At 53.6% G+C, this 139,687-nt stretch overlaps 5 protein-coding genes across 19 annotated transcripts; 2 read left to right on the top strand and 3 right to left on the bottom strand.

Annotated features, from left to right (window-relative positions):
* Positions 1-3,877: 3,877 nt before the first annotated feature.
* LOC307066989 (galectin-7-like) lies at positions 3,878-6,197 on the bottom strand. The gene is made up of 4 exons (XM_079724210.1): positions 6,130-6,197; positions 5,634-5,722; positions 4,690-4,891; positions 3,878-4,063 (listed from the first exon to the last, which is right to left on the bottom strand). The coding sequence occupies exons 1-4, from the start codon at positions 6,142-6,144 to the stop codon at positions 3,950-3,952; spliced, it is 420 nt and encodes a 139-aa protein (XP_079580336.1). The 5' UTR covers positions 6,145-6,197; the 3' UTR covers positions 3,878-3,949.
* A 17,186-nt stretch (positions 6,198-23,383) lies between these two features.
* On the top strand, positions 23,384-25,690 carry LGALS7 (galectin 7). The gene is made up of 4 exons (XM_079724211.1): positions 23,384-23,438; positions 23,846-23,934; positions 24,677-24,878; positions 25,505-25,690. Exons 1-4 carry the CDS (start codon positions 23,424-23,426, stop codon positions 25,616-25,618), a joined length of 420 nt encoding a protein of 139 aa, XP_079580337.1. The 5' UTR covers positions 23,384-23,423; the 3' UTR covers positions 25,619-25,690.
* Positions 25,691-37,490: 11,800 nt separating this feature from the next.
* Positions 37,491-48,475, top strand: CAPN12 (calpain 12; the record flags this gene model as incomplete). Its single annotated transcript, XM_079724078.1, is given in 22 exon segments — positions 37,491-37,727; positions 38,026-38,095; positions 38,266-38,384; positions 38,569-38,702; positions 39,578-39,746; positions 40,856-40,930; positions 41,003-41,088; positions 41,159-41,225; positions 41,229-41,233; positions 41,857-42,020; positions 42,102-42,384; positions 42,978-43,059; positions 43,061-43,155; positions 43,332-43,374; positions 43,468-43,527; positions 44,051-44,108; positions 44,485-44,555; positions 44,645-44,707; positions 45,383-45,457; positions 48,082-48,220; positions 48,313-48,371; positions 48,452-48,475. Coding segments are annotated over 22 exon segments (2,178 nt in total).
* Positions 48,476-48,903: 428 nt separating this feature from the next.
* On the bottom strand, positions 48,904-122,201 carry ACTN4 (actinin alpha 4; the record flags this gene model as incomplete). 15 transcript variants are annotated; one of them, XM_079724460.1, is made up of 22 exons in its annotated part: positions 48,904-50,272; positions 50,405-50,563; positions 51,153-51,218; positions 51,529-51,609; positions 52,454-52,600; positions 53,460-53,639; positions 54,680-54,814; positions 54,910-55,092; positions 55,179-55,319; positions 55,484-55,592; positions 58,131-58,281; positions 62,081-62,228; positions 62,825-63,055; positions 64,753-64,845; positions 69,099-69,184; positions 69,944-70,025; positions 71,227-71,305; positions 73,214-73,301; positions 74,291-74,377; positions 77,512-77,631; positions 77,811-77,925; positions 122,040-122,201. In XM_079724460.1, the coding sequence occupies 22 exons, from the start codon at positions 122,199-122,201 to the stop codon at positions 50,114-50,116; spliced, it is 2,802 nt and encodes a 933-aa protein (XP_079580586.1). In that variant the 3' UTR covers positions 48,904-50,113. The 15 variants fall into 15 exon arrangements, with proteins under 15 accessions (XP_079580586.1, XP_079580598.1, XP_079580593.1 ...); XM_079724472.1 differs by lacking the exon at positions 69,099-69,184 and adding an exon at positions 68,028-68,113 and having other exon boundaries at positions 122,040-122,192; XM_079724467.1 differs by lacking the exon at positions 51,153-51,218.
* A 5,182-nt stretch (positions 122,202-127,383) lies between these two features.
* EIF3K (eukaryotic translation initiation factor 3 subunit K) lies at positions 127,384-138,851 on the bottom strand. The gene is made up of 8 exons (XM_079724209.1): positions 138,735-138,851; positions 137,730-137,828; positions 135,254-135,374; positions 133,878-133,952; positions 130,971-131,037; positions 130,793-130,870; positions 128,934-129,059; positions 127,384-127,452 (listed from the first exon to the last, which is right to left on the bottom strand). The coding sequence occupies exons 1-8, from the start codon at positions 138,791-138,793 to the stop codon at positions 127,421-127,423; spliced, it is 657 nt and encodes a 218-aa protein (XP_079580335.1). The 5' UTR covers positions 138,794-138,851; the 3' UTR covers positions 127,384-127,420.
* Positions 138,852-139,687: the final 836 nt, after the last annotated feature.

Genomic DNA, 139,687 nt, shown 5'->3' with positions numbered 1-139,687 from the left:
TGAGCTGTGGCTGCTGAGCCTGCGTGTCCGGAGCCTGTGCTCCGCAACGGGAAAGGCCACAACAGTGAGAGGCCCGCGTACCGCAAAAAAAAAAAAAGGTGGGAAATGGAGATATATTGGAGCAATGCTGCTATATTTTACTGGAATTAAATCTGTATTAACATAAAGTTGACTGTGATCATTTACAATGTATACTGTCATCCCTAGAGTGACAATTTAAAAACCAGCTTTCAAAATATACAGTTAAAAAAAAAAACAGAGGAATTTAAATGGTATACTAAAAATTGTTCAACACAAAGCCAGGTAGTGAAGGACTAACAGAGTAAAAACAAATAGCAAAATGGCAGCCATGAAGCCAACTGTATCAATCACGACATCAAGTGTGAATGAAATAAACATTCCAACCAAATGTCAGAGATCGGGGCTTCCCTGGTGGCGAAGTAGTTAAGAATCCGCCTGCCAATGCAGGGGACACGGGTTCGAGCCCTGGTCCGGGAAGATCCCATGTGCCACGGAGCAACTAAGCCTGTGTGCCACAACTACTGAGCCTGTGCTCTAGAGCCCGCGAGCCACAACTACTGAAGCCCACACACCTAGAGGCTGTGCCCCACAACAAGAGAAGCCACTGCAGTGAGAAGCCGGAGCACCGCAACTAAAGAAAGCCCATGCACAGCAACAAAGACCCAACGCAGCCAAAAAAAAAAAAAAAAAAAAAAGAAAAGAACTTAAAAAAAATAAAGTCAGAGATCGTCCGTGGTGGTCAGCTTCCAAACTGGCCTCCAATGATATTCAAACCCTTGTGTGAACCCCTCCCAAATGGTACCAGGGGTGACTACATTTCATCAAGAGAATATGGCAGAACTGAGAGTATGTCACTTCTCAAACGGGGATATAAGAGACACTACAGCTTCTGTCTTGGCTTGCTCTCCTGCTCTCTCATTTCTCAATGACTCCCCCAGGAGGAGTCAGTAACTTCTTGAACAGTCCTATGTAAGTGTTCATGTGACAAGAAACTGAAAACTCCTGCCAACATCCATGTGTGTGAGCCCTCTTAGAAGAAGCTCCTCCAATCCCAGTCAAGCCTTTAGAGCAGAGGTTGCAAACGTTTTCTATAATGGTCACATAGTAAATATGTTAGGCATTGTGGGTGACCCAGTCTCTGTTGCAGCTCCCGAACTCCATGGGTGAGGCACAAAAGCGGCCAGTAGGCTATACATAAATGACAGAGCATGGCTGTGTCCCAATAAAACTTTATTTATGGACACTGAAATTTGAATTTCGCATCATTTGGAGTGTTAAGAAATGTTCTTCTTTTTTTCATTTTTTTCCAGCTATTTTAAAATGTGAAAACCATTCTTAGATTGTGAGCCTTACTAAAACAGGTAGTGGGTGGGTTTAACCAACAGACATAGTTTGCCAAAACTTCTTTTGGGTGCTAGCAACTTCACTTATAGTTTGACTGTAACTGCAGGAAAACTCAGCACCACAACCTAGTTAAGCCACTTCTAGGTTCCTAACTTCAGCAACTGTAAGACAGTAAGTATGTGTTATGTTATGATGTTACTGGGATAATTTGTTATGAAGCTACAGAGAATAATACATTTTCAGCCTGGATAAGAAAACAAGATCCAAGTATATGCTATCTACAAAAGACACACTTTAGATCTAAGACATAAATAAGTTGAAGCTAAAAGGATGAGAAAAGAAGTACCATGCAATCAGTAACCATAAGAGACTAGAAGGACAAAATTAGTATCAGACACAATAGATGTTAAAAGAAATTTTACTAGAGACAAAGGACGTTTCATCATGATAAAAGGGTCAATACATCAAATACACACATCAAACTATGCCCATATTTTGCTAAGTGACAAAAAAGAGGTGAGTAGGTGAAAGATGCTCAATTTTATGCAAGGAGGGGAAAAAATTGCATATACATGTGTTTAGAAGTGCAGAGAGTTTTGGAAAGATACACAAGAGTTAAAGACATGGGTAACAGAAGTTTGCTCTTACAAAGGAGGACTTTCATATACATATTTTATATATTGATAGTTTTTTTTATTTTGAAATGACTAACAGAAAGTTGTAAGTACAGTACAAAAATTTTTTCCCTACACTCATTTGAGACTAAGTTGCCAACATGCTTCCTGATCACCTTCAATTACTTTATTGTGTATTTCCACAAACAAGAACATTCTCTTGCATGTCCACTGTAAGGCAACAGTGAAAATCAGGAAATTAACAGATGGATAACAGATTAACAGATGGATAACTACCATAATTAACAGATTAATAGATGGATAACTACCATCTATTCCGAGACCCCAACCACCTTTACCAGTTGTGCCAACAACTGTATTTTCCACTGCATACTTTGAAATTTGTACCGTAGGTATATCTTTAAATTAATATATATATATTAAATTATATATATTAAAAATTATATATATATATTAAAAGTGATATTATATATATAAATTCCTTTAACAGGCAAATAAAAATAAAAATAAACATAATGAGCCCTGGGACCAGGGGAATTCAGACTTTCCCGGGTCCTCCAGTGGGAGAGGGTGTCCTGCATTCCACGACCCAACCAGAGATACACTCTCAAGGGCCGGGCATGGGGGTGAAGTGGCTTCAGCCGAAGGGTCTCAAGGGGCAGAAAAACGGGTCCAGAAAAAGCTCAAGTCCCGCGGCAGGGTTTGGTCTTCCCACCACCCTAGCTGTTTCAGGTTCAGTCGGCAAGCAGCCCCACCTTGCCGAGCCTCCGTTTTTAAACCGCAACTTCTGCAGCGGCCCAAGGGAAGGAGGGAGATCTGTCTGTCACACTTTGGCCGGAGTCCGGGCCGGAAGCCTGTGGTACATCCGCCAGGGGTGCGAATCCGGACTTTCCGAGACCCGGGCCCGAACCCACTGTGAGCTGCTGGCACGCTGCCGCCACCGCCCGCCACCGCCCCCCACCTCCCCACCTCCCCACCCCCCACCCCACCCCCGCCTCCATCCGCAGCTGCGAACCACGGCCGCTGCGAGCGCCTCGCTGAGGGTGCGAAGTTGGGGGCGCTCGCTTGGTCCCGGCTCCCCCGCCAACCACAGCTATTCAAGGGCGACCCAGAGACTCGCAGAAACCAGAAAATCCCCACCTGGCGGACGGGGGTGACTGGGCGTCTGTATATACCCAACTCCCCATACCCCCTAGAATCTCGGGGAGGGCCGGCGTCTCGGGGCCGTCGGGCGAGCCCAGATGGACGAAGTGTGTGAACAAGCTCGACGGCAGCCGGGACACAGGAGCCCGGCCGTTCGCGTTCCCCGTCTTCTCGGCGGGGAGGCTGCAGCTTCAGTGCGCCTCTGCCCCGGGGCGCGACCATCGGAGGCCTGTCCTGACTCCCGAACAGATGGGAGGCAGGCGAGGCCCGGATCCGCCTCCAAGCCCCTCCCCGCGCCACCTGTCTGCAGGCGCCAGTAGGTAGGCGAAACCGGCGAGAGGCAAGAAGAGGGACATCTGCGCAGGGAGCCTGAGATTCACGCACCCGGGTCTCCAAGGGACCTGTTTACACACGTACCGATTGAGGGGTCCGTTACACCCACGGAGCGGGCGCCAAGGGATGGCTTGGGTCCCTGCAAATTCCCTAAAGTCGCCCCCCACCGCATTACCACCTGGCTGCTTTGCAAAGTGCTGCAGGGGGGCAAGCCAAAGCCCCACCTCCGCCAGATCGTGACCCTCCTCAGGCCTCCAGGGACACAAAGTGCCCTCGGAGATCCAGGCCCGGACCCGCCGCGGCCACGCAATCGCTGTGTGACCCTTAGTCAGTGTCTTCACCTCCCTGAGCCTGCTATCCTCGTCTATATGAAGGAGACACAGACACACAGGAGGCGCACAGACGAGAGGCTAAGACTTTATTTGTCACCCAAGACCCCTGTGCCCCGTCCCCACCGGCCCTCCAGGGAAGGCTCAGAAGATCTTCGCGAACTCCAGCTGCACGTCCCCGCCCACTTCTACCAAGAGCGCATATGCTGGTGGGAGCCGGTAGCTGAACTCGTGGTATTCCTTGTCCCCGAGCACAACCTGCAGGGGCGAGGAGACAGGGTTTATGGTTCCCGAGGCGACTGCGGGGTCATTGCCGACTCATACCCACGCTGCGTGACCTCGTCACCCCCGCAACCCCGCATTGAGGAAAAGGGCTACTCTTGATCCTAAGCCCTTGCCGTGAGGATTCAATGAGTTCATTGTTGGCACGGGGGTGCTTTTTAAGCTTTGGCGGTGGATGTAGTCTCCACGGTGCCCGCGTCCACCGCCTCACTGTGACGCACAGCTTGAAAGTGGAGAACGGCCTGGGTGGTGGAGGGTCTACAGCGACCACTCCCTGCTGGGACTTATTTTGGGTCCTGTCTCCCAACCCATCCATTCCCCTGCCCCAGAGCCGCTACGTCAGATGCCAGTGGACAGGGAATAGGGTCCGGGATGTCCACGCCTCCCCACTGGACACCCACCCTTTGGGCTCGTGCTCTCGCGTCCGTGTCACCGCCATACGCCTGCCCTCTAGTGCGCTTGCGCCAGGGGAGGTGAGGGACTGGGGACGCCCTGTCCAGCCTTGGCCGCGCCTTTGCTCCCCACCTCCGCCAAGGGCCTTCCTGGCCTTGCCAAGGGAAGAGACCTGGGTGTTGGCGGCCACCCCTGGGGCAGAGACGCACCTTGAAGGCTTTTTCCTGGGCGATCAGGAGCAGTTCGAAGTTCTCGCCACGCAGGAAGGCAGGGTCACTGCCGCGCTCCTCTGGGCCCCAGGTGCTGCACTCCATGGTGTTGAAGACCACCGTGGACTTACCCGGCCGGGGGTTGAAATGCAGGACGATGTCACTGTCCGGCTCCTTAGTGCACATCAGGTTTATGTAGAAGCTGTTAGGTGGCAGATGGGAGGGGGCGTCAGAGAGAGGACTTACCGATTGCCAGAGCACATCCAAGTTTACAGGGACCTGAGAGCCACACGCCAGTGAAGGAGGGGTGGTGGACTGGAGGCCAAGGAGCCCAGATTCCAGGACATCCAGAAACCAACCGGGGACCTGGACACACATCCACCTAGGCGAGGGTCACTGTACTATGGCCTGGGTCCCCCTCATTTCCAGAGTCTGGGAGTTGCCAAGGAGTCATGGTCCTGAAGACCAGGGTGCTCCTGGTTCTCAACCAGAGTGCTCCTGATCCCCCAATTCCCAGAGGGCTGGGAACAGTACCAGGGACCCCAGTATTCCCAGGCATCGTAGATTCCCAGAAATCCTGAAGCTCCCGACCCAGGAAGTCATAGGTTTGATTGCTGAGGCCTCCCAGGTGCCCAGGGCACCTCTGACTCACAGGCTGTGTTTCCACAGTTGCTTCAGACTCAGACTGGAAGTCTTACTATAAGTAAGAGCCTTGGATTGCCCTGGAACTCCCAGATTCTTAGAAGGTTGTAGGGACCCCAGGTACACTGTCCTGGGACAAATGAGTAAAGACATCAGATTCCAGAAGGTGGGAAATAGCTTGCGGATTCCAAGATCCCGGTGGGCAAAGTTGGCCTGGGGCTGCGTTCTCTGGGCTGTAAGAAGTGGGGTCAGCTGAGCTTGGAGACCTCCCACCCCTTACCGCTGAGGCTTGGAGGTCTCACCTTTCAGCATCCTTGGGGACAACACCACGAAGTTTCATCACGGTGCCGACTTCGAAGCCCTTCGCCAGCGAGACGCTGTAGGGCAACTTCTGCAGCAGCAGGGGTGCGGGGGCCAAAGTGGATCAGGGAGGCAGAGGAGAGAGACACATGGGTCAGCACCGGGGAGAACATGACCAGGACCCAGGCCAGCAGAATCAGAGAGCAGAAAGGGCACAGAGGCGAAGGAAAGAGAGCCAGGCGTAGGGAAAGGGTTGGAGAGAGGAACACAAAGAATCAACAGGAAGATACTCAGAGAGGTAGAAAGTAAGGGGGAAACACCAAGGGGGAGATGGGAACATGGGATGGATTGGGTCAACCCAGAAACAACAACCCAGAACATCATAGCACGCCCGAACACCCACTTTCAGGAGACCTCAGCCAAGCACCAGCCCCTACCCCATTCCAGTGCAGGCTTGGGTCCAAAGCCTCGCCACCCCCACACCCCCGAAGCACTCACAATTATCCCGGCCATGGCTGGAACAGCAGACAGGCAGTGGTGGTGGTGGGTATGGCTGCTGGGACCTTAAGTAGAAGCAGGGCGTGGCTGGCCCTGGTGACTCACCGTCACCCCTTTCCACACCCACCACCCACACCTGGCACAGACCCTGGCCCTGGGGCCATGCGGGCCAGCACCCTCCCTTCTAGGGCCTCTGACACCCCTGCAATCCCTGAGTATTCCCAGGTGTACGGTCCCTCTCCTGTGAGCTGATGATGATAGGAACAGTTAACAATAATGATAATAATAATAACATTATAGGGACCTCCCTGGAGGTGCAGTGGTTAAGAATCCACCTGCCAGGGGAGAGGACACAGGTTCGATCCCTGGTCCAGGAAGATCCCACATGCCTCAGAGCAACTAAGCTCGTGCACCACAACTACTGAGCCTGCGCTCTACAGCCTGTGAGCCACAACTACTGAGCTTGCGTCCCACAGCTACTGAGCCCATGTGCCACAACTATTGAAGCCCGCGGGCCTAGAGCCCGTGCTCTGCAACAAGAGAAGCCACCTCAATGAGAAACCCGTGCATGGCAGTGAAGAGTAGCCCCCGCTCGCCACAGCTAGAGAAAGCCTGTGTGCAGCAACGAAGACCCAACGCAGCCAAAAATAAATAAATAAGTTTATGTATTTAAAAAAACCCAAAACATCAGAGAAGGCCCATTGAGCCACCATCCCTCCAGCCCTACCTTCCTGGTGCCTGGCGGAGAGAAAACACTCTCGTGCCCATTTCATCATGGAAAACTCGAGTCCTGAGAGGCTAAGCTGTGGGTTGCAACTCTGGACCCTCTCTCCCAGGTTAGGACCTGCTGACTAGGGCTAAGGATGTGTCTGCACTGAAATTCCAGTTTATGCTTCTGTAATATAATAATAACCATGGCAACAACAATAATAATAGGAAAGGGAGCTCAGAGGGGCGGGATATTTTGCCTGATGGTCAAGGCTGTCTCCTTGGTCCCTAGTGCAGTGCCTGGCACACATAAGTGCTCCGTAAATATGGGTGAAAGAAGGAATAAAAGATACCACAGCTGCCATTAATGGAGCCTCCGGCCTTTCTAGCATGTGCCACAGACCACTGATCTCAGACAGGCCACTGACGGAGGGCCATTGATCCCCCTTATCTGACAGATAAGGAAACTGAGGCTCAGAAATGAGAAGCAGTTTGCCCAAAAACCACGGCTGTGCAGTACCACGGGGACTGTGTCTCTGGCTTTGTCGATCTCTGGAAGTTTCCCTCTGGTTTATTCTGTCTCCAGGATGCCCTAGTCTCTCTGACTCTCTGTCTCTCTGGCTGTCCTGTGTCTCTGTCCCCCCCGCCCCCCGACGTGTTCCTGTTTCTCTCCTTCGAGTCTCTCTCCCTCCTCCTCCCAGAACCCTTCCTCTCTCCCATCCGATGTTCAGGACAAGGGGCGGGGAAGGAGGGGTCTCCTACGACCTGCCCCCCAGCCAGACCAAGGAAGAGAAAAAAGTGGGACCCTCCACCCAGGCCCATTTCCACTCCCCACAGCCCAAAACTCCAGAAGAAGAATCCAGGTATGAAGGGTGGTGTCAGAGGGAGAATGCTGAAAGAGGGTTCTGGAAGACAGGGAACGGGGAGGTGGGGAGCTGGGCAGAAGCCCCTCCTAGCAGCCCCCTCTCCGTTTCCACCGCCCTACTGCCCGCACCCCACCCCTATTGGCGCCCCACCCGGCAGAGGGAGAAGAAGCCTGGGGCAGAGCCAGGAATGGAAATTTTGGGTGGAGACAAGCAGACTCAGAACCTGATCCACAGGCTCGCGGGCGTCCCAGCCTCCCTCCGGGCCCCTGACCACCAGCTAGGGCAGTTGGAGGAGCCAGGGCCTCGGACAGGGAGGCTGGGCAGCTGCATTTAGACCTTTCGTTGGGGGCTGCAGGCACCCCCATTTGGCAGAGGAGAAAGCAAGCTTAGAGAGGGCCAGCCTCTCACCAAGGCCTCACAGCAAGGACGGGCCAGGGCCTGGGCTGGAGCCTCTCTGTGTGCCAAGGGCACCTCATCGGGACTTTCAATAGACAGGACAGTGGGGTCTGAGGTGGTAACACCAACCACTACTCGGGTGGAGAGTTTCCCAGGATGATGGACTCCGTTACTCTGACACTCAGGGTGTCCCTTTTCTATACCTCATGCTGTATATTGCTGTGTATCCCACTAGCTCATCTTTTCCCTGATTTCTTCATTGTGGTTGGATATTTCCCCACATGCTGCCGACCTGAAAGTCCTGACTTGAACTTGATGTTTGGCCAGATGTTTGCATTGAGTCTGTTACCAGTTTGACTGCTCGTTCATTTCCAGCAGTCACCTATGGGCATCCTGGATGGATTCTTGCTCACTTGTGTTGGTTATCTTCAATCAGTTCTGGAATAATATGCTAAGGAGCATTTTTGTTTCACCTCTAAATAAGTGGCGGATGTCCTCACTTCCCGATGCTCTTTTTGTTTTCTCAAGCTGTAGGTCACGCTCGTAAATCATCCAGGTTTTACCGGAACATTTCCATGAGCCTTGACAATACACAGACCTGGGCAACCACCACCCCAATCAAGTTTTAGCCCCTGAAACAGCCAGACCTCCTCCACCTGCCCTAGGAAACACTGTCACTCCTCAGCATTTAAGAGCCACCAAGCTCATTTGCCATGAAAACAAAGAGAGGGATGCCCAGCGGGCTGAGTTTGCTGGCTTTCCCCTCCTTCAGAAATAACTGGGGCGAAAAGCACTAAGTGTACCACGGTGTTTGTAGGAATTGAAAATCCCAGGCTGTGTCCATGTCAGCTTCTTGGAGACTTTGGGTTGGTTTTCAAATACAGTGAAGATAATTCAGGGGCTGGATTGGTTTTGTAAATTAGTTTACCAATGAGGAAAATGACATGTTTTAAAAATCTGACCATTTATTTTTTTGGCCCTGCTGTGCTTGACTTGTGGGATCTTTTTCCCCTGATGAGGAATTGAACCCGGGCCCTCGGCAATGAAAGCACCGAGTCCTAACCACTGGACCACCAGGGAATTCCCCAAAATGTGACTTTTTCTTAAGCTAGGAAGTCCACTGGAAACCTTACAGTTTTATTTATAAATATAGTAAATTGTATCAATGCAATCACTTGCAAAGGAGAAGCAGTTGCTGTCATATTTGGTTCCATTGATAAACTGAGTTCATTAAACCCCTTTAAACATTTTAATCAGAATGTGGGATTTTGACATGTTGAGTTTCAAGTATTTCCACTGTCTCTCCAAAGCCAAAGTAATCTTGTACATTTCCATCTTGCGCTGTGAAAACACTAATTTGCTGTTTCTCCTCTTCTGCCTTCCTTTCCTTCTTCTGCTGAGCAGTTGGGTGCTCCAGCTGTTAGGCGGGTGAGTAAGTGCTGCCTCTGGGGTGTGGGGTCCCACAGGGCGGGGTGAGGGGGCTGAGGGGGCACCCCTCCCCCAGGGCTGGGTCAGCTGGGGTGTCAGAGGGCGCCGGTGAGGAGGGTGCTCAGCAGAGTCTGGCCCTCAGGAGGGGGGTAAGGAGGGCGGCGGAACAGCGGGGAACACAGCCCCGACGTGGAAGGAGGTGTCTGTGCAGAGGTGAGGATCACTGAGAGGTGCTGGAGCCCAGCGGGGGAAGGCGGCTTCCCCAGGGGGAGGAAATGCCATGTGGGTGTCAGCGATGGAAGCAAGTCCAGAGCTGCTCTCTCCCTGTCAGAGGAGGGGCGTATAGATGTGGACCAAAGAAATGGGCCGTGAACCCTGTGACATCGGGCTGGAAATGGAGGTGTCCGTGTGAGCTAATAGTTACATGACTAAATTTATGTTAACATTTTTGGGTGTGATTTGTACTGTGGTTATATAGGAGAATTATGCTTCAAAGATGCACACGGAAGGGACTTCCCTGGTGGTCCAGTTTAAGACCCCGCGCTCCCAGTGCAGGGGGCCCGGGTTTGATACCTGGTCAGGGAACTAGATTCCCCCCTGCTGCAATGAAGACCTGGTGCAGCCAAATAAATTTTTTTTTAAATGCACATTGAAGTATTTAGGGGTGAAGTGTCATGATGCCTGCAACTTGCCTTCCAATGGTTCACAGAGAGAAATGGCAGATGTGGAAAATATTAACACACCTGGGAGCCTAGATGACACCTCTGCAGGTGTTCATTGTCCTCTTCTTTTAACTTTTCTGTAAGTGTGAAAATTTTCAAAATGGTGGGGGGATAAATCAAACTTGGGGTTCTGATTGTACAGAATCCGGACTAACGTGGTTCCCAAAAAGAGCATCCTCTCCAACATCCCTACCCCCCAGATGAGGCCTTGGAAAGCAGTGGAGACAAGAAGAAGCTCCCTGGAGGCAGAACCAGAGCCAGTCTTTGATCTTCATGTCCAGTGGGCTTGATCTTTGCTATGGACCAGTGTCTGCTGCACGTTTCCCTGTTTCCCGTTTCCTGAATAAGAAAGCCTTCACCTTAGTTTATTGGGTGTCTAGGGCCAGCCTTGGCTGGGCGTGACAAAGAGGACTGTGTGTGTCTTCCACCAAAATCCTGGCCTCTGGGCTGGGCACAGTAACCAGATGGGAGCTTAAGGTTGTCTCCACCGGAAGAGGAGGTGAGTGGTCTGGGTAGGGGAAGAAGAGTACAGGTGAACATTATTGTAGACAAAGGGGTGGACTGTAACAGGGAGCACCAGTTGACCATCCAATATCCATTATCACTTTCTTTCTTAATCAGACTCCTGACTCAGTCCAGGATGGCCATGTGGCTGTTGCATTTCCCCGGGTCCCAGTTACTTTTGTTGTGAAGCCAATTACCCCAACGCTTTGTGGCTTCAAACAGCCATTGTGTGTGTGTGGGCTCGTGGCTTCTGTAGGTCAAGGGTTTGGACAGGGCACAGAGGGAATGGCTTGTCTATTAAGGTTCCATGATATCTGGGCAACCTCTGTTACTGTGGGGCTGGGATCATCTGGGTGACCTGCACACAGCCTTCCTAGGAAGTCTGTGCATCTTCAGAGTAGCCGGACTTCCTTCATGGCAGCTCAGGGCTCCAAAAGCCAGTGCCCTTTCAGCTCACCAGATGAAAGCTGCCTCCTCTTTTCTAACCTGGTCTGGGAAGTCATGCCAAATCTCTTCATGCTACACTCTATTTGTTGTGAGTGAACAACTGAGGTTGGCCTGCATTTAAGCCTCCACCTCATGGTAGCAGAAGTGCCAAAGAATTGGTGGAGGTATTTTTGGTGATAATTTCATACTTTTGTCACTTTTTTTAAAGATTTAATTTAATTTTTATTGTTTTGGCTGTGTTGGGTCTTCATTGCCGTGCGCGGGCTTCTCATTGCACTGCGGTGGCTTCTCTTGTTGCGGAACACGGGCTGTAGGTGTGCGGTCTTCAGTAGTTGCAGCACGCGGGCTCAGTAGTTGTAGCTCGCGGGTTTAGCTGCCCCACGGCGCGTGGGGTCTTCCCGGACGAGGGATCGAACCTGTGTCTCCTGCACTGGCAGGTGGATTCTTAACCATTGCGCCACCAGGGAAGCCCAGGTTCTTTTTTATCAGAGGACATTCCCAAGGCCGTGACTTCCCCCGGCTCCCCACTGCCCTTGCCAGCAGACTGGAGGGGCATGGCCGTGGTGCTGAGTGGGCACACACCCCTGGCTCCACTCCGGCGCACTCTCCTGGAGGACTGAGGGCGGTGCCCTGGGCTCATCAGCAGGATCTGTCCCGAAGCCAGACCGAGAGAGACAAGAGCCACACCTGCAGGTCTATTCCACTGACCAGCCGCACAGGACCGAGCTGGGCCCACGGACCTTGGTCTGGATTGTGTTGGCTGGTCGTTCTTGCCTAGGTTCACAGGCCAACAGCCAGTGTCCTTCCTTCCCTGCTCATGACCACACCAGCGGCTCACTCCTACCTGCTGCCGTCACACGCCTGGCAACCTTGTGTTCCGGGGCCAGCCAAGAACTGAGACCCCAGCAGGCCCCTAGTTCCCAGTAGGCAAACTCCGCTTTAAACTACTGCTGCCTAGCCGTGTTCTGGAGGCTTCTATGCCAGGAAAGTGCAGAGAGCATAGCAAGCCATGGAGTCCCCAGTCCCGAACCCGCAATGCTCCGCGGAGGCTCCGGAACCTCTCTGCATGCCACCCCCCAAAACAAGCGACCTCTGCGCCCACCTGTCTCGCGGACCTGTGCACACCTCCGGCCACCGCAGCCCAGGACGGAGGCGCGGGGCTCAGCCGGCCGGCGGTGGACGCTGGGGCGGGTGGGGACCCGGGCTCCAGCCCCGAGGCAGTGTGGACCCGCCAGGCCCACCTCCGTTCCCGCTGCCCGGAAAGCCTGCCTCCCATTTTTTGTTCCACCTCCAGAAGCACCTGGTGCCATGGATTCCCGAGCTGTTTGGTGGCTCTGAATTCAATGAGTTTCTTCTATAGTTTTCCAACTCCAGCCTAGGATTCAATTTCTGGGGTTTCCTAAGAGGTCACCACATATCCAGTACCTAAATTTGTCTTCTCTCTCCTTTTCTTTGGCCCTGAGGGTTTACAACTTTTAAAAATCCTTTAAAACATACTGGTAAAGGGCCAGACGCCTGGGATCATTTTTTTGGCCCTGCATTCCCTGACTGCGTGATCTGATGTCAGTTGCTTTTCTCGTTATGTCAGTAAAACAGGGATGACAGCAGTCCCTACCTCATAAATTTGATTAGATGACAGTGAGAAACTAAAGGGTGAATGTTGATCAAGTGCCTAGAGCTGTGTGACACATACCAGGATATGCCATTTGCATGGGAGTAACTGCCGCTAGTGGGTTTTAGGAAGGGAGCCACATTCAAGTGACACCTTCTCTAAGTTTGATGTGTCAGCCACATACATTCAGATGACATTTTTGCCTGACCAAACTTGATCTAGTATTTTGTCTAGCTGAGTTCCTTTCCTATTTTTCTTGCCTGGCAGGGCCACAATGTTTGTAGATATTCAAATGACACAAAGGGTCCACACATCTTTTGTCTTGCCTGACTTTGTTTTTTAATTAATTTATTTATTTATTTATTTATTTTTGGCTGTGTTGGGTCTTTATTGCTGTGTGCGGGCTTTCTCTAGTAGCGGTGAGCGGGGGCTACTCTTCGTTGCAGTGCGCGGGCTTCTCATTGCAGTGGCTTCTCTTGCTGTGGAGCACGGACTGTAGGCACGTGGGCTTCAGTGGTTGTGGCTCGGGGGCTCTAGAGCACAGGCTCAGTAGTTGTGGCGCACGGGCTTAGTTGCTCTGCGGCATGTGGGATCTTCCCGGACCAGGGCTCGAAGCCGTGTCCCCTGCATTGGTAGGGAGATTCTCAACCACTGCACCGCCAGGGACGTCCCTGTATACACATTTAAATGTCTTACATGATCCTGGAGCCCTCATAAGGAAATAAACGCAAAGAAACAGCTAAGCCTTCAAGCTAAGAATTAGCTAAGAGCTAATAAAAGCAGTTGTGGAAAAGTAACTAATATGTGGGGAGGCTAAAGGAAGGTAAGAATTATTTTAACAAGGCCTGTTTTTATTGAACCCTCTAGGTCTCAGCTTGCTGATAAAAATGTTACTTTCCTTGGGTATAAGTAGGGTGTCTTTCACGTAGTAGTTTTTATCTCCTGTTTTCAGGAGAAAAGGGGAGATTAGAATGCCCTTCCTGTATTTGCTGCTTTTCAAGTGCTTTTAGCTCAAAATAATCCTCATGCCAAAGGGGCATATTTTGTTATCGTTGTTGGTGTTTAATACTTATTTACTTAGGCTGTGCCAGGTCTTCATTGTGGCATGCAGGATCTTTAATTGCAGCATGCAAACTCTTAGTTGTGGCATGCGGGATGTAGTTCCCTGACCAGGGATCGATCCCAGACCCCCTGCATTGGGAGAGTGGGGTCTTACCCACTGGACCGCCAAGGAAGTCCCAAAGGGTAATATTTTGGGTGGCATATTTGTCACCCTTCAACACACACATATTTACATCCATCTTTCTTTCTCTTTTATGTGTATATAATACTCATCAGTCACACAGGGCAAGTATGGCTCCACTTATACAAGGTACCCAGAACAGTCAAATTCAGAGAGAGGGCTTCCCTGGTGGCGCAGTGGTTGGGAGTCCGCCTGCCGATGCAGGGGACGCGGGTTCGTGCCCCGGTCCGGGAGGATCCCACATGCCGCAGAGTGGCCGAGCCCGTGAGCCATGGCCGCTGAGCCTGTGCGTCCGGAGCCTGTGCTCCGCAAGGGGAGAGGCCACAGCAGTGAGAGGCCCGCGTAACAAAAAAAAAAAGAAATTCACAGAGAGAGGAAGTAGTAGGGTGGTGGCCAGGGGGTGCAGATAGGGGAACAGGGAGCCAGTGTTTAGTGGGTACAGGTTTCAGTTGGGGAAGGTGAAAATGTTCTGGGGATGGATGGTGGTGAGGGTTGCACAACAATGTGAATGTACTTGAGGCCACTGAACTGTACATTTAAAACAGGGTTATAATGGTAAATTCCATGGTTTTCTATTTTAACACAATTTTTAAAAATGTTTTAAAATAATCCTCTCCAAAAAAACCCCAACTCATGCAATCATTACTTCAAACGGATACTTCCATTTCCAGTCCTCCTCTTCTGCCTTCCTTTCCTTCTTCTGCTGAGCAGTTGGGTGCTCCAGCTGTTAGGCGGGTGAGTAAGTGCTGCCTCTGGGGGGTGGGGTCTCACAGGGTATGGTGAAGGGGCTGAGGGGGCACCCCTCCCCCAGCGCTGGGTCAGCTGGGGTATCAGAGGGCGCCGGTGAGGAGGGTGCTCAGCAGAGGCTGGCCCTCAGGAGGGGGCTAAGGAGGGCGGCGGGACAGTGGGGAGCGCAGCGCCGACGTGGGAGGAGGTGTCTGTGAAGGGGTGAGGGTCACTGAGAGGTGCTGGAGCCCAGCGGGGGAGGGCGGCTTCCCCAGGGGGAGGAAATGCCATGTGGGTGTCAGCGATGGAAGCAAGTCCAGAGCTGCTCTCTCCCTGTCAGAGGAGGGGCGTATAGGTGTGGACCAAAGAAATGGGCCGTGAACCCTGTGACATCGGGCTGGAAATGGAGGTGTCCGTGTGAGCTAATAATTACATGATTAAATTTGTTGTGCAACCCTCACCACCATCCATCCCCAGAACTTTTTCACCTTCCCCAACTGAAACCTGTACCCACTAAACACTGGCTCCCTGTTCCCCTGTCCGCACCCCCTGGCCACCACCCTGCTACTTCCTGTCTCTGTGAATTTCACTGTTCCAGGTACCTTGTATGAGTGGAGTCATACCTGCCCTCTGTGACTGATGAGTATTATATACACATAAAAGAGAAAGAAAGATGGATGTAAATATGTGTGTGTTGAAGGGTGACAAATATGCCACCCAAAATATTACCCTTTGGGACTTCCTTGGCGGTCCAGTGGGTAAGACCCCACTCTCCCAATGCAGGGGGTCTGGGATCGATCCCTGGTCAGGGAACTACATCCCGCATGCCACAACTAAGAGTTTGCATGCTGCAATTAAAGATCCTGCATGCCACAATGAAGACCTGGCACAGCCTAAGTAAATAAGTATTAAACACCAACAACGATAACAAAATATGCCCCTTTGGCATGAGGATTATTTTGAGCTAAAAGCACTTGAAAAGCAGCAAATACAGGAAGGGCATTCTAATCTCCCCTTTTCTCCTGAAAACAGGAGATAAAAACTACTACGTGAAAGACACCCTACTTATACCCAAGGAAAGTAACATTTTTATCAGCAAGCTGAGACCTAGAGGGTTCAATAAAAACAGGCCTTGTTAAAATAATTCTTACCTTCCTTTAGCCTCCCCACATATTAGTTACTTTTCCACAACTGCTTTTATTAGCTCTTAGCTAATTCTTAGCTTGAAGGCTTAGCTGTTTCTTTGCGTTTATTTCCTTATGAGGGCTCCAGGATCATGTAAGACATTTAAATGTGTATACAGGGACGTCCCTGGCGGTGCAGTGGTTGAGAATCTCCCTACCAATGCAGGGGACACGGCTTCGAGCCCTGGTCCGGGAAGATCCCACATGCCGCAGAGCAACTAAGCCCGTGCGCCACAACTACTGAGCCTGTGCTCTAGAGCCCCCGAGCCACAACCACTGAAGCCCACGTGCCTACAGTCCGTGCTCCACAGCAAGAGAAGCCACTGCAATGAGAAGCCCGCGCACTGCAACGAAGAGTAGCCCCCGCTCACCGCTACTAGAGAAAGCCCGCACACAGCAATAAAGACCCAACACAGCCAAAAATAAATAAATAAATAAATTAATTAATTAAAAAACAAAGTCAGGCAAGACAAAAGATGTGTGGACCCTTTGTGTCATTTGAATATCTACAAACATTGTGGCCCTGCCAGGCAAGAAAAATAGGAAAGGAACTCAGCTAGACAAAATACTAGATCAAGTTTGGTCAGGCAAAAATGTCATCTGAATGTATGTGGCTGACACATCAAACTTAGAGAAGGTGTCACTTGAATGTGGCTCCCTTCCTAAAACCCACTAGCGGCAGTTACTCCCATGCAAATGGCATATCCTGGTATGTGTCACACAGCTCTAGGCACTTGATCAACATTCACCCTTTAGTTTCTCACTGTCATCTAATCAAATTTATGAGGTAGGGACTGCTGTCATCCCTGTTTTACTGACATAACGAGAAAAGCAACTGACATCAGATCACGCAGTCAGGGAATGCAGGGCCAAAAAAATGATCCCAGGCGTCTGGCCCTTTACCAGTATGTTTTAAAGGATTTTTAAAAGTTGTAAACCCTCAGGGCCAAAGAAAAGGAGAGAGAAGACAAATTTAGGTACTGGATATGTGGTGACCTCTTAGGAAACCCCAGAAATTGAATCCTAGGCTGGAGTTGGAAAACTATAGAAGAAACTCATTGAATTCAGAGCCACCAAACAGCTCGGGAATCCATGGCACCAGGTGCTTCTGGAGGTGGAACAAAAAATGGGAGGCAGGCTTTCCGGGCAGCGGGAACGGAGGTGGGCCTGGCGGGTCCACACTGCCTCGGGGCTGGAGCCCGGGTCCCCACCCGCCCCAGCGTCCACCGCCGGCCGGCTGAGCCCCGCGCCTCCGTCCTGGGCTGCGGTGGCCGGAGGTGTGCACAGGTCCGCGAGACAGGTGGGCGCAGAGGTCGCTTGTTTTGGGGGGTGGCATGCAGAGAGGTTCCGGAGCCTCCGCGGAGCATTGCGGGTTCGGGACTGGGGACTCCATGGCTTGCTATGCTCTCTGCACTTTCCTGGCATAGAAGCCTCCAGAACACGGCTAGGCAGCAGTAGTTTAAAGCGGAGTTTGCCTACTGGGAACTAGGGGCCTGCTGGGGTCTCAGTTCTTGGCTGGCCCCGGAACACAAGGTTGCCAGGCGTGTGACGGCAGCAGGTAGGAGTGAGCCGCTGGTGTGGTCATGAGCAGGGAAGGAAGGACACTGGCTGTTGGCCTGTGAACCTAGGCAAGAACGACCAGCCAACACAATCCAGACCAAGGTCCGTGGGCCCAGCTCGGTCCTGTGCGGCTGGTCAGTGGAATAGACCTGCAGGTGTGGCTCTTGTCTCTCTCGGTCTGGCTTCGGGACAGATCCTGCTGATGAGCCCAGGGCACCGCCCTCAGTCCTCCAGGAGAGTGCGCCGGAGTGGAGCCAGGGGTGTGTGCCCACTCAGCACCACGGCCATGCCCCTCCAGTCTGCTGGCAAGGGCAGTGGGGAGCCGGGGGAAGTCACGGCCTTGGGAATGTCCTCTGATAAAAAAGAACCTGGGCTTCCCTGGTGGCGCAATGGTTAAGAATCCACCTGCCAGTGCAGGAGACACAGGTTCGATCCCTCGTCCGGGAAGACCCCACGCGCCGTGGGGCAGCTAAACCCGCGAGCTACAACTACTGAGCCCGCGTGCTGCAACTACTGAAAACCGCACACCTACAGCCCGTGTTCCGCAACAAGAGAAGCCACCGCAGTGCAATGAGAAGCCCGCGCACGGCAATGAAGACCCAACACAGCCAAAACAATAAAAATTAAATTAAATCTTTAAAAAAAGTGACAAAAGTATGAAATTATCACCAAAAATACCTCCACCAATTCTTTGGCACTTCTGCTACCATGAGGTGGAGGCTTAAATGCAGGCCAACCTCAGTTGTTCACTCACAACAAATAGAGTGTAGCATGAAGAGATTTGGCATGACTTCCCAGACCAGGTTAGAAAAGAGGAGGCAGCTTTCATCTGGTGAGCTGAAAGGGCACTGGCTTTTGGAGCCCTGAGCTGTCATGAAGGAAGTCCGGCTACTCTGAAGATGCACAGACTTCCTAGGAAGGCTGTGTGCAGGTCACCCAGATGATCCCAGCCCCACAGTAACAGAGGTTGCCCAGATATCATGGAACCTTAATAGACAAGCCATTCCCTCTGTGCCCTGTCCAAACCCTTGACCTACAGAAGCCACGAGCCCACACACACACAATGGCTGTTTGAAGCCACAAAGCGTTGGGGTAATTGGCTTCACAACAAAAGTAACTGGGACCCGGGGAAATGCAACAGCCACATGGCCATCCTGGACTGAGTCAGGAGTCTGATTAAGAAAGAAAGTGATAATGGATATTGGATGGTCAACTGGTGCTCCCTGTTACAGTCCACCCCTTTGTCTACAATAATGTTCACCTGTACTCTTCTTCCCCTACCCAGACCACTCACCTCCTCTTCCGGTGGAGACAACCTTAAGCTCCCATCTGGTTACTGTGCCCAGCCCAGAGGCCAGGATTTTGGTGGAAGACACACACAGTCCTCTTTGTCACGCCCAGCCAAGGCTGGCCCTAGACACCCAATAAACTAAGGTGAAGGCTTTCTTATTCAGGAAACGGGAAACAGGGAAACGTGCAGCAGACACTGGTCCATAGCAAAGATCAAGCCCACTGGACATGAAGATCAAAGACTGGCTCTGGTTCTGCCTCCAGGGAGCTTCTTCTTGTCTCCACTGCTTTCCAAGGCCTCATCTGGGGGGTAGGGATGTTGGAGAGGATGCTCTTTTTGGGAACCACGTTAGTCCGGATTCTGTACAATCAGAACCCCAAGTTTGATTTATCCCCCCACCATTTTGAAAATTTTCACACTTACAGAAAAGTTAAAAGAAGAGGACAATGAACACCTGCAGAGGTGTCATCTAGGCTCCCAGGTGTGTTAATATTTTCCACATCTGCCATTTCTCTCTGTGAACCATTGGAAGGCAAGTTGCAGGCATCATGACACTTCACCCCTAAATACTTCAATGTGCATTTAAAAAAAAATTTATTTGGCTGCACCAGGTCTTCATTGCAGCAGGGGGGAATCTAGTTCCCTGACCAGGTATCAAACCCGGGCCCCCTGCACTGGGAGCGCGGGGTCTTAAACTGGACCACCAGGGAAGTCCCTTCCGTGTGCATCTTTGAAGCATAATTCTCCTATATAACCACAGTACAAATCACACCCAAAAATGTTAACATAAATTTAGTCATGTAACTATTAGCTCACACGGACACCTCCATTTCCAGCCCGATGTCACAGGGTTCACGGCCCATTTCTTTGGTCCACATCTATACGCCCCTCCTCTGACAGGGAGAGAGCAGCTCTGGACTTGCTTCCATCGCTGACACCCACACGGCATTTCCTCCCCCTGGGGAAGCCGCCTTCCCCCGCTGGGCTCCAGCACCTCTCAGTGATCCTCACCTCTGCACAGACACCTCCTTCCACGTCGGGGCTGTGTTCCCCGCTGTTCCGCCGCCCTCCTTACCCCCCTCCTGAGGGCCAGACTCTGCTGAGCACCCTCCTCACCGGCGCCCTCTGACACCCCAGCTGACCCAGCCCTGGGGGAGGGGTGCCCCCTCAGCCCCCTCACCCCGCCCTGTGGGACCCCACACCCCAGAGGCAGCACTTACTCACCCGCCTAACAGCTGGAGCACCCAACTGCTCAGCAGAAGAAGGAAAGGAAGGCAGAAGAGGAGAAACAGCAAATTAGTGTTTTCACAGCGCAAGATGGAAATGTACAAGATTACTTTGGCTTTGGAGAGACAGTGGAAATACTTGAAACTCAACATGTCAAAATCCCACATTCTGATTAAAATGTTTAAAGGGGTTTAATGAACTCAGTTTATCAATGGAACCAAATATGACAGCAACTGCTTCTCCTTTGCAAGTGATTGCATTGATACAATTTACTATATTTATAAATAAAACTGTAAGGTTTCCAGTGGACTTCCTAGCTTAAGAAAAAGTCACATTTTGGGGAATTCCCTGGTGGTCCAGTGGTTAGGACTCGGTGCTTTCATTGCCGAGGGCCCGGGTTCAATTCCTCATCAGGGGAAAAAGATCCCACAAGTCAAGCACAGCAGGGCCAAAAAAATAAATGGTCAGATTTTTAAAACATGTCATTTTCCTCATTGGTAAACTAATTTACAAAACCAATCCAGCCCCTGAATTATCTTCACTGTATTTGAAAACCAACCCAAAGTCTCCAAGAAGCTGACATGGACACAGCCTGGGATTTTCAATTCCTACAAACACCGTGGTACACTTAGTGCTTTTCGCCCCAGTTATTTCTGAAGGAGGGGAAAGCCAGCAAACTCAGCCCGCTGGGCATCCCTCTCTTTGTTTTCATGGCAAATGAGCTTGGTGGCTCTTAAATGCTGAGGAGTGACAGTGTTTCCTAGGGCAGGTGGAGGAGGTCTGGCTGTTTCAGGGGCTAAAACTTGATTGGGGTGGTGGTTGCCCAGGTCTGTGTATTGTCAAGGCTCATGGAAATGTTCCGGTAAAACCTGGATGATTTACGAGCGTGACCTACAGCTTGAGAAAACAAAAAGAGCATCGGGAAGTGAGGACATCCGCCACTTATTTAGAGGTGAAACAAAAATGCTCCTTAGCATATTATTCCAGAACTGATTGAAGATAACCAACACAAGTGAGCAAGAATCCATCCAGGATGCCCATAGGTGACTGCTGGAAATGAACGAGCAGTCAAACTGGTAACAGACTCAATGCAAACATCTGGCCAAACATCAAGTTCAAGTCAGGACTTTCAGGTCGGCAGCATGTGGGGAAATATCCAACCACAATGAAGAAATCAGGGAAAAGATGAGCTAGTGGGATACACAGCAATATACAGCATGAGGTATAGAAAAGGGACACCCTGAGTGTCAGAGTAACGGAGTCCATCATCCTGGGAAACTCTCCACCCGAGTAGAGGTTGGTGTTACCACCTCAGACCCCACTGTCCTGTCTATTGAAAGTCCCGATGAGGTGCCCTTGGCACACAGAGAGGCTCCAGCCCAGGCCCTGGCCCGTCCTTGCTGTGAGGCCTTGGTGAGAGGCTGGCCCTCTCTAAGCTTGCTTTCTCCTCTGCCAAATGGGGGTGCCTGCAGCCCCCAACGAAAGGTCTAAATGCAGCTGCCCAGCCTCCCTGTCCGAGGCCCTGGCTCCTCCAACTGCCCTAGCTGGTGGTCAGGGGCCCGGAGGGAGGCTGGGACACCCGCGAGCCTGTGGATCAGGTTCTGAGTCTGCTTGTCTCCACCCAAAATTTCCATTCCTGGCTCTGCCCCAGGCTTCTTCTCCCTCTGCCGGGTGGGGCGCCAATAGGGGTGGGGTGCGGGCAGTAGGGCGGTGGAAACGGAGAGGGGGCTGCTAGGAGGGGCTTCTGCCCAGCTCCCCACCTCCCCGTTCCCTGTCTTCCAGAACCCTCTTTCAGCATTCTCCCTCTGACACCACCCTTCATACCTGGATTCTTCTTCTGGAGTTTTGGGCTGTGGGGAGTGGAAATGGGCCTGGGTGGAGGGTCCCACTTTTTTCTCTTCCTTGGTCTGGCTGGGGGGCAGGTCGTAGGAGACCCCTCCTTCCCCGCCCCTTGTCCTGAACATCGGATGGGAGAGAGGAAGGGTTCTGGGAGGAGGAGGGAGAGAGACTCGAAGGAGAGAAACAGGAACACGTCGGGGGGCGGGGGGGACAGAGACACAGGACAGCCAGAGAGACAGAGAGTCAGAGAGACTAGGGCATCCTGGAGACAGAATAAACCAGAGGGAAACTTCCAGAGATCAACAAAGCCAGAGACACAGTCCCCGTGGTACTGCACAGCCGTGGTTTTTGGGCAAACTGCTTCTCATTTCTGAGCCTCAGTTTCCTTATCTGTCAGATAAGGGGGATCAATGGCCCTCCGTCAGTGGCCTGTCTGAGATCAGTGGTCTGTGGCACATGCTAGAAAGGCCGGAGGCTCCATTAATGGCAGCTGTGGTATCTTTTATTCCTTCTTTCACCCATATTTACGGAGCACTTATGTGTGCCAGGCACTGCACTAGGGACCAAGGAGACAGCCTTGACCATCAGGCAAAATATCCCGCCCCTCTGAGCTCCCTTTCCTATTATTATTGTTGTTGCCATGGTTATTATTATATTACAGAAGCGTAAACTGGAATTTCAGTGCAGACACATCCTTAGCCCTAGTCAGCAGGTCCTAACCTGGGAGAGAGGGTCCAGAGTTGCAACCCACAGCTTAGCCTCTCAGGACTCGAGTTTTCCATGATGAAATGGGCACGAGAGTGTTTTCTCTCCGCCAGGCACCAGGAAGGTAGGGCTGGAGGGATGGTGGCTCAATGGGCCTTCTCTGATGTTTTGGGTTTTTTTAAATACATAAACTTATTTATTTATTTTTGGCTGCGTTGGGTCTTCGTTGCTGCACACAGGCTTTCTCTAGCTGTGGCGAGCGGGGGCTACTCTTCACTGCCATGCACGGGTTTCTCATTGAGGTGGCTTCTCTTGTTGCAGAGCACGGGCTCTAGGCCCGCGGGCTTCAATAGTTGTGGCACATGGGCTCAGTAGCTGTGGGACGCAAGCTCAGTAGTTGTGGCTCACAGGCTGTAGAGCGCAGGCTCAGTAGTTGTGGTGCACGAGCTTAGTTGCTCTGAGGCATGTGGGATCTTCCTGGACCAGGGATCGAACCTGTGTCCTCTCCCCTGGCAGGTGGATTCTTAACCACTGCACCTCCAGGGAGGTCCCTATAATGTTATTATTATTATCATTATTGTTAACTGTTCCTATCATCATCAGCTCACAGGAGAGGGACCGTACACCTGGGAATACTCAGGGATTGCAGGGGTGTCAGAGGCCCTAGAAGGGAGGGTGCTGGCCCGCATGGCCCCAGGGCCAGGGTCTGTGCCAGGTGTGGGTGGTGGGTGTGGAAAGGGGTGACGGTGAGTCACCAGGGCCAGCCACGCCCTGCTTCTACTTAAGGTCCCAGCAGCCATACCCACCACCACCACTGCCTGTCTGCTGTTCCAGCCATGGCCGGGATAATTGTGAGTGCTTCGGGGGTGTGGGGGTGGCGAGGCTTTGGACCCAAGCCTGCACTGGAATGGGGTAGGGGCTGGTGCTTGGCTGAGGTCTCCTGAAAGTGGGTGTTCGGGCGTGCTATGATGTTCTGGGTTGTTGTTTCTGGGTTGACCCAATCCATCCCATGTTCCCATCTCCCCCTTGGTGTTTCCCCCTTACTTTCTACCTCTCTGAGTATCTTCCTGTTGATTCTTTGTGTTCCTCTCTCCAACCCTTTCCCTACGCCTGGCTCTCTTTCCTTCGCCTCTGTGCCCTTTCTGCTCTCTGATTCTGCTGGCCTGGGTCCTGGTCATGTTCTCCCCGGTGCTGACCCATGTGTCTCTCTCCTCTGCCTCCCTGATCCACTTTGGCCCCCGCACCCCTGCTGCTGCAGAAGTTGCCCTACAGCGTCTCGCTGCCTGATGGCTTCAAAGTCGGCACCGTGATGAAACTTCGTGGTGTTGTCCCCAAGGATGCTGAAAGGTGAGACCTCCAAGCCTCAGCGGTAAGGGGTGGGAGGTCTCCAAGCTCAGCTGACCCCACTTCTTACAGCCCAGAGAACGCAGCCCCAGGCCAACTTTGCCCACCACGATCTTGGAATCCCCAAGCTATTTCCCACCTTCTGGAATCTGATGTCTTTACTCATTTGTCCCAGGACAGTGTACCTGGGGTCCCTACAACCTTCTAAGAATCTGGGAGTTCCAGGGCAATCCAAGGCTCTTACTTATAGTAAGACTTCCAGTCTGAGTCTGAAGCAACTGTGGAAACACAGCCTGTGAGTCAGAGGTGCACTGGGCACCTGGGAGGCCTCAGCAATCAAACCTATGACTTCCTGGGTCGGGAGCTTCAGGATTTCTGGGAATCTACGATGCCTGGGAATACTGGGGTCCCTGGTACTGTTCCCAGCCCTCTGGGAATTGGGGGATCAGGAGCACTCTGGTTGAGAACCAGGAGCACCCTGGTCTTCAGGACCATGACTCCTTGGCAACTCCCAGACTCTGGAAATGAGGGGGACCCAGGCCATAGTACAGTGACCCTCGCCTAGGTGGATGTGTGTCCAGGTCCCCGGTTGGTTTCTGGATGTCCTGGAATCTGGGCTCCTTGGCCTCCAGTCCACCACCCCTCCTTCACTGGCGTGTGGCTCTCAGGTCCCTGTAAACTTGGATGTGCTCTGGCAATCGGTAAGTCCTCTCTCTGACGCCCCCTCCCATCTGCCACCTAACAGCTTCTACATAAACCTGATGTGCACTAAGGAGCCGGACAGTGACATCGTCCTGCATTTCAACCCCCGGCCGGGTAAGTCCACGGTGGTCATCAACACCCTGAAGTGCGGCGACTGGGGCCCAGAGGAGCGCGGCAGTGACCCTGCCTTCCTGCGTGGTGAGACCTTCGACCTGCTCCTGATCGCCAACAGAGAAGGCTTCAAGGTGCGTCTCTGTCCCAGGGGTGGCCGCCAACACCCAGGTCTCTTCTCTTGGCAAGGCCAGGAAGGCCCTTGGCGGATGTGGGGAGCAAAGGCGCGGCCAAGGCTGGGCAGGGCGTCCCCAGTCCCTCACCTCCCCTGGCGCAAGCGCACTAGAGGGCAGGCGTATGGCGGTGACAAGGATGCGAGAGCACGAGCCCAAAGGGTGGGTGTCCAGCGGGGAGGCGTGGACATCCCGGACCCTATTCCCTGTCCACCGGCATCTGACGTAGCGGCTCTGGGGCAGGGGAATGGATGGGTTGGGAGACAGGACCCAAAATAAGTCCCAGCGGGGAGTGGTCGCTGTAGACCCTCCACCACCCAGGCCGTTCTCCACTTTCAAGCTGTGCGTCACAGTGAGGCGGTGGACGCGGGCACCGTGGAGACCACATCCACCGCCAAAGCTTAAAAAGCACCCCCGTGCCAACAATGAACTCACTGAATCCTCACGGCAAGGGCTTAGGATCAAGAGTAGCCCTTTTCCTCAATGCGGGGTTGCGGGGGTGACGAGGTCACGCAGCGTGGGTATGAGTCGGCAATGACCCCGCAGTCGCCTCGGGAACCATAAACCCTGTCTCCTCGCCCCTGCAGTTTGTGCTCGGGGACAAGGAATACCACGAGTTCAGCTACCGGCTCCCATCAGAGCGCGCGCTCTTGGTGGAAGTGGACGGGGACGTGCAGCTGGAGTTCGCGAAGATCTTCTGAGCCTTCCCTGGAGGGCCGGTGGGGACGGGGCACAGGGGTCTTGGGTGACAAATAAAGTCTTAGCCTCTCGTCTGTGCGCCTCCTGTGTGTCTGTGTCTCCTTCATATAGACGAGGATAGCAGGCTCAGGGAGGCGAAGACACTGACTAAGGGTCACACAGCGATTGCGTGGCCGCGGCGGGTCCGGGCCTGGATCTCCGAGGGCACTTTGTGTCCCTGGAGGCCTGAGGAGGGTCACGATCTGGCGGAGGTGGGACTTTGGCTTGCCCCCCTGCAGCACTTTGCAAAGCAGCCAGGTGGTAATGCGGTGGGGGGCGACTTTAGGGAATTTGCAGGGGCCCAAGCCATCCCTTGGCGCCCGCTCCGTGGGTGTAACGGACCCCCCAATCGGTACGTCTGCAAACAGGTCTCTTGGAGACCCCAGCCTCGCGGAGAAGATGCGTGAATCTCCGGCTCCCCGCGCCGATGCCCGAGGCTTTATGCCTCTCCGTCGCTTCCCCGGCCTCTCGGCGCCTGCAGACAGGTGGCGCACGAAGGGGCTTGGAAGCCAATCAGGGCGTGGCCGGCCTCTCATCTGTCCCCGAGTTGGGACAGGGCCCGCCAGTTCGCGCCCCGAGGCAGACGCATACTGCAGCGACACGGGACGCGTGGGGCCGTGCTCCTGTGACCCCGCTGCTGTCGAAAGCGCCGTTCTCACACTTCTTCCTCCTCGGCTCACTCAACGGCCCTGCGACACCGGCCCTACCCGAGGGATTCTGGAGGGGGAACGGGGAGCGGGGTACATGCAGAAGCCCAGTCAGCCCTGAGTGCCAGGTGGGGATTTTCTGGTTTCAGGGGGGTGGTTTTGTTGCCCCTAAAAGGCCACTCGTGGGAGAGGAGCCCAGACCACGGGAGCGCCCCCGAATCCCGCAACCACAAGGCACTCGCATGGGCTGTGGTTCTAAGCAGCGGACGGAGAGGGGATTGGAAGCTGCGTGCCAGCAGCGCACCACGTGTTGGAAAGTCCGGAGCCGCGCCCCTGCCGGATGTTTCTCGGCCTGGAACCTTGCGAAACCAGTGACATGTTGCCCCCTCCTGGCCGCTGCCAACATTGCAATCTTGGCAATCGGTGCAGGAGCAGGGGCCTGTTTTCCTTGGTTTCACCTTAAAGAGAGGTGGAAAATCCTGTGGGACCACCAAGCCTGGGCGCCAGTTCGAGCCCTTTCAGGACCTGAGCTTTTTCTGTACTTTGCAAACCGCCTATAGCTACCTTTCCCCATGCCGGCCCTCCTGAATATGTTTCTGGGGGGCAGTGGAATGAGGGGTCCCCTGCGGAGACCTGAGAAAATCTGGCATCCCTTGGGACTCCAGGGCTCATTGTTAAATGAATTAATTTTTATTTTATGTGTGTTTTCATGTAGTTACTGAACATTAAAAAATGTTTGTAAAGATAACATACTATACAGTTCGAATTTCAAAAATTACAGTGCAAAGTAAGGCACTATTGGCACAATCACAAAGGGGGTTGGATTCTGCCCTTTAGATGGTAATGATTCATCAGTGTTAATTTCCTGGCTTTCACCTCTGTCTTACCGTGTATATAGTGGAGAATGTTCTTATTTATACAAAATACAAACTATTTGGAGATAAAGAGGCAGCATGTTGGCAACTTATTCATAAATCGTTCAAGAAAAAAGTGAAGTTTATATTGTACTTAAAACTTTTTGTCATTTCAAGAAATATATATATATATATACATTATATCATATATGTATGATATGATCTTATATGTAGAATTCCCTAAAGATTCTCCCCCCCTTGCTAAAACTTGAATGAATGAATTCAGGAAAGTAGCAGGATACATAGTCAACACACAAAAATCAGCTGCACTTTCCTACACTGAGACTTTGTTTTTGTAACAGAGAGATATATATACTGCTTCATTCATTTTGCTGGCTTCCTAGGGCTCCACTGCAAGGAGAAACACAACTAAAGTCACTTGAACCCGCTGGATGTCTACTGGTGTCATATCATCTCCTACATACAAACTACATTTCAGTGAGTTTCCTTGGACCTACCTACAACAGCCCAAAGCTTTTACCTTTTTTATAATCTCCACTGTGATTAGAAAATATATGCATAAAAAAAGAAGGAAAATATATGCACACTTATTGTACAGTTTTGAATAAGAATTTTTAAATCACCCACAATTTTACCACGCTGAAATAATCACTCAATATATTAGTGTGTTTCTTTCTAGTCATTTTTATATAATAATTTATCTACATTGTACACTTTGTGGAAAATTGGAATATATATATTTATATACCTATTTAGCTAACATTTCCGGAGTCCCTACTATGTGTTAGTCACTGTGCTAACCATTTGTTCAATCCTTAAAATGACTCTCTGAGATACTTTTTTTTCATTTATAGAAAGACAATATTTTTTATTTTAAAAAAATTTTTAACTTTTTTATTGAAGTATAGTTGATTTACAGTATTGTGTTAATCACTGCTGTACAGCAAAGTGATTCAGTTATATATATATACACACACACACATATTCCCTATTTATTTATTTATTTATTTATTTATTTATTTATTTATTTATTTAGGGCTGCACTGGGTCTTCGTTGCTGAACCCGGGCTTTCTTTAGTTGTGGCGAGTAGGGGCTACTCTTTGTTGTGGTGCGCGGGCTTCTCATTGCGGTGGCTTCTCTTGTTGTGAAGCATGGGCTCTAGGTGTGTGGGCTTCAGTAATTGTGGCATGAGGGCTCAGTAGTTGTGGCACACGGGCTTAGTTGCTCCGCGGCATGTGGGATCTTCCTGGACCAGGGATCGAACCCATGTCCCCTGAATTGGCAGGCGGATTCTTAACGACTGCGTCACCCGGGAAGCCCCCTGTTTTAATTAGATTGTTTGTTTTCTTATTATTGGGTTATGAGTTCTTTATATTTTCTGGATATAGTCCTTTGCCAAATACATGTATTGTGAATTTGTAATATGTATTTTCCTCTATGTAAACACAGACTAAAAACAAAAGAGTAATTTTTTTTCATTTTTTAAACTGTGCCTTTCTCAGAGCAGAAGTGTTTAATTGATGAATTCCACCATATCAGGTTTTTTTTTTTTTTTTTTTTTTTTTTTCTGTTATGGTGTGTGCCTTTGTGTCCTATTTAAGAAACCTTTGGAAATTCCCTAGCGGTCCAGTCGTTAGGACTCGGCACTTTCACTGCCAAGGTCCAGGTCCAATCCCTGGTGCGGGAACTAAGATGCTGCAAGCCTCTCGGCATGGGCAAAAAGAAAAAGAAAAAAGAAAAAAAAGAAATTTTTGTCTACCTAGGGTCACAATTTTTTAAATGTTTCCTTCTAGCTGTTTTATAGTTTTAGCACATATGCTTGGGTCTATGATCTATTTTTAGTTAATTTTTTGTATGGTGTGATGTAAGGGTTGCGGTTCACGTGGGCTTCAGTAGTTGTGGCATACGGGCTCAGTAGTTGTGCCTTGTGGGCTCTACAGTGCAGGCTCAGTAGTTGTGGTGCACGGGCTTAGTTGCCCTGCAGCATGTGCGATCATAGCTCCCTGACCAGGGATTGAACCTGTGTCCCCCACATTGGAAGGCAGATTCTTTACCACCAGACCACCAGGGAAGTCCCTTGGAGTCTGTTTTTAAGGAACTCACTCTAAGACACAGGGTGATTTAAATATATGTGTCATTTAAGTTAAACTCCAGGGGCCATCAGTTGGCCTAAGCTGGAATACACACTTCCAGAAGAGTCAGCCAGCATCTGATCAAAAGCCAAATAGGCAGTTACCTCAAGGGCTTCAACTATCTTTGAGAAACACCAGAGACTTCACTAATTAGCATGATGAATGTTAGAAATGGCTTTTCATTTGCGTATTGAGTGGCTTATTAATAGTTAACATAGTGGGTGTTAAAAATGGCCTGTTATTGATGAAATTGGTAGCTTGCAGTGTTGACTAAAGTATTTAGACACTTTCCACCCTTGTTTGAATAGTGTATAAGAATCTAGTAAACTTTCATCATTTTCCGTAAGGTGAAAAAAGAAACCTACAGATTAAAAGCGATTTAAGAGGCATGTCAATCAACTTCAGTGAATCTACCTTATTTGGGTCCTGATCCAAATAAACTACTAATAATTTTATTACATTTATGTGACAATTGGAAAAGTGGATATTTGATGATATTAAGGAATTATTGTTAATTTTCTTGGTGTGACAATGGTATTCAGGTTATGGTTTTCTTTAAGAGTTTTTATCTTAGAAGAATACATTGAAATATTTACTAAGGAAATGAAATGATGTCTGGGATTTGCTTCAAAATTATACAAGAGGAGTGGGGTAGAAGTGAAGCTGGATTTGAGTTAAAAATTGTTGAGTCTGGCTGATCAAGATACGAGGGTTCATTATATCCTTCAGTCTGCTTTTGTTTGTGTTTAAAATTTTCTGTAACAAAAAGTACTTTTTAGAGAACAGTATCATACTGTGGGTATTCTTCTGAGGCTTGCTTTTTCACTGAACATTATGTTTCTGAGAATCACCCATGCTGTATCTGCAGTTCATGCAATTTTCACTTCTGTGTAGTCTTCCCTTGTATGAACATGGCGCAATTTTCTCATTTTGCTGACAAAAGATATTTGAGATGTTTTCAGGTTTTTGCTATTACAAACCATGCTGCTATGAACGTTTTTGAACAGGTCTCCTGGGATACATGTCACACGCGTTTCTTTAGGATACGTATACCTGGGAGTGGAATTGCTGGGTTATAGCATAGGCATTTGCTGAGTGATGCCAAATTGTCTTCTAAAGTGTTTGTACCAAGTTACACCTCTCCATCAGCACTTCTGTTGCTCCACATCCTTGTCAACACTTGATATTTTCAGACTTCTTAACTTTCTTCCTCATCTAGCAGGATAATTGTATTTCATATGGTTCTAATTAGCATTTCTTAGCATATGCATATTAGCATATGCTTATTGGCCATGCTGCTTATTTGGCAACTGCTTATTCATGTTTTTGCCCATTTTCTATTGAGTCAACTTGTTTATTTACAGGGGCTTTTTGTATGTTCTGAATACTGACCTTTTGAGAAGCAGTATAGTATAATCAGTAAGCCAGACCACCAGATTCAAATCCTGAGTGTGCAACTGTGAGAGCATGGGCACAACACCACACTTCCCTGTATCTCAGTTACCTCATCTGTAAAATGGAGTCACTATAAACCTTACCTTTTGCTATGGGCTGAATGTTTGTACCCCTCCCCACCAATTCATATGTTGAAGCCCTAACCCCCAATGTGGTGGTAGTTAGAGGTGGGGCCTTTGGGAGGTAATTAGGTTTAGATGAAATCGTAAGGGTGGGGGTCCCCATGATGGAATTAGTGCCCTGATAAGAAGAGGAAGAGAGGGAATTCTCTGGTGGACCAGTGGTTAGGACTCAGCACTTTCACTGCCGGGGTCTGGGTTCAATCCCTGGTCGGGGAATTAAGATCCCACAAAAAAGAAAAAAAACAGATGGGACATAGAATTAAATATAGTGAAAAACTATAGATCTTCCAAATGAAAAATAAATAAATAAAAAAGAAGAGGAAGAGACACCAGAGCTCTCTCTCTGCCACGGAAAGATACACCAAGAAGATGGCCATTTGCAAGCCTGGAAGAGAGCTCTCAGCAGAACCTGACCATGCTGACACCCTGATCTGGGACTTCAAGGCTCCAGAACTGAGAAATAATCATCTGTTGTTTGAGCCCCCAGTCTGTGGTCTTTGCTATAGCTGCCAGAGCTGCCAGATCATATTTATGATCTCTTGTGCACAGTCACAGCAAGTGCTCGGTAAATAGTAAGCATTTGTTATTATATGTGTAACAAATATCTGCTCTCTCTGGTGGGTCTTTTCATTTTCATGATAGCATTTCAGGCAAAAAAAAATATTTTTTTAAAAATTTGACTCAAGTGCAGCCTTAACTTGGTGAAACAGGAACACTCTATTTTGCTGGTTAGGTAAGGAAGCAGGAGTAGAAGCCGAGTAACTGGCACCAGACCCCTTACTCCATGACAGTGAAGGATTCCTTACTCCACAGGGAATTGATGTCCTCCACATTCCGGCTAGCGCACCGCTGCAGAGATCATGCCAACTGAATTAGGAAGGTTTCTTTTGGCTGCTGGTGACATAAATAAATAAATAAATAAATAAATAACTTTTTTAAAAATGGGAAAAAGAGAGGAGAATTATTGACTCCATTAATGTAAAAGTCTGGTTTTGAGCACACCCCATTGAGGAGTTGTCTGCTCGCGGGAATCTTGTCTCTGGCTCTGCTTCCCTCAGCGTTGTCCTCACTCTCAGGCAGGGTCTCCGGACTACACGGCCAAGGTAGAGCTGAGCCACTCGGGGCTTACATCCCGTCCGCTTAGTGGCCTCAGGGAACTAGAAGCCCTGTCCTGACACCCAGGTACTGAACAAGGGGTGTGACCGAGGGGCGTGACCAGGGGCTGAGGTGCTCTGATTGGCTGTTCTGAGTCACATGCACTTCCCTGGAGCTGGAGGGAGGGGCCAGCCCTACCAGAGCCACAGGGCTTGAGAATGAGGGATTCCTGGGTCCCCAAAACATAATGGGGGTGCTGGGCTCACAAAGCATCGACTACAGTAACATCAATGCGTTCTTCTTACCTTGGCTGGGGAAAGCGTATTTGGGACTCCGGATTCAAGGAGCGATGTGGGGAGTGATAATCAAGAGAACACTTGCTTGTGGGATGTGAGCAGAGCCCTGAAGCATGGCAGCCGGCAGGCAGCTAGGAAGAGCAGCAGCCTGGAGGGGCCTTGCAGGAGAGGCCGGGGAAGGGGCAGGAAGGAGGCAAGGGCATCTGACAAGATTTTTACATCATTGCAAGATGTCAGTCAGGTTTTACTAAAAGCCTCCTCGTACTGTTAGTGGTACTTTGTGGCAAATAAAGGGGAGAGGGCTCTGACCTCGCGGGGTGAGAACGTGGAGAACAGATAATGGGATGGTGGAAGTGACTATAGAAATGGCAGAGACAGCAGCCAGAGCCGGTGGTGATAGGTGACCATAGATGGGATCACAGGACGTAGTCATGACATAGAACGTTCATTGAGCAACTACTGTGTGTCGGGCACTGTTCTGAACATGTCCCACATATCAACTCATATGTTTCTCACAACACCACCCAGAGGTAGGTCTTATTATTGCCCCCATTGTAAAGATGAGGAAACTGAGGCACAGAGAGGATAAGTGACTTGCCCACGACACACAGTTCTAAGTGGCAGATCTGACATTTGAACCCAGGCCCTCTGACTCCTAACCCTGTCACCTGCCTCACATGGAGGGTTGGTGTTTGCAATTCTGTAAGAAGAAAACCTGTTTATAACCTCCTTTTTGTGGCCACACAGCCGGGAGGCACAGACAATATCTGTTGGTCCATCTGGAGGGAAAGACCCCAGAGGGCTGAGGGACATCTAGTATCACAGAGGAGACAAGGCTCTGCTGGGGCAGGAGACCCCCCTGCTGAGTGTGGAAGGGCTGTGGGGATGAAAACTGGTGAGTTTTGGCCACTTGAAACTTCTTTCTCCCATTTCTTCCAATGGCTCTGAGGTAAGAGATAGATAGGCCCCAGACTCAGCAGCTGCAGCTGGTCTCCTGCTGATGCTTTGAGATGGGATACCAGCGGGAGCATTGGGCCCTGATTGGGTGCATTCTTGTGGATTTCCCAGCCCAACACATGTGCAGAGAAAGCCCTCAGTCTAGGGAAAGGACAAAAGGAGGGAGAAGATGCCAGCTGGAATCCATCTTGGCTGAGAGATGGGCGCCCACTACAGGACAAAGTATGGAGATGATTGGCCAGAAAAACAACCCAGAAAACTGCCCCTATATGAGCGACCTAAGCCACCCCTATTGCTTGCAACTCACTCTGAGTTTGCCTGTGTGCTCTGCCACACGTACTTTGTTTCTTCAGTGTGTACTTTCCTCCATTTTAGACAATCCTCTTTTAAACACCCACCCCCCACTCTCAGGGAGGAAACTGAGCCTCTCCTACCCTGTATCCCCCTGACCAATCCCAAATCCTACCTCCCTATGCTCTTTTATCCGCACCGGTACCCCAGGATGAAAAGGCTAGTCCTGCTGAGGTAACCCATAGTGGGACTCCTATCACCCAGGATCAGGGAGAATATGCCCTCTTAGAGAAGTGGCAAATGGCGAAGGCACAATCAGAGTACCTGTGCCCTTCTGCTGACTTAGGCCAATGCGAACAAAGGCTGGGATGATTTTCTGAAGACCCTAGTAGATTTACTGAAGGATTTCAACCCCTAACCCTGGACTTTGATTTAACTTGGAAGGATGTCCAAATAGTGCTATCTACCAGCTGTATCCATGAGAAGAAACACAGGATTTAGACAGCAGTCCAGGGGCACACTGATCAGCTCACCAGGGACCAACCTCACGTTTATGATGTGGGTGAGGACGCAGTCCCAAATCAGGAGCCCACCTGGGATTATAATTCCCTGCGGGGGAATGAAGGCCAGGAACCACATGGTCCAATGCCTATTAGAAGGAATGAGGGAGACTTCCCTGGTGGTCCAGTGGTTAAGACTCCGTGCTCCCAATGCAGGGGGCGCGGGTTCAATCCCTGGTCAGGGAACTAGATCCCGCATGCAGCAACTAAGACCCAGCGCAGACAAATAAATAAATAAATATTTAAAAAAAAAAAAAAAGAAGAAGAAGAAGAAGGAATGAGAAGGTGCATCAGAAAGCCAGTTAACTATGAAAAGGTCAGGGAAGTGACCCAAGAGAAAGAAGAAAAGCCAACTCTCTTTCAGGGACGGCTTGTGGAGGCTCAGGGTTTTAGTAAATTTTAGAAAATTTACTAACATGGACCCCCCCCTCCACTCCCGGGGGTCAAGCTCTGCTGGGACAACATTTTGTCAGTCTGCCCCAGATATTAGGTGACAACTCCAAAAGTGACAGTTAGGCCCACAAATCCCTATGCACCAACTCTTAGAGGTGACCTTTGGGGTATTTAATAATCGAGATCAAATTCAGGAGGAGCTCAGTGTGAGAAAAGGCAGGCCAAGGCTCAAGCTAAACAGGTAACAGTTGCTATCAGCCATTCCTGGCAACCTCAGGGCAACCCAAAGGGGACAAGGAGTTTCAACCATCAGTCTCGAGGTAAAACCAACAAGAGGGAATGCTTCAAATGTAAGTCAACTGGCCACTGGGCCTGTAAATGCCAGGAGCGCCCCCAGGCCATGCCCAGTCTGCAAAGAGACCGGTCTCTGGAGATGGCGTGCCCTCAGTTCTGAAGGGGAAAAGGGGCTCCTGCTCCGGATGGCCATGCTGGACAACTGAGGCGGTCCCGGGGATTCTGGCGGCTCCCCCATGCCCCCTCACGAGCTGTCTATCTCTGTCAAGGAGCCCCAGGTGGTCCTTGATGTGGCAGGTAAGAAGATCGATTTTTAAAATTGATACGGGAGCCACTTATTCTGTCTTGATTTCTCATGCTGGGCCTCTTTGCTCTAAAAGTTGCACAGTTAACTGGTGTTGACAGAAAGCTTGAGCGCATTACTTCCCTGGGCCTCTCGCTTAGCCAGTTTGAACAGTGTTTGATCTCACAGGCCTTTCTAGTTGTTCCTGAGTGTCCTACCCTACTACTGGTGAGACACCTTCTGGGCTCCCTTGGGGCTATATTAGGGTTAAGGGTGGGCCTAGGGTGGGCCTAGGGCAGCCCTTTATCTTGACCCTGGCTAAGGCAGATCAATGGGAAAAGCAAGGGCCTACTCGAAGGCTGATCTTCAGCTCTTGCCTTTTTAATCTGCTTGTTAACTTTGCTTTTTCCAGGTTACAGCAATTCAAGATGATGGTGATGCAGGGATTCCATCCACTGCCTGAAACCAGTCCTGCCGGAATAACAGCAGAAGTTGCCCTGGGGCCCCTAACAAGGCAAGGTAAGAGTTCCGTGGCCCCGATTAGGTAGGGTCTATGAACCCAATGTCAGCCTGAAGAAGCTACAGAAGATGAACCATTGCCCTTCATCCTTCCAATAAGATTTTTTGGGGTCCACATCTCTCAGGAGGGATTTGAGGTAGGAGATAGGCCCCTGGATGAGCAGTTGCAGCTGGTCTCCTGCTGCTTCGAGATGGGATACCAGCGGAGGTATTGGGCCCTGATTGGGCGCATTCTTGTGGATTTTCCAGCCCAAAACACGCACAGAAAAGGCCCTCAGTCTAGGGGAAGGGCAAAAGGAGGGAGAAGATGCCAGCTGGAATCCATCTTGGCTGAGAGATTGGTGCCCGCACCAGGACCAAATATGGAGATGATTGGTCAGAAAAAAAACCCGGAAAAGTGCCCCTATAAAAGCAACCTAAGCTGCCCCTATTGTGTGCAGCTTCTGTTGCTCTGCCGTGTGTACTTTGCTGCTAATAAACACTTTTATCTTTTTCATAATCTTTGTCTCTTTGCTGAATTCTTTCTTCAAAGAAGACAAGAACCAAGGTCCTTCTTCCAGCTGCTCCACCACCAGAATCAGCTCCAGCATCCTTTTGGGGAAATACTATTCTACCGAACCCTGAGCCACAGGTGGGCAGGATGGGGTGTCATAGTCACCAGTGGGCCTTGCCCCAGCCCAGGACAGGTAGGTGTAGAGAAGCCACTCCATGGTCAGCTCTGCCTGGGGCGGCTGAGGTCTGCCTTGTCAGGGAGGGGAGAGATGGGGGTCCCACTTTGGGTGACTGAGGAGTTACAGGGACAGGGAGAAAAATGGAGAGGGACAGACAGTGAGGCATCCACAAGACAGATACAGAGAGAAAAAGAGACACAGGAAGAGATATGAAGAGAGAGATGGGGCTTCCCTGGTGGCGCAGTGGTTGAGAGTCCGCCTGCCAATGCAGGGGACACGGGTTCGTGCCCCGGTCTGGGAGGATCCCACATGCCGCGGAGCGGCTGGGCCCGTGAGCCGTGGCCACTGAGCCTGTGCGTCTGGAGCCTGTACTCCGCAACGGGAGAGGCCGCAGCAGTGAGAGGTCCGCGTACCGCAAAAAAAAAAAAAAAAAAAAAAAGAGAGAGAGAGATGGAGGGACTTCCCAGGCGGTCCAGTGGTTAAGACTCCACGCTTCCAATGCAGGGGGCGTGGGTTCAATCCCTGGTTGGGAACTAAGATCCCACATGCAGTGCAGCCCGGCCAAAAAAAAAAAAAAGAAAGAGAGAGATGAAGACAGCGGGAGATACAGAAAGAGACACAGATTCAGATAAACAAAAAATGGAGAAAGACAAAAGGAGACGAGAGAGATTGACAGAGACAGTGAGGTCAAGATAGAGAAGAGAGATAACAATGGCAGGCAGAGAGAGAAACTGTCAGATGGAGAGACAGAGAGAGAGAGATACAGCAGTAAAGATGACTCCCTCCAGGATAAAGCAGGCTATAAAAAAGGCAGATCAAAGGCACTTAAAAAAAACAAAACAAAAAAAAGATGCCTCTCTCCCCATCCCTGCCCTCCTCAACCCCACAGAGGGAGGCCTGCAGGGACAAGCTGGCAGAGATGCACCACCCACACTGACCTCCTTCTAGGCACTCCCACAGCAGCAGCCAGTCCTCCGTCAGCTCTGCCCACCTTCCCTCCTGCTGCTGGCCAAGCCCATTAAGCTGCTACCCTGGCCACAACTGAAGGCCCCACGCCCTGAGGAGGAAAACACTGAAGAGGCATCCTTGCTCCCCGGCACCCCAAACCATCAATTAGTATTAACGAGGGAAGGTTCCTCACTGCCTAAAGACCCCCATCTGGGCTCAGATGGAGGGAAGGCCCCACCCCCATGACTCAGGAGATTAAAGGGCCTGGAGCCGGCCTGTGAGCCCACAGTGTCTGGATGGCGTATGGCAGCAAGAGAGTCACCATCCAGCTGGTGAACGAGGAGGCAGGGCCTGGAACCAAGGGCCCAAAGCCCTTTCGGGGCCAGAACTACAAAGCAATCCAAGCAGCCTGCCTGGATGAGGGGATCCTGTTCCGAGATCCCTACTTCCCTGCTGGCCCTGATGCCCTTGGCTATGACCAGCTGGGGCCCGACTTGGAGAAGGCCAAAGGGGTGGAACGGAAGAGGCCCCATGTAATGTGTGGATGGGGGTTGGGCTCCCGGGTCTGAGGAAGGAGGCTGGGGGCTGGGCTCCTGGTCTGAGGGAGGAGGTGTCACTGTGGGACCAGCTCAGAGCAGGTTCAGCAATCCTGGGTCAGGGGAGGCCCAGGGAAGCCAAACGGCTGCCCACAGGTTTTACAAGCCTCTCATGGGGTTGGAGGCGCTCATTACTCCAGAGCCGCGAGGGCAGGAGGGGGCCCAGGCACCTGACCCCCAGCTGCTCCCTCCCTCCCCTTCCTGGCTGAGATCTGGACTCCCCCATCTCCCCCAGGAGATTTGCGCTGAGCCCCAGTTCATCTGTGAGGACATGAGCCGAACAGACATGTGTCAGGGGAGTCTGGGTGAGACCACTGAACCCATGCTGAGCCCCCAGATCTGGCAGGTTGCAGTGGGGACCCCGACAGCTCCGCCCTCAGCCCCCCCGCCCCTCCCTCTCCCTCTCAGGCTCTCCTCTCCTGGTGCCTCGGTCTCCCTCTTTCCACCCTCCCCCAATCCCAGCCTTTCCTGCCAGGTAACTGCTGGTTTCTTGCAGCTGCTGCCTCCATCACTCCGTACCCACGACTCCTGTCCCAGGTGGTCCTCCCGGGACAGGGCTTCCAAGATGGCTACGCAGGCGTCTTCCACTTCCAGGTAAAGCTCGGTTCCTCTGTTCATGCCTCAGTTTCCCCCAGGGTGACATGGATTTCATAGTTGACACTGTCCCCTTGGGGCTGTAATTCCCGGACTGGTACAGCAGGGTCAGGTGTCAGAGGTTGGGCCCCAGCAGGGTTGGAGGTGGGAAGCCGAGCCCAGGCCCCTCCCCTTCTCCCACCAGCTCTGGCAGTTTGGCTGCTGGGTGGACGTCGTGGTGGACGACAGGCTGCCTGTGCATGAAGGGAAGCTGATGTTCGTGTGCCCGGGTCAGTGGAACGAGTTCTGGGACCCACTCCTGGAAAAGGCCTACGCCAAGTAAGGACCCCGACGCCACCAGTGGCAGCCCCAAGTCCCAGCCAGCAAGCCCCAAGCCACAGGGGACACTGGAAACCCCCGACTTCTGGGATCCTCTAGACACCCTGCCAAAGATCTCAAACCAAGGTACAGCCCACAGGACCCTCATGTCACACCATGGCCTGAGGACCTCCAAATCATAAACGCCTCCCTGATTTTTTTTTGGGGGGGTGCGTGCCTTGTGGCATGCTGGATCTTAGTTCCCTGACCAGGGATTGAACCCACGCCCCCTGCATTGGGAGCACAGAGGCTTAACCACTGGACCACCAGGGAAGTCCCCCTCCATTGATATTTCACACAAAATATCCCTAGATACCCACTGAACACTCTTAATTCTGAAGGAGACTGAAATCTCGTATCAGGCCCCGGAGTCACCAAATCTAAGCAGTCCCCTTGGGGGACCTGTAATCTCAGACAATCTCTCCTGATCCCTTGAGAAACCCAAGACACCTCCAAAATATTGGGTGTAATCCCTGGGACCCTTAAATCTTCACTTTTCCCCATTCTGCAGCTCTGAAATCCCTGACAAACCCCACAGGGATCACCCCCCAAAGCAGACATCTCCCACAGACTCAAAGTGTCAGACACAGCCCCCAGGATGCCCAGAATTCTGACAGAGCTCTTCTGTGACCCCCAAATCACGCAGTCCTGGTGGCCCCAGGAGGCACCAGCCAAATTTCCCAGGGCTTCCCAAGTGCACCCTCCTTAAGAGTCTGCAAATTTGGGGGATAGCCCTTGGGACCTCACAGCCTGAGACAGAGGCCCCCAACATTCCCATGGTTGCCCAAGATACTCGCCCATGCCTCAGACACCCCACCCGAGACCTGCTCCCACAGGCTCCATGGCTCCTATGAGGTGGTGCGAGGCGGCCACATGAATGAGGCTTTCGTGGACTTCACACGCAGTGTGGGCGATGTGCTCTACCTGAGGCAGGACACTCCAGGCCTCTTCTCTACCCTGCGCCATGCCCTGGCCAAGGAGTCCCTCGTGGGAGCCACTGCCCTGGCGAGAGAGTCAGACTCCAATGAAGACCCCCGCCAGGACCAGAGTGCAGTCACAGCTAGAGAGGGGTGGCGTCCTGTGTCTTTCTCCCCTCTGCTTTCACTGTTGGCTTATTGTCTCTCACAAATCTAATGCCTGCAAGTCAAAAGGACATTTATTTGCTCTCATGACTAATTAAGCTTCAGGTACAGCTGGATCCAGGTGCTTAGTGGATGTTGTGAATGTGTTTTTCTATTCTTGCTTCTGGGTTAGATTCACTCACAGGCAGGCTTTCCTCTCATGGGCACAAAAGTGGGCCCCACAGCTGCAGGTTCCTCCTACTGCCCCCGGGGGATGTGTGTGTGTGAAAAAAAAAAGTGCCTCTTTCTGAGAATTTCAACAAAAGTCTCAGGACTGATTTTTCACGGGCTCAGTTTGGGTCGTATGTCCATCTGTGACCCAATCACATATTCATTCATGAGTCAGTCTAACTCATTCATTCATTCATTTATTTAATCCTCTACTCAGTTACTGTCTCTTGCATTTCCCCACATCTTTTCCTCTCTGTTCTGTATCTTTCTTTGTCCCCGTGTCTCTATGTCTCTCCTCTTTATTTATTTATATTTTTAGTAAATTTTTGGCTGTGTTGGGTCTTCGTTGCTGCACACGGGCTTTCTCTAGTTGCGGTGAGCAGACGCTGCTCTTTATTGTGGTGCACGGGCTTCTCATTGCGGTGGTTTCTTGTTGAGGAGCACGGGCTTCAGTAGTTGTGGCTCGTGGGGTCTAGAGCGCAGGCTCAGTAGTTGTGACACACGGGCTTAGTTGCTCTGTCGCATGTGGGATCTTCCCAGACCAGGGCTCGAGCCCGTGTCCCCTGCGTTGGCAGGTGGATTCTTAACCACTGCGCCACCAGGGAAGTCCTATGTCTCTTCTCTTTAAATCTGTTTTGGTCTCTTGTCTCCCTCTGCCTCTCTCTCCTTCTCTTGCCTTCACTCGCCACCTCCCAGCCCCTCTCAGAGCCTGGTGCCATTCAGTTAGGTGCTCTGGGTGACTCCTGCTTTGGTGAAAGGAGGTGGGGATGCAGAGGGGAGCCCTGTCCCCCGCTATGGCTCACTGTCCTGTCCTCTTCCCAGAGTGATCAGGGCGAATACCATACAGAAGATGGGCTGGTGAAGGGACACGCGTGTTCAGTCACAGGCACACACAAGGTGAGGAACCCCCAGGGTGGGCTGGCAGGGGGTGCCCCAGCACCAAACCTCCACTGACCACGTCTCCCTTAGGTGTCACTGGGCTTCACCAACGTGCGTCTGCTGCGGCTGCGGAGCCCACGGGGCCGAGTGGAGTGGCCTGGGGCCTGGAGTGACAGGTGGGATGGATCTGGGGTGGGTGGGTGGCTCGGTCCCACCTGCCCACCCCTTACACCTCGGTCTCCCCAGCTGCCCACGCTGGGACGCGCTCCCCGCTGAGTGGCGAGATGTTTTGCTGGTGAAAAAGGAGGATGGCTAGTTCTGGTGAGTGGGGCAGGGTCCCCGGTCTGCTTTGGGGAGGGGCGCCAGGCCAGCAGCGTCAGGGAGGGGGAAAGTCCCGCTTGAAGGGACATGGGAGAAGTTCATGGGGGTGGGCCCTAACGCGGAGAAACTGTGCATATCTGTGGTAATTCGGGAGTTGGGTTCTATTTCGGGGAGTCGAATTAGAATGAGCAGTAACATTAGGGAACTTGGAAGCATAGTGATCTTTGGAGGGTTGAAGGGGGATGGGTAATATTTAGGGCAGTTGAGGGAGGCTTGGTGACATTGGGGCATTTCTTGAGATTTGGGAACATTGAGGGGCTGAAGGATACTTACTGGTAATAGAGAATCTGAGGGTCTTGATATTTGGGGGTTGAAGGCAATTTGACAATATCTGGGGGCAGTTTGTGGATCTTGGCTATTTGTAGGGCGTTTCTGAGGACTTGGAGAAATCTGAGGGAGCTGGAGGGCTCTAATTTGAGGGTCATTTCTGGAGACGTGTATTATTTGGGGGACTGAAGTGTACTTGGTGACATTTAAGGAATTTAGGGGCTTTGTGACTTGGGGGGTCATGAGCTATTTGGGGTGGGGGCCGGGCCAGGGTCTGACTGCTGGCCACCATCCAGGATGGAGCTGCAGGACTTCGTCTGCCACTTCGCCACCATCCAGGTCTACTCGCTGAGCCCCGAGGTGCTGGTCCCCAGCCCGGCTGGAGGCGGCAGGCACATCCACACCTTCCAAGGCCGCTGGGTACGCGGCTTCAACTCTGGCGGGGGCCAGCCTGGTGCCGGTGAGGCCTGGAGGGGCCCCTGAAGGCAAGCAAGGGGGGCCGTGGCAGGCTGGGTAACCCTGTTTCTTTGTCCTTTACTAGAAACCTTCTGGACTCACCCCCAGTTCTGGCTGACGCTGCTGGAGCCTGATGAGGAGGAGGAGGAGGAGGACAAGGGGCCCTGGGAGGGCTGGGGGACAGCAGGGGCGCGGGGCCCCGCACTGTGGGGGCGCACCCCCAAATGCACTGTGCTAATGTCACTCATCCAGTGCAACCGGCAGCGCCTGAGGGCCCAGGGCCTCACATACCTGACCGTGGGCTTCCATGTGTTCCAGGTGGGACCCCGGGCTGGAAGAGGCCATGGGGGGAACACAGAGGCATGGAGGTGCAGGAGGCCAAAGGGGGGATCCGAGGGGGTACAGGATGGGTGCCGAGGGTCAGAGTCAGGAGACAGCTGAGGAACTCGGAGGTGGGGGTCAAGGAGACACTGAAGGGCTAGGGAGGGCTCAGAGGGAGAGGCTGGGGCTCAGAAAGGAGACAGAGAAAGGGCTGGAGGAAAGGCTGAGGATCAGGGAGGGGACAGGGGAACAGAGGGCACAGATGGGAGGGAGGGGGGTAGGGGTCCGGAGGGCCTGGGGCAGGGCCTTTAGAAGGGGTGGGATGGGAAGAAAAGAGAGGGAGGGGTGTGGACGGAGCCGGAGCAGGGGGACTCTGAGGGGTGGCTGCCTCCGCCTGGCCCTGACTCCCCTTGCTCTTCCTTCTTACAGATCCTAGAGGAGGTGGGTATCAGATAGGACCCCAGATTCCATCCATCTCTGAGCCAGCCCCAGCGGCTGGGACAACCTGGGGGCCTGGGACGCGCTTGGGGTGATGGGTGGTGACCAGTGGGTTTGGACAGGGCGGTGTGGGGGATGCAGTGGGTCGGAGGCTGGGTGGGGTGAACTTGGACGGCGGTGGTCACGCCTCCCTGCCCGCCAGCTGCTGGGACTGTGGGACTCCCCGCGCCGACCGCTCGCCCTTCTGTGCCGGCGGCGACGTGAGCCGCCGCTGCCGCCTGCGCCCCGGGCCCCTATCTGGTGGTACCTAGCGCCGCCCGCGCCAGCGACGAGGCCGACTTCACGCTGCGCGTGTTCTCCGAGCGCCGCCACACCGCAGTGTGAACCGCGATCCCCTGCTCCGCCCCGGGATCCCCTGCCCCGCGCCTGGGTCAGCCCAGCGCCCCCAGGATCCCGCCTAGACCCCACCCGAGCCTCAGCTGAGACCCCGCGCGGCCCATATCCCCAGCCGCGGGGTGAGCAGTCCCCTCCCCCATCTCCCGTCTGTAATTTGCAGGGAGATAGATGATGTGATCAGCGCCGACCTGCGTGCCCTCATGGTGAGACGCTGCTCTGGGAAGGGGTGCGAGGGTGTGTGTGTGCTGGGGGGCGGGAGTCCTCTTGGCCAGGACTAAACACCCCCTACCCCACAGGTCCCCTACATTCCCCTGGAGCTAGAGATGGAGCAGCTGTTTCAGGTGCTGGCAGGAGAGGTGAGGAGATGGGGCGGGGCTAAGGGGGTCCCTCCCCTCCCCTCCCCTCGCCATGTACCCCTCCCTCCCTTTCTCCCTCATCCTAGACATCTCATTTTGCTTTGATTGCTCAGTCTGTCTGTGCTTAAATCTCATGAGCTTCTTTTCTCAAAATGCTCACAGCTCTTCCCTGCCTCAGGGCCTTTGCTCAGTCTGTACCCTCCCCCTGGACTGCTTTCTCTCCCTTCACAACCCCTGCCAGGCTAAGGCCTTGTCTTTCCAACGTGCCCTGACCCTCCCCCAGGCTGGTCAGCTGCTTGTCCTCTGTGGGCTCCCGCAGCCCAGTGCTTCCCCATTGCAGCCCTGACCACTCTGGGGACAGGTCTCACTCCCTTCCTGGACCAGGAGCTCTGAGAGGGCAGGCCTGGGCCTCTCTCAGTGCCTGCTGTGTCCCAGCACCACCCAGCATGCTGTCTGGGCGGCCCCGGGCTGTTTGTTGAATGACTGCCGAGTGTAGGCTCACAACCGGCTCTCTCCTTACCAGGAGGAAGAGCTCAATGCCCCTCAGCTCCAGACCTTATTAAGCATTGCCCTGGAGCCTGGTGAGTTGGGGACCAAGCGTGGACTCCACAGAGCCCCCATGTGTGTTAATCCACGATGCTTCTGGGAGTCAGGCCATGGGAACCCTGGGCTCAGCCTGCTGGCGTCTCCCCTGTAGCCAGACCTGTGGGTTCTGTGATAGTACCCGTGGCCAAGGCCATGGCCACGTATAAGCCCATCTTCCTCTACGGAAGTGTAACTGTCCTGAGCACAGACCCAGACCCCCATGCCTGGGTTCAAATCCCAGCTCTACTAGTTTCCAGCAGTCACATGGCTTTCTGCACCTCAGTTTCAGAAAGGATTATTGAGGATAACAATAATCCCTAGCACTTACAATGATGGCCAGTATGCAGGAAGTGCCATTTTTTCCCCCTGTAGCCAGGGCCCATGCATGGACTCCCAGAGAAATCGGGCTCAGGACCTGTGAGCAGCTGCTGCAGCATTTTGGGGTATATGATGGGGGCATTGCCTGGGTAGGGAGGATGGCCTCCGCTTCCCTTCTGGGGACATTGACCTTAACCAGATGCCGCATCCCCAGCATGGGCAAAGCCTCGACCTGTACCACTTCCAGCAGCTCTGGGGCCACCTCCTGGAGTGGCAGGTAAGATGGGGGCTGGGCAGGGCACCTCCTTCTGGAGGGAGAGGCACCTTTACTAACATGGGCAGAGGTGCTCTGTGGGCTAGCAGGGCCCCAGGGGAGAAGGGGAACTTGACCACACCACGCCAACCCGGAGGCACCTGGCTGGGATATCCCTGCTCCATACACCCCTTTGTTGTCCCTCTAGGGGCACTAAATAGCTCAAGGATCAAGAGCAGACTTGGATATTGTGTTGGAATCCCAGCTCCCAGCTCCCAGCTCCCAGCTCAGCCCCTTCTGGCTGTGTGACCTGAGGGGCCTTTGCTTGTCTACCACTGGGAGGCGATAATTCCCGCCCGCACCCCGCCCCCCCGCCTCTGGATCCCTGTGAGGAGGAGATGGTCCCAGGCCTCCCCACACTGCAAGTGGTAAGCCACTGTTCACTGAGCCCTCACTAAGCCCTTTGTGATTAGAATATCACCTTGTCCTCACAACACCCCTGTTACTGCTGGTACTGTTATTCCCAATTTACCGATTGGGAAACAGACACCCAAAGTGGTTAAGCTGCTTGCACAGGGCAGCCAGGAAGAAAGGGATGTGGGTGGGAACTCAGGCTGTCTGGCTCCGAGACCCACTTTCAGCCTCCTTCAGGGTGCTCAGGGGCCTGGGGGTGGGACTGACCAATACCTCCCTGCCCAGGCCACATTTGACAAGTCCGATGAGGACACCTCTGGAACCATGAACTCCTATGAACTGAGGCTGGCCCTGAACGCAGTGGGTATGGACAGAGGTCCTGCGGGATCCTGGGGACGGATCTGCTCCCCCTCCTCCCCTGTACTCCTCCCCTGCCATCCACAAAGCCCACACCTCAGTTGCCCATTCTTGGCAGGAAATGGGTGACCCTGAGAGAGGCCCAAAGGGGAGAATCCTCTGCGTGGGGGGAGGAGGGCACTGAGGGTGGGAGTGCGGCCCTCCTGGGAGGGGAAGGGGGGGTTGGGAGCTGGTGGCTGAGAAGCACCAGCACCCAGGACCTCATGGTAGAATGTCCTGGACTCCTGGACTGCTTGGGTGGCCCTGAGCGCCTGGAGCCTCCATTTCCCTCTCTGTAAAATGGCTAATACACAGGGTGGCCAGGAGGAGCCTGTGGAATGGATCCCACAGGGTTTAGTGCTGGGGAATGCAGCTTCCATGACCACATGCCAGAGAGCCCAAAGGAAGGCTCCCACTGAAAGGCTGAGTTCTTCCAGGAGACGTAGAAAACCCCATTCCATTTGTGTGGGAGCACAAAAATCCTAGCCAATGAACAGAGGCAGAGAGCAACTTTTTCCCTGGGCTACGCAGTTGGAAAAGTGCGTGTGATCCGTCCCCCACCCCACCTTGCGCGGATGGGGTGTGGTCTGGGATCAGACACAGAACTCCCAGACCCCCACCCCACCCCAGGGCTCATCTGCCACAGCAAAGGCAAGGGTGAGACATGGGGAGATGGGGGGCTGGGGGTGATGTGACCCAGAGTCTGAGAGGCAGGAGGAGACCCTGAGGGGGGAAGTCAAAGGTGCAGGGAGGTGCAGGAAAAGAAGGGAACTCAAGACAGGGGGGGAGATGGAGTCAGAGAGAAGATTGGGAGATGTGAGCCTGAGAAACAAGAGTCCCAGGTAGGCAGAAGCAGAGGCGAGAGAGGGTGGGGGAAGGTGGAAGGCTGTACTGTTCACGCGGTATGCCCGAGCGCCTGGTACAAGCCTGGTGGTAGTCTAGGCAGAGGAGCGCTCTAAGGGGCCGACGTGCTGATGGTACAGACACCCAACAAGCAGAACGTCCAGGAAAGATGGCGAGAAGTCCTACGGTGGCAAAAGGAAACAGGCCATGGTGCTGGGACCCGCAGGGGGTGAGGTGTGGGTTGAGACATGGCAGTCAGGGAAGGACTCACTTGGGTGATGTGTGAACAGAGACCGGAAGGAGGGGGAGTGAGCCTGGGGGACTCCAGGGAAGAGCGGTCCAGATGGGGAAAGTCAGTGTAAAGGCCCTGAGGAGGCTGGTGTGGATGCAGCGGAGTGAACGAGGGGCCCAGTGACGGAGATGAGGACAGGGGGCCAGTGTGGCTGGAGCCAAGTGGGGAGGGGGAGGTGGTCAGAGAGGAGATCGGTGGAGGAAGACAGGAGAGCCCCACGAGGCCTTGGGAGGACAGCTCTTTAAAAATTTTTATATATGTATGAGAGGGAGGAGGGAGAGGCAAGTCCAGGGTCAGGGACTTGTGTGTGAGCCTGGAGCTGACAGGCAAGGGAAAGGTGGTGTGCATGGTGGAGGGAATACCAGGGAGCGGGCCAGCTGGGAGCAAGGTCCGGAGACCCGGGCAATCCTGGGCTGGGGGGACGGACAGGAGAAAGAACCTGCTCCGATCCAATCCTACCCTCTGCCCCACAAACACCCCCTGAGCCCCGCTCCGCTCCAGGCCCTGTGCTGGCTGATGCTGGGGATTCAGTGGTGACCAGAAGCCCTTCCCGGACCTCACCCACCACTCACTCCCCTGCCCAGTGCAGGCGCAGCCAGAGCCACCAAAGACAGTGACAGCCCAGAGGGCTCAGGGCAGGGATGTGGAGGCCCAGAGGGGTCAGGGCAGGGACGTGAGCTGTGGGACCCCAGAGGAGGAGGTTGATGCTGCTTGCTGGGGGCTGAGTATCTGAGAGTACTTCCTGAAGGAGGCGTGTATCAGAGTAGGAACACTCCAGGCTGAGACGGGACATGGTGTTCTGGGCGGAGGGGACATCAAGTGCAAAGAAGGCAAGGCAAAGCCCAAGGTCAAGTAGAGGACGGGGTGGGGAGCAGGAGATGAGGTGCAGCCTGTGCAGGCCACCAGGTGGCTGGGGACAACGGGGGCCCTGGGGAGGGGTAACCAGGAGGTCATGGTCACTAGGGCCCAGTAACCTAGGTAAGGGGTTTCACAAGGACTGGCTTTTAAAAGCCTCTGTTGGATGATTCCTCATCGGAGGTGATTTCTGAACTCCAGAAATCGCCCCTGATATGGAGCATCAGGAAATTGACTCCATACGGGGCTGACAAAAATGCTTTGCTGCACAGAAATATTCTCTAGTGTCTATTTGCAGAAATCCTGCAGAGTTTAAAGGAATAGTAATACAATAGTTATGATGTGCCAGACACTGTCCTAAGCTCTCTACATATAACATCTCCACACGACCTTATAGGGTCAGGGCTATCATAGTCCCCATTTGACAGATAAGGAAACTGAAGTCCAGAGAAGTGAAGGGAGCTGCCTGTGGCCTCAGGGCTGGGATGAGGCAGAGCTGGGACTAGAGAGGTGGGACCAGGCCCCCCTGGTGTCTGCCTTCCCTGGGGAGTCGGAGGGGGGGGTATGACCCTGAGGTGGGGCTCCCGGGGCAGCCCAGGCTCAGAGGCGGCCTCCCCCGGGCTTCCACCTGAACAACCAGCTGACCCAGGCCCTCACTAGCCACTACCGGGACAGCGGCCTGCGCGTGGACTTTGAGCACTTCGCGTCCTGCATGGCCCAGCTCGTCTGCATCTTCCGTGTCATCCCTGGCACTGGTGGGACAGAGGGAGGATGCCTCCATGGTAGGGGGACCAGGGAGGTGGGCGCTCACCCCGCCCCTCTCTGACAGGCCACTGCAGCCAGCACCTGGATGGGAGCAAGGGGGTCGTCTGCCTGACCCCCAGACAGGTGAGCCTGGGCTGCAGGGAGGGGTGGCACGGGAGTGTCAGGAGTCCCCTGCCTCATGCCTGCTGTTTCCTCTTGCCCAGTGGATGGAGGTGGGCACCGTCTAGGACCTCAGCCTGGGAGCCCTGCCTTTCCCTTCTCCCAGCCCGGACCAGGGTTTCCTCTACAGGGAGGGGGCTGATGCCCTGACGTTAAGCAGTGATTCAGAGCGTGGCCTTGGGAGCCAGCCTGCCTGGAGCTGACTTCTGGCCCCACCACTCACCAGCTGGGTGACACCGGGCAAGTCACTGCACCTCTCTGGTAAATGGGCATGGTAACAGCACCTTTCTCGTGCAGGCTGCAGGAGTTAGCCCACGTTACATGCTCAGAACAGTGCCTGGCCTGGAGTGGGTCCCCAACAGCACTCCTACTTTCACACACTCATGGGAACAGGGATCAGGGCACTCCCACACCCCACCTCACTCTGGGAAGAGGTGCTCTATCATCGCTCTCCTAAGAGGTGGAGAACAGATAGAAAAAGAGGACACTGTAGGAATCCTTCTTAAAAATATTACATGTTTTATTATCCTGTCCCCAGAAGGGTGGTTTATCCAGAAACCGAGAAAAAAATAATCAATTGGAATAAACTCAAAAAAGGGGGGGGGGAGGTGGTGGAGTGAAACCATCCACTAACAGGCAGCTAGGCCAGCAGCCCACCCTCCGCCTCGGGGGGTCCCCAGAGACCCACACCGACGGCAGACATCAGAGCAATCAGGAAGGGGCTGGGGGAGGGGAGCAAATCAGCGATGTCTTCATTATGAGCAAGAGGCGGCGAAGATATGCTGCTAGGTGAATATATATTTATATAATAAATCCGTAAGTTAATAAAGTAAATAGTAATTCTCTGAAAGGTTTTTTTCATAGTTTTTTTTTGTGGATTTTTGTGGTTTTTTGTGTGTGTTTTTTTTGTGTGTATGTTTTTTCTTTTTTTTTTTCTTTTCTTTTTTTTTGCGGGTGGAGGGGGTCCTTAGAAAATCTGAGAGATACGCAGGTCCAGACAAAGCAAGGTGGGGGCTGGCTGGGGGTGAGGGTGGGAGGCTGGTCTGCCCAACCCCACTCCTGGTGCAGAAGAGTGGGGACTGAGCGGAAGCCCCTCATCTCCTGGCGACGCCAAGTGAGGGGAGGGGACGGGGGAGCAGGGAGCAGGCTGGTCCTCTTTCCTGCCGGGCGGCTGTGGCGCCCTCTGCGGGGCCCACCGCAGGCCCGGGCGGTTCCTGGACAAGGCACGTCGGGCTTTGGCCTGGATGTGGGAGGCCTTGAAGGGACCTCAGGGGAGAAGGAATGGACCAGGGGGGTGGTGAGGGGTGGGCGTTTCTAGGGCTTGGAGGGGGCCTGTTTTGCTGTGAGGATCCACTGTCCCCTCCACAGAGTTAAAAAAACAAAACAAAACAACACATCATATATATTTACCAGACCAGAAGCGCTGACCCGGAAGCCTCCCTCACCCCCGTCCAGGGGGAGGGGGAGATCCTCCTGGCCCACCGACAAAGAGAGAGGAGAGAGCCTGCCCCAGCCCCTCCCTGCCCACCCCGCTCCCGCCCAGAAAGGACTGACAGAGAGTGCTTTGCATAGATACAGAGTCAGAGGAGCGGGGCCAGGGGGTGCCCTTGCAGCGGGGGGGTGGGGGCGGGGGCAGAAGAGCTCCCCCAGCCCCTCCTGGAGGCTGTGAGGAGGGGTGTTTGGTCAGGGTTTCTCCGGTGGGGGCCTCACAGGTCGCTCTCGCCGTACAGGGCCGTGGAGAAGGACTTGTAGTCGAGGGCCCCGGGCACGGCATCAGGGCCCTGGTACGGGGCCATGCGGGCGATGCAGTACTCGGCCTGGTCGGGGGGCAGCTCTCTCCGCAGCTCCTCGGCTGTGATGAAGTTCTGGGGGCGGCAGGGCGGGAATCTGGGTCACCCCCGACACGGACGCTGGCCCACCCGGCCCCTCACGCCCAGCCCTGGCCGTGAGGGCCCCTCCCCGCTGGCCGCTGGGTGCCTCCCAGGTGTCTTGCTCACCTTGTCCCCGGCCAGGACCTTGAAGGAGGCGATGACCTGGTCGGCCGTGTCTGTGTCGGTGGTCTCCCTCGACATGAAGTCGATGAAGGCTTGGAAGGTCACGAGGCCGCTGTGGTTGGGGTCAACCACGCTCATGATGCGGTTGAACTCGGCATCACCCTGCGAGGGGGGTGGGCGGGGGACAGGCGGCCTTTCAGTGGGGCAGGGCGGCCGGGCCGGCCCGGTGGCTAGAACCGGGTCAGGAGAGCAGGGCCCGACCCCGGCGCACACGACAGGCGTCGTCAGCCCGCCTCCAAGGGTCTTGGCTCCCCGGCCGACCGCCCCACCTGCCCCAGGCCTGGGACGTGCACCCTCTGCTCGTCCCGTCCCGCGTTTCTGGGAAGTGGGGAGCTGGGGAGTGGATCTAACAGGCCCACGGCTCCTCAGCCCTGGCTCGCAAGTTAGCTCCGGAGGGCGAGGAAGAAAGAAAGAGAGAAAGAGAAAGAGAAGGGGAGAGAGAGCTGGAGGCCTGCCCTCCTCTCTCCGGAGACTTCCAGGAAAGGAGGTGGGAGGCTCAGGGAGTCATCGGAGGGACCCCAACCAGCAGATGCAGCGGAGGAGGAGGAGGCAGGCCAGGCCGTGCTGCTCTGGTGGAGTGTCCCCGAGGACGCGGCCATTCTGGAGGCGGTGAGGAGGGACGGAGGAGGGGAGGGACGGAGGAGGGGGAGGAGAAGAGGCACAGCAGCAGGGGCAGGCAGAGGCGGCATACCAGGCTGTATCCCGTGGAGATAAGCAGAGCCCTGAAGTCATCGGAGTCCATGCTGCCTGTCTGCTTCTGCTCGAGGACGCAGGGACAGCAGAGGAGACCGGGCCCAGAGTAGGCAAGAGGGGCCGCCCCGTGTGCACAGCGGGGAAACAGGACAGTGGCAGGGAGCGGGGGAGACAGAGGCGGCCCCGAGAGACCAGGTAAGGGGGAAGGTGTCCGGAGAGACACAGGGCAGGGAGGAGGCAAGAGAGCCCGTGAAATGGCACACACGATGGCAAGGGGTGGGACGGCCAGAGGGAGGGGAGACAGAGAGAAGGAGAGAGAGAGAAAGAGAAGAGCAGTTAATGCCACAGTCCGCTGGGGCCCAGGGGGCGCGTACCTGCCGGTCATTCTCCACGTCGTAGCCCAGGCTGATGAGGCAGGCCTTGAACTCCTCCGGCCCCAGCGCCCCGCCGTGCTCCTGCCGGCGTCCGAAGGCAGGTGTGCACAAGGGGCGGTGTGGAGACCAGGCCGGCACCGAGGCGGGGAGAGGGGCCCGGGTCACATGCAGAGGGCGGGGAAGGGGACACACGGGGGAGGGAAACGCAGAGTTAGAGGTGACGTGGACAAGGTGATGGCCAGGGCGGGGCAGGTGGAGGGGCGTGGGTGGCCTGGAGGGCAGTCAGAGGCCTCCTCCCAGCTCCTCTGGGCCAGAGCAGGGGTGGGAGCTGAGAGGTGCAGGATTGAGGTTTGAGTCCCAGGACTCCTGGGAGGGAAGGGGGGAGCTCTGCTCACCTCCGGGATTTGGGGTGGGAGAAAGGGGATTGCACCCCCTCCTGCTGGGCCCCTGCCTAACGCCCCGAGCACATGCTACCCACAGAAAGCAGGCAGATGACACATCAGGCCCGGCAGGGCCCAGGGCAAACTGGTGCTCAGGGCCCCTCTAAAGGGGCTGCCAGACCAAATCTGACTTTTAAGGACACCGTGTGTATGTGTGGATCAGATTCCTGGGTCAGGTCTCAAATCCCTGGTGTGCTGGGACCTGTCTGTCCAGGGGTGCATCGGCAGGTGGGCGAGGATGCACAGCCCCGGGGGCAGGGCTTGGGACTCCCCTCTCTTCCTGAGGGAAGCCGCCCACGCTGTGCGTCGAGGAGATGCACCCCTGCACCCCCTTCAGTGGCTGGGGCCCTGCCGGCCCCTGTGAGTGGCCTCTGATACTCAGCAACTGTGATGTGAACAAACCGACAGATGCAAAGACGGAGGGGGGCAAGGTGGGGGGTGACAGTGGGGAGGGAAGACACCAAGGGGCAGAGGGAGCGGCTCACCTTGTCGAAGTGATTGAAGGACGCCCGGAACTCCTGCATCTGCTCTTGGCTGATGCCCTTGGCATCGCGGGTGAGGATCTGGTTCTCGACCTCGTTGATGGTGCGGGCGATGGTGGTGAGCAGCTGCTCCCAGCCCACGCGGATGTGCTGCGGGAGGAATGAGGGCGTGAGTGTGGGCTGGGCTGGCAGGTGGGGATGCTGGGACCACCGCAGCTGTAGCTGAGGGGGGCTCGGAACTGGCTTCTCCTTGTGCGGGGGTGTGTATGGCCTGGAGTCACGCTCGCCCTAACTTTCTCCCAAATGCCAACCCAGCCCCACACTCTCCCGTGTGGCTCGTGTGCACAGGGACACAGGCACGGTGCCCGCCTATTGCCTCTGCCAACCAGCGGGGTTCATGTCACACCGGTGTATGTCCCAGTGACGGATGCAGCAGACAACCGGTTCCTGATACCTGTGCCAGGATCCACAGGGAAACTTTGCAGAGACATGCTGGGCAATGTTTAACTAGCTTTCTGGGGAAACAGCCCTTCCCCCCTTTTATTTGGTGGTATCTTCCGATCTGCACGGTCTGAGTGCTGTCACCACGCACCATTTCAAGCTACCAACATGATGGCAACCAGCCCTGATGCTGTAACCTGGCGGCAGCGAGCCGGTGCATGGGATTCCCACACATGCTGGCTGGATCTGTGTCCTCAAGTGAGGATGAAATGGCTGAGGCCACACCGGGGGGCAGGTGCTGCTCCCAGCTCTCCAGGGAGTTTGTCTTGAGATGTGTGTTGTCATGGTGATGGGAGAATAGTGGTGGAGAAACTGTGATTTTTAAAAACATGTAAACGTTGGATCTAGTCTTTTTGGTCAGAGAGAAAGGGGAGACAGAGCACGTGGGAGACTCTTTTCTACGGAGCAGAAACCATTTGGAGTAAGACAGCCGGGCCCTGCCTGGGCTGCCACAGGAACCCTCCAAGCTCGTGAAAGGGAAAGCGGGGTGGGGGCGTGGCAGGCTCACCTCCATGGTGTAGTTGGTGTGCTTGTTGTCGAAGATGAGGGCCTCCTGGATGAGCTGGTGCTGCTGCTCCAGCAGGTCCAGGTTCGGCTTGTAGTCCACGATGCTGCGCTCGTACTGCTTCAGGTGGCTCAGCTGGTCCTCCAGAGTCCCATTCATCTCGATGGAGATGCGCCCGATCTCCTGCACAGAGGGTGGTGCTACTGCGGGGCGGGACTGGCAGACCCTCAGCCACGACCAGCCACCAGGAGGCGGTCTGTCGCGGGCCGCCCAATGCCAGGGCGCCTCCAGCCCGGGGCCTCTGCCCAGGGGTCCCCTCCAGCCCACCCTCCAGTGTAACAGCAGCCACGATGCAGTTTCTGCACCAACGCGCCACAGGGCTAACCCCTTGACTCCCTGTGAGGCCCAAGACTGGGACGGGCCTATTCCACAGAAGTGCAAACTGAGGCCCAAAGAGGGCAACTTATGACATTAAGAGGCAGAGCCAGGATCGGAACCCAGGCCCGGCGACTTCAGAACCCGTGCTCCTGAGCACGAGCACCCCACACCTCGCTTCCCACGGCGACCAAGCCGTGCAGGGGGCACTGAGCCCCGTGGCCGACCTGCCCGATCCTCTCTCGGGCTGTCGTGAGTTTCAGTGAGGCCGCTTCGGTCAGTGGGGTGTCTAGTGCACAGTGAGCACTCGGAAGTGGTGGCCCGAGTCGCAGTCGGCATGGTTACAAGCCTTCCCGTGGCTGGGTCACGAGGGCAGAGTGCGGTGAGGGTCTGAGCTCGGACCACCTTGGTCACAGCTACACCACAGTGCTTGTGATGGGGCTGGCATAGGGCGGTGCCCAAAAGTGTCTGTTGAGGGAATGAAATAATGGTCTTCCTCATCCTTTTAGGGATGAGAAAACTGAGCCACAGAGGTTAAATTGTGCCTGACTCCCGATTGTAAGTCAAGGGGAGAGTCGAGACTCGAGCCCTTCTCTACCTGACCCCTTAGCACAGTTTCCCTCTGGATGGTGTGCTGCCATTTCCATGAATATGTTACTGACGCTCCTAATCCCATGAGGCCATGGGAGCTGGGTCCCAGATCCACCAGGCCCCCAAGTCCACCGGCCCCGTGGAGCACTGGGGCCCTCCCACCAGGGGTGAGCAGCCTCCCGTTCAGTGGGGGCTCTTCCTCAACTCTGCCCTGAGATTCTCCTGGGCCCAGCAGGGCTGGGGCGACTCGCCCGCACCTCCATCTTCGTCTGGATCCAGGGCCCCACGATGTTGGCCTGGCTGGCGAACTGGCGGCGGAGGTGCTCGTTGGACTGCTGCTTGCGCTGCTCCTCCAGGAGGGCGTGGTCCCGCTTGGGCACCAGCTGCTGCACCTGGGGAAGGGGACGCAGGCAGGAGCAGTCAGGGGGGCGGCGCCCTCGCCCGGCTGGTCCTGCCCCGGCCCTGCTGGTGGGTGGGTGCCACCTACCTTCTCCCACTTGGAGTTGATGATCTGGGGGGTGACGGTGGTGTAGGGGTTGCTGCCTGACAGCTTGATGTGGTTGCTCTCGGCGATCCTCTGGGCCTCCTTGTGGATGGCCAGGATGGCCTCCCGTTCCCTGTCGGCGTCCGGCAGTGTTGACTTGAACTGGTCGTGGGCTGAGATCAGGCCCTGGGGGCAGGAAGAGGAGGGATGAGGGTGCAGCCCGGCCCCGTGGAGGCCCCATGAGCCACGAGAAGGGCGGGGAAGGGGCGGACCTCGATTTCCTCGATGGTGTGGACAATGAACATGTCCTGGAGGTCCTCCATGGCACTCTCCATCCAGTTGTTGAAGGGGGCTGCCCGCTTGGCGTACTCCAGGTGCAGCTGGTCAATGGTCTCCAGCTGCTTCTCCGTTTTCTGGTGCGTGTTGGGAGGGACGGGGACAGAGGAGGGAGGTCAGCAGGCTAGCCGGAGGTGTGTATGGTGGAGAGGGGTCCGGGGGCACCAAGGGGTCAGGGGAAGACCCCTGCTCTGAGGGCAACGAGGCACAGACCTCGGCGGGTGGCATCGCCCCTCCTCACCTCCAGGGCTTCCCTGCGACTGTGGGTCAGGGAACCAAGGGCATCCCACTGGTCGCAGATCTTCTGGCAGCGGGTGTTGACGTTGTGGGAGTCGTAGTAATCCAGCTCGCTGTGGGCCGGGCAGAGGGGGATGAGATACAGCAGGGGCAGTCAGGGTGTCCCGGACCCAGCTGCCCCCGGGTGTCCCAGGCCCTGGTACCAGGGGATATCAGCACTTAAGCACATCAGTCATCAATCACCCCTCTGGCCCGGGGCAGGAGGAATTGGGGGGAGAGGATAACAGAGCTTGCTGTCACTGTAAGCTGACGCAGGGCTCCCAGAGTGTGGCCCTCGACCATCCCTGTAGGCTGGCGAAATCTCAGTTGCCCGACCAGGGGTCGAACCCAGACCCCCAGCAGTGGAAGCACAGAGTCCTAACCACTGGACCACCAGGGAAGTCCCCTGGATTGTTTTTTCCATTTAAAGAAAGTCTAGCAGAGCACACTGGTTAGAAAATAAGGCTCTGGAGCCAAGCTCCCTAGGTGTGAATTCCAGCTCTCCGATTTTGAACTTGTGTGACCCTGGGTTAATGAACTCCCTCTCGATCCCTCGGTTTTCTCATCTGTGAAATGGGGGTGGGGTTATCATGGAGACCAAGTTACTTAACTCATGTGAACTGCCGAGAGCAGTCCTTTGCACCCAGTGGGTAAAAGTAGCAACAGTTACTCATTAAACGTTGTGTATTTACTTTAATGGGTATTAAGAAAAAAATGTACAACTAGCCTACAATCTCATTGTACGCAACTAACAATATATTCAAGAAAAAAAAAAGTGAGCTGATTAGGGAATGGGTATTATTATTGCAATGACTGAGGTTGGAAACACTAAGCTGATACCATAGTTCCCAGCCCCCTGCCCCTTATTCCCTCTCTTCAGCCCCAGCATTCCTGCCTCCTGGGGTCCACACTTGGATACTCTTAGCAGCAGGCTCCTAGGGAGTCAGTGTACAGGTCTGGGGGAGCAACTACGGGGGGGAACACGACATGGGAACCAGGACACAGGGATCGTGTCGCCTGCCTGGTGAGCCAGACGGAGCAGGCAAGGGCTGGAGGAAGAGCAAGGCTGTGCTTCACACAGGGCCCAGGCGGCCCAGGCTCCAGTCCTATCTCACTCCCTAGCTGTGTGACCTTGGGCAGGCCCCTTGGCCTCTCTGTGCCTCAGTTCCCATTCCGTAACACAGGATGACTGGGGGATTAAATGAGCTGGTACACGTACAGCACTAAGTGCCCTGAGTTTTTGTCATTACCATTAATCTACGCTCAGCCGGGCTGTCCATCCAGGCTCATCCTGGCTGGCCCTGGGGCCTCAGACTCATCTTTGGGGGGAACAGACAGCACCCCAAACAGCCCTCCCTTTCTCCTCCAGGGCTACTGTCCAGAAAGCTGCCTCAGGGACCGCCTGTTCCCCAGCTCAGGGTAATGGGTTTCACATGGCTGTTCCCAGTGCCTGAGAAGTGGGCTGGCCTAGGATTTCCTCCAAGTCTGTTTCTCACTGGCTTCCAGGACCTCGCCTGTCAATGGGGGGTGGGGGTGGGGGTGGGGGTGGGGGACCCGCCCATGTCCCACCCCACAACCCCTGAGGGTGGCGGACGTCTGCGTCTGTGACCTCACTCTCCTCGGCCTGGACGTGCCAGGTACAGGGGCTTGATCCTAGGCGAGCTGCAGGACCCCAAGGGGTGCCCCCAACAGTGCTCAATGGGGACGCCGTGTCCCCGGTACTGTGAAGACCCAGTGGTACTTCTGCCTCTGGGTGAGCAAATGGGGAGCCCCCAGAGCAGCTGGGCAGTGTGGAGGGCATGAGTCAGGGAGGAAGCCAGCCCTGCCCGGTGTGGGGCTCCACCGGGCATCACTGCTAGGCCCCAGCCTTGCAGGAACAAGGAGAACTTTGGGGATGACTGTGACGGGGTAGGGGGTGTCTGTGGAAAGGCAGTTCCAGCCAAGGATCCTATTTTTGAGCAGACGGCTATTTTGGGAGCCCTGCCGCCCTCCAGGGCCTGTGGATTTTCCATGAAGTAATGGCCTGGGCCTCCCACTCCCTGGGCCCTGCTTGCTGCTGGCCGCTGCACTGGTGGAATAAGGCCCCCTTTCACTGGCTCTGGAGGTTCAGTGTACTAATTGTGTGCACAAGTTTATCTGACTGGGGTGGGGAAGGGAGGGCAGAGAACCGACTGCCTGGAAGCTCTTACAATCAGTGTGTTCTGAGCAGCAGAGGGAAGGGGCCGGGCAGAACAATGGGCTCCCTGTGCAGCCAGATTCCCTCGGGGAGCAGGGGGTGGGAGCGGCGTGGGCTAGGCCGCCCACCACATCAGGGGGCCAGGGGGTCTCCTTGGTGTGGCAGGCAGAGGAGGGGGAGCCCGAGGGACCCCAACAGCCTGAGGAATCAGGACAAGGGGTCGGAGACCCCCCTTCTGCTGGAGAATCTAGATCCCACTGTTTCTCATCTGGGTTAAAGACAAGGTGGGCAAAAGGCATCATCCTGTAAGGCTCTTCCCTGGCATCTGAAAGGAGGGTGTGAGAGTGGAAAGGGCTGGGGGGACCCCATTCCACCACTGCCCCACCGCTGCTCTGGACTGGGCGCTAGGGGACGGGAACCACGAGCCCACACGTACTTGAGCTCCTGGGCGATAGCGGCGATCTGCTCCACGCGGTCCTGGTGTGCGGCCAGGTCGCTCTCGAAGGCCTCGTGCTTGCGGATGAGGGCTTTGATGTCCGACAGGGTGGCCGTCTCATAGTCCCGGTGCTTCAGCATGGCCTCCTTCCCTGGGGTGGGGCGGAGGGCAGGGGGTGCTTCGTCAACAGCGCCAGAGGGATGTCCAGACAGAGGGAGGGAGATGGGGTGTGGACCCCATGCCCTGCCTTGCCGAGGATGGTGCCATGAAAGCTAGAAACTTCCAGAGCCTTTTTCCTTGCCCTTTGCAGGAATCTCTATGCCCAACTAGATTCTGGATGGAGCTGGGAGACACTGTGGGGCTAGTGGGCCTGAGACATATCCCAATTCAAGCTGTGGGTTCTAAACTTAGTATCCTTTATTGGTAGACGGTTAAGAATTTGGATTGTGCTACCAGGGCTGGAAATGCGGACACCTATCTGCGGACCGCTGTGATCTGGAGAAGCAGCTGGCGTTGCAGCCGTGCCTCAGCAGTGGGGGGAAGGGGAAGTCTGAGTCAGGGCTCTTCCAGGAGCCTGACCCCTGGCACTTGGGCGCCAGGCCCCCTCAGGGTGGGAGTCCTTTCACACATCTATTGCTCCACACTATCCTAAGGGCTTTCCATCTGCAGCGAGGCAGGGTCCATTGTCAGGCCCTTTGAAGGAAGGGAGGAACACTGCTATTAGTCCTGGAGCCTGGCTAATTATACACCCCAGGACAGAAGCTCAAGTAAGCCCTGCAAGCACAGTAAGGTACTGCAAAGAACCAAGGGGGAAACGCTGGCCGGGAAAGGTGGCTGGGACCCCCAACACCTAAAGCTACCTCAGGCTACCCCTGGAGCGGCAGCTCAGAGACCCCCTCAGCTGGCACCAGAAAATCCAACCAACAGCTGCCTGCCTAGAGCAGGGGATGGCAGACAGCTTCTCCCCACCTGTTCTTCCTCTGTAAATGCGGCCAGTGCCAGCCCAAGGTTAAAACCTCAATGAGGGGATGTTGAGAAGGCCGAGCACCAGCCAGTCCCATCTGCATCTCAGCCACCCCGTGGACAGGGTCCAGCACTGGCGGACAGGAGGTGGCAGTCTGGGAGACTGACTGCACTGGCCCTGCCACTCCAGCCCCAGGGCAGCAGGCTTAACCACAAAGGCAAGCTTGCAATTCCCTTCTCCAAATTGCTTTCTCCCAAGGGTGGGAACCAGAAATAGTAGGTTACCACTTTTCTGCCTCAGCAGAGTTTCAGCAAGGGAGCTGCCAGGGGTGTGCTGGGAAGAATCGGGAGGAGGGGGCCACGGCCACGGCTGCCTGGGATCCAGGCCAAGGGGCAGCCAGGCTGAGGGCTCGTTTTTGCTTTTCCCCCAGACAATCTAAGACCCTGTGAGAAGCATCCACATGGGCGCTCACTCCTGCAGGCTGTAGGGATGGTGAGGGGGCACAGAGTGATGGTGGCTCATGGCTCAACCCACCCTCTGCCCCCGAACCCCCCACAGGTGAGGAGGCTGCTACACCCGGCTTCCAGGGGTGTAGAGTGGCCGGGAGGCTGGTCTGTCCTCCTGTTTTGCATAATTGGGTGGTTCAGAGGACAGAGGCTTCAGGCCTTGGGAATGAGAGTGGACAGGCCTGCCTGGGGACTCCGGGCTAATGCAAGGGGCAGGGCCAGATGCCAAAGTGCCTGTGGGGAGGTAGGGGTGGGGCACGGGCGTGTGGAGTTGGGCCCTGGCTAAAGACTGGGCCACTTCTCCTAAATGCCTTCGGGTGAAGGCCGGCCAGAGTGGATCCCAGGGAAGGAGCTCTGGTGGGTCGTCACACCCACACCCCTCGGCCTCCGGAGACCATCTTCTCAGGGTCTCTTGGAGCCCCAGGAGAGAGGCTGGAGGGCTGATAAGAGGGCCCCAGAAGGGAAATCCACAGGGAGGACGCTCGGAGCCTAAGAAAGGATGATGGAGCTACAACACGTGGATAATGACAGGAGACAGCTCAGTCCAAGCGTGGGACACAGGCGTTGTAAAATCCACTTACATGTCCAAGGGCCCTATGACAAGAAAGATGTCAAAATCTGCAGTTCCCTGGGCAGGGACCTCACCTACCTGGGAACTGCTGAGCATAGCGAAGAGGCTCAAGAGGTGTTTGTTGAATGAATGAATGAATGGATGAAGAACAAACGAATAAACTAAATGCCAACACCCCCTCCCTCAGGTTTGGGGCGGGGCAGAACCCACAGGCGCCATTTCTGTGAGACAGAGGGATGTGCCTGCATCCCTGGCCCAGGCTACCTCTTCCTCGTCTCGCCTTCTGGCTTCTCCTCCTCTGCATTCCTTCCCCGGCAGAGGAGGGATCGGGGTATTGCTCTGGACCTGGAAGCTGCCGTTGGAGAGCAGCCGGCCTGAGCTAATGTGAGGAGGGCGTTAGCCGGGCTGCAGCTGGGGACACAGGTGACACAGGCCCAGGTCTGCGGATCCTGCAGAGCTGCGTGTCCGCATGCCAGCAAGGGTGGGGCAGGCTCCGTATGGGTGCCTCTGGGTGGGTCTCAGCGACTGACCAGGGTTGGGGCTGCCTGCCAAATAGCTGGGTGGGTGGGGCCAGAGGAGCCCCCAGGGGCTCAGTGAGGATCTTGCAGAGACCTGGGAGGGTGGGAGGGATGAAAAACCACACTGACCAATGCAAGGAAGTGTGAGACCAGCTGGGCAGAGTGGTGGCAGGAGGGCCAGGGCAGGGAGGGCAGGAGGCAGCCAGAAGTGGGAGGGTGGGAGTCCAGTGGAAGGCGCTCAGCTTTCCCAGGCGCTGGCCGTTTCCTGAAAGCTTTTGGGCCCCTGGGATCCGGAATCTCAGCCGTGGTGTGGGTCCCGACCGAGGGCCAGGGACGTGATGGAATTCCACATCCCGAGCCAAGGGAACAGGCAGCTGCAGAGCTGCCGAGAAACCGGAGTCACCGCTGCCCTTGTGGGAGAGGGCCCTCGGGGGAGGCACCGGGACAGGGCAGAGGTGAGAAAGAGCTCCCACGGCGGGCCACACCAAAGGGTGCGTGGCTGGTGGTCAGTGAGCAGCAGGTGCAAGTCGGGCAGCAGGGCCAGGAGGCGGCTCCCTGGCCCGTTCTAAGGACCGTGCTCAGGATCACAGACCATCCAGCACTGGCTCTTCAGTGTGAAGTCCACAGTCTCAAAGGGTGCAGGGCACGGAAGGCAGGGTGTGAACCCAGGCTGCCAGAGAGGGGAGAGCATACCCCCACGCCCACCCTGGCCCGGAGGGGCGCCATACTCAGGGGAGACGTGGCAGAGTGACAGGGACAGGGGCCACGTCCCTGTGCAGCTGGCACAGGGTCCAGTGACCCAGGAAGGAGTCCACCTGTAAGTAATGTCTGAGGCCAGGGCAGGCTGGGCGGACCTGGCCGCAAACTGTTCCTTGCTGCCTGGGGCTGGATGAACCCAAAGCGGCATTTGTGACATGCATGTTCCCAGGCGGCAGGAAAGGGGACCTGACAAGCAGACGCTACGCGGGCAGGAGTGTGTGTGTGTGTGTGTGTGTGTGTGTGTGTGTGTGTGTGTGTGTGTGTGTGTGTGTGTGTGTGTGTGTGTGTGTGTGTGTGTGTGTGTGTGTGTACGTACGTGTGTGTACACGTGTGTGTCTCCGAGAGACAAGAAAGGAGGGAGGGAGCTGGGAGGGTCATACCGTCGGTCCAGGCCTCGTGGATGGAGGAAAGGGGACCTGACAAGCAGACGCTACGCGGGCAGGAGGGAGGGTGTGTGTGTGTGTGTGTGTGTGTGTGTGTGTGTGTGTGTGTGTGTGTGTGTGTGTGTGTGTGTGTGTGTGTGTGTGTGTGTGTGTGTGTACACGTGTGTGTGTGTGTGTGTGTGTGTGTGTGTGTACACGTGTGTGTCTCCGAGAGACAAGAAAGGAGGGAGGGAGCTGGGAGGGTCATACCGTCGGTCCAGGCCTCGTGGATGGAGGCCTTCTGCCGGAACTTCTCTGCCAGGTGGTCGAGCCGCTCCAACCTGCGGATCTCGTTCAGCAGCCACTCCTCGTAGCCCTTCTCGGCCTGCTCCAGGTGCTGCCAGCCGTTGTTGATGTCCTGTGGGGGCAGGAGAGGGCAGGGCTACCACGGGGAGCTGGGGCACCCAGCAGGGCAATGCCTCCCTGAAGGATGATGACGGGAAGGCAGCAGAAATAGGCCGGGGTGACATCTCTCCCCGGCTTTGCTGTATCTGCGTGCCTGGACAGGGCCCAGCACATGGCAGGTGTGGTCAATACTTTTGGAGTAAATGAATGAGTGAAAATGAACGAATGCCATACGGGGCATTGGGAGTCAGAAGGTGACTGTCCAGTGAATACTGTCCCTCCCCTGAGAAGGGGCCTCAAGCACTGGAGGTCCTGGAGTCACAGCCAAATGAGGGTCCAAATTCAAACAATTCCACACAAACTATGGTGTGGTTTGGGGATGGGTATAAAACTCTGGGGAGTGATGCGGGGAGAAGGAACACAGTGAAGTGTCAAGTGCATGCCCCCCCGCACTCTGCACTCCAAAAGCTGTGCATTCTAGTTCAGAAAGACCATGCTGGGGAAATAAGCCCGTGGGTGGTGAGCCGCTGCCCCACTGCCCCTCACAGGGAACCTGCAGCTCCGCACACCTCCTGGGCCCTGGCCCACCCTCAGCCCTCCGGCACTCACCGAGACCATCTTGCCCTCGGAGGGCATGAAGGCGGGCCGGTTGCTGAGGCGCAGCTTGGTTTGCAGCGTGTTGAAGTTGATCTCCAGCTGGCACTTCTCCTGCACCTTGGGCGGCTTATGGACGCGCCGGTAGTCGCGGAAGTCCTCTAGCTTCTGCTGCATCTCCTGGATGGTCTTCTGGGGCACGCGGTCCTCTAGCCAGGGGATGGTGCGCCGGATCCACTCCAGGAGCTGTGGGCCCACAAGAAGCTGTGGTGGCCTTTGCAGGGGACCCTCTGAGCACAGACAGGGCTGCCCTCGGCTCATGGGCACAGGGGACCTGGATCTCCGAGGGCCCCATCTTGGGGAATCACCCCTGCTCCCCAGCTCGACTTCTCCGTGGTTCCCGATGGGAATCCCACGACCAGGAATTCTGGGATCACGTGCCCCCTCTGAACCACGGGGCTGTTCTCTGGTCACTTCCTGCTCCTGCCTTTGCTCTTGGCCTTCCTTCCCTCATCTAAGCGGGGCAGCCTCAATTCAGACGCCCCTCCTGGATGGCCGCCCCCATTGCACCCCCATGAGAGCCCACTGTCGCCATCTGCACCGAGCTCCACGCTGACAGCCTCACTGTGTCCTGGTCACTGACCATAAGCGCCTCAAGGGCAGGGCTGGCTGCACGCCTAGCTCAATCTGGGGTGGTCAGTGCCATGCGCGGGGCCTGGGACACAGAAAATTAGAAAGTACAACTGAAAAAGAAAGTGACCTGTATGAGCCACTCATGCCTTTGATGGAGTGAGACCAGGGTACAAACAAGCAAACAAATTGGACATTCTAAACAATCCTAGGAGAGGAAAATCGATTACTGTCCAGCATAGATAGGCCCGGGGAAGTGGTTCCCAAATGCCAACCTCTCGCAGGATGAGAAAACCAAGGACAAAGGTCTCCGTGTCTGTTGACATCTTGGTGTATGATGCTAACTGCCCTCTCTTGGGAAGGGCTGGGATTCTAAGATATAACCTTTTAACCTCTCCTAGGTGTTAGAAATGATGGTGGTAACAAATGGTAGCTTTTTCTTTTAAAAATATCCTTAACTTGGCAAAACAAAAAGTTCACCACTCTAGGTTGGCTGGCAAATACTTCCCCAAATTTTCCTGGTCTGTGAAATCTCAAAGTCTGGGAACCACTGGTCTAGAAGAGCAGTCAAACTACTCCTCTTGGGGAGCTTAGATGTTTTTATTTTTTTAATATGGAAATTTTAAAAATAAAGGGGAGAATCTAGAAGAGATGTACTAAACACCCACGTTCCCAACTGGCGGTCCGGGTTCAGGTTCTGGAGCAGGGCTGCCTGGGTTTGAACCTCCGTCCCACCAGCCGCATGGTGGTGGGTTTGTGCCTGACCTTCTCTGGGCCTGTTTCCTCACTTGGAAAAGGGGGTAATAGGAGTTTCCTCCTAACAGGGCTGTTGTGGAGATGGTAGATCGTGTTCGTGAAGTGCTTGCACGGGGGCCTGCCGTGACAAACTGCTGTCCTGTCACCATATCAGCTCTCGGGTCTCTCTCCATCCTATGGAATCAGTCTCTCCATAGGTGGGGCATGGGAACAGGAATTTTTTAAAAGCTCCCCAGCTGATTCTAATGCAGCCGGGTGTTCAGAAAACTCTGTCCTTATCTCTGTAGAAACCCAAGCTCGAGACCCCAGAAGCCAGCCAGCATAGTGACACAGCGGTCTGACCCCTTACTCTTGTAAAATCAACCCGAAAGGTCACATACTGGCTTGGTCAAACTCCACAGCCTATACAACCTTACGACCTTTTCTAGAAAGTCTCGCTGCCATCCCTGCTCTCCCCTCTGCAGATGTCACATGACCTTTGGCAGAGAGTAACAAGAGGTGACCTAATCTTTCAGCTCTCGAGGAGCCACCAGGGCAGGGGGGAGTGACACACTCACATCGCTGGCCAGCCTCTCATAATCTTCCATCAGGTGTTCATTCTCCTGGTTGACAGCCAGCACCTTGCAAATCCGGTTGGCGGCAGTCTCAGCCTGGGGCAGGGGAGGGGAAAGCACACACAGTCAGGGCTGCCTGGGGGCTGCCGACCCTCCCTCCTGACAGGCTCGTCCCCTGAAAGCTGGCTCATCCATGGCCCACACAGAAGTCCCCAAGGACCGAAGGAGAGGAAGCACAGCTTCAGCAAGATGGGGCCCTGAGTGGCTGTGTCCCGACAGGCCTTTCCAGGGTCCCCAAAGCTTACTGCTGAGGCCCCCGCCAGGGGAGCTGGGCCTGTGGGCTCTCTCGACTTGGACCGTGGAGGTGCTGAAGGGGACTAGGGAGCCGTACGCCTACCCACTGTGGGGGAAATGGACTCACAGGCCCTCCAAGAGGAGGGTTGGGTGAGGCTGGGTAGGGTCCTCCGCTAGGCTAAGGACCCTCCCCTTGGCTGGGAAGGGAGACTGTGGGGGAGGCCGAGCGCCAGAGAGTTGTGGCGGCGGGCAGAGGGAGGGGTGCTGGCGCCCCCCCCCAGAGAAGTCTGGTGGTCAGTGCGCAGGCAGAGCATGCCTGGCCCCTTCCTAATCCTCCCCTCGAGGAGGCTGCTGAAGGCTCAGAGGGCGGAAGTCACGATCCACAGGGCGGAGGGGAGCCAGGGCTTCGGAGAGTAGGGAGCGGTGCAGACAGTGACTAGTCTCTGCCCAGAACTGCAGGACAATGTCCTGCTTTGTCCTGCTGGGGGGAAAATGCAAGGACAGGAGAAGGAGGGTGAGGGATGCCACACAGAGACCAGGTACCTTTCAGGAAGCACAGAAAGGGTCCAAGAAGAAGAGTTGAAACGGCAACAGAACAGGAACAGAAATAGTGAGGAGGGTCTACAGAGTGGTGGGGAAGGAAAACAGAGAGGCTTGGGGATGGCTCCAGACCTGGCTAGCTGCAGGCACTGACACCCAGCCTCCCCCTTCCACACGCTGCTTCTGGGACAGGTGGGGAGGTGAGTGGGGGACCAGCTGAGGGTGGTGTGTACACACACACACACATACACACACACCCTGCTTCATGCTGCAGGACACAGGTCAACGGCCACAGGCAGTGCTCCTCAGAGGTGAGGTTCACAAGGGCCTCGGCCAATGAACACCCAGCCCCCAGCGAGTGCAGGAAGCAGAGCCAAGATCGCAGCCTGGGGGGGAGTCGCGGAGGTGAGTCCCTGACCCCAGATCTGGAGAGACAACCGGCACCCCAAGCTCAGCTCCACCGTGCTGCGCAGGCCCACGAAGGTGCGGGCTGCTGGCCACAAGTATTTTGGTTCACCGCTGAAGTCCTGGCACCCAGCTCAGGGCTTGGCGTGTTGGAGGTACTCAAGAGGTGATGGATGAATGAGTGAGCAAGGGAGCAAATGCTTTCGTGACGAGAAATAAACTATCAGGAGAGAACGGGCAAACCTGGTGCTAGGGCTAGGGCTGCGCTGGCATTCATGAAACAAAACAAAACCCAGAGAGCACTCTTTTAAGACTGGATTGATTGAGCCTCTGGGGAAAAGACAGCCACAATAATAAAAGCATTACAAGGATGTTCTGGGAAGTAAACACGGGCCGGGGGAAGCTGGGCTCGTAGCTGGAGAGGCCTGGACCCTGCACGTCCCTTGGTGACGGGCAGCTCCCAAGAGGCTGGCCTTTATTTCCTCCCTCACGAGAGGGGCCCAGCTGCCTCAAAGACTCCCAAATGCCCTGACCTGGGCTTTCCTGCCAGTATCCCCTCCCACAGATGCCTCAAGGCCTCCGGTCCCCCACACCAGAGCTCAGCTCTAAGCACGAGGGGGCAGTTTGGGCAGAGAGAAGACACTCCCTCGAGAGCAGTGTGGTGGGCAGCGAGGCTGGCTTGGGGCCCGCGGAGGGGTGAGGCCAACACAAACGTGCTGTTAGTTGGGGTTTGTGGCGAGGAATCTCCTATCACCGCCCACCCCCACCCTGCCTTCCCGCTAGGGTGAGGGGTCCCCTCCACTCTCCCTGCCCGTGCCCCCCCACAGAACACTCCAAACACGAGCTCCGGCCACCTGCCGGGGAGGTGGCACGGGAAGTGGCACGGCGGGCAGAGGCGGGCCGCTCTGACTGCCGGGCCGCGGGCGGGGCGCTTAAGGGGCCAGGCACCGTCCTGAGCCCTTCACCCGCATGAGCTCACTTCATCCTCAGGACAGCCCTGAGACGGGCACTAGCCTGCTCCACGTTTTCCACGTGGCAGAACGGAGGTGAAGGGACTTATCCGAGGTCACACTGCTGAGAGGCGGCCCGAGCAGACGGCCCGTGGGAAGGCCCCCACTGGCCTTGAGGCTCTGAAGGAGGCAGCAAAGTCCCCGCCCCGTGACTTCAGTGTCCTCCTCTTGTAAATGGGGATAACGGCACCCACCCCTCCTGGGGCTGTGCAGGGGACTCTTAGAGCCTGTGCACATGGAGTCCTCCCTCGGAGGAGTCCCTAGCATGCAGTAAGTGCTCAATAAACGAGAGCTCAGTTCTTCTTGTTCTCCTCCCTGCCCGACTGCCAACTGTGACACAAAATCAAGCTGCTGGGAATACACCGCTGGCCAAGACCAGACACCCAGGAGGCAAGTGGAGGGGACAGAGCTGGCCAGGCCTCCACGTGGGGGCAGCTGGGCACCGTCCTGTGGAAGCAAAGGGCTCCTGACAGGCGCAGCAGGGGACACGTGAGGTCAGCCAGGCTCGGGGAGGGCTGCTCCTGGGAGCAGACACTTCTGACGGCCCTACCTGTGTCCGTGGGGCTGCTGGGGACAGTGGCCTGGCAATCTGGGTCAGCAGGAGCAGGCCCAGAGCCTTTCCTGGGGCCTTTGGGAGGGGACGGAGCTGCAGAGAGGGGCAGCAAAGCCAACGCTCCGGGCGAAGGCACAGCCAGTGCAGCAGGCAGGTGGCCGGCCGAGCACAGGAGCACAGGCCCAAGCTGCGCTCTGCCATCTAAGGTGACGCTGGGATTCAACTGCCTTGTCTGAGAAACCGGGATGCCACCAGCCATCTCACGGAGTGGGCTGTATTCACAGAGAGACTACCTGTGGTGTTTGGACACTGGGCCAGCACAGGCTCGGTGGTGGCAATGGAGGCCCACGGTCACAAGAACCTGCCAGACTGGGTCGGTCCTCAGGCCGCAGCCCGGGCAGTGGGCCGTGGGGGAGGAGGGGTGGCGAGGGCGAGTCTGCAGCCACAGCAGTGAGGGTGCTCCCGCCCCAGCTCACCTTTTGAGCCCCCGAGAAAGCGTGGTAGAAGCAGGACACGTAAGTCATGATGGCTTTCTCGTCTGGCCTCAGAGTGCCTACAATATCTGCGCAGAGAGAGAGAGAGAGAGAGAGAGAGAGGCAGGAGAGAGTGAAAGATGCAGGAAGGCCGGCCGAGGCCCGAGGCTCATGCGGGAGGAATAGCGCTTGCTCTGGACTGGAAGCCAGACCCTGGCTCCGGCCTGGGTGGGCATGTCTTACTGAGGTTTTGTAGAGGGGGAGGGGGAGGGTCCGAATAAGATGGATTCCTTTTCGAACCAGGCCTGAGGCTGTGAAACACTAGCCAGGAAGCCTTGTTTGGGGCTGGAAGGATCAGGTGTTATTTGATCTTCCTGGAAACATAAGTAAGATCATGTCCGGTGTGACCACCTACCACCTTAGCATAAACCCCTAATGGTCTCCTGAGCCCTCAGAATAAAACCCAAACTCTGGATCCCAGACTACAATGGTCCTTCACGGCCTGGCCCTGTCACGTTCTCCGACCTCATTTTCCTCCCCTCTCCTACTCTTCTCCAGCCATTCCTTGAAAAAGCCACGCTTATTTACACCTCAGGGCCTTTGCACTTGCTCCCCCCTCTACCTGGAACACTTTTCCTGCAGATCTTCACCGGGCAGCTCCTGCTCATTTTGCCTCCCCTGACAGCCCCAGCGAAGCAGCTCCCATGCTTCCCCATCCCACCATCCTGTCCCATGCTCTCTGCACTTATCACATGAAATTACTCTATCTGTGGACATGCCTGTTGTCTGCCTTGCCCACTAGAATGTAAGCTCCATGAGAGCAGGGACCGTGCCTGACTCAGTCACTGACTGTATCCTCAGGGCCTGGAACAGGGCCTGACACAGGTCAGGCCCTCGATAGACAGTGTGGGCAAAGACTAAATGGGCGGAGGTGCCAAGGAGTCGGGGGGTGGCTTCCAGTCGGAGAGAAGCCGCTGCCGTCTGCAAGAGAAATGAGGTGAGCATGGGAGGCAAGAGGCAGCAGCGGCATTGGGCAGTGGCAGCGAGGTGGGCCTGCCTGGCCCTGCCCGGTACCTTCTGCGCTCCTGAAAAGGCATGGTAGAAGCTGGACACATAGGTCATTATGGCCTTCTCGTCGGGCCGGGCCGTGTTCACGATGTCTGCAAGTGAACAACAAGGGTTAAACCGCCCAAGCAGGGGCGGGTGGGGCGGGGGCGGTCACCCACTGGATCCATAGGCTCCCAAGGCCACAGCCATCCTGGGAGAAGGACCCTCAGAGCTGATTCCACGGCCCTTGGCGACTCCAGCGGGCTGGGCTTGGCCACACCCTTGGCCCCTCCATCCCCCATGGTCACTGGAAAGGCCAAGCCTGTGGGAAATGGATTAAAACGAGGCCACTTCCTCTCTCTGAGAGTGGCCTCAAGGGGCTGCTTGATGGTCAACCCCAAAGGCCACCAGAGGCCAGAGGCATGGGTCCTGGCTGGGGGTGGTACATGGCTGGGAAAAGGAGCAAAGCCGGAAAAGGAAGAAACACTCCACTTTGGTGGGCTCCAGACTCCGAGGCTGCGGCAGGCAGGGAAGGCAGAGGCCTTGGTTATTTGCAGGAGTCAACCCTCCTGGCGACCTCCCTCGCCCCTCCGGAGGGAGGGGTGGGATCAGTCAGGAAGGGCTTTGGCAGGGCACCTGGGCCCAGCCCAAGAGGCAGCCCCTGAGAGCTGATCCTCTTCAAGGACCTCTTCCCCACCATCTGCATCCCTGGCTGCTCAGGCTGCTCCTGCTCTGGCTCCCTGGGTGACACCACTGTCCCCAGTTCATGCTGATTCATTCAGGCGTTCTGGCTGGCTCCGCCAGCTCCCTGAGGCTACCGCAAGACATGCCCACAAAACAGGGTGCTGACTGAACAAAAGGGACGTACTTACCCTCTGCATCCAACATCTTGGGGATGTCTAGGTATTTCTCAGCCACTTCAAAGGCGTTGTTCAGGTTGGTGACGGGGTCGTCCTGGGGGAGGGAGGTGAGGGAAGGAGGAGAAACTTGGTCAGGGGCAGGATGCACAAGCAGAAGGAACAAGGGCTGGCCTGGAAGGGAGGGATCTTGGGAAGGGCTAGGACTGGAAAGGGTCCTTCAGGCAGTTCTCAGCCACCTGTGCTGCTGCAGGGAACGGTGCGGGGAGGGGGGACACCCGGGTAAAGTCAATTCCTACCCAAAGGAATGCGTCTGGAAATCTGTGTGGGGCAAACTGTGGACCCTTTCTCCAGAGACAATGCAGGCGTGCTCTTTTCTTAGAATTTCCATCCATCCCCAGACCCCAGAGTAAGACCCCTGCCCTGAAACCCAGACACTGTGGTCCAGACCTGAGAGAGCACGGGGCCTGGGGGGTGGGGTAGGGAGGGAATGGAGAGGATCCACGTTCTAATCTCCCTACTCTAACTGCCCCGCTGCTTACAGGATGAAAGGCACTTCACCCTGACCCTCCCTCACGTGCCTTCACCTAGCCTTTCCAGGTAGAGCCCAATACGATTACTCACTGCAGCTTGAACGGGCTAAGTGCAGGCCTGTGCCTCCCCCACCTGGGATGCCCGCTCTCTGGCCCTCGGCTGCCTCCTCCCCAGAGGCCCTGCCCCTGCCGGGCCAGCTCAGGTGTGCCTTCCTTCCTCTGGAGCATTTGTCCGACCCCATCCCCTCTCCACCCCCACGCAGCCTGAGCACATGCACAGGGCCCTGTGCGGCTGGTTTGCTCTGGACGCAACTGTCCTGTCTTCCCCGTGAGGCTGGCAGCTCCTAGAGGGCAGAGCCTGGGTCTTACATGCTCTGTACAGGCGAAATAGAACAGGACCCCGCACGGGACAGGGCTGCCAGCGGTGATGGTTTAGAATTCTTTACCCCTCCCCAAATGCTTCCAGAATCTAGAGGGTTAAGGAAGGGCGGCTGTAAGGCATGGCCGGCCAGGCCCTACGATAACCCCAGGCAGCTGCGATGCCTAAGGAGGGAGAAGGGCAGTCCCCAAGGGGAGCAAAGGAGGCGAGAATCAGCCGCCGAGCCTGGGGTCTGCTGACAGCTGGCACAAGGCCCTCCCAGTCTGCCCATTGAGCACAGAGTCCAGCTTTGGACGCCAGCAACAGATGGGCTTGGGGGCGGTGGCCCGGAGCCAGGGTCAGACTCAGGGTGCTGTGGGCCACTGAGGGGAGCAGGAGTCGCGTACCTTTCTCAGTTTGTCGTACTCAATCAGCTCTGGTCTGTGCCGGTGGATCAGGGCATTGAAGGCAAGACCGTCCTTCCAGCTGGGGATGGAAAGGCCGAGGTTATGAGTGGAGCCCCCCACTGTCATGGGAGGGCTGCAGGCTGTGGGCACCCACAGGAATGATTAACTCCCACTCAGTGAGGTGGCTTAGAGTGTGTGCCTGGCACTGCAGGCAGACGGTGTGGCCGGCTGGCCGTGAACCTGGCTGCCGGAGCCAGACCATCTGGGGGAAATCCCAGCCCTTCCACTCGCTGTCAGTGTGACCTTGGGCAAGTCCTATAACCTCCTGCTACCTCAGTTGCCACATCTGTAAAATGGGGATAATACAGCACCTACACTTCATTGGGCTGTCGTGAGGATGAAATGAGTAAATGTGTGGGGCTTTGGCCGATACCTGACAAATGACAAGTGCTTTGACTGCTCGTTACCAGGGTAGCTGTGACCTGCCGAGCGCTGTCCCGCGAGGCCCCACTGAGCTGGGCAGGCCACTGCAGGCCCTCTGCACCTTGGCTGACCTGACCCGTGGGCTGGCTAAATGCCGGGATGTGGCTTGGCATGAGGGGTTCTGTTCAGAGGAAAGTGACAGCTGGTCACAGTCCATACTGGTCACACTGGCTCTTTCATGGGTCAAGGTTAATGGCACCTCCTTAGAAAGACCCCGCCCCGCCCCCGACTGTGGTGCTCTTCCGGTTACTTTCCATCACCTTATCCTACTTTGTCGTCTTTCTAGGACTCCTCTCCCTACCTGAAATTACGCTGTTGGTTTCTTCACGCCTTTGTGAACTACTGGTCCCCCTGCTGCGGTGTTACCTTCCAAGGATGGGGACTTTATTTTGGTGCTGCTGTATTCCCACTCTTGGCATGGAGTAGGCACTCCATAGACATTTAGTGATTGAATAAATAAACGAGTAAGAAATGCACAGGGACTTCCCTGGTGGCACAGTGGTTAAGAATCCGCCTTCCAATGCAGGGGACGCGGGTTTGATCCCTGGTCGGGGAACTAAGATCCCACGTGCCTCAGAGCAACTGAGCCCGCAGGCCACAGCTACTGAGCCCACGCTCCACAAGGAAAGATCCCACGTGTGGCAACTAAGACCCAATGCAGCCAAAAAAAGAAAAAGAAATGCACAGAGGACCAGCCAGCTGGTGGCAGGAAAAGGAAGGAAACACACAGAGGAGCTCAAGGGAGGGACCAAATGCTCTTAATGGCAGAGCACAATGGTCCCCAACGTCCAGTGCCAGGGCTCCAGGGAGCCTGAGGACACAGCAGGACCTCTGTGGATCCCATGAAGCCCTGTTCTTCATTCCTACGTGTGCCCTCTCCCTGGTCCATCCACCCCAGGAGAACACCAGAGGCTCAGAGAGGTGAGGTCACAGAGTCACGCCAGATCTGACCTCGGGGCCGCCCCCAAAGCCTGCACTCCTAACTCCCGGGCCATGCCACGCTCCCAGATCTCGTGTGGCACTGACCACACTCACCTCGTGTACACACTCATTTCCCACTCTCAACCAAGGAAGAACAGGCTCGTGCAGACTGAGTCTTGCTCCTCTAGTGGACACAGAGTACATTCTCTCCAACACTAAATTCACTAGCAACCGTAAAGGACGGCAGGTCCCTCTTGAGAGGTCAAAACAAAGGAAGAGTTTTGTTGCTGCTTCTGAGTTACCTTGCTTGGGGAAAAAGAAGATTCTAGAGGGCCTGCCAGAGTGCCGGGCCTTAATGCCTTTAGCCTGGGATGGCGAGGTGACTGCTGCCTCCCCCAGGGGACGCAGGGACCTTCCCAGGGGCTCACGGGGGTCAGTGGCAGGGGGAGGGGCCCCTGAGAGCTGGCACCTCACAGACCATGACAACACCACAGGAAAAGAGAGAGGGTGGGAGGACAGCATCTCAGGTTCCGGGAAGTAGAGTGGGAATGATGTGGGCCAGGGTGCTTTGGCTGGCGCTCACCTGATGTGGAAGTTCTGCACGTTGACGTTCTTGTACGGGGCCGTCTTTCTCTGGCACCAGAGAAGGAGCCCTTCCTTGGCAGAGGTCTCTGCAAAACACATGAGGATGGGGAGCACTGGCCCAAAACTAAACGCTCAGAACCCAGTCCCGGTGGACTGCACTTTCGGCTCAGGCATAAGGGTCAGACAGAACCTGGGGGAGAGGCCCTCGGATGCAGCAGCAGCAGTGCTCCTTCCAGACGCGGGCGGGCGCCTGCTGATCCTAACAGTACGCCAGGCCCCGAGGAGCAGTCGCTTGCCTGGGGTCACCCCAGAAGTGGTAGTGACAGGCCAGTGTGAGGGCCTGAACCTGCGCCATGTTTCTGACCCCAAAGCCTGTGCCTTTAGCTGGCAGGACACACTGCCAAACAAGCCCCGATGCGGGCCTTGGCCTCTTCTGAACAAGGGGCATGAGCGCCGGGCCTGCTCACTCAGGGTCTCCAGATCTGGCCGCAGCTTCGAGGAAGCGGGGAGGGAGGGCCCCAGGAGGTCCCTCCGCTCCCCGTGGACAGCTCTGACTGTCCTCAACACACTGGGAGTGCTACAAGGGCAGGGAGCACATCTGTCTGGTCACTGCTGTGGCCTGTCACCAGGAGCCCCCTCTGCATGCTGGCCCTGTGCCTTTTCTCATCCTGTGGTGGCCTGGACCAACCCCAGGTCCATGAAGGCCAAGGTCCGAGGGTGGGAGGCTGAGTGGAAACATAGGTGCTGACGCCCAGGAGAACGAGGCCAGGCCTGACTCTATCACTAGTTTGCTACTTGACTGTAAAATGGGGCCAACCATGCCCACTTGACAAGGGTGGTGTGAGGGTCCACTGAGATGGGCGGCTGCAGGGGGGACCTTTCACCTGCAGCCTGGGCCAGCACCTCTACTAACCACCCCCAGGCAGGGCATGTGAGTGATGTCTGGACACAGGAAAGAGCCTCAAAGCATGAAGACAAAAAGCCCGAAATCCTAACTAAGTCCCCCCAACTCGGGTGGAACCAGGGTGGGGAGGAAAGGCTGTTCTTTGCCCGTGAGCAGGTCCTTGGCTCTCACCTTCCACAGAGATGTCCTGGATGGCGAACCTGAGGATGATGGTCCAGATCATTCCCAGGGTCATCTTTGCGTTGCCGTCCACAATCTCTGCACACAGGGAAAGGGGGCAGAGGGCAAGAGGGTTGTTAAAACCAGAGTGGGGCTCCCCAGGCGGCCCCCGGCCCTGTCTAGAGATTAACTCCAATCATCTGACAGAGCTGCCTAGGCCTGCCCTCAACCACCTTCACTGGGAGAAGATGTCGCCTGAACACTCCGGGAAGTGCTGTCCCTAAAGCCTTCTGCTGCTTGGCACCTTCGGGCTTCCATCCCCGTGTATTCTCGGCCACGCAGGCCTCTTCCTCTCTGGGCAGCTCATTCTCTTGACCCAGCTCAATGGAGTGCTCCCGGCTGAGCCTCGTCCCAGGTGTTGGGCCTCCGTTTCCAGGACCCACCACACCTTATGGGCATGTCTCTTGAGAGTCTGCCCACTTCCTTCCAATCACACTGCCGCCACCTTCGTCCGAGCCACCGTCACCTCCCTCAGATCCTCATGTACTGCCTCCTCCATCCCCACTGCGATCCACCCCACGCAGCAGGCAGGGTGGTCCCTGGAACAGGTGCACTGGATTTGTGTCGGTCGCCTGCTTTGTGTTCTGGAGTCTGGCTTACAAGGCCTGCCCTGCGTGGCTCCCGCCTCCCTCCCCAGCATTCTCCAGCTCCGTCCTCTCGACAAGCCAGCTCTCTCTTGCTTTAAGCATCTCACACCTTCTGGCCCGCCACAAAGTGCAGGCCTCGACCCTTTCCTCAGATGGCTGGTCCTTCCCAGCCTGTAAGGCTCTGCTTATATGTCACCTCCCCAGAATGGCTTCCCTGAACGTCCCGGTGCGTCTCTCCCCAGCACCCTGCTCTTCCCCTCACACACTGATATGTGCTGGTTTGTCTACTTGTTCACTGTCTGCCTTCGTGATCACCTCTGCACCCCCAGCACCTGGACCCGGCCCTTGAGAAAGACACGGTGCTGCAGGCAGGGGAGAGCAGGTAGCACGAGGTCCAGCTGGTAAGTGCGTGCTTTCTTAACTAACCCAAAACCAGCCACTCTCCCAAACGTCTGGGAGTGAAAGAGAAGGGTTTGGACCACGCGTTCTTCAGCTTCAGCAACTTAAGAGAAAACCCACCTCTGCAACGCTCAGGCACCGTGTGCCTGCAGCCAGGTGAGGGAGGTGCATGCAAGCGGCCTCTTCCTGGGGCCCATGGGCCCGATGCGCCTTTGGCGGTCCGCTCAGGCCTGCCACCCCCGCGCCTCTCACACACTGGATGCGGGAGAGAGTGCGCGCAGAACAGAGGGGGCACTTCAAGAGAGCTTGCTCTCTTACCGGCCTCGAGGACAGAAAACTCTAGGTGGGCTTGATCTGGGAAGGAGGCACGATGGTCCCCCAGAGGACGGGGCCCAGCCTTCCCCGAGGACATGCTCGCTAGGAAAGGGTGGGGTGCTCTTTTAGCCACTGGAGAGGCTCCCCACAGCGAAGCCATGGGCTGACGGCCGAGGGCAGCTCTCGGCCTGAGGGTTTCAGGAGAGGAGATATGCGTAGCTGGCCGCCTGGAAGCAGGGGAAGGACACGTTGTCTGTCCAGCCCTCTCCCAGGGCTAAGAACCCCACGGCCGGAAACGAGGCCGAGCCTTCCCAGCGTGGGGTGAGGGCGGTGATTCATTCTGGAAATCTATGCTGCTTTCCTCCCGAGGGCCAGGCACCCCAAAGCCGGGGACGGACACAAGCTAGAGAGGAGGCCGCAGCACCCATACCCGGCTGCTGCCATGAGCAAGCTGGTCATGGAGGACTCAGAGAGTCCCTGTGAGGGGAGGAAGACGGCCGCCCTCATGACACATCCACCAGCTGCTTCTTGGACCTGCAGCTGTGCCTCCGACTCCCGACCCCTCTCACAACCCCCACGAGGAAGCCATGCTCCTGCAACTGCCTAGATGGTGTGGAGGGACAGGGAGCTGGGGGCGGGCGGGGACTGGGTCGCTCAGGTATCCCAAAGCCGTCGGAACGGATCCAGTCGGCTGCCCTCCAGAGGCCCGATGGCCACGGGGATTGGGAGTGAAGCAGCTTGGGCATGAACGGAAAACATTTTTAGACTGAGTTTTTCTCCAGATGAAAACTGATGACTGCCACAGGTCTCTCCTCTAACCCCTTCTGTATTTACAGGCTAGCATTTGAGCAAAATAAATGCAGCTGTGAGAAGCAGAAGGCTGGAGGGGAGCCAAGAGGAAAGATCCATGCAAGAACAGAAAATCTCAGGGTCTGATTGAGTTCAGGGTTTTGATTTTTTTTTTTTTTTTTTAAGCAAACACCAACCACCTCAACCGTGGCATGCGAGGCTTGGCAGCCCTCCCTGGAGAGGTCCCGGGCTGGGGCAGAGCCTTGGAGCGCGGGATGTGCATTCTGGCCTGGAGTCTTGGCCAAATTCTCGGAGCCCTGTCATTAGCGGCAATTAGTTTTCTTTGTTTTTCTAAAAGCTGGGACAACATGGATATGGGGGTGTAGGAAACCCTGCTCTGACTAATGACCAGAACTGGGAGCCCAGGCTGATGGGGAGCTTCTGGGCTCTGTCAGGCCTCGCCTGGTCTCCAAAGGTGTCTGTGAGACAAGAGCCTGCACTGGAGGCAGGGCACGCTGTTGCTCTAGGGAGGGCTCGGAGACAAGGGTCACAGTTCCAGGTACCCGCACGGGGCCCAGAGGATCCTGGGTATCCTGTCAAGAGGCCACACTCTCCCAAGCTGTGCAGCCAGCTTTGGACAGCTGACCTTGGGACTTACACTCCCTGCCCCAGAGCCCTGACACCGGGCCTCAAGCGCTCTCCCCTACTCTGAGCCCTCCTGCCTGCAGATACCAGACAGGGCCTAAGGGCGAAGGTGCTGCTGGCTCAGAGAGATGCCGTGTCACGTGTCGGTCTGTGTCCCACAGGCCCGGCACCAGGAGGGCGAGTGAGGGTGTCCGGGGTCCAAGTCAAAGCCATTCCTCCCCCTGTGCCCCTCATGACCGGGTGAGCTGGATTTCCTGGTCTTGGGCTGGATTATCCTTTGGGGGAAGGGAGGGAGGTCTGTGGGCCCAGCACCACATCAAGGGCAGTCACTGTGGTCGCTGCTCGGTGTATCTGGGCTTTAAGCACCCCCAAGTGCTCTCTCTGCCACCGACACAACTTCTGTTCCCAAGGCAGAGGTCGGGCCCCATCCGAGCTCACCTTCCGCCCCGATGGAGACCAGCTTGACTCCTTTGCTGGCGATGAAGTCCAGTGCCTTGTTCACATTGTTGATTTTGTGCACCCTCATCTTGCCCCGCTCCGGCTTAGGTAACCGCTCCCCTGAGGGCCGAACACCGAGAAAGAGAGGGAGAGGAGCTTCAGGGTCCCCGCTGCCCCCCAGCACAGGCCCACGCCGGCGCAGTGCTGCTGCAGCTGGTAAAGCCCTCGCTCTTCCCTGAGCAGCAATGGGACGGCGGGGTGGGCAGCATCCCATGGGCACCCGCGGGAGGGGGTCTCACCTGAAATGACCTCCAGGAGGAGCATGAGCTTGAGCCCGTCCCGGAAGTCCTCGTCGATGTTCTCGATCTGCGTGCCGGCCTTCCTCAGGTGGGAGTTGCACCAGGCTGTGAAGGTCTGGGGAAGCAGAGAAGAGCACGGCTTGGAGGGTCGGCGTGGCCGTCAGGGCTCTCCAGCAAAAGCGCCGGGTCACAGCCCTGACCCCGCGACAGCACGGCTGCCACGGGGCCCTTGCTCGGGGCCAGGTCCTGGGCCCCACCTTTTATCAACACTGACACTGTTTCCGGTCTTTACAGCGACCCAGGCAGGTCGACCCGAGGACACTGAGGCTCAGGGCAGTTAGCAGACTACCACTTGGTCAGCCGGGTGACGGGTGGCAGAGCACGGACTGGAAGCCACGTCGGCCAGCCTCAGGGCAAGTGCTGGCCCCACCACACCCTGAGTGGGCCCACCGCACGCGTCGGGCAAAGGTGCTGACGGAGCCGGGCCCTGAGCATGGAAACAAGAAGCAGGGGTCCAGCTCCCGCGGACACGTTCTTCTGGACAGACACACCAGCCCTCCATCGCCCTGGGCGGGCGGGCAGAGCAGACCACAGGTCCCCACGGCCCTGGCTCCCTTCCACCCGCCCCTCCCCTCAGGTAGGGGCAGCAATTTCCCCATCACGGGCACAGAGATGACTTGGGACAGGAAAGCAGTTGGAAAACAAGCCTCCTGTAAATTCAAGGTTTGCTCAAGTCAGTCTCTCTTCGAACTGCCAGTAGCACAGCGGCAGCACCTCCCCCAAAGGCCGGGCGCACAGATCCCCCGAGCCTTGCGGCACCCCTACATATGCTGTTTCCCTAGAGGCCAGACACCCTCTATTCCCTGGAGAACATCCTACGCCCCACCCTTCCACATCTTAAGATCCAGTGTATCTCAGAGGGGGCTGGAAGGCAAGTGGGAGGCAGGCACCCACCCCCACCAGGGTTAGGCAACCACATCTGAGGAGGAAGTGCCGGAGGATCACAGGGCACGCGGGTGCGGGAAGGCGAAGGGGCCTTTTCAGGTGGAGAGGCCCGTCGACAAGAAGCCCATATCCCAAACCAGAGCACAGAATGCCCGAGTAGTAACCAGCACTCAGCCCCCTGCTGGCTGGGGCACGTTATCACACTTCAGTGCCAGGGATGCCCGTCACATCAGTTAAGGTGCAGGTGCCCAGATGCCTTCTGGGGAGACAGGCCCCCGCAGCAAGATCGGGGAAAAACCCCACGCCTCTTTCTCACGGGAGCCCCCCGCCCTGCCCTGGTCAATCTGCAGGGCCCAGCGTGGAGGTGGGCCGACAGCCAGGAACGCGCAAGAGCCCACGTGCACCCGGGTGCCGGCAGAGGCCATGTGGGGCTGAGGGGCTTCCAAGGAGCCTCTGGCCAAGGACCATGTGTTTTGACAACTGTCACCCGCCCTGCTCATTCAGAGACTCAACACGAGGCCCCTCCCAGACAAAGAAGCCGCCTGATTAATACGCTGCACCACAGGTACAAGGTTTCCTTCCAAACCCGAAGCGGGGGACGGCTGCGAACGGGCAGGGCACCCCGCCCGCCTCCCGCCAACACGAAGAAGAGTTCTTCCACCTCGGAGATGGACACCCACATGAGGCTGTCTCCTCAGCGACGGGCACCTTTGCCCCGCTTCCGCCTCGCCTCAGCCTGCACCCACCCATCCCACAAAATCAGTCCCAAGTGCGGCTCCTCTGGACGCCCCCACTGACTTGCTCGCCCCACCCCGATTCTGACTCGGAGGCCCCCTCCTCGTGCAGATCTATCACAGCACCATTCTCTCTGCTTCTGCCTCCCCACCAGCATGAGCTCCTTTGGGCTCTGGCCAGGAGCAGGTTCTCAGCAAGGCATCCGCCTTCCCCACCTCGCTTCCCTCGCTCCTTCCCCTCTGCAGCTCTCAATTCAGACAGGCCAGGGCTACACCACTCATGTGGGCAGGTTACCCAACCTTCCTAACGTCAGCTTCTTCATCTGCAACCTGGCGATGAAGACACCACGTGGGTCACGGTCAGTGTGAGGGTTCGAAGCGGCAATGCCTGTAGAGCACACGGCAGGTGCTCATAAGCGGCAGCGCTCCGCACAGCCCGCGCTTCCCAGGATCTCCTCTCCCGACACCTGGCCCGCCTCTTCCACTGAGTGACTTCTCCGTCCCCTGCCTGCCCCCGCCACCGCGCTCAACCCTTGGCACCTCTCTGACAGCATTCTCCAGTCATTTTGGGTCTTATTGGATGTTACGTGCATGTGTGCGTGCTCCCAGGGAGTAGGAATTAAGTCCCACATCGCACATGCATTTAGAATGCCCAAAGCACAGCAGCCTCGGTGGCGGGCAGCGGGCGGGCGGGGAACTCAGCCACCCTGTAAAGCAGAGGGCAGCAGCAGGCCAGGCTGGAGCAGGAGGTGGCAGGGGATGCTGGGCCTCTGCTAGTGCATGTGCCTGAAAGATGCTGCGGGGCAGCAAAGTGGCCCATCACATCCCGTGGCCGAGGATGCAAGAGGGCAGTTCCCTGAGGGCGGGCACCCCTGGTGCTGCGTTTCTGCTGGGCCGAGATCTAGGCACCTGGGCTGCAGGTAGAGCTGGGCACGTGTCTGAATGGCAACGCTCTCCGCCTCGGCCTGCCTGGGTTACACCTGGGGTAACCCTTCAGGGTTTGAATGCCAGCCCCTCAGCTTACTTCCGTGTTTCCAACCAAGTGACTTGGCCTACTTCCACCTCAGCTTCCTTCTCTGTAGGACGGACTTATCAGAATGTACCTCCTGTATTTGCTGTAGGGCTAAATGGGGGGGAAAGCTTTAAAACATCTGGCACAGAGCTTGGCATCAAGTGCCAGATGAACTGAGCATGCGCACACATGCGAACACAGCCACCCCGGCTGCTTCCCATTTCATTCCCAGGAAAGATGGATGAGAGCCCGTCTCTCTGCAAAGGCCCTTACCCCACGGCCATGGTGTGGAGTGGTAACAAGATACAGCAGACCCTCTCACTCCAACCTGTGGAGGCTCTGAACGAACCTCGCCTCATTGGGTTCAGGCAGTCTGTCCTCAGAAGGTCACGGCACCGTCCACCCTGCAAACATGCGTCCCATCTCTGCACCTTTGCTCATCTTCTCTGGGCAGGAAACAAGAGCTCTGGCTTGGGGCTCACACGGACCTGGATTCCAATCTTGCCCCGGCCACTGAGGCCACCTGCCGGCGGGGTAACCTGAGGCAAGCAATGAGCCTCAGGTTCCTTGCTGGTGAAATGGAGGCAATAATCTCCCCTCTTAAATGAGGATTAAATAAAACAATGCAAGTAAATCACTTATGACTGTGCCTGGCACAGATTAAGTATTCAGTGTTATACAAATCTCAGGGAAAGGACTATTTTTAAATAAATGGTAACTCTGCCCTGTACTTCTGTTTCCCTGGCTGGAAGCAGGCAGAGACCCAAGCAGAATACAGAGCAGGTGCTTAGGGGAGAATATCTACTGGCCTGGCCTCGGGAGTGAGGAAAAGCCTGTGGATACTCTCCTGAACCTGACACACGATGGGAACCCCGCCGACAGGCCTCCCATCCTCACTCCACGGCCTGCGTGGCCCTGTTTTCTCCTCCTGGAAGACGAGGGGCATCTACTGACACCGGAGGCTCGCCGAGTCCTGGGCTCGGGGCTCGGGGAGCGGGAGTCACGAGGCCCTCCTCAGGAACGAGCCCACCGTGCGCAGCCACCGCTCCACGCGGCATGACTGGTGAGTAGGAGCTGGAGTTCCAACGGGACATGAAAAATTCATAGCTTCTTCTACTTGGTTACAAAAATAACATTCTGCTTACTCACTCCCTCTCCCTACCCAGTTTAGACCGAGATGTGTGGGGTGGGTAGTGTGGAGGGTGGCTGCTATAGATGGACGTCTCGTGGGCCCACTGTACCCCCTCCACCATGCAGATTTGTCAGAGCACAAGCTACAGGGCCCGACTGCCGGAGCGTGGCAGGCCCCACGGGCTCCGCGATGCCCAGGTCACTGTGGGGCGGGACACATCCGCTCCCACGACAAGGGAGGATTTGCTGCACGCCGAGCCAGGGCCAGGCCTGGTGCTGAATCCACACAGTGAGCAAAAGCAGATCCAGGCTGCACTCTGAAGAGCTCCCACTCTGATGAGGAAGAGGACCGATCTCATTAACCAAGCAACCTCTCAACTACAGAAGAGACACCCTTAGGAAAAGTGGTAACGGTAACAACCACAACAGATACTTCTATAAGCTAAATGTGTGGGGCACTGTTCTAGGCACTTCGTCACATGTTAACATCTCTCATCCGCAAAGCTACTTTGTGAGGTAGTTGCTATTTCTGGCCCATTTTACAGATGAGGGAACCAAGGGTCTGACAGGTGACGTGACTTGCCCGCAGGCAGTCACGCACCTGGAAAGTTGCAGAGCTAGATTTAAAGCCAGGTACTCTGGCTCCAGCAGCCACACTCTGAGGTATCAACCTGCATGTGTCCTCCTCCCTCCCACCCCCAGAGAGGGAGCTGAAGAGAGCGTCTAGGATGCCAGGGAACAGCTCCTGATCTACTGGCCGGAAGGACATGGGGAAGTTTCCCTATAGAGAATGAGTAAGATGAAAATAAGGGAGACTTTCCGGATAATGCGAACAGCATGTGCAAAGGCCCTGTGGCAGCAAGAAAAGAGCCCGGCTGGAGAGAGGAAGGAAGGGAGTGAGGGAGAGCAGGCTGTGTCATGAGGCTGGCAGGGCCACCCTCATGGGGCTGCTGCTGTGTGGGGATTGACCCAAAGGGGGCAAGGGTCAATGTGTGATGACCAGGAAAAAAAGAGGGTAAAGAGCCTCTACGAGAAACTTGGCAGAAGGAGGAAGGCAGAGAAGCCGTGTTGGAAATGCTGAGTTGTAACCAAGCAAGGCAAACTCAAGGTTTCAATTTCATTTGGGAGCGTCTGGAGCTACTGGCCCTCTGTGGGAGAAGGGAAAGGCAAAAAGCATCTCAAGCTCATCTGGGTTTTATTGTCAAGGTCATTTTCCAGGGGCAGCACTGATTCTGAGCGGTGGCCGTGTCCCCAGCACCTCACCTAAGAGGCGCTCGATGCAATCACCAGGCTGACAAATCCTGACTTGGATTAGGCACTGGGCATGGGAGGAAGCAAAACAGACACAGGATTTACATTCCGATGGCGGCGGGGGTGGGGTGGCCAGTAACTGCTAATTGCTAGTTCTTACCATTTACACATAGCAAGTCTTTAAAACCTCCAACCCCATGGTCATGTGAGATATTATCATCTCCATTTTACAGATGAGGAAACTAAGGCAGGGAAAAGTTAAGTGACTTGCCCAAGGTCACACAGCTATTAACACAAATATGGGGCAGCCACTCATTCCTCTGAGGGGAATGCTACCTACCGGCCTGGCAAAGCAGAGCCTGCAGAACCGAGTCAAGAAGGGCTCCGCCCAGCCTCAGTCCCCAAACTGGAGCTGAGCTCACAAAGCGAGGCAGGCAGGGCTGTTTCCCTAAAAGCCTGCCTGCTTCTTAAAGGGTGGCCTGAGCCCAGTGTGGGAGGCCAATGCTGGCCGTGCTGCTCCAGGCCTGGCCCTGCCATCCTGTGAAGGGAGCTTGCACCCAGCCCTTGACCTATCTAGGGAGGAAGGAAGGATGTGGACTCGTCTGCCTTTGAGAACACACGTGAAAAAAAACCACAGAGAATAGCCTTCAAAACTTGCCTCTGCACACTGGCAGCCTGTTAAAGATTCTTCTCTGGTTGTTAAAATAGCACAGGGTGTAGGGGGAGGCAGGGTGGAAGAAGAGAGGACGAGCTTGCTGGTTTGTTTGGGATCCAGTCACCACTCCCTGTGCCGAGGCCCGAAGCCCATGCACTGGGGAAGGCAAGCTCAGAGGACACCCCCCGCCAGTAGTTTCTGCTTTGTCACTGTGTGTTGGGGGAAGGGGAGAAGGCCTAGCATCACTGGTCATAAAGTCCTTCCTGTGTCACAGGGACCCCTCCCAGTTGCCAGGATGTGGGGTGGCTGTGTGAATGAATGATGGATATTGTTCGGGAGGTGAACTAAACGGCCAGGAATGTGGCAGCAGTGGGCTTTAATGAGCTATTCATCGATGACTCCCTCCCCCAACCCAAAGAGGTAAACCCTCTGGACTCTGGGGCAGTCACCAAGTAAGAAACAAACATTCGAAAGACATGGGGCAACCCAGTATTCTAGCGGGCAGAGTGATGCCCAGGGCAAGAAGGAAGGATCCTGGCGGGATGCGGCTATAGCCCAGCTGAAAAAACTTCCCTTCCCTTTTCTTCTTACGGACTACGTGTCACAAAACATGTTCTGAGTACTGAAGGGGGTGGCGTGGAGGGAAGTGTCAGTTGGAAGCTGGAATTCCACTAAACCCAGACTAAAGGGAGTCTTTTGCAAAGTCAGTTTGGACCTAGAAACAGGCCCACCTGCGACCTCAGGCTGGGGCAAGCGTGCTGGCTCTGATTATTAGCACTGGCGAAGGAGAGCTCCCGGACCAGGGTCGGGGGCTGCGCTATTTCTATCCGCCAGCAGATGCTCACATGTGGATTCCATTGACTCCACACTGGACAAGACTTTAGGAAAAACCGTTCGCTGTCTCGTGCTGCACCCCCCGCCTTCCGCTGTGTATACCGCCCACCCCCTTAGCAGAACATCACAGGCCAGCAGCCTGACCCAGAAGGACCAGCTGCATATCTTTGCCGGAGGACCAGGGCTGGCTGGAAAAACTGGCCACAGCAAACTCCCCCAGGGCACTCGGAGGCAAGACAGCGTTCCCTAGAGAGCTGGGAGTTTTCAAACCTCGTCTCTGCAATACCGTGTTGGGTTTGCCGCTCCGCTGGGGCGTTGGCTGCTTTGAGGGGGAGGGCGCCGTCCCGCCTCCTGAACTCCCACCTTGCCTGGTGTGGCCTCTGACGCTGCCCATGGTTCCTGCTTCCACAGGACCTCAGGAAGGGTGTCCGGGGCTTGGACACAGGGGAGGGACAGCTATTTATTCCTAGGGTAGGCACCCACCCTTCTTATCACCCATCTGCCAGCTACTGCCAGGCTTCAGGCAAGGCCTGGCCCCAGTGGGGCATCTTCTCAGTTCCTGAAAGCAGAGACTGCCCCCCTGGCCCCTGGGCTTCATCACCAACTATAAAGGTGATTTCAGGATCCGATGGCTAAGCCTTCCGGAATCTGGGTTACCAGCGGCCCAGGCAAACAGGCGATTGCCCTGGCAACATCTGCATGGATCCATCCAGGAAGTCTGTGAAGCCTCTGGAACGGTTTAGAGATTATACATGTGAATGCTATTTTGAAGATCCACTGCCTTTACCAGATTCTGAAGATAAAAACCAGGGACCAGGCTGAGAGAAGAGAAAATGATCCGGTCATGATGACATGACCACAATTTAGACGGGTGCAGCAACATGGGATTCAGACAGCCCTGCCAGCATGGGTCATCGGGGCCGGTGGTACAGCAGCACAGGGACACGTTGGCTGCCCGTTCAGGACCCAACTCCATATCCCGCCAGGGGCAGAGCGGGTGTGCTGTGTGTGCCTGCCCCATGACAACAGAACCTAATTTGAAAGCAATTACAGGGAAATATGGAATGCTTCTTTCTTATGTCCTGGCCTGCTGTTGCCTTATTCGGAGTTTTCTCGGCCTACATGAAAAAGCTGACTTCCCAATCGGAGGAGAGGTATAAATACCGCAGAGTGGAGTAGAGAGCATTCCAAAGGTCCTGCGTGTCCATCCAGAAACCAGCTCTTTCCCCCACGACCCCTCCCAGTAGCCAACATTCCTGCGTCGGCCAATCCCCTGCGAGGCACCAGAAAACGTGTATGTTATTGCTGCAACAGGCTGATTCTGGAGTGTAGTCCCTTCCTCCTGAGAAATGCTGGTCTAAGACTTTCCTCTAGCTCTTTACAGCCTGCTTAGTTCTCATCACTCAGGGTTTCCCCTCATGCCATCATCCCAGGGTGCCTTCCCTGACCCTGCTATCTCCACCATGCTGTCACTTCCCTCTGCTTTGTTTTGTTCACTGCACTTATTGCTATCAGAAATGAGGTTCTCTGTCCATAACCAGACTCCCTCCCATGTGTAACATAAGCTCTATGAGAGCAGGGTCCTGTTTGTTGCAGGACCCACTGCCTGGAACGGTGCGCCTTGCACACAGTAGGTGCTCAGTAAATCCTAGAATGAATGGAATATGGTTGGTGCTTCTCGTGGTTTCCAATCCCATTTTATACTGGTGAGGGTCCCTACTTAGGGATAAGTCTATTTTGCTTTCAGGAGTTCACAGAAATAATCCTAGAGCTGTAGACGTTAGAAAAACAAGCCAGGGAAGACAATGCCCTCGGCGTGCCACTCCAATGGAAGAGAGGAGCCCTCAGCAGCCCTCTTCACTCAGGCATCTGAGGCCACTGGACTTGCAGAGACCCTGGTTCATGGGGGTTGGGTCTGGGCCTAGACAGGGGCGGAGCAGTAGGTGGGCTAGAAGGAGGCAGTTTGAGGAGCTGACAGACATGTCAAGACATCTGTCTGCCAGGGCCTACAAGGCTGAGGAGAGGACAACATGGCACGGAGCTCCAGAGCAAGGGCTCTCGAGTCTGAACAAACGTGGGTCCGAATCCTCGCTCTGCCACGCATTGTGTGTGGCTGCAGAAAAGGAACTTCACCTCTCTAAGCTTCAAGTTCCTCCCCTGTAAAGTGAGGGTAACAGACGTGACGGGTGTGGGCACTCAACAGGATAACTCAGAGAAAGCACTGCACACAGCCTGGCAGACAGTGAGCACTCAACAGAGGTTCTATTCATTACTATATTATTCCTATTCCGGAAGGTGCCGACGTTGGTAGCAGCACTGCAGTTGTTGAAGCCACACCTCCACCCTAGGTTTCGCCAGGTTGACAGGCTGCTTTCTGGTGGCTGACATAAAGCGGTCTTCCCCCAAACCTCCCCTCCCCTTTGCCTGGCCTCTTGACTACCAAATGAGTAAAGGAATATAATGATCAGATCCGGTCCTTCGGGCTTCCAGAGATCCTTCAAATCCTGGATTTACAACAGAATTACCCAGGCACTTTTCTGGTTCGTTTGCATTTTCTCTCTCTAATATTTACTGCCTTAAGCCATTAAGCTTTGAAAAGGCAATTTGTTATGCAGCAGTAGATAACTAATACAACACAGAAGTAGAGTAGCTGGATCACAGGCGTGCAAGTACTCTTTTTAATCATGTTCATAGTTTGGAAAAGCAAATTTTTAATTGAATTATAATTCACATACCATAGAATTCACCCCTTTAAAATATAAACATCAGTGAGTTTTAGCATGAGATTGAAAAACTATCACCACTATCTGATTCCAGAAAATTTTCATCACCCCAGAACTGTCAGCAGTAACTCCCCATTTCTCCTCCTCCTCCCCCCAAAACCAGCCCATGACAACCACTAATCTACTTTCTGTCTCTATGAATTCGCCTAATCTGGACACTTCATATGAATGAAATCATACAATATGTCTGTCTGGCTTCTTTCATTCAGCATGTTTTCAAGGTTCATCCACAGTGCAGTACATTCTTTTTTGACTGAAGATTCCATTGTATGGACACACGACATTTTGCTTATCCATTCATAAGTTGATGGACATTTGGGTTATTTCTACCTTTGCTATTATATATATCTGCTATTATGAGTAATGCTGCTACAAACGTTTAAGCACAAATTTTTGTGTAGATATATATTTCTAGTTCTCTTAGGGATATACCCAAAAGTGTAATTGCTGGGTCATATGGTAAGTCTATGTTTAATCATTTGAGGAACTGCCAGACTGTTTTCCAAACAGGCTGCACCACTTTACATTCCCACCAGCAATGTATGATAATTCCAATTTCTCCACATCCTTGCTAACACTTGTTATTATCTGGCTTTTTGATTATAGTCACCCTAGTGGTTGTGAGGTGGTATCTCATTGTGGTTTTGATTTGCATTTCCCTAATGACTAATCATGTTGGGCATCTTTTCATGTACCATTTTCTAACTGTATATCTTCTTTGGAAAAATGTCTATTCTAGTCCTCTGCCCATTCTTAACTGGTTTATTTATCTTTTCATTATTGCATTGTAGGACTTCTTATATATTCTGGACAACTGATCCTTATCAGGTGTATAATTTGCAAATATTATCTCCCATTCTGAGGGATGTCTTTTCACTTTCTTAATAGTGTCCTTTGAAGCAAAAAGTTTTTTTTTTTTAATTTTGGAGAGTATAGTTTATCTATTTTTCTTTGGTTGCTTATGGTTTTGGTGTCATATCTAATAAACCACTGCCTAACCCAAGGTCATGAAGATTTATGCCTATGTTTTCTTCTAGGTTTTATGGTTTTAGCTCCTACATTTAGGTCTTTGATCCAGTTGGAGGTACTTTTTTGTATATGGTATGAGGAAGGGGTCCAATTCCATTCTTTGCATGTGGATATCCAGTTGTTTCAGCACTATTTACTGCGAAGACTATTCTTTCCCCAATGCATATGTCTTGAACCCTTGTTGAAAAACAAAGGTCAATGATGTATGGGACCAGAAAGCTTCTTAAAAATGCCTGAACTTCACCCCAGGCCAAATGAATCAGATTTCCTGGGGGTGGGTTCCAGAATAACGATATTTTACAAATGCTCTAACATGAAGCCAGGGTTGAGTCTAACGTGAAGCCAGGGTTGAGAATCACCACTCACATCTAACCCCTTGTTCTAAAAATGAGGGATCTGAAGCCCAGGCAGAACCGGGGAGCCTTGCCACTGCATTTGTTAGACTGGACTGGACTCTTGGAGCTAAAAGAAACCCCAGAGAAGCAGGGGACAGGCAGCCCAGGGTAGGGAGGTGCCCCAGTCTGAGCCTGTGTCTGTTCTCAAATGGACCTTTCCAGAGCCATCTCACACACGGAAAACCAACCAACCAACCAACCAACCAACCAACCAACCAACCCAGAGCTACTCAGATTACACTCCAAAGAACTGGGTCCTCCCTGAGGGGGAAGAGCCTGCCCTCCCCACACAGAATCCATAGGGAGATAAGGGTCTGAACTATAGGCAGGTGGGGCCCACAGGGTAGACGCAGGAGGCAGTGCTCCGCTTTCAAAGGAGGGCTTTTCAGCAGGAAGAGGAGATGGGGTGAGGCCTACCTTGAAATTAGCTACCTTTAAAAGAGAAAACTTCCACCCCCAAGAGGCAGTTTTAAAATTAGGGCAGCAGCAGAGGTTGGGGCCCTGCCCTCCACCTCTCCTCTGGCCCCATCTGGCATTTTGCTGTGAAACAATCAGGCACAGGGGGCCCTTCACCTGGAGAACAGGGAGTCTGAGCTACAAAAACCCCATTTATTTTCAATGGTTTACAGCTGAGCTCGGGTTTCGGGCTTGGGAGGGGAGATTAAAGATCGTCTGGTTTAAACTTTGATCCTTCAAAAAGATAGCCGAGTGAGCCAATTCTGGCCTCGAGACTGTGCGGCTTGGAATCCTAACAGGTGCCTAAGAGGACGGGTCTTTAGAATCACGTCTTAGCCTGGACAAATCCGTCCATGGACTGGCTCATCCAGATAACAGGTGTTTGACATTTGAGGAGAAGAAGTCAGAGGGGGCGCTGTGCTCCTTCCACCCTGGGCCACGGTGGCCCACCCCAGGAACTCCCGAACAGAATCTAGAGGTGCAAAGACTGCCACAGGCCAGGGGCACCTGAAGGCAGGGCAAACACTCCCATCCCCCCGCCGCCGCCTTCTAGCAGACTGCTTGTTTTCTGCAGCAATTTACATGATCCACAAACTAGGCCTTGTTGGCGGAAGGGCAAGCAACTGTGCCGGCCCTGGAGTGATCTCTCACAGGGGTGAGGGTTTCACCTTTGACAACTGAAACTCCTCCTCGGTGACCCTTTTCCTTTTTCCTGTTTTCGGGACGTTCTGATTCACCGGTCTGCCGGTCAGGTCAGAAGCCTTCTCCTGCTCCAGTGAAAAGCAGGGCTGAGCGACATGGCTAGGGAGGAGTGGGTTGGGCTGGAAATCTTTGCTCTTGACGTACCAGGGGGAACCAGAGCCTGGGCCGGCGCTCACAGACATGCACTGTTTTCTATATACTCTGTCCCACTGGCTTCCCACTCTCAGAGCCTGGGCGTAAGACGATCCCTTTGAGAAGCAGGGAGAGTGTGGAGACTGAGTGAATACCGGGCGTTTATCTGCACGATCAATTCCCCTCATCTCTGAGTGGACCAGCACTGGCAGGGGGCCTGAGGAGGTGCTGGGCGCTCGTCAGCAGGCCTGCTTTTTGCTGAGGCTCATACTGGAGAAGAGTGTGAATGAACCCATCGGTCAATCTGGGAGGTGCCTCAGACCAGAAATGCCAGGCTTGGAGTTTAAAGTTTGCCAAGAGGCGACTGGAGGTGTTCAGAGTTATCCACTCCTGCCATCAGCCTTGCGTAAGCCGGTGCTGGCTCTACTTCCTGGCGCGGCACTAGCACGGCGCTTGGAGTGGGTGGGGGGAAGGCATCGCTTCTGTGGGTTAAGAAATCACTCTGGATTTGGAGTCTCTCTTTTTTCCCTCTAGCATCGCCACTCCATCTTAGACCCCTTGGACACATGAGATGGACAATATGAACAGTGTCTTAGGATTTTAAAAAAAGAAAAACCAAAATAGGTTCTATAGCCAAAGGGTAATTATAGGATTGGGAGGAACCAGTAAAGAGAGACTGAAACCTCTGACTCATAACTGCTCTATTAAAAATGGTGAAACCGTTTGCCCTGGCACAGTGACAGCACTAGACTCTCACCCTGGCTCGCCCAACCTACAGGCCTTCCTGGGGCTGGTACTAAGGTCTGGCCAAGCCACACGGCAGTCATAAGGGGTGGCTGTCTCCAGAAGCAGTGTGATGTCAGAGGACAAAGGGGCCTCTGCCGAGCTCTCGCAGAGCTGACTCCTGGCCCTGTAACAGCAGAGGAGTGGCTTGTTCTGCATGCGTGTGGGCGTGGGGGGGCGGGTGGGGGAGGAAAGGGAATGAGGTGCCACTGGGAAGTTGTGGGTTCAGTTTTCCAGGGAGGGGCTCTGAGCACCAGCTCCATCTGCCCCATTAAAGCTACTAAGGGGCCGAGCCTCAAAGGAAAGCAGCAGAGGTGTTTTTAGGATTGGGTGGGGTATAACCTGACATGATTGTACAAATGACTCACATTTATTGAGCACTTACTATGTACCAGGATTTGTCCTGACTGCTCTACGTTTTACAGATAAGCCATCTGCCTGCCATCACACAGCTGGTAGGTGTCAGAGCTGGGGCCCACATCATCTCCTAACCAACCTCAAGTCTGGCCAAGGCTACTTTCTGTTTCTGGTTCTCACTCTGTCAGGCCCCCTGTGAGGAACCTCACATACTTTCTCTCATTTGAAGGAAGACACAGAAGCAAGCAGGTCCCGGAGACCCTCCCCCAATTCCACCAGCCACCAGCGCCACCCAGGGTGGCAGGCTTAGTGCAGAGCTGCAGGGTGAGTCATGGGAGAGGGAGGGCAAGTCAGGTGACCCAACGAGAATCAGAGCTATGCTGAGGTGGCCTGGTTACCTTGACATTCCTGAGATTCTGCCAAGGTAAAAAGTAACCCGAGGAGTTTGCCTTATATGGGCACAATGACAGATTTCGACTCATGTTAACTGACCCTGTATCAAATCCGTTCCGGATTGCATAGGAGACGCCCGATAAAGCTGCTCTGATAGTATAGGAAAAAACAATTTATGACGGGCTAGTACCAATGACTCATAAAACAAAGGCGCAGCCCAACTGCCATTGTGTGCCTTTTAGGGAAGGTGCGGGGAAAGGTTGGTGGCTCTCAGGCCAAGTGGCTATATAACTCTCTTCCCAACACGTGGTAGCGGAGACCCAGCTTCAACCCCTCCCTCTGTTCACAGGGCCTGGCTCAAGGCAGGGCCCGGAGGAAATCGATTTCAGGCTGGAGGAGAACGGCAAGTCCTGCCTGTGCTCAGAGAGCCCCAGCCGCCTGCTTTCTCCCAGAGGAGCCCAAAAGAGGAGAGCTAGGGGACAAAATGGTTAGGTCCGAGTGCCCTGACACTGCATGAGAACCAAAGCCGACTGGAACTCAGGATTCCAGAGTCATCCCAGCCTGGGCTCAGAATGCTGGCATCAGATCCTTCCTCCCCGGCAACCCCAGCTCCCAGTAGGGGGAGACTCACTGCTCTGAGTCTCTCCCAAACTTCATTCACTCATTTCAATTAAAAAATGTATTGGGCAGCCACCACATGCTGCCATATGCTGAGCACTGGGATTAAACAAACATCCCTGCCCTCATGAAGTTTACATTCTAGTGGAGGAGATGATACATAAGAGGATAATGGGACTTCCCTGGTGGCGCAGTGATTAAGAATCCGCCTGCCAATGCAGGGACACGGGTTCGAGCCCTGGTCCGGGAAGATCCCACATGCCGTGGCGCAACTAAGCCCGAATGCCACAACTACTGAGCCCGTGTGCCACAACTACTGAAGCCCGTGCTCTGCAACAAGAGAAGCCTGCGCACCGAAACGAAGAGTAGCCCCCGCTCGCTGCAACTAGAGAAAGCCCGCACGCAGCAACAAAGACCCAACGTAGCCAAAAATAAATAAATAAATAATTTTAAAAAGGGAGAAGAAGGGCTTCCCTGGTGGCGCAGTGGTTGAGAGTCCGCCTGCCGATGCAGGGGACGCGGGTTCATGCCCCGGTCTGGGAAGATCCCACGTGCCGCGGAGCGGCTGGGCCCGTGAGCCATGGCCATTGAGCCTGCGCGTCCGGAGCCTGTGCTCCGCAACGGGAGAGGCCACAACGGTGAGAGGCCCATGTAACGCAAAAAAAAAAAAAAAAAAAAAAAAGGGAGAAGAAGATAATTAGACAGTGGTGGTGCAGTAAAACAGGGTTATGCAAGCAAGAGTAACCGGAGGAGGGGGACAGCCGGGGAGGGAATCAAGTTCAGCCAGTCAAGGAAGACCTCTCTGGGGAGGTGCTATTTGAGTCTGAACCAACAGAAAGGGCAAACCAGTTGCCAGGAGGAGGGAGATCATTCCAGGAGGAGAGACCCTGGGTGGGAAAGGCCTCATGGGTGTGGCTGGAGCAGAGGGAGCCTTACAGGCCCTAGGGAGGAAGGGTGGGGAGTTTGGGTCTTATTCTAAGAGTGGCAGGAAGTTCTTGTGGGGGGTGTAGTAGCATGACTAGGTTTACGGGGTGGGAAGACCCCCTGGTGGCCGTGGGGATGTCAGGGTTACAGCAGTGAGGATGGAGAGAACCCTGAAGGCAGAGCCGCTCTGACGCGCTGTCCTTTGTCAAAGCCTCCTCCTCCACAGAACCAGGAGGTGACCATTATCCCACACAGCACGAAGCTGCACCCCACGTGCAGACCCAGGCCCCCCCCACCCCGGCCCCAGCCATCTTCTTTAGAAGCACACAGGCCCCAGGGTGAACCACAAAGGGACGGTGGAATGCCTCTTTCAGCAGAGAAGTGGACGTGATACCAAGGAGTGATTTTCAAACAGCATTCTGAAAAGAGCTCTGCCGTGAGGGGTGCCAGCAGAGAGGGAGGCTGCCCCCTACTCACATTTAACTTCAGCAGCTATTTAATCGATTTTATAATATGGCAGATCCACGTGAGATTCAACTTGAAAGACAGCTGTGCCACTGAAAAATGTCACTTCTTTAAATCTTAGATCCCCCATGCAAAATCTATTCCAAATGGCTGTAGCCCCTTCCACAGTAGCCCCTACATCCCACCAGATCGAGGGGAGGACGGGGCTCCGCCAGGCCAAGCAATGGCAGGGGAGAGAGAAGTCTCTGGTTCCACTGACGCGAAAACCCCCCCCCCCCCCCACCGTCAGTCTCCTCGCCTGCTAAAGCCTTTGATCCTCTCTGCTCGGTGGGTGGCAGGCGGCTGGAGGAAGGCAGACACCACATGTGCTGCCGTTTCAGTCTGAGATGGCTGGGGCCTGTTCCCCTCTGGAAGGTGGGGCAACAAACAAAGGGAAAATAAGAAGGCCTGCATCCCTAAGTTCCCCCAGCGTCTGGCCTGCTGCCCACAGATGGAACCTGTTGGAGAGAACCAGAGAAAGGCAACAGGAATTCACAGCAGAGCGGCCAAAGCAGGCAGCCGTTCCCCTGGTGGGAGCAGACCCTTGCCGTGAGTTTCTAACTTCCACAGCATCCTCTCCTCTTGGACAAGAAAACAAAGGAAAAAGGAAGAGCTAAAGGCGGAGAGAATGAGAAATCCTCTGTTTACTTAACTAAATGTCTATGAAGGTGAAACTGGCCTTCAGGTAGCTTCCCACCTCCTGGAGGAACTGAGATTCAGGATGAGTAAAGAGAGTCACGACCAAGAGTCTAGGGAGATGTACAGAACCTGACATTCTGTCCTGGAGGAGTGCACAGTCCGGCTGGAGAGGGACACTGGTAAAGCCAGTCACTGCAGAGCAGTGTGATCCGAGGACAGCAGAGGTCAGGTGACACCTGATCCGGGCCGTGAAAGAGGAGCACTATTCTGATAGGTGGTGACCTGGGAAGAAGGTTGTGCCACGTGGTGGGAACATCAAGAACAAAAAAACATAAATGTGCAAGAAATGTTTGGGGAACGAACCCCTAAGGGAAAGTGGCAGGAGATGGTGTCAGCTGGGGTCAGAAGGCAGAAAGGCCGAGGAACTCAGAACTTGTTCTCTGGGTATCGGAAGGTTCCTCAGAGTGACCTGCTTAGATATGGGTCTCAGAAAGATAATGTTCATGCAGCCACTGAGATGAACTAGGAGACTGGAGAGAAGCCAGTCAGGAGGCCGCCGCAGGAGACCCGGACATGGTATAACAGGGGTGATGGGGATGATGATGGAGCCAACGTCAGAACAACTTCCTGTGTGCCCGGCACGGAGCAAAGGGCGCACAGTATTAACTCACTGAAGTCTCACCACAGGCCGTGGAGGCAGACATTATCCTCACAGAGTGGTTAAGGCATCTCCCCGCAGTCACGCAGCTCAAGGTAGCGATGGCGGCACTGCAGTTTACACCCAGGCAGTCTGACTTTAGAATCTGCACTTTTAGGGCCTCCCTGGTGGCGCAGTGGTTGAGAGTCCGCCTGCCGATGCAGGGGACACGGGTTCGTGCCCCGGTCTGGGAATATCCCACATGCCACGGAGCGGCTGGGCCCGTGAGCCATGGCCGCTGAGCCTGCGCGTCCGGAGCCTGTGCTCCGCAGAGGGAGAGGCCACAGCGGTGAGAGGCCCGCGTACCACAAAAAAAAAAAAAAAAAAAAAAGAATCTGCACTTTTAAGCACTTACTATGTGGTCCTGCGTGAGGACAACGGCAGTAGCAGAGGAAAGGAGGAGAGATATTTGAGAGAAAGAAAGAAGTAAAATTTGGTGCCCGTGATGGGGCGAGGGGTCAAACGATGATTTCAATGTTTCTGGCCTGGATGTCGGACCCGGGTACAGTGAACCCAGGGAGAGGGGCTCGAGAATCAGTCTGGTTTGGGACACGCCGAGAGTGAAGTACGTGCTGCACAACCAGCTGGTGTACGGAAACTTACGTCTAAGATTCGGCAGAAAGGTCATTTGTTCGCACGTGCATTCACTCAGTCACTCATTCAAACACATCCTGAGCCTCTCCTAGGGTCAGGCGTGGCGCTGGTGCTGGGGACACAAAGAGAAATAAGATAGGGTTCCTCCACGAAAGACCTCAAGTCTAACAGGGGACAGAGACATGTTAGCAGACAATTGCACCAGAGTGTGAGAAGGGGGTCAGGACTAGGGACGTGGAGTCATCCACACTGGTGTGGGACTTAAGGCCAGGGGAAGGCGGGAGATAAAATCCTCCTGGGAAAAGGATGTTGGGAGATGTCCCCATTTCAGAGGTGGGAAGAGGGAAAGGATTCAGAGACAGAGGATGAGATGGTGGAGAAGTAGAGAAGGTGATATCAAGGAAGGCAAAGGGGAGAACTTCTGTTTTTTCTTAAGGCATGCTCAAAAGCATCCAGTACAGTGGTGTGCTGTTCCATCAAAAACACAGACACCCATATCCATTAGAGAAACACACAGAAGCATTTATGGGTGATGTCTGGGGTTGTCTTTAAACAGTCTGAGGGGGGAGTGTGTTGGGAGAAGCTGATGAAACAAGTTTGGCACAATTTTGGTAATTGTTGATGCTGGGTGATGGGTACATAAGGATTCCCTCCACTTTTGTGTATGTTCATAAATGTGTTGGGGGGGTGTTTTTTTTTTTTTTTTTTTGAAAGGACCATGCACTGCAGAGAGGTTGAGAAGAGACGGCAGGGACCACTGCCTGCATCCCCAGCACCTAATACAGCGCCTGGCACTTAGGAGGCACCAAGCACACCCAGATTAGGCAGTGCTGCGCCCACACCCTCAGGGATGGTAATTAGCCAGTCTCTGGAGACCTCTGAGAGGGCAGACTCAGGGGAGCTGCTGGGGCTGAGAAGTAATTGGGAAGTGAGGAAATGGAATCAGCCAGCAGAGGCTTACACATTTTTTAAATGCAGCCAGGCCAATAGCCAAGCACATTTCTTCTCCCCAGTACAGAACCCAGCTGGTGGACCATCCAGCACCACTCTACTTTCCTACAGGAGAGAGACAGACCAGGCTGCTCCGAGGTGAACTTCTCCCCCACCCCACGCCCACCCCCAGCTTCAGATTCCCACCAAGTTCCCCGCGTTCCTCTCCTCTCATTATCTGGCAAAGGCTGCTGGGCAAACGGGCCCTTTTCAAAGGCATATCGGAGTTCACCTCACTATCGTCAAACGAACAAGCCATCTCTTTCCAGCTTTTCTCCTCTCCTGCAGAACAAAGTTGCATTTAAAAGGAGAAACAGTCCCAGGTTTTGTCTCCCGAACAGAGAGAAGGTCCCAGGGGCCTGATTCGGAACACAGAGCGGCTGATTCCCCGGCATCGCTCACACCGACAGCGAAGGAGGTGTGGAGGGACGTGGCAGACCAAGCCCAAGGCCAAGCCTGACAGCAGAGACAGGGCGGCTGTGTCGTTCTGGGTCCCATGGCCCAGAGAGCGCCGAGGAGCTATCGAATTCTGCTCAACCACACCGTGTAGCCTCTATCTTTCTCTAGATTTTCCACGGTACTGACTTCTCTGCCAATGCCCCATAAATAACAATGGCCACCAAAGATAGCCCAGACTGTGCTTCCTTCCCTGGTACTGCGCACCTCCAAGCTCAGCTCAGGACATGGAGATGAGTGGGCTGCCCCAGAACACGGTACCATAGTAAGCTGGGTTTCAGGAAGGTGGCCAGCCAGTTAAACCACAGGGCTATGTTTTTATGTTTGTAGCTATCTCTAGAAACAAAACACTTTATTGTCTCTTATTATACTAAGTTAATTTGCAATAGGTAGCAATCTCTGTATAAAAGAGATAAGTTTAAGAAAAGAAAAATTTAAAAAGATCTCTCCCTGTGTTTCGCCTCGGGTCTCATTTTTTTGAGGGCAGGGGCCTTCTCTTGTGTTGCATCCCTGATGCTTGGACCAGTGCCTGGCACACAACACATGGACACCTAGCTTGGTATTTGCACAAAAGGGGATGAATTCTGTCCTAATAATGTTTTTCCCACCCTCCAGGGGACAGTGATGTCTCCCCTCCTTTCCGCACTTGAAAAGCATCCTGTTTGTGGCTGGTAACTGGCAGGCACTGATGCAGAACTCTGTCAGAACAGCTGGCCGACCCACTGGGTCTGGAAGTGTCCTGGGGGAGGACGTCTTATAACCTTCCAGAGCACACAGCTTATTGCAGGGCCAGCTTTTAGTTGGGACTCAACTGGCCTGCAGAGTGACAGTGCCTTGTTTCTCAGAGAAACTGAGGGTGATCAATCTTTGCCCCTAACACCAAGCTGTTCCACAGAAGGCACTCAAATAAGTGGGTGAACAGATGGGTGGCAGGTGCATTCCACCTGCCTGATCGGCTTGCTATTCATCCATTCATTCCATAAATATATATTTATTGGAGCACTTATATTTGTCAGACATTGTTCTACATGCTAGGGACACAGCCGTGGACAAAATAGACTCCGTCTCTACTCTCATGGCCCTCACAGCGTCGGGGGGGTGGGGGGGTGGAGAGATCAAAGGATGGTTAGAGTTAAAAGCAGAAGTGGAGGTGAAAGGTGTGCCCCTAAGACAGAGACCTAGCCTAGGCTGGAGGGGTTGAGTATGACTTCCTCACCAACAGTGGGGAAGATCTAAAGAATCAGGGGAGCTGGGTGGGGATTTGGCGGGGGAAAGAGGATTCCACGGGGAGGAAAGAGCATGGAGCAGAGAAGCAGCTGGTGTGCCTGGAGCACAGTGACACAATGGGAGGGGGAGAGAGATGAAGCTGGAGAGGAAGGAACAGACCCTGCAGGGCCCAGTGGGCTTCCAGATTTGGGATATGGATCAAGATTTCAAGCAGGCTATTATCTGGCTCCCATGTGGAGAATGGATGGGAGGGGGCCGGGGGTTGTTGCTCAAGCTTCAGCATCAGTGCCTGGGCCACACTGGTTATGCTGCTGCACAGGGACAATGAGGCTGCTTCAGGGGAGCCGGTGGGACCTCAGGGCTTCCTGAGATGAAAAGCAGAGCAGAAGGGCTGCCTGTTTACCTTCCACATCCGGTCCCAGAGGCCCTGCCGGGGTGGAAGGCTTCCCAGAGGGAAGGACACACGGGGCGCTCTGCAGGACACAGTCATCTAGCCTCCTCTGAGGGCCGGCGGGGCCCACTCTGGCCCACTTGCAGGACACTGCTGTACAAAGCATTCGGCCCCTCCTGGCTTAGCTTTCTCGCCCAGAGTCTGCCGCTCAACCACAGGGGCTCCGTCCTCCACCCTGGGTCTGAGACAATCGGGGATGAGCAAGAGATTGCTGCCTCTTTCTAGGAACCTTACTTCCAGGCCCCCTTAAATGCTTAATAATGCTTCCATATCTAGCAGCTGAACTTGTTGGATCTCAGGGTCAATCTTCAAAGAGCAGCTGGCTTCAACTTAGACACCATAAGACAGCTCTATTATCTTAATTCTCTGGCTGCAGTTTCTTAATTGAAGAAAGGTTCCCTGGTCCCCCAACTCCCCCAACCAATCACTCCAACTGGGACTCCAGATCCCACAGGATGAGACCTCAGAAAGACTCCATCCCAACCGCCCACCCCAGTAGACAGAGTAAGAATGAAAAGAGCCACCAGGTACTGATCTCTGCAACTCGGCAGACATGCCCCACCCCATCTCCTTACTAAATCCTGACCCTGAGGTAAATACATTATCGGTCCCATTTTGTAGATGAGGAAGCAGAGGCTTCCTTGCCCAAGGTCCCCCAGGCAGTAAGTATAGGGCCAGGCTCAGCATTTGAGCCACTCTGGCTTCATGGCCCTGTGTTTATGAGAAGCCAAGTCTACAGCCTCCAATGCAGGAGAGCTGGGGAACACACACGGACCCAGCTTCGGCCTCTGCTTGGCCCGGCCGTGCACCGCAGAAGCCCCTGCGTCCAGGCCTTGCTCTCTCTCTGCTGCGAAGCCTCTTGATTGAGTGATGAAGAGTTGGGCCCATCCAGCTGACCCTTCATCACAAAACCCTCTGGTAGCGGCTGCAACCTCTGCACCTCATTAGCCGAAGTGCGCACAACAGCAAGACAGACTTGAGCCCTTGATGGCTGGAGGCCTCCACTGTCAGCTAGAAGGAAAAGGAAAGCGGCTGGAGATGTTCACAAAGATCCTCCCTCTTAAAAGATATTTCTAGGCTTATTAAAAAGCAACAAGGTTGAGAAGGCGACACCCCAGCCAGGTTGGCTGTACCCTCACCATATGCTTTTCAGACCGGGATTAATTCTCTGGCTGGTTTCAGACCTTCAGTTTCAAAAATATCTAGTTTGTGCTTGTCTACAAAGGAATGTAGCTGGGCACCTCCCACCAGGAACACAGAAAACAACTCCTACTGCCATCACCTGTTCTTTGAGGCCAGGCCATATACAGGCAGACTGCACCCAGAAGGTTTGACCAGAGAGCTAAGTCACTCCCCAGCTCTACACCACCACTTAGACAGGTTTTCCCAGACATGTGGGTCAGTCAAACGCTTGTCTCCAACCTAAGACGTTGTGGTAAAGGTGAAATGCACAGCTCTAGGCTACTGAAGCAGGGACATCACCACCTCTGTCTTCTTGCCATACCCCAACCTGCAGGACCCAAGGTGGAGGTGTTTTGATGCCATCATATGCCTGAAGTCCAAGCACCACCAGGAGCCCTTGAGTCTTACTACCAGGGGTACATAAAGTCAGAAAGAAGAGAACCAATCACTCAGCCCTGACATGGGAGAAATAACCTAAAAGGAGAAGAGCATGGTTTGATTCTTGGTTCTGTTGTTCATTGGCTGAGCGACCCTGGGCAAATCATATAACCTCTCTGAATCTCAGTCTCCTCATCCATAAGGTGGGGATAAAAACACAAGTTTTTTTTTTGGAAGCACTGTGTGGCTTGCAGGATCTTAGTTCCCCGACCAGAGATCGAACCCATGCCCTCAGCAGTGAAAGCCCCGAGTCCTAACCACTGGACCACGAGGGTCCCAAGGAATATATTTTATTTATTTATTTATTTATTTATTTTAATTAAAAAAATTTTTTTAATTAATTTACTTATTTTTGGCTGCGTTGGGTCTTCCCTGTTGCGCGCGGGGTTTCTCTAGTTGTGGCAAGCGGGGGCTACTCTTTGTTGCGGTGCGCGGGCTTCTCATTGCGGTGGCTTCTCTTGTTGCGGAGCACGGGCTCTAGGCGCACGGGCTTCAGTAGTTGTGGCATGAAGGCTTCAGTAGCTGTGGCTCACGGGCTCTAGAGAAAAGGCTCAGTAGTTGTGGCGCATGGGGGCTTAGTTGCTCCGCGGCATGTGGATCTTCCCGGACCAGGGCTCGAACCCATGTCCCCTGCATTGGCAGGCGGATCCTTAACCACTGCGCCACCAGGGAAGTCCCTCAAGGAATATATTTTAAAGTGCTATACGCTTTACGAGCTATCGCGGGATCTGTCCCAGCATCACAAAAGGACATACTTCCATGGAGTTCCACTTGACGGAGAGCCCCATGAGGGCAGGGATGGTTCTGTTTTGTTTTGTTTTGTTCACAATTATATACCCAGTGCCTAAAACAGTGACTAGCCTGAAGTAAATATTTGTGGAATCAATGCTTTCTCGTTCATTTGGGAGGAAATCTAAGATCCTCACTGGAGGCATGTTCTGGCTGCTGTCTCCTTTCTGATCTCACCTCACACCACCCTTCCCACTCGTGGTCCCAGGCACCCTGGTCTCATTCTCTCCTCCCACGCTTCTCAGGTCCTCCTGCCCAGGACACTCTTCTCCCAGGGCGGCTCCTGCCCAATCTATGGCAAGTTCCCCACTGTGCCCTCTTAAAGGGCTCAGCTCTTTTCCTTCAAAACAAGGATCACAATTTGGAACACTATATATTTGGGGTTTTTGTTGTTTTTGCTGCTGTTTAATGCCTATCTTCCCCACTGGGCCGGTAAGCTCCATAGGACAAAGAGGACTATTTTGTTCACATCTCTTTACCCAGTATCTTGTTTATGGCACATACTGGATAAATGCTCAGTAAATGCTGAGTGCACGGACAACACCATCTTCTTCATCAATTGTGCTGGGATCAATTATTTAAAACTGGTGAGAGGGCTTCTCTTCCTTATCAGTCTGTTGCCCGACCTCTCCTCCCCTCCATAATTAATTTCCTTCCTCCTCCATTCATTCCAAATCCACCAAAAAGGACACAGATCAAAAAAACAGAACCTCGTGTAACAAACACCCCTGGGTGGTCCACATGGCTAGCAGCAAAGCCCACTTATGAGAACTGCTACCAATTTGGTCTCTACCCTAACGCACCTTGGGCTGCCAATCTGTGGTGAGAGCTGGAAACTTTCTCAGTCCAGTCACTATGGTACAGAGAGAGCCCTGCTGGAATAACGTGATAGGCCAGAAGGGGTGATTGAAGTCTTCTCCACCCAGCTCTTTTCCTGGGTGGAAAGCCCTTTCCCTTGCAGAGAGAGTTTCCATCCACCGGAGAGGCAGTGAGCAATGCGAAGTATTACAACCATTTTTCCTCCAGCTATTTCTAGGCACACAAATAACATCTAAGGACTCAAGGCCAGCTTGAGAAAACAATTGAGCCAGGAAATACTCAAACCAGCAAGGAGGCAACGGAGCCCAAAAAAATTAAAAGTTGAGGGCAATGCCTTTATGGGGAGTTTCCTGGATTTTCCCAGACAGACAGATCCAAATGCAAAGTTTGATAAGGATCTTTCTCTGTGGGGCCATTAATCCAATAAACAGGGAACTTAATTAGAGCTTAGAAAAAAAACTGCATGAGTTTTTCACGGATAAATGTCTTTTTTTTTTTTTCCCCAAAAGTTAACAAATTTATTGCACACCTAGTAGATCCCGTTTTTCTGAAATCCATCAACTCTCTCATCAGTGATTAGTGCTGTGTTCTGGCTTTTCTGTCTACACAGACCTTAGAATTGTTCTCTTTCACAAGACCTGGACTGCCAATATCTTCCAGAAGTCAAATTTAGCTGAACAATCCTAAATGAGTATTTCTGCACAACTGCCACTTGGGTGCAAAATTTGAACTGGCAGTTAATTTTGAAGGCTGGCATTGTTCACCAGGTTATTGTGTGCGCAGAATAGCTGCCTTTGTAGGAAAGTTGTTTGGGGCCTTCTAAAACAAAAACAAATGAAAAAAACTTTCCACTATTTCTGTTCACAGAAACGTGGAGCCAGATCCTAAAAATATGTATATGGTGAGAGGAATTTTGAGGAGCCAACTCTTTTATCTATAGTAATGGGAAAAAGGAAAGAGTCCGGAGGTGGAAAACCAGCTAGGGCAAGCCCTTTCTACCACCATTCATTTCAACCACCGTTTATCAGAGCTGTCACCAAGGAGCAAAAGAAAATGGATTTTCTCCCTCCCAGTAAGAGGATTAAGCAGCAGCAATCCAGTCAAGAGGAAAGAAGAGGGGCTTCCCTGGTGGCGCAGTGGTTGAGAGCCCGCCTGCCGATGCAGGGGACACGGGTTCGTGCCCCGGTCCGGGAAGGTCCCACATGCCACGGAGCGGCTGGGCCCGTGAGCCATGGCCGCTGAGCCTGCGCGTCCGGAGCCTGTGCTCCTCAACGGGAGAGGCCACAACAGTGAGAGGCCCGCGTACCGCAAAAAAAAAAAAAAGAGGAAAGAAGAAACTAAAGGAGAGTCAGAGACAAAATCAAGATCATGCAAATGTTCAAGGTCACAGGTCACAAATGGGTACCTTTGGGGACCAAATAGGCCCTATTTTGTATGGCCTGCAGATTTGGGGGTTTGTTTTTTTAAGCTGAATTAACTGCCCCATAAAACTCTGAATTTCCAAACTTCTGGAAAATAAAGTCCCAGGCCTACAATCAGCGGAAGCTGAGTAGTGGCTGCCCCTGTCCCCACCCAGGCTACTTTACTGGTTTTTGTCACCTGCCCTACGATAACCCAAGACAGCAGTCTCTCCGCTCCAGAAGAAAACCAGGAGCACTCACACCCATTCCAGCAAGGCCCAAATGACAGGGCCACCCACCCGGAGTGACAAGCTACATGCCAGGACAGAGCCAGCCCTGTCCTCACTATTCCTGAAAGAGGACTGAGGGCAGAGCTGCCCCCGCTCAGCTTCCAGCCTCCTTTGACCCTCCCTCCTGGATCCCACCATCTCCTATGCGCCCACATACAGCCTGAAACCCCGGGTGGGGGTAGAGGGTGTTATGTGGTCCCCAACTCCCCCAAGTGGAAACACTAAATTTCCTGGGGGACCTAGAAGACATGCTTTCCAGGCACTCTATCCAAATGATGGGGCTGGGAGGCTGACATGGGACAAATGGAAAAGAAAGGCATGGTCAGGAAAACGTTAGGAACACCAGATATATCAGCTCCAGGGGGCCCTGGAGGAACGACCCCCTTTAGCTGCCAACAGTTTCCAATTGGTGCTAAGAGCGAACAGCTCTTGCCACAAAAGATCAGAAAAGCACTGAAGTTTTATACATTGGAGATTCTTGGCTGGGCTGCAACTATTACCACTCCCCCCTTCCCTCCACTCTTGCTTCAAGATACCTAATGAGCAAGTGAGCCAGCATTCCAAGAGACGATTTCCACAGTGTCCCCAGAGAACAAAATCCCGGGGCTATGCCCATGGGGTGTCAGTCTGGTATTGTCCCCAGCCCCTCAAAAAGCAGTACTAACCTCACCAACTTCCTGAGGCCACACGGGGCTCAGTTTCCTGGTAGTTACCACAAAACCGTGGCTCTACGTGCACAAGGCGGCTCCGGAATGGAGCAGCAGCTCGAGCAATCCAAGGGCAACCATCTCCCCAGGCAATGGTTGTGGCATCTGCCACCACCCCCATCACCATCTCCACCAGCTCCTTCCCAGCTGCCTCCTATACACACTCCGTCTTAGCAAAAACAGCAGGTCTGCAGCTTCCAGACCAGGCCCCTGTTCACCCACTCCAGACCAGACTGGGCCACTGAAGCTTTTCCCACACAGAAAAAAATTCTAGAGATGCCATTGATGGGGGACACCAGCAAACTCTGGTTTCCTTGGCCAGGAGATGCATCCTTCTTGCCTAGGTCTGTCAGCCCTTTCCAGCAATGTGTTCTAAGCCAGGATGTAGTTCCAGGAAAAGCTGGATCCCAAGGCGACTCCTCAGCCCTGGGGAACTTATGAAACTGCACACCAAGAACCAAACACTCAGGATTCAGCTGGCGGTGGATTTATTAGAGGGGTAGCCTGAACACCTGAGCTCCTAGTCACATATGGCTCGTCGGGAAGATCCTTTCTGAACCCAGGGAGGCAATGTCAATGGGCCTATTTAAGTTAGACTGCAAACTCATTCAACCTATTGTCCACCTTCCCCTCCAGAATGGAACTACTATGAGGACAGGAGCTAGGCTGGTTTTCTTTCCTGCTGTATCTCTAAATCTAACCCTGTGAATGTCTGGGTAAATGTCAGCCGAGTGAGGGGAAAAAAAAAAAAAAAAAAAAAAAAGAACACTAACAGATCACAGGATGTGAACCACAGGAAACTTATGGCTCTCTCATTCAATCCTCAAACTTCCTTCTGAAGCTGTTAGGATGTTTTTTAAGGAGGGGAGGGTGCGGTGGGGCACTCTAAACTGTATCCTGATCCTGCATTAGCATTTCAGAAGTTTCAGCAAGAGACTGAACTGTGCAAGGCATGAAATGAGACACTGCATTTCAACCCCATCTGAGTAAATCACCCATGGGTTATTTGGAATTCTAAGGAACAGGCACCTCAAAAGACATAACCCTCCTTAGCCAGGCCTAGATCTCCTTATGATTGCCTTCTGCCTTATAAATAGTAAGTCAGCTTGCATATTTGGCATTAATGTCTTCACGCGGGGCTGGTTTGAGTTTATTTTTGTTGCTTTCATTTTAAGACTGTGTTTATGCCTCTCTGTTAGACTTCCAGCCAGAAGAAGAATGACAAGATGCAAAGTTTGTCCTTTTTTTTCAGAGATGCTCCAGACGCTTCCTGGAGGCACATGGGAAGGTTAACAACTCATAGATGCCAACTCACTGGCACTGGGTGGTTTTCCAAAATGATTTTTGTGGAAGAGACAGGAACATTAACCTAGTCCTGTGTCTCCATTTCCACATTTCTTAGCAACAGACTCTCGTCCTGAGAAAAGCAGTAGTGAGCATTTACCTGGTGCCTAACTCCCTGCCTTGTGGGCCACAAATCCCAGACTGTAACAGCCAGTTACCCAAGAAAGCACTAAATGAGGAATGGCTCAGAAAAGGCTGTCTGAAAAAGCAACAGCATTTTAAGGAGCAAAAATAGTAACAGAGAATTTTTTTAAACTTGGAAAAACAAGGAAAGTTGAACCTAGCTAAGAATATTTCAAAGACCCCCCCACTTGTGATTTCTCTCCTGCCCAGATTTTCAATTGACTTCCTTCTTTTAGAGACAACTAAACACACACACACACACACACACACACACACGCACTTTTCTAATCCCACCAACCCTCCTCCTCCCCCAAGGCCAGGCTTGGTGGTGACAGCTTCGAACAATGACATCACCCCAGGTTTGCCTCTTTGGCAGGGTCACCAATATTGTTTGCAGTGAATTTCCTGTAAAGGCTCTTAAGACAGGAAACTAGTCCTGTGCCTTGAGTCCTCCGCCTGTTCTAAGCCATCCTGTCAAGTCAAAACAAAGGCTTTTTGTGCTTTTTCCTTAAAAAAATAAAAGAAAACCTCCCTGCCCTTTTAATGAGCACCTTAATTATAGCAAAAGAATTAGACATATTTATGGATGACCTCATGCCTGCAGATAATTAGTGATTTGAAAGACCTGGTACATCCCTAGACCTGGTTCCTTCTCCTTCATCCCCTCCCCGAAGCGTTCAGGTTAATTACTAAGCTTGACCTTCCAAAACAAGTAGGTCTGGCTCAGCAGAGAGGGGCTTGTCCCTCCTTCTCCATGGAGAGAATGGAGAATGGAAACTGAGTCGGGAGAGGGTTGATTTTTCCAGGATAACGATGTAAGAGGGGTGACAGGTTTCTGGGGCTCTAAGTGTCGACAAGTTTTCATTAACGCCAGGGCTAATTTAACCCTGGCACCATCGAGGGGAAGAAAACTGCTCATCTCAGAGGCAAAAAGTGTTGGGATTTGCAGAGTCCCAGTTGCGATGGAGGGGAGGTGTCTCCGAGTGGACTCGTCAGGCTGTGATTCACGTCCCCCAAGGCGCGGCAGGTGCGGCTGACCCTCGGCTGTTACTTTCCACACACTTTTGTGTGCGAGAGGGGTGTCAACCGCCTGATTTGGAAAGCGCAAACCAAGTGGCCCTCCCGCAGGGTCCCGCCTGCTGCGGACAATGGGCAGCTCCAGAAAATGGGCACCCCCACCCCCCCACCAGTCAGTTGTCCTTCCCGTTGTCGTAACATTTTCCAAATTCGCTTCGGGCCTGCGCCCTGTTAGGGGAGAGGCTGGGAGGTGGACATTCTCCTCATTCTTTTGCCTTATTAGGTTGTGGATTTGATTGCTTTTGGGGGGGACAGGGGCTAAGTTGAGGAATGGCATCAGGAAGTGACCTCGGGGAGGGGGCAGGAGGCAGGCGGAAAAGAGGATGGAGCCGCAGGCGTGAGAAGCGCTGGGGAAGGAGGCAGCATGGCTCCGCAAAGCCTTCTGGAAGGTCCCATATGCTGGGCCAGCAGCTAAGCACAGGCTCCTGCACACCCCTAGGCCCCGTCTGACAGCATTTCTGGGCAGTTATTTTGGGGGTTATCAGTGGGAGGCCGTTCTTCTTTCTACATCATTACCACTTGAGAGAAGGCGGCCTGGCTCGAGGCTGTGGGTTGTTTCTAAGTTGAGTTGATAAGGACTTTTTTTTTTTTTTTTTTGCTTTGGGGGAAGGGGACAGGGAAAGAAGTGGACCTGAGGAAGAGCCCCTCGGCTGACTCCAAACTTAGTAACAAGCTGAGTTACTCACAAAAAAGCCTTGCTGGCACTGCCTATGGCTCATCCAGACACAAAACTGTTTAGGGCTTGCAGCTCAGAAACAAGAAGCCACGTCCCGGGTAATGAGGCCCAGATGGACCCAGAGGCTGGGGAGAGGGCTTCGTCATGTCACCTGCATCTCACATTCGGGTTGCCACCTGACAGTGGATGCTGCTTTGAAGTCGCTGGCTGGGTTTAGGGTTCAGAGCTCTCTGGGGGAGGACTTTAGGAAATGGGGTATACATTTTGGTTTTCCACTGAGCTGCACATTTCAGCAGACCCTTTCAACTCCTTTAAAGAGGAGACGCAAGCAGCAGACCCCACTTGGATGTAGGATGGTGAGCTGCTGAAAGAGTTTTGAGACGCTACATTTACTGAGCACTGACAATGCACCACGCACCGTGCCAAGTGCTTCATACACACTATTTCTCTTGTTTAATCTTAGAATCATCCTGTGAGGTAGGATGATGGCCCTTTTCAAAGGAGGACACCGAGGCTTAACCCCTGTCACCTGCCCACGGTCACGCAGACAGCAGGTGGAGGAGATGGGTGCGGAACCCAGTTCTGTCTCCCCCTAAAGGCTGTGATCTGACCCTCTCCCCACCCCACACCTCTCACTACCTCCTGGTTTTGTGGCCAGAAGCGCCCTCCCACAGGAGCTTCAGCGCTCTCAACACCCCCTCCCGGGTTGCAGCTGCTTGAGCCAGGAGACAGCCTGGATCCCAGTGACAACTGAGCCGTCTCCTATCGTCTGGTGGGCAGGCTGGGTGCTATCGGCTCACCCACCGGCTGAGCAGGCATCTCCTCCCAGAGCCTGGGTTCATGCAACAAACATTCTGATCCTGAATATTCTTCAACATCTCCCCCAGAAACCTCTCCCAAAGTGTGGGTAGAGCAATGCATTCCCTAACTGCAACTAGTGAGCCACGGGTTCTCTCCTGGAATAAAGACCACCTCCCTCCCATCTCTGCCTTTCAAAAGCGGGGAAAGAAGCACCTCTTAAGGATTAAGGCAGACCCTGACTGGAAGCCATAACAAGCTGGAAAACGCAACAGAAACTGGCTGTACTAATATCCTGCAGCTCTTAACGGCAGAAACACTGCTTCAGTGCCCAAGCTACACAGACTGGCTCATTCCAGGCGACACCTGCAACCCCACCAAATCCTTCCATGGCAAACCTACTGATCCCGGGCAGTCTAAGAGATGGAGGCCAGGTTCTACTGGATGATTTCAGATTTGCATGAGCTGTGCTATCACGGCTCTCAAGCATCCTCTGAAGGGAGAAAAAGCCCAAACTGAAACCATACAAAGAAAGGGGCACGGGCCAGCTACCCCAACCTTATCTCATAGTGGGGCCAGAGTGCAACTCAAGTATGTCAATTTTGGGAAAGCAAATCAAGGGCACTGCAGTATTTGAGTCACACATTTGGCCATGAGCATCTGAATGAGGAGGTTTCTTTTTTTTTTTTAAACAGACTTGAGTATTTCTTGGGATGGGAACTCTTAAGTTCCACAAGCCAGTCTAAGGCATTTATTTAAAGAAAAGAATAGCACCTGGAAGCTGCACTTGGCAGGCAAGAATAAACTCTCAGGACAGAACACTTGGAGGCTACCCTCATCCAGGGAGAGTGTGTTTACTGCGGCACACCAAACCTGCCAGCCTGCCGGGACTCAACCCCATTCATTTCCATGATCAACACAGAATCGCCATTCCCGGCTTTGAGCGTCATCTGAACTGGAAGGCAGTGGCAAGCATCACATACCCAGAGGGGCCGTAAGGCACAAGAGGCTTGAAGAAACCCTTGGACGTAAGGAAGGGGTCTCTCTCTGCTCCTCTTTTTCTGAAGCCTGCACTTATTCTAAAGGGACCATCAGCAAGCTGAAAGCAAATGCCTCAAAAGGATGAGTCAGAGCAGCTGCCCACCTGGGGAAGGGTCTGGCCTGCCCCCTAGAGCCCTGAAAGCGACAGGACCTGCGAATGGATACGGATTCAGAACCTGGGGTCCTGCAATCCAGAAGTTCCAAGGCATGGCTAAGACATACTGAACATGGTGCCTCAAATGGGAAACTCCCCACAGACAACACTCACTGAAGGAAGGGACCGGTAGGACTGCTCACGAGAGGCAGCTAAGGAACCTGTTCAAACTGCACATGCGGGACGGGATCCCCCTAACACTTGCCCCCAGAAACCTGCCCGTGGCCACACTCACCTCCTTTATGAAAGTTTCCATGACTGACCCCACCTGCCCTTATTCACCCCCTTTCCTCTCCTGGGACACAGCTAGAGTGCGGTGGGCTGGTCCGTGGGCCGCTTAGTGTCCTCCTGAGGTCTCATGTGGCTCTGCTCTCTCCCCAGCTACACCACAAGCTCCTTGAGAGCATGGGCCGGGTCTCCGGTTTCTCTCATACCCTCAAAGGCTCAGCGCGGAGCTCCGCTCTGCAGAGGGGCCCAGCGAGGGCTGTCGTCTGGCCCTGGCGGTCATGTTTCTACCTGAGCGCGGGACTCCAGGGCCCATGAAGCCCCTACTCATGTTACACAAGATGCTGGTTGGTATAAAAAGCAGAACCACTTTGGTCAGTGGCCCCTAATTCTGCTACCCAAGTGACGACTGCTGAAGCCTTTCAAGAGACCTTCCAAGTCTCTCCGGTGTGGTGCAAAGAGACAGCTTCCCCCCCACCCCACTCCCACAAGAAAGCCTTTTCTATCCGCAGGAACAGCTTGGAGCAGGTTCAGCTCAACATAAATGCATAATAAGCCACCCACCGTGGAAACTTACAGCTGTCTCCCAAACGTGGGGTAGGACTCAGTACAATCGGACACATTTTCCACTCGCCATAGACTTTCTTTCCACTCTGAATCAGTTTTATAAAGGGGAAGTTTTATTTTTATATTTAAGGGGGTAAGGATAAAAACACACACACATCTCCCTTCCTATACAGCTACTTAAAAGATTTAACAAGTTCACATGGGTATGCTGCCAGGAAAATGGAAACCTCACCATCTTCTTTCCAGCTGAAGCAGCTGGGCTGGCCGGGCCATTACAGGACACCTTCATACTCATTCGCTCCTTTACATTCTGTCAGAAGGCATGATTTTTGCTGTCGAATTGCATCTAGGGCAGGGCAGAGAGAATCCCAGCCCATGTTCACAATGGACACTTTATGATCTGTGAACTTAGCTTCTTGCTGGGTGCAGTGTGTGCAGTCAGAAGTGCCCATTGAATAGCTCCGAGCTCTGTCACCGTTCCTCCCTTCCTGAGTAAAAGCCACCCAACTAGTTTGACAAGGTGTGCCTTCCAACCTAGAGCCATGGGCCAAATGAAATCTACCACGTTCCTGGACTGGCTTCCAGCGGGGACAGAAAGCTGCAGGCCTCAGAATGAATCAGCCTCAACATCTGTCTTTCTGAACTAGAACCACCCTAGCTACAGCCCCACCTGACCAAAGGAAACGAGGCGGAAATACTGAGTAAACGGAAGAGATTTACAGAGAAAGGGGGACCTAGAAGAGCCAGTTTAAAAAATCAGGCTTCCGGGCTTCCCACTTCAAAGAGGGAGACACAACATTTTACCAAAGATGCTTTGTAAATCAAGCAGCCTCCTGATGGGACTGAAGGGAGCTGGAATTTGTTCATGGGGTAGAAGTTAAGCTAAGAGAGAGACTACAAAGCCATATGAGTACCCAGTGCCATAAAACTCCAGATTCAGAGGTTACCAACACTTTAATCAAACACAGGTGTCTTCTGCAGCAGTGATCACAAAGATAATTGAAGCTTTTGTTCGGTTTAATGTTCTACAGTCCTGGGGTTCCCACTTTAGAAGTCAGTTCTGGTTTGGCCTGTCCAGCGGGCCTGAGGGGAAAGGGTTGCAGGGCCCGAGTTCTGGAAGCATGAGGTTCCTGGCCTACTGGAGTCTAAGAAGAACTGAATTTGCAGACCTGGGCCTCATCACCACTTCCAACAGCAAAGCTCTAAGAGACCTGGCTGTGCCCACGTTTTCTACGTGCCCTGCTCTGACCATTCTGACACTTCTGCTCCTCAGCGCCTCCACACTTTCGTTCCCGCTTCTTGGAACGGCCTTCCCCCAGTGCTCTCTTGGCTCCCTCTTTCTCATCCCCTAGGGAACAGCTAAAATGTCATGTCTTCAGAGATCTCCCTCTTGATCTAAAGTACCTGCACTGCCCTCCTCCCCGCAGCGACCTCTCTCCAGGCCATTCCCAATCACTAGGCTCTAGTGTACTGTAGAAATGAGAGCGCAGGCTTGAAAGGTTCAAATCCTGGCACTGTCACTTAGGCAAGCGACTTCAACTTCGATGGATCCATTTCTGCACCTGTCCTGCAAAGGTAACAACACCTACCTACCTCACCGGATTACATGAGTCAATACACGTAAAGCTCTTAGAATAGTGTCTAGCACAGAGTCATATGCTAGCTGTTATTATTATTATTAAATTCACAGTGCATAATCCCATCTGAAATTACCTTGTTTTATTTACATGCTTGCTCTCTGTCTCCCCCACCAGCCTCTGAGTAGATCAAGAACGTAAATGAGGACTTCCCTGGTGGCACAGTGGTTAAGAATCTGCCTGCCAATGCAGGGGACACGGGTTCGAGCCCTGGTCCAGGAGAATCCCACATGCCATGGAGCAACTAAGCCCGTGTGCCACAACTACTGAGCTTGCGAGCCACAACTACTGAACCCGCGTGCCTGGAGCCCGTGCTCTGCAACAAGAGAAGTCACTGCAATGAGAAGCTGGCGTGCAGTAACGAAGACCCAATGCAGCCAAAAATAAATAAATAAAAAAAATAATAAAAAAAGAACGTAAATGAGTTGGAAGATGGTTTGCATTTGGTCATCTGGTTTCCTTGGTGGCCACTGGCCAATCCCAAAGTGGGGAGCTAGGCTCCCCAAAGACCCTCAACTGCCCACACTCTGACATAACTGAACCCACAAGGCCTGAACTGCTACTCACAAGTCTCATGTTTAAACTATGCTTGGAATGTTCAATAGGAACATACACTTATTTTTAGGCAAGCAAGTTGTCTCCTAAGCTAACCCTGTGGCCCTGGAGCTGGCCGTATTTGGCAAGGCCTGCCTTGTGGCTGTTTATTAAAGAGGCCCAGAACTTTCTCAAGTCTAAGGTAGCTGTGAAGAGAACTCAATGAGCTGGGAGTCTTGTATTTTTATGGTCAAAGCTTGTTCACTTTGAATCTCTGGGGTGTTTCTGTGCAGCGGGTAGGAGCCGAGTGCCGCTCCCTGACCTTCCACAGCTTTGGGCCATGATGCATCAACCACAGTCATCCCTAAAATGGTTCACTGCTTTCAACGGATTGAATTCCCTTCCGTGGGTTGTCCCTGAGTCAGTGAGTCAGTGAGTTAATGAAAGCTACAAAAGGAAAGGGAAAATTCGTGTCCCCAAACGGTTAAGAAGGTTCCCCCACCCCAACTGGTCTAGGTATTTCCTCTCACTCCACCAGCAGACACAGTGCTGGGCGACTACAGGCCTGACATCTCTGAAAAAGACATCTTGATACAGACCTTTCTGTCTTACAGAAAGTCAAATCCTACCAGACTTGGCAGTGAAGCTCAAACGATGCCCCCACCCACACCCCGTCCTGCAAAGAAAAAACTGCCTGACGATCCTGGTGATGTTTACGGGCTGGACACCTTCCAGGGTTGGTTAGCAGACAGCCTGTAAGAAGGGGTGATTCATCAGACTGCCCTTGAACTAGCCTGGCAAGCCAGCTGCTTCCAGACATTTTGAATTTTGAAATGGAGCTTATTTCATAGGCCAGAACTGGAAGATTATACCAGCCTATAAAATTAAAAAAACAAAAAACAAAGCACAAAACTGACTCTTCCAAGCATAATCTATGCCAGCAGCAGCCAAAGAAGCATTTAATATTTTCATCAGACACAGAGTTTAACGTAAAGATGCTCATTTCCTTAAAGGGGGGGGGAGGGGGAGGATAGGGAGAAAAAGGCTTATTTATTGTCAGAGTTGGAGTAGGAAGGATGTGGATTTTTAAAAAAATGTTATCACGGAATGAACTGTGCTTGGGATTTGCTGGAAACTTCAGAGTGCTTTTTAATTTGTCAGTGTTTGCGAAAACAGGCAAAAGATGCAGGCACATTTTGCCCTGCTATTAAGAAGTCACATAGCTGAAATTCCAACTCTAAATGCCTAGAGAAAAAGCACACATCCCAGCCACAAAGCCAACAGCGGCTTTCATGGTGTACTCTTGTTCTTCTCTCCCTCTCTCTCTCTCTCTCTCTCTCTTGCGCAAATACACACCCCTCATCGATAAAACAATAAAAAGGGCTGGCCTGACTCCTGCGCCAGGGAACAGAGGCCCCTCGTCCCCCTCCCCAGCGTGGCCACCACTCCTGTGGATATCTTCTGTGAGACTGGCTGGCAGCAGCCTATTTCTGCCCAGTAGCCCAACATTCCACCACTGGGGCTGCCTCTAGTACGGAGCCGCATCCCCAAAACAGTAAGCAACTCAGTTTCCACGGCGATATCAACTAAATACCTTTTACCCACATCCTGATTTAGACTGATCATAGAGCACTGATGTGTTGATGTTTGCACACGCGCATACCGAGGCCGGTGACACTGGTGACACTGACTGAAGCCGGCTTCCAGCACTGCCCCTTGGGGCTTGGTAAAGGGAAGGCTGTCTTTTCAATAACGCAAGCTGAAGACCCACAAACCCTCCTGGCGTGACACCCCCTCAAGCAACCTCCCAGCGTGGTGGCTGGTTGTTCAGTACCTTTCAAGCTTCCTCCTGTGATGTTTCTCCTAACCTCAAACTGGCCTTCTCTGCCATTGAAATGAAGTGTATATTAAAAAAAGAAAGAAAGGAAAAAGAAGAAATGCATTTATTTGGCTTCCTGCAGTGCCCCCATCCTGGATGGCTGCTAATTAAGACATTCTTGGAGCTGGAATCCTTACTGGTCCTTACTGGTCAGGAGGTAAGATATGGAAACCCTTCATCCTGGGCTCTTTGGAGATTAAAAAACCAAATGTGTTCCCTTCACATGTGGAGAATGAGGAGGAAGGCGTACTGCCTGCCTTCCGCACTGCCTCCCATCCACCTAGACTGTGGCTTCCACCCACTCTCAACAGCCATCAGGGAGGGGGAAAAAGATGAAAAGAAAAACCCACTAGAAAGCCAGTAACAAGACATCACTCAGCCCCACATCTTTGGGGGGGAAAACTTTAAAAAGCATAAAACAAACCACAGTGTCTTCTTCATTCCTGCCCAAAGCTGAAGACACAAATGCTGTTGTATTGATGGTGTTCTAGCACCCCATTCAATCACTTCAGCACCGTCAATGATATTTCCCGAGATGACTTCACTGTGCTCTGTGGAGTTGTAACTGCCACTTCCAACTACTTCTGCCCCATGTCCATAGTTCCATAGGAGACAAAGAATCTGTTCTGCTCTGATATCTGGAAGCAAAACATTTAAATCAGCCCTTCTTAACTTGGCAGGAGGGTACTGCTTTCCTTTCTGAATCTAGGATGCAAACCCAGACAGGGTAGCAGGGTGGTTTATTCATGGGAGCAGCCAGACTTTAAGTGTATATGTGTTAGAAAGCTGGAGACTTAAAAAAAAAAAAGCGATGTGAGGAGCAAGGGATAAACCCACAATTCTTGTATTTAGAACGTGGCCCTAGTTACTTTAAAAAAAAACCCAGAACCCAAGAAACCTTAACATTTGAATGCAGAGATAAACCAGTGCCATCCAATCCTGTTCAAGGGGAGTACAGTGGGCTGCCGGGCAAGCAGGATGGGCTGCGTGTTCCTGGGTAAGTCACTCTGCCCCGCCACTTGCGGAATGTTTCAGGGTCAAGCGAGATAAAGTTTTTTCCAAGTGCGGCACGCACACATGGGAGATTCTAAGGGTTATCCACACTCTCCATTAAACCCTGAACAACAGTGAGAAGGTTATTCCCCTTGATTCTCTTGAAAACCTTCTGATCAAAGAGAAAGTCTCTGCTTGGTACGCTGGGTCTCTAACACCTCACCAACACTTGCCAATCTCCTTTCAACAAAGGGAGCATGCCTCAGGCCCAGAGCCTGCAGCAGGAATAGTACCTAGCTAGAACTTAACAGCACTGTTTTGTTTTCAGCCTGTTTACTTTTGCAGTTTCCTTCTATTTATGGCCAGGGAAGCTAGGTTTTCCATTTGCAATACTCATATAAATTTCCCCTTTAAAACTTAAGTTAAAAAAGGCAGGGACTTCCCTGGTAGCGCAGTGCTTAAGAATCCGCCTGCCAATGCAGGGGACACGGGTTCGAGCCCTGGTCCGAGAAGATCCCACATGCCGCAGAGCAACTAAGCCTGTGCACCAGAACTACTGAGGCTGCGCTCTAGAGCCCGCGAGCCACAACTACTGAGCCCGCGAGCCACAACTACTGAGCCCACGAGCCACAACTACTGAGCCCGCGTGCCGCAACTACTGAGACTGCGTGCTGCAACTACTGAAGCCCGTGTGCCTAGAGCCCGTGCTCCGCACGGCAATGAGAAGCCCATGCTCACTGAAACTAGAGAAAGCCCGTGCACAGCAACGAAGATCCAATGCAGCCAATAAATAATAAATAAGTTATTTTTTAAAAAGGGCAAATTGACCTGAAAGAATATTATTAAGTATATAAAAGCAAAAGTGGCTAAGGAAAAATCACAAATGACTGAAGTTTAGGAAGTACGGAGACAAGCATGGGGTGGGGGTGAGGAGGGCTGCTCTGGCTGGAGAACCACTGTCCCTTCTGGAAACACAGGATGGTCCCTCGCTCTTGGGGAGATGGGGCTCATCCCACTCCAGGAAGGCAGGAGCCAGTACAGAAACAGGTGGCAAATAGCAAATCCCAAGTAAGCTCTATTCACTCACTTTTAGATACCACTTCAGTAAATTACATCTAAGAAAAAAGGCCACTGGCCTCTTCCGGAGTAACTCCTGCTCAGAGTAAAGACAAGGCAACCAAGTTACACCAACCAGCCTTTAAAGACTTTCCATGGACATTCCAAGTTAATGCATCTGTTGTTTACGACGGAAAGGGGAGGGGGAGGGACATGAAAGAACAACACAACCAAAAAAGGCACAACACCAAGACAAATGTCTCTGGGATTTTTATAATCCCAGGGAGACCGCTTCTTGGACAAAACTTCCCAAGCACTGATAAAGGTCACTCTTGCCAGTTAAATGTATGCAGTTTTCACTTTCTGGAGGAGGCGGGATCCTCCTCCCAGCCGCCGGTTAATTTTTCCTCCCAATAAGATCACTCTTTAAACAGAGGCTGGAATTTTAAATGATTCTGTTTCTCTTAACTCACTGAACCCTACACTCCCTGATACCTGGGTTACTGACTAAAATGTAACTCATAAATCTTCCTGAAGAAAAGCAAGTGTTACTTGTGCCACTTTCAGACACTTTATAACAGCTTCTGGTGTCTAGACAGGCAACACTGTAAAACTAAGTTTCCTTATAACTGCGCTCGATGCTTTGATGTTTCAAAGTTTAACCTCATCCTAAAGGAGACTGATTTTGAGCTCTCAAACTACCCAGGACATAAAGGCTTCTTTCAAACCTCCCTGGACGACAGGATTTGTAGCTGCTCAAGTAGAAGCTTCCACCCCCCTTTTAGTAGGTCAGTGTTTCAATTACCACTGCCATTGAATTACCAACTTGCTATCACTTGCCTCCTATTTCCATGAAAAAAGAAAAGGGGGGGTGGAGGGAGACTTAAACAAGGTAACGTGAGTGCGTTTGCCATTCTGTAAAATAAATAGGTAAATAAAGGCAACGGAAGGGAACTGACCATGACTGATGAAAACACAGACATCACTAAGTGAAGGAAATAAGGATAAAGCTGGGGAAACCATTGATCTAGAATATACCAAATGCCAGACAAGAGATAAACATGTTGATAATTCAGCCATTCAGAAAACCTGAATGAGCAAGTGATACCAGAGCAAACAGCTGTTCCTTATTTTTGTCCTTTCCCTCTCCCCTCCTCCAAAAATAAGAGCAAAGGAATTTTTTTTTTTTTTAAAGAACAACTCTAAGATCTGGTCAAAGGCTTGTACAATTCCCAGCACACTATAAATCAATATGGCAAAAGCCAAAGGCGCTCATCTCAACAGTCTCAGAAATTCCTTGAGCCTTCCCCAAATCAATTCCTTTCTGGCTCCATTCTCTTCGCTGTCATCTGCTAGACCAGCACTGCCAAATAACTTGTACTACTCACTCAGTTAACGCTGTAGAAGGGTGCTGTCTGGCCAAAGTCAGCCGTGACTGGAATACATGTTTAAGTGGCAGAACTCCCCACCCCAGAGGCTTCAGATTGGAATCCAGACTTGTCCCTGCTCCCCTGACATCTGATTAAGAGGACATTTTGAGAGTGCAAGCCTACATTTTAACTGACCTCCCGGATTGCATCTCAGGAGTTTAATAGCACCAGCAGCACCTGGATATTAAAACCCCACCCTCATTTCCAGGGTTGTTTTCCTCCAACACCATTTCCAGGGTTGTTTTCCTCCAACACTTTCACCAAACTTTTCCCACAAGGCATCCCACTCTAGGCCAGGCAAGCGGCTGCCATTAAATGAAACCATTTAGCACCAGTTCCAACTGGAGAGTGAGTCAGCTCCCGGCTGCCAAAGCAGCCTCCTTGTTGGTCTCAGGGAGGGTGTTTCAAAAGGCAGAGGGCAATCCTGGGCCCACGCCCTGGAGCGCACAGAATTAGATGAAGCAACAGGCGCCACTCCATGGCACCAACCGGATTTCAACTCTCAGCTGAATGAGTGTGAGTGAGTACAAGGGGCGCTGTACTCCCAGGCCATCCTCCCACATCTCATCTCTTCCACAGTCACCAGAAAAGCCCTGTTCTTAAAACACATGGCGGGGCGGGAGGGGATAGAGGCCGGCAGCTGATAGCTTCCCCTACCCCTCTCCCAAGAAGGCAAACAGGATACCTGTCGTCCTCACATATTTACAGTCTTTAATTCTAGATGACAATTGAGTTTAGGGTTTTTTTGGTTTTGTTTTTGTTTTCGGCATGTAACTTATTCAGTTTCTAAAACTGCTAAGGATCTGCTAGTCTTAGCCAGATCCTAAGAGGCAAGCAATTAGAGTAATGGAACAAAATAACAGACGGCTACTTTGAGGTCTCTATCATCAGCCTAAGGAAAAAAACAAACAAACAAACCCTACTTGGAGAAAAACAAGACACCATCAGAACTTTCAAATAATTAACTCAAATCTAATAGAGCCTGAGCCAAAGGTCAGGGTCTAAACACTGAGGCCCTGTAAGCAGTGATGTTTCAATGAACAGGCAACCTTAGCAAAGGAGGCAATTCCTCTTGCTGTGATGAGAAGTTCTAGATCAGCTATCAAGTGACCTCACCTGTCCAGCAGAACGGGGTGGGGGGGTGGGCAAGGCTACTCAGGCGCCTTTCAGAAACTGGGAGAGAGAACTCTGGCCCAGAGCTATAACTGCTCAAGAATTTGCTCAAAGGCCAGACCAGTCCTTCCCCCACACCCCTGGAGAAAACATGCAGAGCCTTCCCAGATCAGAACTGTTGCATAAGCTACTTATCAGGTAATGCCTTGGTTACAAGGGTCCTTAGAAGGGCTTCAGGTAGAACTGAGAACCACCAGGAATCACACGCACCCTCTGACTTGGGCCAAACCTTGCTTAATTCCTAGAAGAATTCAATTCCACACGCTTTAAGGGCCTACAGCTATCCTGGATAATGATTTTTAGGGTATGAGAGTACGCACAGGACACTCACAGAACTGCCACTCTCCCTGTGACCAGTGGCTCAGCCTTGGAGGGGCAAGAAGGGCAATCTGTCATTCACTAAGGTGACGCTGCAGCGCAGAAAAACCCAGCCAGCCTGTCTGGGGGGAATGGGGGTAGGGGGTTCCTCTTAGAAGGAAGACAACAGCACAAACTTGTGTATATATTCCTTTCCATTACTCCTTCTCCCATTTCAGAAAGGATCCCCACCCCATAATAGGCAGGTGCACAGCAGTGAAGCGACATTTCCCCTCAAAGTACAGCTATGTGTAAATATTTGTCGCAGTTGTATAAAGCAGGACACACCAGAATCTGCCCCTTATTGAGAATCTAAAACAGCTAGTATTAGAGGGATTGTGAGCCACCCTTTCCCTGAACCTTGCCTGGTCCTTGTGGAAGGGAGGAGGGAGGATGATACAACAGCAGCAAGGCCTAGGGGTTCCGGTGAGTCCCCTAGGGGGTCCCGCCCAGGCCTGAATGGTGGTGCCTCAGCCTCACCCAGCTTGCAAGGTAGACTATAACCAAGAAGGAGCACACACCCTAACTCCCAGAGGGAGTGGAAATGAGCTAGCAAAGGGAGTCACTCTGGGAGTCGTAGAAGTCAGGAAGGGAGGGAAAGGGAAGGTCCCCACTCCCACCACCTGAGTAAAAATGTTCCGAAGTTCATTCTCCCCAAGCACCTGGAGCTGGAGAAGACAGATCCCAGACATGCTCAAAAACAACCTCGTGGCCCCCTGTTCCCCTCCCAACTTTCCAAGTCTCTTGGCAACTCTTAACCTTTTCCAGCCCGGCACTGCCTCCGGCAATAAATTACTGTTGAGACTGCAGGCTACGTCTCTCCCCTCAAAAAGAATTTCATGTCAGATTATCTCAACCTGCCCACCCGGAGGAAGGTGGGGCAACAGATAAGGACACCACCATCAAGCCACCACCCGCCCCCCCCAACTACTGATGAGGAAATTCAAGCAGAGGTTGGTAATTTACCCAAGGTCATGCCAGGCTCCACCCCAGGCTGCCTGGAACAGCTGCTCCCTTCACCCTTTCCCCTCCACACTGGGCTGCCTGCACAGAGCCCCCAAAGCACCAACTCACACCCTCAAGAGGCTTCCAGCCACACTCGCCACTCAAGCCCCTTGCCTGAGTTGGCCCCCATGATCCTGAGGAAGCTCCACCAAAGCTACCCTCCCGAAGTCCCAACACCACACACATCCGTCCTTGTAGAATCACAGAAGGGCCTCCTTCGACCCCTCCTCATTTCACAGATGACAGGACTGCCCTGAGATCAAGGGTCTTGCCCAAGGCCACAGAGCTGACAACAAACCTAGGAAGAAAATTCAGATCTCCGGAATGTATTAAATGCCTCTAAGTGCAAGTACCTCCCACCCTCTTCACACACAACACTTTTAAACAGCCCCCTCCCAACACACACACCCACTCAACACCCTCCTTTCTTTAGCTTTTGCTGCACACACTCAAACCCTCTCTTCTATCAGCTTGGAGCTCTCCCCTCTCAACCATCCTGGATTACACACACACACACACACACACACACACCACCTTCTCAACATGCCACCTGAAAACAGACCCTGGTTTAGAAAGAGCTCTTCACCACCACCCCCAAAAGACACAATTCTTCTGGACACTCTCACCTCTTCCTCCCCAAACAATTTATTCTCCCTTCACAATACACACACTCTCTCCAGTCCCGGGACTGAATGTCCAGAAGCCCCCACCCCCAAATTCCTTTCTCAGTCTATCCATCACACACTCCCTTTCTAATGAGACTTTCATTACTACTCTAACCTCCCTCCCACCATCCGCCATTCCGCTCATTCTCTCCCGCCATCCTCACCTTGTCCAGGCTACCTTAGCCTCCGGCGCCGCCAGCCCTTTGCTGAGCTTTGTCTACGTTCCATCAGTTCTTCAGATCCCCTCCTCAAAGCACTCCAGATACTCTCTGTACCCCCCCTTCGGCCTCTCCTCATCAATGAGGTCTCGACCTCATCATATTCCTCCTCTTCTTCCTATCTCCCAATCTTCTCCTCTTCCCTGTAGAACAGCGCACCCCAAATAAATCTCACCTCCTTCAAAACCTCTTATTCACAGCTCCCTAACTTCTCCCTTCAGACCCGGAGTCCCGGAACTCCTTAGCAGCCCTCCCCGTCCTCACCCCCTCAAGCTCCGGGTCTTTTCACACCCACTTCTTTCCTCAGCCCCTCTCCTCCTTCCACCTCCCCAATCTCCCCAGTCCTCCCACTACTCTTCAGACTTCATAATCCCTTCCTTGGTACCCCTACTCCATCTTCAGACTTCCAGAATCTTCATCCCTTTAGAAGTCCCCCAACCCGGGGCTCCCACAATTCCAACCCTCTTCAGAGGATTCCGCAATCCAAATAACCCCCTCCATACTCGAGCTCTTCAGACTCCCCCGATGCCTAATTCGATCCTGACCCACAAATTCCACACTCCTCCGTTTCTCTCTGAACACCCCCCAGTCCATCCTGACCCACCAGTCCCGCCTCAGACCCCATTCCATTTTAGAGGCTCCAATCATCTCGCCGGTTTCCCCCAATTCGCCGCCCAGACACTCCAATTCCTTCATAGGGCTCCCCGATTCCTTGTTTTAGATTTCCATATTCCCTACTCAGCCGCCAATTATTTTTTCAGACTCCCAATTCCTTGCTCAAGTTCTGCAACTCCTCTTCAGGACTCTAAACCCGTTCCCAGACCCGCCGGTTCATTCCCAGGACGCCCAGTTCTCATCACAGACCCTCCAATTCCGTCTCAGGACCTCCCAGCCCCTTTCCGGCCCCCAGCCTCCCTCGGAAGCCCCCCCTCCAGCCCATTCGGCCCGCGGGCCGCGCACCTTGCGCTGCTGCTTCTCCCAGGCCGGGTCCAGCAGCAGGTCCCGGTCCCAGTCGTCCTCCTGGGCCATGTAGTCGCCCATGCTACCCCCGCCGCCGGCGCCATTGCTCCCGCTGCTGGGGCCGTATTGGTACGGCTGGTTCGCCGCGTGGTAGTCCACCATTCCGCTGCCTCTCCCGAGCCCGTCTGCTCCCGCCTCTGCTCCCGCCCCTCTGCCCGAGCCGCCGCCGCCGCCGCCGCCGCAACCGCCGCCGCTTCAGCTGCTTCAGCCCGCCCTCCGCTGACGCCTGCGCACTGCTCGCTGCGCCTGCGCACCGCGCCGCCGCCGCCGCCCTCTCTCGCGCGCGCGCCTCCTGTGCCAAAAAGCACTGAAACCCCGCCTCGAGGAGCTCGGAGCCTGCGCAGAGTGCACCTCCCCTCGGCCCTTCAGCTCATGGACGAGCCGCGCCCCCTCTCCCGCGTGAGCGCGCGCGGCCTCTGCGTGTGGGCGGGGCCAGAGCATGGATGATTCGTAAGGCGCGTCTCGACATCAGGCTTGAACCTGCTGAGGCGTGGCGTGTATTCCCATTCAGTAACAGAAATTTAACAAATATTTATTAAGCGCCTACTGTGTGCGTTGCCAGTAAACAAGATAGACAAAACTCCCTGGCCTCATGGAACTACCTTCTAGTGAAGGGAGACAACAAACAAAATTTTAAGTACATATATATTACAAGGGTAAGTGTTATGGAGAAAAATCAAGCAGAGCTGGAACGTAAACGAAGTACTCAGGGTAGCCTTTGCGGAGAAGGAGAACATTTGAACAAACATCTGAGGGATTCACGAAATGAACATGGGAGTTAGGTAGACTGGAATAGATACTGGCTGACGGGGAAGGTAGAGGATTTTTTGGACTTGTCTATCTTCATTCATTCAACAAACATTTATTGGGCACCTACTGGTGTGCCAGGCCCTGTTCTTGGGTGCTGGTGATATGGTGCTGAGCATGATAAATGTGATTAGTTCTCAAGTGGCTAATATTGGGGGGGGGGGTGGCGCAACAATAAATAAATACAGATAAATGACATTGCTACATTGAGGCATGTCAAGTGTAAATATCCAAAGCTGAGCTCCTCATCTCCTGACCTGGTCACCCCACAGTCATCCCCATCCCAGTCAATGGCGCCTCCATCCTTCCAGCTGTGCAGGCAACAAAGCTTGAAGTCCTCCTTGGCTCCTCTTTGTCTTCACACCCCACGTCCAGTTCCTCAGGAAATTCTGTCAGTTCCATCTTCAGAGTATGTACGGAATCCACCCACTTCCCCTTTCCCCCACGGCCACACCCTGGTCCTGTCCAGCCTCGCCTTGTCTTCGCTTGGACCACTGCAGTAGCGTCCTCACCATCTCTCTGCTCCTCCACTCACCTCCCAACTCTCCTTCTCACAAGGAGTCAGAAGGAGCCTGTGAACACTTGAGTCAGATCAAGTTCCTCTCTCCCTGCTCAGAACCTTCCTTTGGTGCCACGTGTCAAAGTCAAGGAAAGGAGGAAAGGTTGCTGGAGTCTTCCTTGCCCTGGTGCAGCCCAGCCCAGCTTTTGAAATAACCGAGACTCCTGGGGCCTCAGCCAAATCCACAAGGTCTTCCACGTCCTGGTCATCCTGGTCCCCATTCTTATCCCAGCTCACCTCCCACTCTCCCCCTCCTCTCTGAGCTCCCGCCACACTGCTGGCCTCCTAGCTGTTCCTCCAACACACCAGGTACGCTCCAGCCTCAGGGCCTTTGTAAACGGTGATACCTTGTTACCACTGTTTGGAACACTTTCCCCAGATACTGGATCCCCAGGGCTCACAGCCTCCTCTCCTGCAGATCAGCGGAAATATCACCTCGTGAGACCTCCCCTGACCACCTTTTCATAAATAGCATCCCACACCTTCCCAGCTTTATTCTTTCCAGAATACTGATCACCATTTAATATACTACATGACTGGTTTATTTATCATGTTTATTTGTCTCCTTCCCAACGTCAGCCCATGAATGGTGAGGATATTTTGTTTTGGTCACTGCTGTATCTCTAGCCCCTGAAGCAATGTCTGGCACAAGACAGAAGCTTAATAAATCCCAGATGAATGAATAGGCTTAAAACCATACTGAAGAATCTGAGGAGTTTTGTTTTTTGTTTTTTACTATTTTTTGCCTGAAAAGAAGTTTTGATTTTATTCTAAGTGCAGTGGGGACATATAATGAATTTTATTCTAAGTGCAATGGTAAGTTAGGAGAGGACTGCAAGCAGGGGTGGGGTCTGATTCAACTGTCCATAGGGTCTGTCTGGCCACACAAGGGGAACAAACTGTAGAAGGTGGAGTGAGTTCAGGGAGCCCAGTGGGGAGGCTGCTGCGATGGTCCTGACACAGAGAGACAAGAGGGTGAAGGAGGAGAGTGCTGAGGAGGAGAGGCAGTGGGAGGATGTGGGCAAGTGGAGCCTCCAAGACTTAGTATCATGAATTTGATGGGGGTGGGAGGCAGGGGTGGGAAAGAGCAAAGAATCAAGACTCAAGATGGCTCTAGGTTTTGGACCTAGAGCAACCTTGAGGGGAACGGGTGGGTGTTAGGGAAGGTAAGAAGGTAAGGGTTTGACTGAAGCAGAGCCTGACCGGCAATACAAAAGGACTGTGTTGCAGTCATCTGCTGGGGATGGGGATTAGAAGACACAGCTTCTCCAGGTTATGGGAGCTACCAGGATCTCTCCTCTCCTCTCTCAAAGGCACTCGAAGAGATCCAAGGGCAAGCAAAGGAAGGGGATGATGCCTAGGTGGCAGCCCACTTTCCCAGGTAATGCCATGACCTGGCCAAAGACGCGGGTGTTGGCTGTTTCCAAAGTTGGTTTGGGCTGGGTCTGGGTTGGGGCAAAGCACCCTCTTCCTGCCTAACCTGCAGAGCGAGCCCAGGACTCTTGTGCTGGGCTCGCTGGGCAGGGAAAGGCCACTCCAACAATGGGCCATCTGCCCCTCCCTGCGTGCTCCCGGTTGACACTGAGAAACCTCCCAGACCAAGGGCTCAGAGATGAAGTGGATGTCGATGTCCCCAGCCAATGAGGTTTAAATTAAAGGCTCCCTTTAATTGCCAGCTTTGAGGCCACTTCCCAGCAGCCATCCATGGACAGTGCAGTAATAATAGCTACTGTTTATGGACGGTCAAGGTGCAGCAGGCAAGAAGAGGGGGAGGGAGAGATCCCCGAGTGAAAGGGTATGGCCAGTGGGCCCTGGCATTAGGTTCACCATTTCCACATCACCATTTCTTGGAGTTCTCAAGACTTCAGTCAGAACTTATTAAATGCTGTATCCCATTACTGGGAAATCCCTGGCAGTCTAATGGTTAGGATTCGGCACTTTCATGGCTGTGGTCCAGGTTCAATCCCTAGTCAGGGAACTAAGATCCCACAAGCCTCACGGTCAAAAAAATAAATTAATTAAATAAATGTTGAATTAAAACAAATAAATGCTGTATCCCATTATTAATGCTACTTCGATGAAACAAAGGAGAGAGGGCTGCATCCTCTCAGGGTAGGAACATGAACAGGTCCTGGGATGTCTACAGGTGACTGTGGAAGCAGCTGAAACAGCAGCCCTAAGCCAGAGCCACCATGACAGGTGACAAGTTGAGTGCATTAGCTCACAGCAATGACTGAAGTGGGTACTCTCCCCAGCTGTAAAACTGAGGCACGGAGGGGTTGACTAACACACCCAAAGGTCACTAGGCTGGTGTTTGAACTCAGTCGTTCTGCAGAGCCAGGCCTCTTAGCTGCTCAAAGGATGATCCTCCTGAAGCAAAAGCAGGTTGGCAAAGCAGGACAAGTTGTGGCTTCCAAAAGAGAGAAAGGTCATTTCCTCCTCCCCTGCAGGGTGGCCATGGCCCATTGTACCCTACACAAGGGCAAGTGCTACGTGGGTGAGTGGGAGTGTGCTCACCCAGAACGGGTGCCTTTGGCTGACTCACACAACCAAATTGGTGGGTAATAGCACCCCAGTCTCCCCTCCTCCTACCCCCCTTAGAGCTAGCGCCCAATTCCTGAGCTGCAAAAGCACCCTTTGTCCCCAGCGTTTGGGCATGCCCTAGTTCCTGGATCCTGCTCAGGTCTGATCCCAGGGCAAGGGTGTCCCATCTGGCCCTGGCTCCCCAAGTCAGGGCCCTCAGAGAACGATGGGTGTGAGTGCTGGCCAGTGGGGAGGGCTGAGAAGGCTGGCAGCACAGGCTCACCTGCCCTTTCCGTGGGCAGAGTCCCCACATACCATCATTTGAGAATGAGGTGCTCCCTCAGGGGCACCAGCAGTCTATGTAAAGGGATGTGCATCTACTGTGGCATTTGATTTCCTCCATTTTCCCCAGTCACTGCTGTCCCCACTCTCTCTTCCTGCAGGCAACAGGCTCACAGGTGAAGACACCCGCCCAAAGTCACTCCGCCTGAAAGTCTGGAATACCTTATAAAATGCGAATAACCAACCTAAGGTCACTCTGCCAGAATATCTGGAATACTTTGTAAAATGCAAATAACCAACCCAACTAAGGATCATGTGACATGTGCTAGGCCTCCTGGCCACTGTAGGCTGGGACTTGGCATGGGGTAGGGGTGGAATGGCCTGGCCTCAAATCCCAATTTTCTTATAATGTCTCACCAAACAGAAGAGTGCTGGGGACTAGTTTGCAACACTGGGGACAAACTCTTCTGACTCTGAAATTAACGACTCCAGTTTTCTAAGCGCCAAAAACAGGCTAGGTCCTGATCTGAGGAATTTACTGGCCAGAGCTCACAGAATCCTCATGATTCTGACAAGGGTGCATTATTCTCCCCCTTTCACAGATGAGGAAACTGAGGAACAGAAGGCAAGGACACAAAACCGCTTGAGCAAGCAGCCAGAATCCCCCCACCCAACTCAGCCCTCCAGCCACTGCCTCAGGGCCACTAGTGGCTGCATCTGTGAGGGCCAAGGGCAAAGCTGATGCCTCTCCCTCAGCAGGAACCCAGTGGCCACACCTGTTCGCCTGGGTTTTCAGGAGGACAGGACAGCCCAAGCTGGCCCCAGGTGCAGGGCTGGGCTCCAACATCCCATTCACACCCTCTTCCTTGCTGACTCACCCACAGCCCATTCACACCCTCCTTGCTGACTCACGGCTGCGTGCCCTCCACTTGTGACCTGACAGGTCAGGAAGGTGGTGATGGAGGTCAGTTGCTGGGTCCGGGCAGAGGAGGAGATCAAAGGAAGCTTGGCTGCTGGTGGACGTGGGTGTGGCCCCAGCACAGGGCCATGCGAGGCCTGTCCCCCCGGCGGGAGAGGGGCAGAGTCAGGAAGCCAACAAGAAGATAACAGGGCTAAGAAGTCAACAAGTCTTTATTAAACGCCTGCAAAGTTACTGGGAGGAGGCCATGATGCTGGACACACCTGTTGAAAGGGAAGGCCAGGGTCAACGTGAGCAGAATGGGAGACGAACCTCTAGCCACCAACCACAGCGCCCATGATTGTTTAAGGACAGATGATCACAAACCCCCGGAGTCACCATCACAAAGGCAGTAGAGTTAAAAGTCTGGAGTCTGGAACAAGGAAGCCCAGGTTCAAGTCGCGGCTCTGCCCTGTACCGGGGGCAGGGGGCGGGGGTGACCTCAAGCAAGTCACTAAACATCAGTTTCCCACCTATAAGAACCATCTACCCTATGGGATTAAATGATGGCCTTAGAACAATGCCTGTTACTAAGTAAGTGTGGCTTGCTATCATCAGCACCATCATAGTAACATTTATTACGTACTGTTTGCAAGACACTCTGAGCACTGAACTTGCATCTCCTCATTGCAGAACCCTTTGCTCCAGTGAGTTCTCTCAGAGAACCCCACCCAGTGGGCACATCTCATTTAGAGTGAGGGTCCACAGCCCCCAAATGTGGAGATGACTGCCCGCTCAATCTTGTTTCTCGATTAAGGAGCAACTTGGTTTGTACTCAGAGGCTACACCGTACCAGTCCGTATCTTTAAAACACCAGAATCACACTCAAGAGGGCAGGGAGGAGATCCAGGGCCTAAGGAAGCAGCCCTTCCCTGTCCTCCGGTTCTCTCTCACTCCAAGGCATCCACCCAGCGCAAAGGTGAGAGAGCGTGTGCTAATGGAACAGCAAATTTGCTCCAGTTGAGCAGCCAGTGGAGTCTGTGTTAGGTAATGTACACGTGATGGTGACAAGGGTAACATTCCGTGAGCTGTGAGACTGGTTCCTTGCTAAGTGGTGCGTGTGGACTGCCTCGCTTCACACTCACACCTCCGTGAGGTGCCTATCGTGGTGGTGTTCAGTTACTTACAATAATGGCACCTACCTTATGGGGGTGACCTGAGGACCAATGACTTAAAAAGTGTAAAAAACTACACAGTGTTTGTTATAATCATTGGTGCCATCATCCCCACTTTATATGTGAGAAAACCAAGGCACAGAGAGGTAAAAATCTCTTGCCCAAAGTTACACAGCTATGAAATAAAGAACCAAGATCCCATCCAGCTAGCCGGACCACAGAGCCTGCACTTCCTGGTTGGTGTTTTGCTGTGTTTTAGCAGATGCCGGGGCTGAGGCCCCGAGAGCCCTGGGATCAGTGAAGGTGCGGGGACACCCTGCAAGGCCCCTCCAGACCCCAGGAAGTCTTTCTTACTGAGTGCTTCAGGGCAGGATACAGTACCCAGAATTCCAGGGAGGACACCCAGCATCCTCTGCCATCCCTCCCTGGGCAGGTGGCCTGGGACCGAAGAGGTCAGAGGAGTCTGGCAGATGCCAATTTCCTGGCCTTGAACCAGAACTTATTTACCTGGGTCCTTTGGGGCCCCAGCCCTGGTCTGTCAAAGGGCACCTCCTCAGGCCTACAGCCTGAGGCCTCAGGCCACCACTCACTGTCAAAGTCGATCTTCTCCACGATGTTCTTGGGCTTAATGCTCTCTTCCTGGCTACAGATGAAGATCTGGCCCGACTCGTCGGTGCTCCAGCCGTACTTGCTCATCCACACCTTTAGCTGGCTGTCTGCAGGGGACACAGCAGCACAGGGGCTTTGCGCACTCTGATCCCACAGCACCGGGGGGGGCCAAGGTGTCCTCCTTCCCTGCCTTCAGCCGACCTGGTCTCCTGCTGCCGGCCTGGTGCTTCTACAGTTCATTCTCCGAACAGCAGCCAGAGGGAGCCTTTTAGCCTTCGCATCCTTCCCATTACAGGGCTTTTGTCTTAGCCTCCTTTCATTTTCGATTTACCTCTCCCAGTTCGAAGCTCGGCTCCTAATGACAGCAGTGTACTTATCTGCCCTTCCCCACAATCTACATGAAATGGCTTCAAAATTAGGATGTCATCGTTACCACTAACAATAAGCTTATGGCACCAGGTTTAAGCATTTCTTTGCAACTGTTTTTTGCCTTTAGAAAATATGCCTGTAAGGTTGTCCAGCCAGAGAAGTGTTCTGTTCCTTGAAATAACTCTTTTCTGCATGACTATTATTCATCTGTTTCTCTTTACATTCATTTCTAAGGGTTGTTTCATCCCCTTTTGATTTAATTTCACTTTTAAATATGTAAAACATCTATCCGAGGTAAAGCACTTAGTATAGTGCCTGACGCAAAGCGCCCACTAAAAGTTAGCTTCCACTGAAGACAAACAAACATCCCACAAAAAACCCACCTGGCTCAAAAGGCAAAACTATCCAAGACGGTACTCAGAGAAATCTCTCCCCCAACCCGCCACCCTCCTCCCCGTTCTCACTCTCGCTCCCCAGGGAGTAACCATTTTCCTTAGTTCTTTTATTTTTCCTTCTTGCGTTTCTTTTTGCAAAATGAACAAATACACACACATTTTTTTTTTCCTTTTTGGAGGGACCTTTTTTTTGTGTGTGTGTGTGTGGTATGCGGACCTCCCACTGCTGCGGCCTCTCCCGTTGCGGAGCACAGGCTGCAGACGCGCAGGCTCAGCGGCCATGGCTCACGGGCCCAGCCGCTCTGCGGCATGTGGGATCCTCCCGGACCGGGGCACGAACCCGTGTCCCCTGCATTGGCAGGCGGACTCTCAACCACTGCGCCACCTGGAAAGCCCTTGGAGGGATCTTTAAAAACATAAATCTGATCAGGTCCCTCTCTGCTCAGACCCTCCAGTGGCTCCATCTCACCCAGGGTAAAGGACAAAGTCCTCAGGCAGGAGGCTCCTCAGTATCTGAAGCCCCTCCCACCACCACCTCTCTGCCCTCAGCTCCGCCCCCTCGCTCACCCTGCTCCAGCCTAGGGCTTCCTGGCTGCTCTGTGAGCACACAGGATCCTCACATTTGCTCTGCCCGCCTCACTCCGCTGAGTAACCATTCAGATGCTGCACCTCCTCACCTCCACGTGCCTCCTGTCCCCCGCCCCTCGCCCGCCCCAGCCCTCTCTAGGGGCTGTCATGCATGAATTCCCACTGGACATGTACATCTTCATTTGTCATCTGCTTTGCCAACTCCACGAGAACGAATCTGAGTCATTCTGTGTTGTTCACTGCCGTGGCCCCAGGGCCTTGAACACAGAGTAGGCGTTCAATTAATTTAAGCAGAATAAATGAATGAATACCATAGGATCCCCGCCAAGGAAGGGAACATTTTATACTAATTCCTTATTCCCTCCCTGGGCCTTCAATAATGACCTGGTGAGGCAGGGGTGGGCCCATCTGAGAAGCTGGCTGAGGCCCACCGCCCTCCTCACTCCCAACCTCCTGAACGGGCACTAGGGACCCAGAGGGGGCCTTACCTGTCAGATCCCCGAGCATCTCGGCCAGCAGCCAGCGATCAATGTGCTGATAAGTAATGCCCACAACGTGGCAGATAACTGTGGAAATTAGGGACAAAGATGATGAAGGGCCACCCCCAGGACCCTGCTGCCACTCCCTCCCCCGCAGCAGGGAGCCCAAGCTCAGAGAGGGACTTACATTTTCGGACAGAGTCTTCAAAGCCAGTTATACCTTCCAAGAGGTCCATGTTTTCATCCAGGGCTTGCTGGGAGGGGATTTACAATGTTGAAATAACATTAACATCAATAATGTCAGGAATATTAACACTGACAATAACAGAAGTGAACACCCCAGCATTCACCCCACATGCCGGCCCTTATTCTGTGTGCAACCTTATGATGAAACAGCTGCTGTTTTTTTGCCCATTTTATTTTTCTCTCCGGTTGCACCACGTGGCATGTGGGATCTTAGTTCCCTGACCAGGGATCGAACCCGCACCCCCTGTAGTGGAAGTACAGAGACTTAACCACTGGACTGCCAGGGAAGTCCCTTGCCCATTTTAGAGATGAGGAAATCAAAGCTCAGAGCAGCTAAGTGATTTGCCCAAAGTCACAGAGCTGGGGTTTGAACCTGGCAGGCAGAAACCACAGTCCCAAGAGAGGAGACAGATGCAGATTAGTTACCTACACTCACCCACCTCCTCTTGGCTCCCATCTCCGAGAAGAGGGCAACAGTCCTACCACAGCCCACGAGGCCCCCCAGGATCTGCCCGCCACCTCCTCCCACTCACCCCCTCACTCCAGCCACAGGGGCTCCTCGCTGGCCCTTAGAAATTCCAGACACCCGCCCACCTCAAGGTCTCTGTGCTGGCTGCCTTGGGGGCTGGAACTCTCCTCCCCCACAGCTACCACTCCCACCTCCTTCAGGCCTCTGCTCAAATGCCACCTTCCCAGCCAGGGAGCCCCCCAACCTCAGAGAGAAATGAGGAACCTGCAAGGAAAACGGGAAGGAGCAGCCGGTGCGGCGGGAGGAAAGCCAGGAGAGCAGCTGTCCCGGAGGCCAAGAGACGCTGGCCTGGCAGCTGAGCCGGGGCCTGAGAACTTCCTACCGGACCTAGCAATGGGGACGTCACTGTGGGTCTCAACGAGAGTGGTTCCACGGCCTGCGCGTGGGTTGCGGGGGCAGAGGCTTGGTCTAAGAGCCTGAATGCACTGAACGGCGTGAGTTCAAGTGAGCAGGGGGAGAGGGGAGGCTGAGCACAGGCAACGTGGCCCAGGGGCGGGCCGGCCGACAGTCCCGAGTCACCGGAGACTGAGGGTTTCCTGGGATGTGAGACTTTCGGCTTGAAAACCAGGAAAGCCCTGGGCAAACTGGGCCAGCCAGTGCCCCAGCCGGGAGCGTGGCTGGAAGGGGAGCAGAGGAAGCGGGGGGGGGGGAGGCAGAGCTGGTGGGGAGCGTGGAGGTCCAGGGAGCGCGGAGGTCCAGGGAGCGTGGAGGTCCAGGGAGCGTTCTCTTTTTTAGGCTAGAACTCACTGTGGGGTGGACGTGCTCCGTGGTGACAGAAACAGCGTGGGAAGGCCAAGTTTGCTGCTATCAGAGACTGGGGAGAACGGCTGGGGTGATGCTGCTGAGTGGGCCAGAGGGAAGGGGGTCGGTGCGCCGGAGCAGGGGTGCCTGCGACAGGAGGAGGGACAGGTCGCCCACGAAAAGAGCAAAGTGCTCCGTCAGCTGCCAGTAGACGCCTGGCCAGGGGCAGGAAGTTCTGCTTTGGCTGCTTCTGTTTTCCCATGAGATGAGAAGCCCGATCGTAAGCTGAGGTGGGGAGAAAGTGGTGGCGATGGGCAGCTGTGAAGAGCTGTCCAGGCGAGGGGGAGGGAAGCAAGGCCCCAGGCCAGGAGGAGCTGAAGAGCGGGTCTGGGTCGCTTGCTGGGTCTTCTCCAGCCTGGAGCATCCCCTGAGACACGGGTGTCGAGGGGAGGAGAGTGCGCCTTGTGCTGAAGGAGGAAGCAGCACAGAGGACTGGGGCTGCTGGCCAGGCCCAAGAATGTCGGGTCGGAGACCTGACCTCACGGGGGCGAGCTGGGAAGCGAGGAGGAAGTGGTCGGAGGGTGGAAACATTCGACATTCATGGGCAGAAGAGGAGGCCGTTACTGGTGAAGACGAGTACAGGCCGGTGGCTCCCAGCCTTAGCCGGCGATCAGAATCACCAAGGATAAGTGTTTAAAATCCCTAAGCCTAGACCATGCCTGGACCAGTTAGTTACATCAGATTCTGTGAAGGCAGGATTCACTTGTTAGTATTTGTTTTTTTTAAATTCCTCAGGGGTCCAGTGTGCTGAGAACTGGTCTAGGATGTGACTGGGAGTGAGGGGCTCGGAAAATGGGGAGGACAAGAAATCCGGAAACTGAGAAGTCAGGGTGGTGGAAGGATCACGGATCTGCCCTTTCAAGTATCTAAGAATAAAGACAGGAGTGGTAAAGAGTGGCAGTGAGCTAAATTCTTCACAAAAATGAGGAGCAGTCATGGGGGGCGGGCAGGGGGGTGCTGATACCAACAAAGTGGGGCAGGAAGTGCTATCGCAGGCGCTTCGGGGCTGGGGGCTGGGGGAGGGGAGATGGGTCTGGGGGTGGCAGTGAGAAGCTAGGAGGCCACCTGGCCTCCCACTTGGGAAGCTGCAGGAGTGGGAGGCCAGGCTCAGAACAAGAAAAGGAGGGAAGAGTATTTAGAGGATGGAGGACTTTTACTGGAAGAACGTGGGGGGAGGTGGAGGGAGAGAGAGGGGGCGGGGGGAGGGGGCGGGGGGAGGGGGCGGGGGAGGGGGGAGGGGGAGGGGAGGGGGAGGGGGAGGGGGAGGGGGAGGGGGAGGAGGTGGGGAGAGAGCGCGCGCCCGCACGAGCACGCTCCTGAGCTTTGCGGGCAGAGGAGAGGACCTGGGAGTCCTGGCTCTGGGTGAGGATGACCATTCCACGTGACCACACACACAAAGCTCTGAGCACAGGGCCCACTGCCACGGAGGCAGCCAACAAATGTGCATGGCTGTGACTTTTAGCAGTCTTTTCCACGCGGCCCAGTCACCACCCTGCCCACGGACCCAAGGGAAGTTACCCAGAAGGCCTGGAAGTGGCATGTCTCCAGCAAGTCTCCGAGGTACAAAATCTGCCGGATGGGCCGTTCTTCTTGCTGGGAGGAAGGGTTAAGGGCAAAAGGCCTTGGAGCCTGAGGAGGCTGCTGCGGACCCTAGGCCAGCCCGCCCATCTTCTGTGCACCACAGCACGCTCGTAATGGCAAAAGTGAGAAACACCCTAATGACCCAGTGATGGGGACAATTCAACTGTGGCCGCTCCACACACTGAGATCGAGTCACCTCTTATAGAAGTGACATGGAGAAAGCGATGAGACACACTGTGATAAGAAAAAAGCAAGATGCAGAACGATGTGTGTAACAGCCCACCATTTGGGTGGGGAGGAATATGTGTCTATAAACACCTGTACTTATGTACCTGTAGGGTATCTGTGGAAAGGTAGCCAAGAACTGCAAACAACTGCTGTCTTCGGGGAGGGGAGTAGGCGGCTGTGGGATGGGGAGGGAGGAAGCCTTGGCTTTTTCACTGTACACTTTGTTGTACTTTGAACAGTGGACAACGTGCCTTTTTTAAGCCACCGGAACAGACCTCTGGGGAAGGTGGACAGTCTCTCAGAAGGCAGGTGCTCCCATGGACACACGTGGCAGAGCAGGTTCAATGAGGAAGACACTTCTCAGCCCAGCCACCAGTGAGCAGGCCAGTTTATTGATTTTTCACTCAGTATTTCTTCACTGAAGACCAGCACTGTGCCAGACACTGTGCCAGGCCCTGAGGTTACATACAATGAAGTTCAGCTGACAATCTAGCTCTTTAGGGCTCCTGCCTTTTGCCTGGTGGTCTTTACTCAGCTAGGAAGCCTCATGGGAATCTTTCTAAAGCATAAATCTACCCATATCACTCTGTAGCTTTAAAGCCTTCTACGGCTCCCCAGTGCCCTTTTTGAGTTTGACCAGTTCTGTGGCGCAGCTCTGCCAAACTTCCTCTACTGCCTCTGAAAAACAGCACTGAGTTCTTCTCCTCCTCCTTTCCTACATACTATTCCCTTTGCCTGGATCACCCTTCCCTACCACTTCACCTAATTCCTCATCTTTCATATGTTCCCTCCTCCAGTAAGCTTTCCTAGCATCCAGGCAGGTTCAGGTGCCTCGTGCTCTCTAACCCCAAGCCCTGACTATTTCAGGCCATCACCGACAGGACAGGTGTCCCCCACTGGACTGTGAGCTCCGTGAGGGCAGGGGGCCAGGCCTTCCTCAGCCTCCACAGTGCTCCAGTCCCAGCCAGCACCAGGCCAAGCTCAGAGCTCAGTGTCTGTGGCTGAACTCAGACCACTTCCCCATGAATCCAGCTACCCTGCCCCGCCCCCTCCCCCACACCCAGCCTGGGAAATGGGAAGGATACATGGGCCTGGTCGATCATGCACTTGCACAGCGTGAAGTCGGTGTGGGGCAGGTTGGTGAGGGCCTTCAGCAGGATCTGGGCGGTGACTGTGGTCTGGAAGAAGGCTGGGTTGAACTGGTACCTGAGAAGGGGAACAAGAGACACAGTAGCAGTGTTGTCTCCAGGTCCCTGGGCCTCACCAGGTGCCAGACAGGCTGCCCACTGCTTCGGCCCAGAGTCTGGGAGCTGGACACGCCTGGGCTCCGACCCCAACCACACCACTCTCTGGCTGTGTGACCTTAACCTCCCTGACCCTACTTTCCTGCTCTGTAGATGGGGACAGTTAATCCTCACAACCAGGCAGTACGGCAGACAGTGTTGAGTGATTCATAAACAAATGAGTACATAAGAGGCAGTCTGCAGTAGTGGTCAAGGCGCTGGAGCCAACTGCCTGGGTTTAAACTTCACTGCTGAGTGACCCTGGACTACTTATTTGTTTGTTTGTTTGTTTGGTGGGGACTAGCGGATTACTTATTTTAAATGCTCTGTGCATCGGTTTCCTCCCTTGCAAGAGGGGACAATAGCAACCATATCTAGCTCTCAAGGGCAACTGAGCTCACAATTAACTCACATCTAAGTGTGTTAATACACACAAAGCTTACAGCACAGCAGCTGCCACGTGGGGAGCACTCACCAAGCAGCGGTTATCACCAATAACAACCCAAACAACCTCACAAATACAAGTGATGTTATCTCCATTTTATCGATGGCAAAACTGACGCTATGCAAGCTATACAAATTACACAGCTGGTAGTATGTCAATAAAGCACTGAGGAGGAAGAACCCAAACGTCCACTGACAGGAGAGCAGATAATTAAGACACAGACACACATGGAACACTATACAGCAATGACAACAAACAAACTGCAGCCACACAGAAAAAGGATGGAGCTCACAAACCCCGGGCCAAGTGGAAGATGCCAGATGCAGAAGAGCTCCAGCTGTATAATTACACTTATGTCAAGGTCAAAGCAGGCAAACCTGAACTGAGCTAATCAGGAAGCGTGTGTATGTGTGCGTGTGTACGTGCACATGCAGTAAATTCACATAAAGCCAGGCCATGAGAGCATACCACGAGAGTGGTTACCAGGGTCAAGGTGGTTGGCACAAAGCGTATGGGGCGACGGACCCGGGGCGCTAACAACACTCAGTTTTTCAATTTGGATGGTGATTACATAGGTGTTCATTTATAATTGCTTGTTAAACTATACATGCGTTTTATGTACTAGCCTGTATGTGTGTTTTTTTTTAAAAGCCATCCCTCTTCCAGCCCCAACTTCTCTGGCTTCCTAGTCTTGCACATTAAGAGAAACCACAGCCTATCCAAAATATCAATATATAAAGAGCTCATACAACTCAATACCCACCAACAAACAAACAAACAACCCTATTAAAAAACGGGCAGAAGACCTGAATAGATGTTTTTCCAAAGAAGACATACAGATGGCCAACAGGCACATGAAGAGATGCTCAACATTGCTCAACCATCAGGAAAATGCAAATCAAAACCACAATGAGATATCACTTCACATCTGTCAAAATGGCTATCATCAAAAAAAACAAATAACAAAGCATTGGCGAGGATGTGGAGAAGAGAGAACTCTCGTAGGTTGTTAGTGTGATGTAAATTGGTTCAGTCACTATGGAAAACAGTATGGAGCTTCCCCCCAAAATTAAAAATAGAACTACCATATGATCCAGCAATTCCACTCCTGGGTATATATCTGAAGAAAATAAAAACACTAATTCGAAAGATACATGCACCCCAACGTTCAGAGCAGTACCATTTACAATACCCAAGATCTGGAAGCAACCTAAGTGTCCATCAACAGATGAATGGATAAAGAAAATGTGGTACATATAAACACATACACACAATGGAATATTACTCATCCATTAAAAAAAAAAAGAATGGAAATTTGCCATTTGCAACAACATGGATGGACCTAGAGGATATCATGCTTAGTGACGTAAGTCAGACAAGGAAAGGCAAATACCATATGCTTTCACTTCCATGTGGAATCTAAAAAATAAAACAAATGAATGAATACAACAAAACAAACAGACTCATAGGTACAGAGAACAAGTTAGTGCTTAACAGGGGGGAGTGGGGTGGAGGAGTGGCAAAATAGGGGAAGATAGGGGATTAAGAGGTACAAACTACAATGTATAAAATAAATAAGATACAAGGATGTAATGTACAACACAGAGAATATAACCAATATTTTATAATAACTTTAAACGGAGCATAATCTATAAAAATATCCAAACACTATGTTGTACACCTGAAACGAATACAACATTGTAAATCAACTATACTTCAACTTTGAAAAAGAGAGCGAAGCCACATCCTGCAGGCTACCCCCAACTCCCACCCCACCCAGTGCTGGGAGTGCTGGCTACTGGCATGGGGGTGGGAATGGAGGCAGACACTCACAGCTTCAGGACAGCCAGGTTGGCTTCCAGATCATAGGCATTCTCCTTGGCTTGTGTCTCCACATAGCGCTCCAGGGTGGCCAGATTCTCAGGATTGTACCTAAAGCAGAGGAGAAACAAGATGGGTAAGCAAAGAGGAGACAAGAGCTGAGGCCCGTCACTCTATGGAAGCCGGTGGGGGGTGGAGGGCACTGTAGCCTGCTCCTCCCTCTACATCTCTCACTGGACATTTGCTCTACTCAAATAATGAATCAGCTCTATAACCTCGACTGAAGCTTATCCACATCCCAGACCTAAGCGTAACCTCTAAACCCCGTCAGAACCCTGGGGCCTTTTCTAGGATGCCTCCTCAATCTCTCAGCCAACCAGCCCTTGCAGCCTGTATACCTGGCCCCCTGGACATCTTTGCCACCTGGCCCCCTGGACATCTTTGCCACCCACCCCTTCCTTCTGTCCCCAAACCCCACTGTGGTCTAGCCCCATCCTCTCCTGCCTGGCTTCCCTCATCCCAGCCCCGACCAATCTACCTGTGCTTCCCCCATCACCGCTATGACCACTCCTGGCTATCGCTGTCTACTGTCTGGTCTACCTGGACTCTGAACTAGGAACTGCATGAAAGCATGACCTTTGGCTGTTTTTGGTCACCTCTGGTCCGCAGCATTGCCCAGAACTGACCGAGTAGATTTTAGTAAACATGTGTTCAATGAATGACATGAGGGAAAAAAGGGGGAACGATAAAGAGGCACTGAGAGACACAGTGAGACTGAGAGAGGAAACTGAGGGGCTGATGGAGGGAAAGCTGAGGAGCAGAGAGGGCGGTCTTAAAGCAATTAAAGAGGGGGAGACTGAGCGGTAGGCAAGGCTACCTCCTGCCTTTAGGCCTTTACAGTGCTTTCCTTAAACATGTCCTCCAGGATGACTGAAAAATCCCACCCCTTGCTGTCTCCAGAAAACCCTCTCCTCCACCCCTCTTGGCCAGAAGCGCTCCCCCCGACCAGGCTCAGACCTGTCGATCCCCTTGAGCAACTTGCCCACGTTCGCTCTCATCTGCTCGAACATCGCCATGACTGCTGTCGCGTCCCACACCAGATCTGCAGCCGAAGTCCCGGCCGGCACTGCGTCCTCGAGAACTGGAAGAGGAAGAGCTAGTGGAAACGGAAACTACGTCTTTGTTTTCTCTCCAGCCCGAGCGGTGGAGAAGGTGTGGGGAAGCTCTGGAGGCTACTGCCACGCTTTCCGGCTGTCACGTGACTTCTTCCCAGCGGCGCAGTTAGCGCGTGCGCATACGCTCTACCCGAGCAGAACCAACGGCGCGAGAAAAGACCTAGTCTAGCCCAGTGCGCAGGCGCCTCTAGAGGCGAGGAGGCGGGGCTAAGCTTTTCCGGGGCCTCGCGTGTCCAGTTCCAGCCCTTGGGAAGTGCGCGGGAACTCCCAGTGAAGGAGACTGTTTCCTGGCAGCTTGCACCCACGTCGCATTGCGCGTGGCCGTGAACTCAAAACTGTGTTGGAATGCACGTGTTAGATAGATTCCTTTTGGGCCGTGGCCAAGTCCCGAGGAAGGTGCTCTCTGAGGTCCCCTTTGGGCCCAGGCCTCGGCCCCGGAGGCAGGATCCTGAGCTCCTCGCACTCCATTCTAACGCCGTGGGTAGCGGCCCGCAAAGCCGTTGTTCTCTGCCCGGCAGGGGCGGGGTGAGGGGGTTCCTGGACCCCTCCGGCTCGTTTTGTGGGTGGAAGCGAGTGCCCCGTGTGTGCCGTCAGGAGATGTGTGAACAGATTCTGCACACTGCAGGCATGAATACACATGCATGTGTCACTTGTGTATATGCTCTGGGTACATCCACATATGTGCACACGGATATCCAGGCATTTGCATGTCGACTGTTCTTCGCACTGCACAGGAGGTTACCACTAAGTGCATGTATGTGCCCCCGGTGAGCAGTGATATACATTGCATGGCCA

The sequence above is a fragment of the Hyperoodon ampullatus genome (genome assembly GCF_949752795.1).
Source record: "Hyperoodon ampullatus genome assembly, chromosome: 18".
Taxonomy (NCBI): Eukaryota; Metazoa; Chordata; class Mammalia; order Artiodactyla; family Ziphiidae; genus Hyperoodon; species Hyperoodon ampullatus.
This window is presented reverse-complemented; position numbering and strand designations above follow the sequence as displayed.

Bases quoted from the DNA above. Each gene is read 5' to 3' on its own strand.
- LOC307066989 (XM_079724210.1), bottom strand. The intron at 4,892-5,633 runs GTGAGACCTCCA...GCCACCTAACAG, and splicing joins GTCCCCAAGGATGCTGAAAG to CTTCTACATAAACCTGATGT. The intron at 4,064-4,689 runs GTGCGTCTCTGC...TCGCCCCTGCAG, and splicing joins CCCAGGAAAAAGCCTTCAAG to GTTGTGCTCGGGGACAAGGA.
- LGALS7 (XM_079724211.1), top strand. The intron at 23,935-24,676 runs GTGAGACCTCCA...GCCACCTAACAG, and splicing joins GTCCCCAAGGATGCTGAAAG to CTTCTACATAAACCTGATGT. The intron at 24,879-25,504 runs GTGCGTCTCTGT...TCGCCCCTGCAG, and splicing joins CCAACAGAGAAGGCTTCAAG to TTTGTGCTCGGGGACAAGGA.
- EIF3K (XM_079724209.1), bottom strand. From the start codon at position 138,793: ATGGCGATGTTCGAGCAGATGAGAGCGAACGTGGGCAAGTTGCTCAAG. The intron at 133,953-135,253 runs GTATCCTTCCCA...CCTTCCTCCCAG, and splicing joins GCATGATCGACCAGGCCCAT to CAAGAAGAACGGCCCATCCG. The intron at 129,060-130,792 runs GTAAGGCCCCCT...TGTCCCCTGCAG, and splicing joins GATGCTCGGGGATCTGACAG to ACAGCCAGCTAAAGGTGTGG.